Source organism: Calypte anna, chromosome 2 (assembly GCF_003957555.1).
Source record: "Calypte anna isolate BGI_N300 chromosome 2, bCalAnn1_v1.p, whole genome shotgun sequence".
Classification (NCBI taxonomy): Eukaryota; Metazoa; Chordata; class Aves; order Apodiformes; family Trochilidae; genus Calypte; species Calypte anna.
Genome location: NC_044245.1, coordinates 6,924,134 through 7,038,290, shown reverse-complemented (window position 1 = coordinate 7,038,290; position 114,157 = coordinate 6,924,134). Strand labels below are relative to the sequence as shown.

The 114,157-nt window shown below is 39.8% G+C and overlaps 2 protein-coding genes across 6 annotated transcripts; one reads left to right on the top strand and one right to left on the bottom strand.

The window, feature by feature from the left end:
- Positions 1–5,092: 5,092 nt before the first annotated feature.
- Positions 5,093–10,953, bottom strand: C2H9orf152 (chromosome 2 C9orf152 homolog). The gene is made up of 2 exons (XM_008500752.2): positions 10,725–10,953; positions 5,093–6,021 (listed from the first exon to the last, which is right to left on the bottom strand). The coding sequence occupies exons 1-2, from the start codon at positions 10,951–10,953 to the stop codon at positions 5,450–5,452; spliced, it is 801 nt and encodes a 266-aa protein (XP_008498974.2). The 3' UTR covers positions 5,093–5,449.
- Positions 10,954–21,318: 10,365 nt separating this feature from the next.
- Positions 21,319–101,615, top strand: XYLB (xylulokinase). 5 transcript variants are annotated; one of them, XM_008500746.2, is made up of 19 exons: positions 21,320–21,570; positions 23,791–23,873; positions 24,722–24,791; positions 26,168–26,248; positions 27,654–27,740; positions 28,864–28,992; positions 30,121–30,186; positions 32,474–32,546; positions 37,772–37,890; positions 39,083–39,164; positions 40,140–40,180; positions 40,600–40,715; positions 43,129–43,244; positions 45,404–45,477; positions 46,812–46,908; positions 88,329–88,387; positions 90,595–90,682; positions 92,918–93,012; positions 100,793–101,615. In XM_008500746.2, the coding sequence occupies exons 1-19, from the start codon at positions 21,526–21,528 to the stop codon at positions 100,874–100,876; spliced, it is 1,605 nt and encodes a 534-aa protein (XP_008498968.2). In that variant the 5' UTR covers positions 21,320–21,525; the 3' UTR covers positions 100,877–101,615. The 5 variants fall into 5 exon arrangements, with proteins under 5 accessions (XP_030302125.1, XP_008498968.2, XP_030302124.1 ...); XM_030446264.1 differs by lacking the exon at positions 100,793–101,615 and adding an exon at positions 95,870–95,924 and having other exon boundaries at positions 21,321–21,570; XM_030446265.1 differs by lacking the exons at positions 23,791–23,873; positions 24,722–24,791 and having other exon boundaries at positions 21,319–21,570; positions 100,793–101,045.
- Positions 101,616–114,157: the final 12,542 nt, after the last annotated feature.

The following is a 114,157-nucleotide window of genomic DNA, read 5'->3' as shown; positions in this document are numbered from 1 at the left end:
TTTTAATGTGAGAAGTAATTAACTCGTGGGTTAATTTTTTAATGTAACCAGCTGTCCCAGCAGGAAAGGGGTTTTATTCTAACTGCTCTGTTGTGTCAGAAATCATTGCACTGGAGTATTTATTATTCCAGAATGGATGAACTTGCAGGACTGTCCTTAGGTAAACATTTTCCTTGGGCAGTCATGCAAAGTAAATGGGGGTGTTGCATACTACAGGCTTGGAAATGGGAGCCTCACAGGTATCAAAAGCTTGTGAACAAGACCCTGAACTAGAATTTCAGGATTCTGGGCTTCCCTGTGTGCATAAATCAGCCAAGTCTGCCTACTGATAAGAGTAACCTTGCTTTTATGACAGTCTTAAGTTCAAAGCTTGAAAGTTAGCTAAAACTATGGTAACAGGGCAGTGAAAGTTACTGACCCGAGATCTTCAAACATGAAGAAGTTAACAGTAAAGGCTTTTTAAAGTGAGGTGCACTGTAGAACTAGGACTTTATAATACTTGATGTTTTCCATTTTTTCTCATCACAGAATTGTCATGGTTGGAAAAGACCTGAGATCACCACAGCCAACTGTTAACATCCTCCCTGTAATAAATAAATAATAAATAAATTAATAAATAAACCATATTTATATCACCATGACCACTAGAGCATGTTGTGAAGTGCCTCATCTACACGGTTTTTAAATACTTCCAGGGATGGTGACTCCACATTTTCCTGTTTTTTTTCTACACCTGCTTTAGGAAAAAAATACTATTATTAGACAGTGTGACTGTGTAATATTTCAGCCTCTTGAAATGTGACCATAGCAGCATTTCTCATAATTAAACCAAAGAAATGGTAACTAACAGTTACAAATCAAAATGTACTGCAATTTTTGTTCCAGATGTCCTTGGGAATTACATTGAAAGAATTCTCTGAAGGCAAAATATTTTCTCTAAGGAAGTTCCAGTCAGTACAGAGCACAGTAATGTCAGAGAAGCCTCAGGAAGGAACTGAGTGTTTGTAGGAAAGTGCTTACAAAGGAGTTAGTTACTTGGTCCATGCATAAACCTGCACCGAGTTTTAAATCAAGGCATTCAGGGTCCATGTTTAATTAAGATAACTAATTCAAAGCACTTTCAAATCAATTAAAAGTGTCTGCAGAAGAGAAAATCACTAATTTAGTTCAAATGGCTTTATAGAGTTGGTAAATGGCTAGATAAGGTGATAAATTTTTGTGATACTGATTTAGAAGACTTAAAAGTTGAAGTTTCATTCAGTGAAATGATCTCAAGTGTGTCATTGCAGGAATCCAGGCAAAATGTCAATTAATTTTTCAGTGATTTAAATAGTGGGCTCTTGCTAACAATGGGGATCCCTAAGACATGGGATTTTTTTTCTTTGAGTTACTCCTTTAGCTTTATTTGGTTCTCTTGTGGTCTACAGACTTGGAGATAGAAAAAAAAGAACACTCCAGTATAAGGACAGGCAGGGGTACAAATCAGCAAGACAGGTAATTAGAGAGCTAATGTCTATCACATATCAAAGGGCAATCAGGTTTCTTTGAGTATTTCTCTCCTGGTAGTTTCATATGTAGTATTTTCTCCCTATTATAGCTGTGCCTTTTATGCATATCTGTGTTTTATAGTTTAGGTTGGTTTTTTTTTTTTTCTTTCCAATCTTTCTTTAAAAACTGTAACTACTGTCAAGAAGAATTTAAAAAAAAAAAAAAAAAAGTAGCTCTGATTATTAATGTCTCATGCCTACCCAGAAATAGAATTAGCATCTGAGCTGGAAGCTGATCTGTGCAGGTTTATTTGAAAACACTAAAAAACCTGAAAAATCACAATGAACACTTCTTCCCAAACCTATCTCAGCATTCTCCTGGATAAATTGGCTCCTCATGGCTTGGATGGCTTATGCTTCACTGGGTAAGGCTGGGGAGCTGGCCAGGTCCGTGGGTTCTGGTGAATGGAGTTAAATCCAACTGGTGGCCAGTCCCAGGCAGTGTCACTCAGGGCTCAGTGCTGGGAGCAGTTCTCTTTAGTATCTTATTTAATGATGAGGGGATTGAGTTCACCCTCAGTCAGTCTGCAATGACACTGAGTTGGACGGGGTTGTTGACCTGCTTGAGGGTAGGAAGGCTCTACAGAGGAACCTGGACAGGCTGTGTGGGGTTCAACAACACTAATGGCCATGTCCTGCATTTGGGGCACAACAACAGCCCCAGGCAACACTACAGGCCTGGGGAAGAGTGGCTGGAAAAGGACCTGAGGGTGTTGGTCAATAGCAGCTGAATATGGACCAGCAGTGTGCCCAAGTGGCTAGGGAGATCAAGAGCATCCTGGCTTGTATCAGCAGTAGTGTGGCCAGCAGGACTAGAGCAGTGTTTGTGAGAGACAGTCCTAGAACAGGATTCTGTACTTGGTACCGGGAGGCTGCATCCCAAACCTTGTGTTCATTTTTGGGCCCCTCACTACAAGAAGGACATTGAGGAGTGAGGCCAGAGAAGGGGAATGAAGCTGGTGAAGGATGTGCAGAACAAGTCGGATGAGGAGCAGCTGAGGGAGCTGGAGTTGTTTAGTCTGGAGAAAAGGATGCTGAGGGGAGGCCTTATCACTCTCTACAACTGCCTGAAAGGAGGTTGTAGTGAGGTGGGGGTTGGTCTTTCTCCCAAGTAACAAGTGATAAACAAGAGGAAATGTCCTGGAGTTGTGCCAGGGAAGGTTTAAATTGGATATCAGGAAAGATTTCTTCACTGGAAGGATTGTCAGGCACTGGAATGGGCTGCCCAGGGAAGTGGTGGAGTCACCAGCCCTGGAAGTGATTAAAAGCCATGTGGATGTGGTGGCAGGGGACATGGCTTAGTGGGAGACTTGTCAGTGTTAAATGTTGGACTTGATGATTTCAAAGGTCCTTTCCAACCCGAGGGATTCTATGATCTTGCTGCTTTTACTGAGGATGAATGAAAAATTTTTCATGAGTTACTGTGGTGTACTCATTGCTATTGGTTATAGCTAGTGTTTTTCATCACTCTTTTAAGGACTGTCACTTCCAGATGACAAGGTCCCTTCCTTCCTGCTGGTTGCTGGATTGGTGTCAGACATCACAGAGTTTGGGTCTGAAACTGTTGAGTAGAACAGAGGAAATTATGTTTGGCCAAGAGTAAAATAGCATTATATCCCATATTTTTTCACTTTGTTGTGGACCAAACAAAATCCTGTGGCACACTTACAGCTCTGACTGCCCTGCAAGCAGGGAAAAGTGTAGGCTCTGACAGATCTGTGCCAACATCTCTAGTTGTGGTATCCTCCCTCAAGCACAACAGAAGTCAGTGGAATTGTATAAAGGATTAATGGTTTGAAGATGTGTTGATGGCAAAGAAAATGGTAGTTTCTCTTAGAAATGGATAACACTGCTACCTCTGTGACAGCAGGATTTTATTTGCACATTTGGATTAATTCTGTTTTCAAGATATCTTATGAGGGCATCCTCTGACTTCCTTGCAAAGAAGAGTTTGTGTCTAGAAGAACATAAACCACTGCTGAGCATCTTTGACTTTTTTTTTTCTCCCCTCACCTATTTTTTGGTTTGTGTGTGTGTTCGGTGTGATTTTGAGATCAGTGGTGGTACCTGGGGATGTGTGCTTGTAGACTATTTTGCAGGGATCATGAAGATCTTCTTGCCCAGGTAGCCAAGAAGGCCAATGGCATCCTGGGCTGCCTCAGGAACAGCGTGGCCAGCAGGTCCAAGGAAGTGATTCTGCCCCTGTACTCAGCCCTTGTGAGGCCACACCTCGAGTCCTGTGTCCAGTTCTGGGCCCCTCAGTTTAGGAAGGAGATTGAGGTCCTGGAGCAGGTCCAAAGGAGGGCAACCAGGCTGGTGAAGGGACTGGAGCACAGATCCTATGAGGAGAGGCTGAGGGAGCTGGGGGTGTTCAGTCTGGAGAAGAGGCGGCTCCGAGGAGACCTCATCACTCTCTACAACTCCCTGAAAGGAGGTTGGAGCCAGGGGGGGGTTGGTCTCTTTTCCCAGGCAACTCTCAGCAAGACAAGAGGGCATGGTCTCAAGTTGTGCCAGGGGAGGTTTAGGTTGGACATTAGAAAGAATTTCTTCACAGAGAGGGTGATCAGACATTGGAATGGGCTGCCCAGGGAAGTAGTGGATTCTCCATCCCTGGAGATATTTCAAAAGAGCCTGGATGTGGCACTCAGTGCCATGGCCTGGGAACTGCAGTGCTAGTGGATCAAGGGTTGGACTTGATGATCTCTGAGGTCCCTTCCAACCCAGCCAATTCTATGATTCTATGATTCTAAGAGCTTTGTGGGCTGTCTCCCAGATCCTCATTTTGTTGTCCTTTCAGGGCTCCAGTAGATATGGAATGGTTCAGAAAAACCAGTGGCTGCCAGGATTATGGCTTGAAATTAATGCCATTATGAAATGGGGAGACATTTCAGTTTTTCTGAAGCCTGGTTTGGAGAAAGAGACCTGTGGCAATACTTGCAGCCAGAAGCTTGTGTTTTGGTCACTGAAAATCACCTGCAAAAGAGAGTCTCCTTCCTCTAAGGGTTTTACAGGAGAGGAGACCAGCAAGATCTACTCACTTATAGAAACTTTCACAGGCTTGTGGTGCAGTTGTGTAACAAAGAGAACGTGTTAAACCATGTCAATATAAAGTAGTTGTACTGCTACAGTTTTATTTGTTTAGTTGAAATGGTTCTTTCCCCTTTGTGTGCACACTTGTAGCAGCAGGAAGAAGCATTATTCCTCCAGTAAGGAAGGTATTTTGATACAGAGTACTGGAGAACTAAGTAATTATTTCAGACTTTTGTTTTCAACTGAACTACTGAGGATAGATGGGAACCAGCACTATGTTATTATAGAATTTATATACATGAAGAAGGTGACATTTACTAAGTCCCATTAACATAATACAAATGAGCAGAGGGTTTATTAATTGATTTTAAAATACACACACATCAGAAAGGATCTTGCATATCTTTTTTCAAGGAAAGTGAATGATGAAACAATACATTAGGTGTACCAATTGCCTGAAATACTGTTTCATTTGTTATTCGTTTATTGTCTAATAAGATAGTACCATAGTGAAAAGCCTGGTTGCTTTATCAGTAGTTCTGCTAGTCTTTGCTAAAGATCTTTCAAATATTTCTAATATTGCTGTGATAAAATCATAGCTTCTAAAATCAGCAACATTAAAATAGAAAAAAAAAAAAGATAAAATTACTCTCATATCTCAGAAGTGAGTATCTGTCACACCAGCCCAGCACCCTCAGGAGAACATGCTATTTTACACTGTACAGCACAACAACAGATAATAAAGACCTTCCTTGGCTAATTAAAACAGTAGACCTTTAGCAGGTTGATCAATATATAACTACAGAGACTATTTTGCTTTTTTAAGGTTTAGTCAAATTTTTTTACTAAGTGTTCTGTATTCCTGAATGTCTTCATTGTGAGACATATAATCCAAGCTTTCTTGCTGCTTCAGATATCCTGGGCCCTTTCTTATTGGGGAAAGGGTAAAAGTTCAGTTTATTGCAGGCTGGCATGCATTTTGTATAAGGAATATGGTGATGTGTCCAAACTGCTGAAGTGGCTGATTTCAGAGCAGGCTTTTGGCAGGGGTTTGAAACATCACTGCTGTTCTCTTTGGTGAAACTGCTCCCCATGCTGGAACTTCCCAGCTGACTGAGTGCGGAGAGTTCACTTGTTTCATCTAATTCCTCAGGTTGCAGTGTGATGTTTCCCTTGGAAATGAGTCTGTGACTGTCAAAGCTGCACGGTCCCTTCTTGCAGTGGGAAAGATCCCAGGTAACTCCTTGACAAGGGGCTTGTACCAGGCGGTGAATACCCAGGTGGATGCGCCATGGTGAGTTCTCTTGGATGTTGCCACTGCTGGTTGTCTCCAGTCTGACCTTTCTGACAGGAATATACTCTGTGAGTGACTTTGATCTTCCAACTTTTTTATTAATTAGAACTGGATTGACCACGGATTCTGGGAGAACAGGTTCATGTTCACCTACAAGAGAAATGCATACGTGCACGTTACTGTGGTGGCAAAAATGAAGGGTCTGATTTCTGTGGCACAAACTGAAGAGCTTTAACACGTGAGATTATCTGTACTTTTGTCTGTGGCTGAGAGCAGTGCAAGTTCTTTTGATGCCAGGCTATGGAATAGAAGTATTTCATGCTCAGTTCTGCTGTTGTGAGGACACAAATAGTACCCTAGAGTTAGTCAAATGAAAATGGAGATTTATCCAGTCAATATTGATCTAACTGGTACTCTAAGACTCATTAACAACACAGATTGAGAATTGACTTTCAGTAATTATTTGCTTGTAAGCAAAAATTGTTAAGGTGAGCAGGGACTTGGTCTGTGTTTAAGTAGGTGCTGTGATTTGAAAGACAAAAATTTTCTGTTTGATACTGTTTGAAGTCTGTATTCAAACAGCTTAAAAATACTGACTACTTCTAGATGAAATGAGCTGTGAATTTCTTTCTTCTTAATGAAGGCTCATTAATGTACAGTGTGGTATTTTTTACTGCAATTTTATTATTGTGGCTAATATAAATGGTGTAAAGTAAATAGCTTATGACTAGTGCTTCCTGAATGATCACTTAGAGGAAAAATCTTGCTCAACAAATGGTACAGAGTAGCTGTAACAGAAGGAGAGAATCTGGTCACTATGAAACTTACTGTGAGAATTATATAAGTTATTAGGGATAGTAATTCTAATGCTACTTAAATTACACGTATCAGACAGCAAATTACCAAACACGACTGGCTTTCTGTGCTTTAAAAATGAATAGAAACAACCATTACAAAGTAATGATGAACAGTGATGTTGACGTTGCAAGTGTTAATAAAATACACTTTAATTAGTACAGCTGTAGTTTACAGTAGCTGTAGTTTGCAGTAGTTGTGCAGAATGATGATCTTTTTCACAGGGTTGAGTTACAGGAACTGTGTCTGTTGCCATCTGAGTTACAAAGCATATTAAAGTGAAAAAAGTAGATACAGAAGAGTGCTGACTACCTTCTGAAACAGAGTATCTGTATAGCCATTAAAAAAACATTTGTAACCCTGAATTTGAGATGAAGCTGGTTCAAATACTATGTGGCCTTAAAAAAAGCACAATAAAACCCCCAAAACCAACAGCATAATTCCCCCTTGCAACTGTCTTTCATACCATCTTTACAAGGCAATATTTGAAGATGTCAGCCCCAGCTGATTTACTGGCAGGACAACACAGCTTTGGGTAAGGAGGGGCTTTCAGTGCTATCTCTGGTGAAGCAACAACACCTGCAGAGATACTTTTTGGTTTTTTTTTTTTTTTTTCTGCTCCTTGGGTTGGTCACAAAAGGTTCATCTGATAAGAGCTGTTTTGCAGCGTGGTTCTGTGGCTCGGAACTGTGTCAGCTCTCATGTTGTGCTCTTCTGCAGTGCTACCAGGAGAAAGGAGACCAAAGCAGTGGCAGAGCTTAGAGGTATACATGTCTGCATGTGTCTAGTGATGTGTGCTAACAGAATTTTATAGAGTGACACCATTCATAGAGATAAGAACACACTGTTCTCCATCACGGAACAGTGAGAATCAAAGCTATAACTGGATTTGATCCCGGAAATATAGATGAGCTTGGGTGGCTGCAAAAAGCCCACTTGCAAACTAGATCCCTCAGTGTTTTGCAGAACAGCAATGGGCAGCACCAAGCTACAAAAGTTAAGGCTTGTTTTGTATGTGTAAATAAAACACAAGAGGGAAGGAACTGAAAGACTGAAGTGATGAAGCTCTGCATGTTTCTATGGATGTAGTTGGACCCTTGGCTGAGCTAGCACTGGTAGGCAACATCAGGTTTTATCTTGTACCTTATCAACTGGTCAGAAGAATTATGAACTGTCCTGAATTGATCAGAATCCAAAGTAATGCATCTAGTCTAATTTTAATAGTCTGAACTGGTTTTGAGTTCAGGTTCCTTGGCTAGAGGTGTGGCACACAAAAGTGAGCAATAATTTCTGATAGAAATGTAAGAGTCCTGAACTACTCCTGTGTGTTGAATTAACACACATTCAGCACTTCCTCCACTTCAAAACAAATAATTAGGCAGCTCTTTGGTCTGTTTTTTTGTTTGGTTGGTTTTTTTGTGTGGCTAGTTTTTTAGTTTATTTTGGGCATTGTTAACAATTTGGCCTTTCCATATGCTGTCATCAGAGAGATACTTTTAAGGATCTGAAGTGACAAAAGTTAATCTTATTTCAAGCTACTTTGGGAAATTCTTGGAAGAGATTTTTCCAGTCAGAGCCCCAGTGTTTATTCTGTTGTGACTTCATGCACTGAATGTTCCATTTAATTCCTAAAGTAAATACTGTTTTTCAGCTTCTTAGGCAATAAATGAATACATTGCTGTATTATCCACTATCTGGTGACTTTCAAATCTTATCATGCTCTTTGTTCTCAGCTAATCAGGAACAGGCAGAAGCAGGAATGTGGCAGTATGTATTGGGGAAGAAACAAAAGAAAGTTTTTTTGAGGTGACTTCTCAGTTATTAATGTACAACAAACCTAGAGAAGTCAGAGGATCTTAAGTTCTCTTTAAATGTCCACAGCCTCTTGGCTCTGGCAAACAGGTAGTGACATACAAAGCTAAAAGTCCTCAAAGAAAACTGGAGTTACCATTGCAGCTGTGGTGCAATAAAGTGGTCAAAATCCCTGTGGTATCCATCACAGGACAGCTGGTCTGTCCAGCAGAACCAATTTAGGGTTTTATTATTTAGAATAAAGACCTTTGGCAGAGATTTTTTTAGACCATGAGCGACTGAAGGTGGCCTCCTTACATGATGTTTATATGGGGTTCTTGTGTCTGGCCTCTGATGTTTATATGTGTGTGGGGTTGTAGTGGTGCTGGTGTTCTTGTCCCCTTTACAGCTCAGCCATAATCTTATCCTCTAGATAGGGAAAAAATTTGCTGCCTCTACAAAATATTGATGCATGCATGGACTGCCTTATGGTATTAGCTGAAACTTCTGGATAGTTCAAGCTCATAAATTAAAGAGTGTAGGGCAGTAGGCTCTCCTGATGTGGTTGTTTTTGTTTCTGCTTGACATGCTCTTGGAAACTTGTTCATATATATTTATATATAAATATATATATATATATGATTATAATATAACAGACTCAAAGTGCTGAGCTATGTAATAGGTTTTCCCAGCTTCCAAAGCATGGGAATGTGTAAGATCAATTTCCACTACATTGAGAACTCAGCATAACAAGCTGACACCCCCTCCTCCCCCAGCTTCAGCTACTTCTAGCAGTAACATTAATGCTTTCAACACAGCTTATTTAAAGATAAAAGTTCAGTGCAGTAAGTTATGTGGTTCTGTGAATGTTTTGGGTTCTGTGTATGTATGAAAATACTGGTATGTGAACTTCTAGCTCTACTAAATTTTAAAGTTCCCAGAGACTACTTTCCTATGTCTTTTATTTAGTCTTCAAATGGTGTCCTTGCAAAAAAGAAACTGCACTGATTACATTCATTGTATGTGAAGCTTCATTTGAATTTAATCTAAATACAGACTTCTGCTTCCTTTCTTTAACTACAGCTTTTTGCTGTAGCTGATTAGGGGTCTGCTTTGTCTTCAAGTTAGTTGCCTTTTCATACCTGATATAAGCTTGTATATCTATATATGTGCTCCTCACAGATTTAAATTCTTTTAACATAGAAATTTCTAGGCATTTGAATGAAAGAATACTGAAGAATCTGTTGTATAGTTCATAATTATGTGGTTTTTCTGTTGTTTTGATGGTATAGTCTGACACAGCCAAACTCTAGAACTGCTGAAATATGTAGGAGAAAATGTAAAGATTGAAATAACTTAGGTTCTGTATTTGTTGAGGTAAGTACTAATAAGAGAGGTGAACCAAATGTGTTTTTCATATTGTAAATAAGTTCAGAAGACAACTTCATTAAATGACTTAATATTCTCAATATTCACTTTAACTTGGAAAGCAAATGAAAATACTTCAGTGTAATGTTGGAAGTTTAAAGTATTTGGAATTTTCCTACACAGAATCTCTCTGACATGGCAGATAGATGGGAGACACGTATTGTTACTTGTTTTTCAGTTTATGTACATTCCAGCCAATGCACAGGGAAAGCACGTTTAAAATGGGACATCTGGTTTAAAGCTAATGTTACACACCATGACTCTTACACTATAAATTATTTCTTAATAAAAGCCCAGCTTGTGCTAGTCCAGTCTCTTGATATTTGCTATTGCTTCCTGTAGTCTTGTAGAACACATTTCTTTACACAGAATAAGAAGAGAAAAAGAGAGAGAAGACCTAGAATTGCTTGTTCTGATGGAAGCATTCAAGAGAACAGAAATGTGACAGAATACATTGGAAAAATGCACTGATGATAGACATGAAGTATGTAGCTCCTGTAAAAGTTACCATTTATGTTTAGAATTTTACTTTACTGACATAAAACCCATAAAACCTTATCTTCTGGTTTAAATCTATGTTAGTATTTCACTGCTATGAAGCTAATTGAAATAAGCATAAGGTCACCTTTCAATCAAACAAATAAAATCCCAAAATGACAGAAAATGAATTAACTTTTTATCTCCCCAAAGCTGAGCATAAAAAGAACAAAGCTATAAGTTAGTCAAGATTTAAAGCATAACATCTACATTTGCATTGTTTCCTTTAAATGTAAGCATACCTGTTTTAAATACAATAATGTGTGACTGCAGTTTTTGCTTCTGTTTTATATGGTCATATTGCTCCTCAAGGAAGCTTACATCCATCTTGGTTGGCTGCTTATCGTGATCTGGAGCCTGTTGCTCTGAGGTATGAGTCACAGAAAAAATACCAGTCATGTATTTGTAAGCCTTCACCATCTGTTCCAACAAGGAAGAAAAAGTCGTGCAGAAGCAAGACATTTCCTTCATTGTGTCAGAAAAAAAAACAAAAACAAAACCAAACAAATCAAGTATGGAGCATCTGATATCTTCCTAAATAAAAAAGTAACTTTCTTCTAAGAACAGTGACTTATTTCAGAAGTTGTGTGGTCTCTGAAGCTGGGGCTTGCAGTCAGCTTCTTTTCATGCGATGCCTCTGGAGCAATTGCACACAGAGCTCATGCTTATGACTGGATAGTTGAATTTAATGTTGACTTAAGGCTGTGAGTGTATGAAGCTTTGCCAAAAAAAACAGTGAAATACAAAACCTCATTGAGCACAGTCAGGTGCATAGAGGGCTGGGTAATACTGGTTTAAGTAGTAATATTAGTGCTTAAAGGGATGCTGTCATGGTGACCTCCACAAGACAGTGTTTTCATCAGAGCAGGAAATACTTCCCTCAGGTTTCTTTCCATGGATTTTGGAAATCTCTTTTGCCCTCCACTCTCCGTTCCTTAACTTGTCATTCTTGCTGCTACATCTTGGAGTGCAGAGGATGATTTTGTGCTTGTTTCTCCCTTTTAAGTGTGTGTTAAAAGTATTCAGGCCTGGATGCAGATTCAAAACATTATTTACCAATGGCATGTGGGACTGGGAGGCTAGAGATATCAGTGCCTTTCTCTGACTCATTCAGTTTTTCTGCTTTCTGTAAAATGAAATGAACTAGAGAAATAATTTCCTTACTGAGAGCTGAAGAGACTCTTTAAATGAAAGGTAAACCATGGTTTAAAACTTACCATACAAGTTTTAGTATTATCTAATAAGGAGGCAAAGAATTTTAAAAATGCATGCCTTGTCATCATATCAAACAAAAGAGAGACTGTGTCTGGACTATGAACTCCAAGTTTCTCTCCCTGAAATAGGTCCATCTTGTACTGCTGGAAGGGCCCAAGAGAGTAGTATGTGAAAAACTAATGCTGTTAAACAGTAGTTTTAATACAATTGTGCATCTCCTAGGACTCTTGCAGTGGAAAACATTGCATTAAAAAATCATGAAGGGGCAGCGTGTGGAAAGGATGCCGGTTTGCTGTATTTTTCCAGTTACTGGCAGAACCTGTGATGATTTGCATCATAAATGATTTACTACATCAGGCTTGAATTCTGCAGAACTTGGAAATCCCTTTGGAAGTTGTGTGTAGGCATGTGACAAGATTCTTGTTACGCAGTGCAGAGTTCTGGTAAGGCCCAGCAGGCTCTCATGTATATCATAGAATCATAGAATTGGCTGGGTTGGAAGCGACCTCAGAGATCATCAAGTCCAACCCTTGATCCACTACCACTGCAGTTCCCAGCCCATGGCACTGAGTGCCACATCCAGTCTCTTTTTAAATATCTCCAGGGATGGAGAATCCACTACTTCCCTGGGCAGCCCATTCCAATGTCTGATCACCCTCTCCATGAAGAAATTCTTTCTAATATCCAACCTAAACCTCCCCTGGCACAACTTGAGACCCTGCCCTCTTGTCTTGCTGAGAGTTGCCTGGGAAAAGAGACCAACCCCCCCCTGGCTCCAACCTCCTTTCATGGAGTTGTAGAGAGTGATGAGGTCTCCCCTGAGCCTCCTCTTCTCCAGACTGAACAGCCCCAGCTCCCTCAGCCTCTCCTCACAGGATCTGTGCTCCAGTCCCTTCACCAGCCTGGTTGCCCTCCTTTGGACCCGCTCCAAGACCTCAATCTCCTTCCTAAACTGAGGGGCCCAGAATATCAGCTGTAATTCACTTAATAATTGCTTGTGCCTTCCCAATACACTTGTCTCTTGCAAATCATGTTGCTGGCCTCACCTGCAGTCTTCTGTCAGAGAAAGAACAGTAAACACAATGCATAGTCAGACATTAGAGATGTTCTTCAAGTTAGCTTCTCTCTTGACCCTGGAAAAAGCACACGTCTTGTTGGAGTTGTTCTGATGTGTCGTGGCTTTGGTAGATGTTTGATATTCACCCTTCAGGAGTGACAAACACCCAGTGGTCCGTAAGAAGGAGTCCCTCCATTGCCTTGTTTGTTCCATATTCTGAGTTGCTGGCACATGGAATCCTCCTTTGGACCTTCAGGCAGTTGGTTTATACATTGGGGCAGGAGATTTAATTAACCTCGCTGAAGTTTGAGCTGGCATTCAATACAAACATTATTAATGGTCAGAAAAGTTAACCAACCTTTTTGAAATTCCAATCACACTTTTTGACTTGCTGACCTCCTGTGAAAGTGAGTTGTGCAACTTGACTTTGTGTTGCAGGAAGAATTACCAGGATAGGATCTCTGAACGTGAAATGTAGGCTCTGTCTTAAGAGAAGTGCACTTGACTTCTCATTAAAAGAACATTTAAGTTATAATGAGTTTGTATCTGATGAGAAATTATGATGATTTTTAATTACTTGTGCAATACCATTCCCTCAGGATCAGGGAAAAGCCATCACACTTAGTTACACAAATGGATTACATGAGGCAGTCTCTTCCCAAAGAGTTGCATGGGTAAGCAGCAAAACCAGAAACAGGGAAAAGAAACCAGAAACAGGGGAAAGAAGACAGAAGCTCAATAAAATGAAGTGAGTAAGTCCAGGTAGTAGAGCAGATTGCTGGAACAGGATTACCTCTTACTTTTCTGAGCCAATCCATACACTTTTCAATTTGTTTCCTGTTCAGGGAAAGCTTGTGAACAAGGCATCTTTATTTAGTCTCAAGAGGTGTACATATACATCTTTGTGTTTATTTATGTGTTTGTGTGTATATGCTTTGCTATAAAGGGCTGTTTGTGTCTATGTGTATGCATATACATATATGTGTGTATGTGTGTGTGTTGTAAGAATAATTTGCAACCAGGATATGATCCATAAAATGAGCTGCAGGTCTAATCTACATGATACCCCGAAGTGCAGAGGGTTAATTGTGGTTTTTGATGGAACTAATACTTGTTAAACTTGAAGATGGGTTACACCACAGTGGAACCACTTCCTTTGTATTACTACTAAAAAAATATAAAATTGTATTGTCATACATCCACACGAAATTATGACTTGTGTTTAAACCAGTCAGTGGTTTAGTCTTCTGTCAATTGAGTTGCTTGGATCTGCAGACCACTGTATACTTGTAAAATATGCAGCAGGTGGCACTATTGGAGTTGTTTGACTCTTTGTTGTAGTCCTGGTAGGAGAGGCCCCCATTCAGCTTCCAGGTTGCTGAATATAAGCAGTGAAACCATTTCCAAGCTCTGGCACACGTATTTCCTAACAGAATTATAGGTTCTGAACATTTATTGCCATGATTAGGTTTGTGTAAAAATTTGCCTGTCTTTAATTGAACAAACTGCTGTCACAATTGTCATTTGTAAGTAATTTTCATTTGATTATCCCCTGAAGTCTGAAGTGCCACATTTCCCTTGAGCATCTTCTTCCATCACACAATGGAAGCAATTCATTTCCTTGAGGTAAAAATATTTCAGAATGCTTCATAATCCAAAAGCAATGACTTTTAGAACTTGAAGTAGATGTTTACTGCCCTTGACCTCAGTTGCAAAAATCTCATTTAAGAAGATGCAACTAATTTTATCTTGTACTAATTAATTTGTGAGTAGTAAATTAGGTTTTTATTTATAAAATTGTTTGGAGGACTTTATAGGAAGAATTGTTGATTTACAGATAATTAGAAATGCTCATAATGCTTAACTGTCTGAATGCACTTCCTGTAACACTGGGTTTTACTGCACACCTGAGACCAAAAGTATCTATGATTATTTGTGTTTTTCATGTGCAGAATTATAGACATGTCCAATATTGTTCATGCAGGTTACAAAGACAGAATACAAATAATGGTTGGTTTTAACTGGCACTGAGAAGGAAAATCCAAGTTACTGTGATAACCACTTCTAACTTTCTGTAGTATTTTTTAATTATTATTTTAAATGCAGTCTTGAAATGTTAGAAAATCATTATTTTATGTTGAAAAAATGTAATAGTAGGTAGAAACAGGGTAGCTGCTATTATTTGGGTACTAGATGGTATTAGTAGAATCAACAGTAATTGTTTACTTTTTAATAAGAATTTTCATAAGAGGACATATATATTTATTATTTGAAAGCAAAAATTAAAGCATGACCCAGTTTGGGACTGGTTAAGTAGTTAGAGCAAAGGACTTTCCAGTGATAGAAGATTATTTTTTTGGGTCTTGCTACATGTCCATGCTAATGGGATGAAAGAGTCTACAGTGCACATCTTCAGTATGATCTCAAGATGTTTCTTCTGATCTGACCTATCATGTGCTTTCAGACATCAGTAGTGTATCTGGCTTTTCATTTGTTGAGAACTTGGTGTTATCCAGTTCCCTTTGCAGAAATACATTCTGGTTTTTATTCTGGGGGCAGTAAATATGATCCTACAGAAATCACTGAATTCTTCTTAGATTGCTTGGTGCTGGCTGTGAGGAGTTCAGTACAGATGTTCTGTACATGCTTCTCTGTGCCTGGCATAAACAGCATTTAAAAACATCTTCTCTGTCTTAACTCTGTTGGTGCTGAAGGTTAAATAACCCTAATTTGAATCATAGAATCATAGAATCGACTGGGTTGGAAGCGACCTCAGAGATCATCAAGTCCAACCCTTGATCCACTACTGCTGCAGTTCCCAGCCCATGGCACTGAGTGCCACATCCAGTCTCTTTTTAAATATCTCCAGACACGGAGAATCCACTACTTCCTTGGGCAGCCCATTCCAATGTCTGATCACCCTCTCTGTGAAGAAATTCTTTCTAATGTCCAACCTAAACCTCCCCTGGCACAACTTGAGACCCTGCCCTCTTGTCTTGCTGAGAGTTGCCTGGGAAAAGAGACCAACCCCCCCCTGGCTCCAACCTCCTTTCAGGGAGTTGTAGAGAGTGATGAGGTCTCCCCTGAGCCTCCTCTTCTCCAGGCTGAACACCCCCAGCTCCCTCAGCCTCTCCTCACAGGATCTGTCCTCGAGTCCCTTCACCAGCCTGGTTGCCCTCCTTTGGACCTGCACCAGGGCCTCAATCTCCTTCCTAAACTGAGGAGCCCAGAACTGGACACAGTACTCAAGGGGTGGCCTCACCAGGGCTGAGTACAGGGGCTTGTGTTGGTGTTACTTGTTGTGGAAAAGAAACTAAAATGATGAAATTTGCTCTGCTAGAATGCTGCTCATTCTTGGTTTGTCAGCATTATTGCTCCCTCTGTGTAAATAATTAGCATCCAGACTTAGGGTCAGGAGTAACTGTTCATTCTGTAGTTCTGCTGTCCTTGCCCACTGAGAACTTCCCATATTCCCTTTTGGAAGTGACAGTGTGCAGAGGCAAGTCTAAGGAGAAACTGAAGTTATTCATCAGTTGGAGAGTTTAAATAAATGAACCCTGATGTCTTTCCTTACTGTTTCCCTGCCTTCCTTCTTAGTTTTCAAGTTTATTAAATTAATGTGACAAAGAAGATGGATACATTTACTTCATTTTGACCTCATAAAATTGTTGATGAGAAGAGGATGCAAAGAAACTAAATGGTCTTCAGTAGCCCTCTTCAGAGGCTTTTAAAAATACATTCATTGTTCCTTGATTACACAGGTGCCTTAAATTCCAGTTCCAATAAGCAGAGTTCACATTTCCAGTACTGTTGCTAAATATCTTTTTTACAACATCTACTACTCAGTTTCCTATCCATGGAGTTAGGATGTCTGCAGCTCTGTGTGGTGACAAGTGCCTGTGTTTATTCCTTCTCCCAGCAGTTATAATACACAAATATGAACTCTGGAAGAATTTCAAGCAGGGTATAAATAAATTGGATAAGGCAAGTAATTTTTTTGCCTTGATTTTTTCCACCTGTAAATTACCTGATTTTGATTCATTCCTGATAGCAAAATGATTTTTGATCCTTGCAGGATGGTGCTGAAAAGTGCAAGGCTTGGCCCTTATTAGTTTCCACCTCAGGCAATTGCTTCAGTAGGAATGAGTTTATCTTTGATTGGTTTTAATCAATAAAATGTACTTATCTGTAAGTGGAGTTTGATAAGAATCAAGTACAGCATGAAAGAACTGGTTAATCTGTTGTTAATTAAAAGTTTTATCTGGATGGCAACATCTTGCTTCTGAGATATTTGCTTTTGAGCATTAGGACACAAACCACTTCAGTATTCATCTTCAAGGAAATCTGCCGGGTGTGTAAGTTCACTTTAATAAGCCTTGCAAATAGCTCTAGCTAAGATAGTTCTCCAAAGAGGATGGTTAAGTACTATTACTATTGTGAGAATGAATATGGACTTGAATTCTGTGCAGGGGAGGAAAGTGTCCTAAAAATAATTTGCTATTCAGAAACATCCTTCACTTCACTTCCATGCAGAGATCTCATGAGGAATCTGTGCTGCACTTCATAATCACTGGTAGCCTAATTGAGTCAGTGAAATTACATCTGTAAGACTGGAGTATGTAAAACCAGATACAATTCCACAGTGTTTGATTCAGTACCCACTGAACTCAGCACATGTTCTGCTGAATTTGATAGAAGTGAAATTGGAGGATTTTATGTACATGATTACATAAAAGCTGCAAATTGACCAGTACCTCTGCAACTGACAGTATAATTGAGATTGTGTTGCTGAGAAGTCATGTAGTTTTTTTCCTTATATCCATGGTTCAGGTACATGTATGTGCTTTTACATGGAATACTGTACCAGTTCCTTATGGTCTCTGTAAAAGGCCTTAATTGGTTAATGCAGTGCCACACCTGAGATGTAAAACATGCACACATCAAGAATTAGATCAACCAATAAGTTTGTGGAATAATTACCATACCTAAGCTATGTCTTCTATCTCCATGTAACAACTGTGGAATGGTTTCCTCTTCTGGATCTCATTCATACAGCTTTTTATGGAGTTTTGTATGTGCATCCATTCACAATAATCAGTAAAACTGGAGAGGATAACAGCCTCCTCCCTCCACTGCTTTTAAACATCAAGCACTTATTCTTACACAATGAATAATGAGACTCCCTACAGCATTTGGAGGTATGGACAAACAATGGTTACCAGAAAATAATGTGCAAAACTAACTTCAACAGCTGAGTGCATGTTTAGGGAAAGGGAAACATTTTTCATGTTACAATGCCATCTCAATAAAAAGAACAGCAGCTTCATCTTTTAATTCATGGTACTGTGGTATTTTATATTATCAGTACCTGGTTAAACATTGCTGAAGATTTTGTGATAACAAGAGTACATGCAATGCTAAGTAGAAAAGGAATGACCTTTAGAGCATTCTCATTGTTCAGTTATCTTTCCAGTAGGTGAGCCTGGTGCTCAAGCTGAGATTTTCATCTTTTTTAGGAGATGTGTTAGCATGTTATTGTTGTGTTACCTGGAGCTTAATGTACTAAACATCTCCCACCTAATTAGTAGCATTGCATGTGACTATCAAATTACTTGGCAAATAGGCTGGCATTTGTCTGACCCACCTTACAATGCTTAATGTTTCAAGGCAAATTAAAGACCCACAAGATTTCTTACCAGGAAGAGGTTAATTGTGCCAGTGTTAGGTCTAACGTGGGCTCCTGTGGTTGGGTTGCATGTGTTTGAGTGATGTCTGTGTGTGCACCGACTCTTTCCTGTCTTATTATTTCTGCTGTGCCAACCTGTGCTCATGCACCGGTGTGAAATACCTCTTTGGGGCTTAGAAATAGTTGGGTGAGCTGCTACTCAACATATCTAGTTAGATGCACAAAATCTACTGCTGGAAGCAAAAGGACTGGTAGCTTTGTAGCTTCCTGTGAAGGTGTGTGTACTTCCACATCTCATTAAACGATGTAGCAAATATAAATCATATAAATGTCAATATAATAATCCTAATTTATGTCCAAGGTGAGGGCTCTCTGTTCTCTGGCTTGTTGGCACGTTGAAGGTGGTGGGATGATAACAAAGCGTGGTAGTTAGGCTGTCACTGGTTTTGGAGGAGTTCACCTGTGTAAAGCTGAACAATGCAGTTAAATCCGAGTTTGTATCAAGTGCAGCTCAGACCAGAGGCTGATCTTGATAGTCAAAGTGAGAGTAAAAGGTAAATAATCTCCTTATGTAAAAATATGGTGTACAATCAAAATAATTTATGCTTTGCAATGAATTGAAACAATTGTGCAGTTGAAGTTAACTTGACAGTGGGGGAAGAAAAAAAGAGGCTTAATTGGCATACTAATTATAATTTATCAAAACAGCCAAGGGCCTAGCAGAGCATGGAAGTATTCTTTCTCTATCAGGTCAGAAACTAGTTAATAGGAAAAGGGGAATAAACTCACTTTTCCCTTTATCCTGCTCTGTGTGTCTTGAGTGATTAATCTGTGCTCAGCCTCAAGCTGTTAATCATCAGCAGTGACATTTCAATTCAAACAGCATTTTGTCCATCCCCTCTGGAAGTTCTGGATTTGTCAGTGTTAAAGGATCACAAGTACATTGACTGCAGCTTCCCTGATAACTGTGCAGCTAAACCTTGTTTGCTTTCAAAAACATTTTTGATGGTTGTGGTATCTGCCTGTATGAACTTTAAGGAAGAGCAACAGTGTAAGTTTTCCATATGCAAACAACCATATTTGAGAGAACACTGCTTTGATGGAAGGATGGGCAACAGAATGACTGGTTAAAGCAATGATTCTCCAAACTTCCCTATTTTCTCCAGAAAAACATGAAAACTGAGACAAGCAACAGAAGCATTTCCATTCTGTCCTTGAGTGGGTTCTACTGAATTATTGTCTTGCACCCTTACTCCTAATTTAAAATCAATAACATGGGGGTTATTCCCAATTTTTCTGTGTTATTTAAAGCAAAGTACTATTGTTCTGATCTGATTGCTGATAAATATAATCGATTTTTATCTCCTCCAAATATTGCTTTATTTATTAATTTACTGTTGTTACTACTAACCGATTTCTCCTTAAATAAAATAAAATCCACTCATCTCTCTTTTTCTGAAGTAATTTATGATTCCTATGGTTTTCTCTGGAACTGACTTCACTTTCTCTCAGCTTTTGTGTGTAGTTGTATTTTGAGAATTGCAGCATTTCAAGCCTCAGCCTTACTTGTTCATCAGGACTATGCAGCCAGTGAAAGGGCAGAGCCCTCCTTGGCTCACCAGCCCCGTTCTGCATTAATGATAAAACAGCCTCTGTGTGTTATTTGATCCTTTTTTGTTGCTGTCTGGTTTGTTACACAAGGAAGCAGTTCTTAGTAACATTTTAAAAACCTTATTTCCGTCACAGCCCCGTGGTTAAGTGGGACCTTTGTTCAGGGCAGGCCCACCCAGCATGAGCTTCTAAGGGGCACAAAACTTTCCCCACCACCTGGTGGCCACCTGATTGAAAAAAGACAAACTATGAACGGGTGACAGTCCTACAAACCTTTATTTTTAAATGAGCTGGTACTTTGGCTTACTTCATTGGGATGTTTCCTGCCTGCAACTTACACAGATAGATTTGGAGGGTTAGATTCTAGAATGCAGGCCAACAACACTGTGCATTTGAAGGAACTCCCACATTGTAAATATTTTCCAGACTAATTTAAACTGTCTTTTTAAGAGATTTTGTTGTCACATTTCTAATACAGAGTATTGAAAGCTTGTGTGATGTAGTGGATTAAAAGTCAGTGTATTTAGAATGCTCGCACTGTAGGTTTAAAGCCTGCAGGGTTAATATTTTAAAGGTTTTTCTTAGCAGTAGTAACTAGAAATCTTAAAAGTCTAAACCTCTGGGAACTAAATTTTTGAGAAATCACTGGGAATGTTCAGAATATGAAAAAATTATTAATATTTTATAGCTTAAAGGAAATTTCAAATTAAGTATTTGTATGGTTAAAACAGTTTAGGATCCCAGGTGTGCAAAACCTATTTGACTGCATCAAGGTTCTGCAGAGGTATCGTCTTGATTGCAGAAGGAAAGCGTTTCAGATGAGCCTTCATTTGATTGAGCACTTCCACTTCACTTACTTTAGCAGGTAATGCAAAACCTTAAAGCTTCCCTAAACCCTTCCAACCTAAACAAACAAACAAACATAAACCCCAAACAAACTTCAGCCAAAGTAACAATTCTGCATTTTTTCATGGGACACAATGGAAGCGCCTCTGGGCAAACCAGAGCGCGATACTCCAACAGGACTGGTACCAAACCACGGATGTTAGGATTGCGTGAATTCCTTGGAGCTGTAGTTTGGAGTTGCTGGGTTTTTGTTTGTGAATCGGGTGGTCCCTCTACAGCTGCTGTGGAGTTTTCTCACCCATCCGAGCACCGGTGGGACCCGGTGATCCCACACATCAGCACCGGGTTACTGATGCTCAGCGGCTGCCTTGAGCCCTTCCCCTCTCTGCAGCCCTCGCCAAGCCCCTCCGGGTGAGGGATGAGGGGTCAGTCCCGCTCGGCCGGCTCCCTACGAGCTGAGCACTCATTAACCCCAGTACCGAACACTCATTAACTCCGGTACCGAGCACTCATTAGCTCCGCGGGGCTGGGCTGGCGGCTCCTTCCCGGGGAGGCCGGGCCTGCAGAGCCATCCCCTCCTCTCTCGGCTGCGGGGCAACGGTGAGGGCCGGCCGGGCCCCTCCACGCCATGGCGGCTCCGTGCTACCTGGGCTGGGACTTCAGCACGCAGCAGGTACCGCCGATACCTCCCCCCGCCCCTCCTCTCCCTTTCCATCCATCCCTCGGCCCGCGGCAGCTGCGCGCAGGGCGGTGAGGAAGGGGGCTCGGGGGAGAGCAGCCCTCCTGCTCCTTCTCGGGCTCCCGCTGGCTCTGTCCGGGGCTCTCCCGGTGCCACCGCCGCCTTCAGGGGGGCTGGAGCCAGCGGGGTGCGGGCGGCTGCGCCCACCGGGCTTCGGGGAGCTGCAAGGGGAGCAAGGTCCAGGCTGTCCCTCCCTCCATCGTGTCCCCCCAGCACGGGGGAGATCGGGCCTTCCTTCTCTGGCAGCTCTCTCCGTCTCTTTGCCTCCGCCCAGTGTCGGTTTTATTCTGCCGGGTTTCCTGGTTTACAGCCGGGCCGGAGGCTGCGCTGCGCTCCGTGGCCAGGGTTCAGCTGCCTGCCAGAGCTTGGGCAAAGTAATTCCCAGAGCCTGATGTCTGTGTGGAGCCATCGGCACTGCCTGTGCCCGGCTGTTCACATCCCTCCTTCTCCTCACCGGCCTAAGCGCATCCTTCATCCCTTTCTGTTTGTCCCATGCCTTGTCTGACGCTGTAGGCTCTGTGTCCTACCAGGTCCTGCTTCCCCGTCCTGCCAGGATGCATTTAATCCCGGAAAGGAGTGCTGTGGCCCTTCTCTACACTCATACTCACCAGAGGACCTTCTGCCTGCAGCATCAGGCAGGCTGGGAGCTGAGATTTGCTGGCATGAACCTGGCATTTCCAGTGTCCTTGTAATAATCATGATTGATAGGGTTGTGAACCTGGATCCCCAGGTTACTACTTGAAATTTTGATTTGCCAGCACAGTGGGGTATTACCACTCTGTGAATAGAAGCTTGGCCCAAGTTATGCATAAGCCTGAATGTGTTTCTAAGAACTGTAAGAGCATAAATCACTTCATTACAGCTGTGCTGAAGTTTGGGAGCCTGAAAAGACACATCCAGGTTAGGCTGATCAAGTGGTTTTCAAGGGGCCATGCTGGATGCAGAAAACCAATGAAGGTGCAATGGGTGAGAGCCATTTCTAAGCTGGTGCAGGGCATCAGGTTGGGCATGGGTTGTGCTGGTGCACAAATCATGGCCCTACATCAGTATGGCTAAAACAGGGGTGGTCTTCTTAACTGAATACAACTCTTTGAGATGACTTAGTCTGTAGTGTAATGAGGCAACCAGGTGCCCCTAATTGCCAGGGAGTGGCATGAGCTTGTATCAAGCCCACCTGTGCCTGGTTAGGGCGGGCCCCCACTGAGCATGAGCAGGACCAGGGGGCCAATAAAAGGTGAGGCCTAAGACACAGGCTCAGCTCAGTCCTGAGCAAGCCAGCAGAGAGGTCAGTTGCTCTTGGAACGACAGCACCGATCTGGGCTAGTCAACTCTGAGAGCTATAGGCTTAGAGCATTGCTCGTGAGTCTCTGCTGGAACAGCTGGTTGGACCTTGAAGCGCCATTCCCTAAGAGAGGTTTGTCTTGCTACATTAGTCTTTGTAGGTTTTTTTATCTGTTAATTTACCAGCAGTTTTCACTCTTTCCCCTTGTTGAATTGCATGCAGAATGTGAGCTACCTTCTCACTTTTCTGTTAATGTTTTTCTTCTGTACAAGGAGAACTTGGATGAAGAGGAAAGGTTGTGGTACTCTTCCAGTTTGTGCTTACAAGGAAGCTCAGCTTTATGGAGTTACCTGCTAAGGAAGTTGCTTTCCCTCAGAATACACTTGTGTAATGCCCTCTGAGCTTTGCCAGACTGGTAGCATTTGATTAACTCACTGTTTGGGTACAGGGAAGGTCTTCAAGGTATCCTAAGGATCTGTTAGTTTCTGTGGTAAGATGGGGCAAAAAAAGGAGAGTTGGCTAAAAACCAAAACAAAAGAGACAATATGGCATCTTTAATCTGAGATACTGCATCCTTTGGAGAAATTATAAAAATTGATTACCATGGTGCAAGCTACAAACCTTGTAATTTGCTGTTTTTAGTGTATGCCTGCATCTCAATCTTGTGACATTAAAGAGACAGAAAACTGGAGATGGGTGAGTGGCAAATACAAGCAAACAAATGTGTATGTTGCTATGTAAAGTTGTGCCCATACTTTCAGTGAGCTGTATGCATTGGGGTTATCTTCCTTCCCATTCTGTGTGGGGGAATGGAATTATTGTAAATGAGTTATATATTCTATTTAATTTTTATTTTTTGTTAACTGTTCTAGCTAAAAGTCGTTGCTATTGATGAGCAGCTGAGAGTCATTTATGAGGATAATGTTCATTTTGATAAAGACCTCCCGGAATTCAAGTAAGGCTTTTTGTATTTTACTTGTATAATATCTTTTAAAACACTGGGGATCAGGGTGTGCCTTATTTAGTCTCTTTGATATGTGTAGAGGCATGGAAAAAGTTAATGCCATGTTCACGTTTGGGCGAAGGTCTATATGTTCTTGCATTCCTTGGTATGTAGATATGGCAAGAATTCCTAACAGGAAATATATTAAAAGAAAAATTTGTCCCAAAGTATTATGTATAAATATACCAATTCATGGTTTTCTTTTGGGACTTCAGACTCTTAGAAATGACTGGTGGGTTTTTTGGGACACAGAAGTAAGCACTGCTTTTGTGTCAGGGTGGAATACTGAGATAACAATAAGTAAATTGCATGAGGGGAACCTAAACAGGCAAATGAAGATAAATTCCGTGGTTCCAAATCTCACAATAAGAGGTAGGATCACAGTGTTTGTTTGCTTCAACTGAATGCTGGAATTTGCAAATGTCATCCTCCACCTTTCAATGAAGTACATTCATTTACTTGATGGTTTAACAGCAGAAATTGGATTTCATCTTCTAGGTCCAAGCCACTAATGGTGGCAGTTAGGAAACTTTAAAATAATTGAATTATATGGAGCCACTGAACAATATCAGCATTGGAGTCTATCACAGATCTTACTTCAGGATCAGAGTCTTTAATTAGAAATTATTTTATTTGCAATTGGGTCAAATGTCTTTTTCAGGTTTCAAACACTGATCATGTCCTTGCTCTTAAAATAAAAACATTGCAAACTCCCTTTGGTTTTTAATAAACTTGAGAAACTTTGCTTGGTGGGGAAAAAATTGCTGAATTTACCAAGAGAGAATACCATTTTTCTGTAGGACTCAAGGTGGAGTCTATATTCACAGTGACAGGCTGACAGTCACTTCTCCTGTGCTAATGTGGGTCAAGGTATGAACAAATTCAACAGTTCAACTTCTTCCTTGCTGTTCCTGAAAAGGAAATGTATTCCATTTAATAGTGAAACTCATCATTCAAATCAACATAGTTATTTTGCTTGTATTCTGCTTCTTTTAAGTGTTAATCTCTGTCTTCAGTATGCAAATATTAATGTTATCCACAGAATGGAAGTTGCTAATGTTTTGAGGAGTTTTTTTGTTTGTTTCTAACTGTTATGGCACTGTATGTGTGGTAAATCCTGACTTTTGCTCATTTGAAAAAAACTTTTTTTTTTTTTCCCCCCCTCATCTTTTTGTTTCATACACAAAAACGCTTTGCCTGGTTTAATTCTGTTTTTTTGTAGCATCCAGGTTACTTGCAGTATTTTTTTTTTTTAGAATAAGCTTTCCTAACCAAGTGATATCTCCACTGGTAAGTATTTAAAGAGCAATTTATTTAGTGATTCCCATTCACTCTGAATGGATTTATTTTGAAATACATCATCTTTTTCTATTTTAAAAGCCATCCTTCCTTGCCTCTTTGCAGATTCTGCAACACTTGCTCTCACATGATACTATGTAGATTTGTCTTGCTAGTGTGGTATGAATAAGGATACTTGAAATGCCATAGAATCCCCAGCTGGTGAGCCACAGTAGTTGGCAAAAATTTGGTAAATTTGCTTGCCATTGGTCTTTTGAACCATAATTAATGGAACAGTTGTGATTAGTAAATGAATATGGTGTTATAGGTATAAAATGTTTCTTGGGAAATTTTGAGGTTCATTTTTTCAAGCTAATCTGGGAAATGCTGATCTGAATGAGACTTTGTAAAGATAAATTTTTGGTTTTAAACTTAAGGAAAATATGGCAAGAAAAAAATTAACTCGGTTCTTAAAGTGCTAAAATTCACTTGAATTCTCCCCAAAGTTTTCAGCTGACACTGGGGCAGTGGTATTGAGGAAAACCTTACATGTTGTAGGATTGGGTGCAGGGTGCACCTTGTTAAGATTTCATAGGTTTCCAAAAGTATAACAGAAAAAGCTAAACTTGCTTTGTGTTTAGTACTCTTGAAAGTGGATTTTAATAAACTGTATTCTTTAACTCTTGCCTCTTATTTAGATTTCAAGGAATGGGTCTTTGTGATTCAGCTTTTTTAAAGATCTTTTTTTCTTTTCCCTCTGTGATTAAACTTTCCTTTTATGGACTTTTACTTAGCAAATTAATTTATGCAGCTTCTTTAGAAGTCCATAGTCATTAGCTAATTTTTCATTATCAGCCAATGAACTCTTATCAGTGATGACATGAATTTACTGTTTAATTCCAGAGATTGTGAGTATGCATAATTTGATAGCTCATTATAGTAATTCTTGATTCTGTTTGTTCTTGTAGGCTCTGGATATGATTTTGGAAAAGATGAAGTCTTCAGGCTTTAACTTCTCTCAAGTCAGAGCTTTGTCTGGTGCTGGCCAGGTTAGTCTATAAACAAAAAAAAAATCAGTTTTACTGTATTTCCCTAAAAGAGTATAAGGCATAGTGATAAATTTAATTTCAATAATTTATTGCAGAAGACCATAATGACATCAAGTGAGACCAAGGATTCCACATAAGTATCCACTAAAAGAGACATTTCTCAGGGGAACTGAAAACCTGAAGCACATAAAGCAATCCCTTGAAAGTCACGGGAGTGGAGGATGAGGTTTCCAGTGCAGTTGTTTGGATCAGTGTAGTGCACGACTAGTTTCTTATTTAAATTCTTTCTACATACAGATTCTGAAATGACTGGAGTGATGCTGAATTTCAGCCTATTCTGGTGGAAATGGGGTGGAAACAATAGTGAGGAGCTAAGTTTGCTAATGGCACAGTAGCATCCTGGTGAGCAGTTTTTGTTTGCTGGGATAGAGATCTACCTAGGAACAACAAAAACAAAATGCTGAGTCTTAGAAATGCTGCCTTGATTTAGCCTGTAGTGCATAATGCCTTTTTGGCTTGAGATTTATAAATTTATATTCACCAGTCACTCTGAAACATCGAAGTCTTCACTAACTTTTTAACAGACCATGTTACCATACAGCACCAAAGCAATAACTAATTCTGGCACATGATGTTTAGGTTATTCATCTGTTGATAATTTCTCAAAACTGTTGCTTGGATCTCTTTGTTTCATCCATTTCAGTTGAAAGTCTGAGCAAGTGTCTGAATATCACAGCTGATATCAAGGCTCTGCTAGGAATTCTTCAGTGGAAGAGAAATTAGGGACTGCTGAGTAACACCAGCTTACTCAAGTGAAAAAAAGGCAGGGTATTTCCAGACTATATTCCCTTTATTTTACCTATCCTTTGTCAAGTTGTCAAGCTTATACCTCCAAATTGTGCATAACCCCTATGGGGGTGCCCTCCCATGTAGGTGTGCAATTAGGGATGTCTGGCTTGAGGAAGCCATGGAAGAGATGGAGCTTAAAAACCTTCTCAATATTCTGCAGGATGTTAGTGGTGACTGGTGCAGAGATGTGACTGAAGAATCTGAGAGCTGAGCTGGAATAGCACAGAACTAAGAGCCTGGGCTGTGAAGCTCTGTCTGCAGCTCAGAGAGCCTTCAAAGAAGTATCTAATGCTATTAGCAGTGTAATAGTAGTTACCACTAAAAGTTGCTATAGTTCAGAATAATCATTGTTTCTTGGCTCCTACATTTTTTTTCTTTTAGTATATGCTTTGCTCAGTCTTAAGTCTGAGGAAGCACTTGTTTTGAGAAGGTGGATTTTTAATGGTCCCAGTTTGCAGAGAGTTTTGTGTCCCTTGGAGTTTGACATTCAGATCAGGATATGAGCTTTTGTGGCTTGGGAGGGCATCTCCAGCTTCTGTTTCTGTACTTTCTGCAGCAACATGGGAGTGTGTACTGGAAAAAAGGAAGCAGCCACATTTTGAAGAACGCCCCATCTGAACTGCCTTTACATCAGTCACTAAAGGTAACAAGCATAAAAGAGCTCTGAAGGCAGAGCTGCCACGGTGGTTGTTTGGATCCTTACACGTAGCTTTTCTCCTTGCCAACCTTTCCTCTTGTTTGGCTGAGTTGCATGCTTCTGTAGCATAAAGTGAAATGCAGTGGTTATTCCTTCAGCTTCAGAGCTTTTGACATTTCCTTTTCTGCTGAGTAAGAGTATATACTGCTTTAAAAGCTCACAGGTGCCCCTAGGCGTTCCAGAATCTTTTTGTGTCAGAGTTCCTGTTTGTTCCTTTACAAAATATAATATTATTGTAAACTCTTCGTAAATATTTTACCTTTAAATGTATATATTAATAAAAAATGGCACTGAAAAATATCCTAGTAACTGAGTTTCCTCTCAGTGTTTCTGGTTTCATTAGATAATATTAAAAAAAAAAAAAGGACCAGTTTACACTTACCTGTGAAAGGATAAAAGTGTAGTGCTGCATGGACACAAACTCCTAACAAGTGCACCATTGAATATTACCATTTTGTGACTGTGTGTGGTTGGTAAGTTTTAAAGTATTGACCTGCCAAACTTTTATTTAAAAAGAAAAGTAGGGAGGAATCAACTTTCCTCTTTTGAGATCAGAAAGGACAGTTGGATGTTGAAAGGGAGACATTTGTGTTACTGGTCTGCTAAGTGATTAATTTTGGAGGTATACTATCTGTGCAAAATCAATGGAAATGGAACTTAAATGCTCTCTGGTAATGAACTAAGCCTCAGTTGCATTTCCAAGTAGTTCTGCCAGTCAGTAGAGCTGTGGAAAGACCTGAAAAGTGCAGCTAAACTTGCATAAAAGGGCCCAGGGCCTTGGCTACCAAAGGAGTGTACTGAGATGCACTGCAGTGTGTGTGAAATACTTGAGAAAAACTCCAGCATGTGTAACAGGAGAAGCCTGTTCCTTCCCCCTGGTATAAAGTTGGGGTTAAAATTTTCACCAGCATGCTGCCTAAGTACCCACTTTCCTGTAATCACTGAGAGGAGACCAGGAGGCACCTCAGGGAGATGAACTCTGAGCTGATACATAGGTAGCTGTACTGCTGCTTCTCTAGCAGAGGCTTCTTAGGGATCACCCTTACTAATAAGGAATATTTTGTTGCAGGCTTGTTTTTCTGTCAGTAACAGCCCCATCTGGATGGATTCTAGCACAGCTTCCCAGTGCAGTGCTCTGGAGAAAGCTGTTGGGGGGGCACAGCAGCTCGCAAGTCTGACAGGTTCTCGAGCATATGAGGTGAGGAATGGGTGGGAAATCTTACAAGCAGAGTCTTGTAAGAGAAACAATTCTGCCATCACAGTGGTACCAAGTGATCTGCCATTATCCTTGAAAGAGTATAGAGAAATATGGAGAAATAAACTCCAATGATACTGTGTTCTGCAGTAGCCTCACAGAAGAAGATGTGGAAATTTTAAGATGGAATTAGGCAAACCCTAAAAATTTTGCTGCAGGAAGCAGCTGGGGTGAGCTGTTGCATTTGGTTCTGAAAGACAGTGTTTGATGGCCACCCATAGAGTCTCAGGGACATGTTCTGCCCTGGGAGCTCCCGTGCAGCAACATTTTCATTGGGATGACCTGAGAGGAGAGTTTTAGAAGTCTGGGATGCTCTCAGAGTCCTCTGTCACTTGTCTCTTCTTCCTGGCACTTCTTCTCTCACAGCTGTGACAATGAGTTGTGGCCTAGGAGCAGGGCTGCCCTCCAGGCATCTCAGCACCTGTCTGCTATTTGTTCAAGAGAATAAAGCTCTAACCTCCCAAATTGCTGACTCTGTACTTCAATCATTGTTCAATGGCCAGTGTTGAAATCAGACTTTATTTACCACTAACAGTTTATTTTTAACTTGCTAAAGGTTAAGGTTTCAATGTGAAAAAGTTTTTTGCTATTTGATATAATGCATGGATGAAAAGTAATTGTTCTTACAAGTATTACAAGCCTGTGCTGGAGTTGCTCCTTTGAGTATGAAACTCCCTGCTTTCCTCCCAATTCACCTGCCTTGGAGAGGTCCTTGTGTTGGGTAGCCTGAACCTTTTCAATGATTTGAAGACAGTGTTTGAATTGTGCTGCTTCCTGTGCACAGAATAAGTGTGATTCATTCCATTGAATTATCAGTTCTGAAATGTAAATTATGGATAGTAATGCTTTTCCACATACCTTTTTTTTTTTCCAAAAGGTGAGCAAAATTCTCGTAATGAGACTATGTGTTACAGCCTGTTTAGTGCAGATTGCCTGCTGTGCACTGACTTTCATCATGCATCAGGCAAATTAAATATCCAAAGTGCAATGTACTGAACTCATTACACAGAGTTAATGATTATTGACTCCATTTAGGGTTTGTGTTTCTAAGCATTTGCATTTCTTTTTCAGCGTTTTACAGGAAACCAGATAGCAAAGATTTACAGCCAGAATCCTGAGGTCTACCTGCAGACTGAGGTTGGAACAACTTCAATACACTTATTGGAAAACAAAGTTGAAAATATTTTGAAATTGATTTTGTGGGAGTGTCATACTTGTGTTGCTAAAGAGGATTTTGAGTCTGCTTTTGGTTTTAAGATTAATATTGTAAACTTGATTTTTAAAAATTATTTGTCATTGGATAGATAAAAATCTGGCATCAGTTCTATCTTGAATGTTTCATTTATCACAGTGGGTGATACCCATTCCTTTTCACTTTTGCGGAAGAAGTTTTGAAAAAACAGACTTTCATTTGGATGTATGTACAGCATTACAAACACAAGTGGGTAATTCAGCATGGAGTTCACACTTAGAACTAGACATCTGTATTCAAAAATGTGGTTGTTCTGCCATAAAAAGGTGGCATCCATGTGGATGTGTGCAGCAAAAAGCCTGCAATTGATTTTAAGCTTTTTCCCATACTTTTTGCCTTGAGCAGTTACTTTGATTTTATTATTACAAATTAATTGCATTGTGTAGTTTCCTTCTGTGTTTTAATTTTCAGAAATTAGCTTGCAATTCCATTATTGGTTTAGGTTGTTGAGTCTGCATCTAGCTGTGACTGAAACCCCCTGGTTTGAAGCAAGGTGAAAACTCCATGCAAATGTGATGCAAACAAAGGAAGGGGTCTTGTCCTTTGATTAGAATGTGCCAAACATCCAGACCAGTGAAGTCAGGCTGCTTGCAGTTTTGTATTACTGCAGTTTTTGATAGTATTGATCATGACTTTTTTGTGGCTTTTAAAATCCCTTGGGGGAAGTGAGTTGCAAAGCTGACTCTGTATTTTGTGGGACAATCCTGCTTTTTTTTCCCCTCCATTTTTTTTCCTTCTAAGTACATGTTCTATAATATTTATGCTAGTAAGTGATGATATGAAACAGAATGGTTATCCAGTCTGGTCATAAGCTTAAGACTGAATTTGGACAAAAATGCATTAGTGGAGGGGGAGTGGGTCTGTGGAACTGAGGACCAGTCAGACCAAGCTCAGACATTGAGGGATGGATGAAGTGATGGCACCTTTTAACAATAAAGGATGTGCAAGGTATGTTCAGGAGCAAAACATCTCTGTCAGAGTTGCTCTTGGGCACCCTCAGCAAGTACTCCAGCAGCTTGGTGGTCTCAGTGAGGTGGAAGGTGGATGTTTTTCCTTCTCTGGGTCAGCTTGCTACACTGGTGGATTCACAGCTTAACTTCATCCTTTTCCTTTCATTTCAGGCAGCTAGTGCCCATTGGGGCACCACAGAAGGTAGGCCTTGGTTATCTAAGCACAATGTGATATACTCTTGTGGAGAGATGCATGAAGAACAAGTGCATCATTGAGTTTCCTGCCCACCTTAACCACCTTTTAGAGCTCTGGTTGTAGTCTGTCTCTGAATGCTGTCTGGAGCAGGGTTTTGTGATCATTAATAAAAAAAAAAATCTGTCACTGCTGGCATATTTCCACCAGTAAAGCTTTGCTTTTGATTAATTCCTGACAAACATATTTTTTCTGAATTAGTCAGAGCACACAATAAGGAATTTTTGTCAGCTTTTATGCCAGCTTCTCAGGAACAGATAAGACTGGATCCTGTGGAAAGCTTGGGGGCAGCTCATTAACTTGGTAGTTTTTCTGACAAATCTCTAGTGGAGGTGAGTATGTGTGGGATCAGTGCATCGTGTCATGTGCCCAGGGCATTTTTGGGCCAGGACTAGAAGCCCTATAGCTGGATTTAATGCATTGTTGGAACCCACCCTGAGACAGAGCTGCAAGTAGTGATTCAGTGCAAAGGTGATTATCACCAGCTCCTGGGAGTAACTTCTGGGAGGTCTGGGGTCTCAGCTGGGAGGAAGGTAAGGGTTCAAGTAAAGGTGCTCTCAGAGCCTTGCCAGAGCTGCCACAAAACTTACAGACCTGTGCTCTGGGTTGCCTGGTGTATTTCCCCTGCTGTCAACATACAGATGTTTATTTTTATTTTTTTTCTTGAAATGAGGTTCTGTGATAGACTGAAGTTGTGAACTAGTTCACGATAACATAGATTATGCTGATATATAGGTGCATTTTGCATGTTTCAGAATGCAAAACTATTAACTGCTTTTATCATGTGGTTACTTCTAGACTTATACTTGCTGTGTTACTTGGGTAGACCTGAAAAATCCTAAGTGTATTTTTTTGTGCTTTCTATGCCTAACATTAAGCATCTATTAACATTTACTGCTTCAGATTACTTGTTTACTTCATTTGAAGTGGATGCTGATGGAATTCACTATCTTATACCTTTTTTTTCAGAGAATCTCTTTGGTTAGTAGTTTTGCAGCTTCCCTCTTCCTAGGAGCATATGCACCCATCGATTACAGTGATGGTAAGTGAGGGCTTTTCTTGTAGTAACCACTCAACATGGAAATGTTCCTTTCCATCCCCACCTTACACTGAAGGGGGACAAGGTCTCTGCTCTTTATTTGCAGTCCTTCAACTTTCACAACAGGAAGATTAGGTTTGAAGCTAAGATATTCCTTTCATTTTGTTGATAGTCTTGAGAGTGCTATCAGGGATGCTTATTTATCCCCACTATTGTATGATTCCTCTTTTTACAAAATGCTTCCTCAGAAAATATTCCAAATCAAATTGTACCTTTTTTCATTACTTTCTGATGTATAAAGGAATGTTGAGGTATCTATTTAAAAGCATAAAAAAGCTCTGTTTTTTTTTAGCTGGATTTCATAGGTCTGATATTTGTTATTTGGTTTTGCTGGTTTAGCTCTGAGTTGCACAGGATTTGAAGAAGTTGTATATTGTGATTTTTTTTTTTTTTTTTTTCTTCCCACCTAACTGGAGTATAGATCTGCAACAGAAATGTCTTTTCAAAATGAACCAAAGGAAAAGCATAAACCCAGCAAAAGAAATTGTATTCTCAGTTTAAAAAAAGTAAAAAGTAACATTCAGTATCTGTCTATTCATCATAGCAAAGACAAAAAAGTGACAAGACTGGTGTCTCTCTTTTCTGTTGTGTGTTATCTCAGTTATCCAGCTTTTAAATGGCTATTTAAAATGGCAATTACAAAGGAAACAATTTTCCTGGGAGCTTTGCTGTTACTTCTAAACTGCATTTTTGATTCCTGCTCTGAAACTAAGTAGACATATCTCAGAGCTGAAAGGTTAGATAACAAGGCTCTCTAAGGAATTTTTGCATTACAGAGCTATAGTTGACACCCATATATTAAGACCATCTCATTTTTCCACCTCTGTTGTTCCATCAAAGCTCATAGGAAAAGGCAAGATACCTCAATTTTAGCTAATGGACAACTTATTCAATATCAATCTCCCAGTTATACTTGAGACCTTAGAAATTGCAAGGCAATCCATGCCTATTTCACAGCAGTTGAGAAATTATTACATTTATCTTCTGGTCCTGTCCTGTCAGCTATGTGTTTTCACAGCTGAATTTTATTTTTTTGTGTATTATTGGCAACCATAACTCTTGGGAGATTTGCACTTTGCTCCTCAGTAGGCACAGAGCATTTCAACAACCCACAGAATTAACTCCATTGCATTTCAGAGGGAAAGATCTTCAAGGTACTTTCTCTGATAGAGAAATCATGCTGATTATTAGTTTTAATTCTAGGCATTAAAACCAAATCTCGACTTTTTTGTTGTTTTTTTTGTTCAGTTTTTTTGCAGTGTTAGCTCTGTCTTTTCTACTTGGCAGCAAGTGAGAGAAAGCTGCACTTCCTCGATTTCAGAACATGAAAATCTCTGTTTGATTGAAAGCCAAAACATTTTCAACTTAAGAAAACAAAACTTTGCTTCAGTTTCTTAGAAAATGTATTGCATCTTTTAAACAGCTCTGGAAGAGCCTGTTCTGTTACACCTCTGGATATTTACAGAACTTGAATAAATGCTATCTGCTGTTCAGAGCATGTAAGAATATTAAATCTTTGTGTGCAAAAAGATAAGAGCACTAAGCAGGACGTTGTACTGCTCTTTACAAGACAAAAGATTTTTTGCCATTGTAAGCTATATTTTGTCCTATTCGTTCCTTTCTTCTGTTAACATAATGAGAGAATTCTAATTCTAGTAATAAAATATAATTATAATGTATGCAGTAGTTATTTGGATCCAGCTGAAAAACTTGTTTTCCTGTCATTTATAATTTCTTGCAATTCACTTGATCTTTTACATTGCACCTCTATATTGGAGTTTAAAATGCATCTCTCAAAATAATGTTCAGATAATAGACTTATTCTTCATTTCTCTAGGTTTAACTTCAGGTCATATCGTCTTTAAAAGACCCTGTCAAATTATTTAGCTCCACACAATAACTTATCTCTCCAAATTTGCAGGTTATTGTTGGAAATGTGCTATTCAGTTTCAGGATTTTATTTTTGCCTTTTAAAGGTACAATCTCAGAAGGCTGAAATCACTCCTCATGAATGGCTGAGCACCCTGGGTGATTGATTAAAAAAAAAAAAAATCAAATTACTTTCTGGTGGATTGAAGAATGATTTTCATTTATATTGTGCAGATGTTAAAAGTAAGATACATTTGGGACCTAAACAACTTGAACACTTCAGGCATTGTTTCTTTTAGAAGATACCTTAAAGAACAGCTATTCAGCTTTTGACCTAGAGAAGCTTTATCTTTTGAAATGCTTTTCGGAGAGCCTTAGGCAAACCATAGCTTAGCATACTTGTTTTTGTTGTTCTATCAAACGAGAATGCTTTGAACTGAAACCTTTTCAAAAGGAAGCACGGGGGGCAGAATTTACTCCTAATGCAGCTTGTGTGGTGTCAGCAGACTTAAGCTGCTCAAGATTTGGACTCACTGAAAAGGCAGCCCAGGAGCTGCACTACCAGGGCACGTAACTCTTTTTATAAATGCCTGCAAATATTGATATTAGTTTGTTGATTAATTCAAGTCTGCATTGTTTGGTCTTTGCAATGAAATTGTCCTGTGTTGTTATTGTGTTTTCCCCACGGTGCTGAGACACACTTTTGTATTTGTAGTAAATATTAGCAAGTCCCACTTGTGTTCCTGGTCATTTTTGGTTACAAGTCAGTGATGCTTGCAGTGGAATACTGGCTCCTATTTATCCACATATTGACCCTTTCCTCAGTCCTTGCTGGACCATGGCCTTGGTTTATTGACCTTCATTGCTGCTGAGGTATCCATGTGGAGTGACAAGTCAAAGGACTGCCTTGCTGACTTTGATTTTTTTGTGTTATGTTTTTTTTATTTTTTTCCCTTATCTTTCAGTTTATTACTTATTTGATATGTTAAACCTAGCAGTGTAGATCATGACCAGGGGTGCTTGAGTTAGGAACTTGCTGTGCATCACTCCCTGTATAATCAAAGGAGAAAGAAAGGTGGTTCCAGGGAGCATTCAGCTCTGGTTTTATTTTCCACTGGCTAGAGATTTTCATGTCCACAGCTGGCTAGGATGAATCCAGGCCAATAGATTAATGGTTCTTATAAAATAGCTCTTTCACATCTTTTAAATGACTTTGTAAGGTTGGGGTAAATTGGCTTATCTTTCTTTTCTCAGGGCATATTAAAATCTTTGTGCAAGTAGATTTGAAACTGAAGTGTTATCTCTATTTAAATTTGGATATAATCTATATAATAAAGGTTTTAAAGGTTAGTGGGGTTTCCTGGTTTGTGCAGAAAAGATTGGAGGCTGTCCTTACATCCTGCCAAACTGCACTGGAGGATACTGGTTGAATGGTTCTGTAGGTGTGCAGGGAGGAGAAATTTTAATCATAAAACCCCAGAAACAGCAAGTAACCTTTCTCTAGTAAAATTCCTGTATATTTAATATTTCTGTTGCTCACTGCTTAATTTAATCTAGCAAAGGGGGTGCTGTCCTTTTAATTTAGAAACTTTTCCAGGCAAACATTTCCTGGTAGAAAGCCTTGTTATGCCTGAGAGCTTGGGAGGCTCTCAGATCCTCTACTGTTGTGCTCAGTTTATCCTGGAAGGACTCAGTTTACCCTTGGAAGGAGGAGGTGGCTAGATTTAAGACTAGAGAACTGAAAGAACCTGGAGCATATCTTGCCTTTTCTGTGGGTGGTAGTGATTTTGGTAGCAGCAAAAGGAAATGCACCTTTTGCCAGTGGGAGATGTGTTGCACTTTGTTATCTCTTAGATTCCTGTGTTTGCATCATAATCCAGAGTAACCAGTGCATAATTTGTCAAGTATGTGTAATTTGCCTGAAATAGGACTGATTGATTGATTTTATTAAATTTGATCCTGTTTTTTTTAAATGTTAAGTATAATCCAAACATCCTACTGTTTGGCTTGGGTTATTCCAGTGTCTCAGCTGTAGTGGGCAACGCTTTCTGCTCACAACACTTTATGAAGCACCAGGTATGAAGTTCCAGACCTTGCTGATGGTGCTTAGGATTGGACTGCACAAATAGGTTCTTTATTTATGAATGTTCTTAAACTCATTATTAAGCCTCTGTGAAAAAGGATACTGGGAGTTGATAGGGCTTTTATTCATAACCACCCATAGTGTTTCCTTGTGGAGTGTAGTGCATAACGTGTCCTTCTTCAGGATAAGAGCAGTGTTAGAGCCTTGGGATGTGCTGGTTTCATCCCTTCTCTTCCTCTGTCTCCCAGCACTGCAAACATAGCCTGATTCCACATGCACTGCAAGTCAGGTCAACTTCACCATCTTTGTGTTTTAAAAAGTTTAAAGATGTATTGAATTTAACTAAATTTCAGGTTTTCCACTGTGCTCAGCTGAGAATGTGGCTGTGTTTTTGAGATAAGTAAGTTGTGGGCTAAACAGCCTTTGAAATGAAAATATTAATCTAGAATAAGACTGATATGTCCCTGAATGGTACTAACCAGAAACACATACAGATTTTCAGGCTCAATGAAATATGCAATTAAAACCATCATAGAAACATAAGCAAGGGATGTGGAGTGCTCAGTGTATTATGTGAATTTCAGCTGGGCTGTTCAGCATTTCTGAAAATCATGACTTTGATATTCAAAGCTGGATTCTCCAAACTAGCCTCAAAATTAAAAGCTGCCTTTGAAAATTTGACCTCTTGGTTTCCTTGGAGGTTTACATCTAAGTTGGTTTTTTTTTTTGTTGGTTTTTTTTTTTTTGTTTTTTTTTAATCTCTGAAGAAGGTAACACTGACATGGAGGAAGTTTCAAAGGTAGGAGCAGTGTAAAGTCATAGCAGCCAGAGGGAGATTTCTTCCTTGTTAGGTCTCAGGTAAGCACAGCACGTCTTCCATTGACATTGCTGCATCACCTTCAGATAGTTGCAGTTAAGTCTTGCCTAAGGTGGAAGATTTAGGGAGAAGTGAATGGGGAAGCATCAGTGTTCTTAATTTAGCTCTTAATTTGGGAATAAGTGAAATGTATACTGAAATTTATCCAGAGGCTGAATCATCAGTATCCTTTTTTGCATGGAAGACCCATAAGCATTCTCACTGAGAGTAAAATATGCATCTATAACTTTTCTCTTGCCTGTAGCAGGGTGGAATTTCCTGATGCAGTGCTGTCCAGTGTTTAATGATATCTACCTGTTTGGTTTATTGGTTCTTTTCTTTTTTTTTTTTTTCTTGCAGGTTCTGGTATGAACTTGCTGCAGATTTGGGAAAAGACATGGTCAGTGTCCTGTCTTGATGCCTGTGCACCTGGATTAGAGGAGAAGCTAGGATGCCCTGTACCATCCCATTCAATCCTGGTATGTACATGCCTAGAAGAGCTGCAAGCACCAGATAAAGCTTTGTGCTCAGAGTTCTGCTGGTTGTACTTTCTTGGAGTGCATGTGAGTGTGTGTGAAGCACGTCTGCAGTTATCCTCAGAGCTACCCTGCTTGATTTAACATTTCCAGGTGTGTTGTAATTTTGTATGCCAGAGCAAAAACAGGCATTTTGAAAGCTGGTAGCTACTGTCTGTCTGAACTTTCATCACTGATCACCTCAGATTCTTGGATTTGCTAGGCTATGATGATGAAAATTTTGGTAGAGGCTCCAGTGACAAGAATCTTAGAAGTCAAGAATCTTGGTCCGTGCCTCATGACCACGAGCACCTGGTCACTGCAGAGCTGTGCAGAGGATTTATTGCTGCAGAAACAGAACCCAACATTTGCATTTCTTGACAGGGACCTTGCTTTAAACTGGTGTAGAGATAATTAGGTAATCTTTGTGAATAATTTGGGATATTTAAAGCTGCTCAGTTCATGTAGCATAATGGTGAAATCAAATCAAGCTGCACATCTCTTAGAGTAAATTAATTTAGTCGTACTACCAGGCACAAAAAGAGCTTTTGCTTTAGCTGTTGCACATGTAAGATAGTGTAAATACCCATGACTGGATCCAACTGAATGCAGTGCAGAGTTGTAATGGAGATGAACATAGAAAAAGCCATTTTAGATGTCCTTGTGTTTTTTACATATAGTTTTCTTCTGTTTTTTCTCTATGGCTGTCAACTGTGGTTTAAAAGAATACAGTTCTTGACCCCTAAAATAATAAGGGTCATATTCCAGCATTTGATGTTGTGATGTATATTAATGTTGTGTTTTCTCTGTGTTTGCATTGAATTTTATAATTTCTGTGCATTAATATTAATGTATGTGTACAAAATAGATGTATGTGTTGGTTACTTGGTGTGAATAACTGGAGTGAGACCCAAAGCTAAAGTCTTACTATTTACTTAACCTATTTCACAATCTGTATTGTGAGAGTATTGTGAAGTTCTCACCAACAAAAAATTAGGTGCACAATCTTTAAAATATTAATTCACACCTTAAATACACAGACAGTATTATTACAGCTGCTTTGGGGTTTTTCAGTTCCATGTTACATGTCATACATTGTAAGATAACTTTCCATTTTTTTGAGCTTTTTTTCCTCTCTCTTTCTTTCTTCCCTTAGGGGCCCATTTCTCCATATTACAGTCAGCGTTATGGGTTTAGCCCAGACTGTAAAATAGTAGCATTTACAGGAGACAATCCAGGTGAGATGATTAAATGTATGAGATTCCATGAATATGATTTTGTATGTACAAATATCTAAATCAATCTTATTGATTCTCAGATGCTCCCTATACAGTGAAAAAGTATCATATTTATCAGCATTAATACCTTTTTCCAACAGCTTCCATCACTGGTTCTTCTGAGGTATAGACATCTTGGATAAGCTGGGTATGACAAATGAATTCTCTTTTGCCTAGTAATAGAAGAGACTTCATTTGGTTTGTGATCACTTCAGTTTTGGCTTGCCTGCCCCTAAGAAGCTATCCTTACTATGAACTAATGTTTTAACTTAGAAAATATGAATTTTAAAATTTCTGCTGTTTCATTTCAAACAAAAAGCCTCATAGGCTTTCCCTGAAAATTAGAGTTATCCATTTATCAGACTGATAAATCTCAGTATAAGGAAAGGTATTTATTTAGGGTCAGTTTTTGACACCCTGGAAGTTGTTTCAGTGTAGAACAAAGTCGTCTTGTTTCTCAAGACTGTGAAAATAAAGTACTTACCTGTATTACAGTAGCATATGCAGGATGGAATCAAGATGAAAGCTTCATCATGGTATATTCATATTCTGCAAGATGGTTAAATTCTGCATTTCATAAAGTTCCAGTTTCTTTCTAGGCTCAAATCCATCTTCGTCCAATAAGATCTGCATGTAGCCCGATGTAAGGGGGAGTGTTTATATAAAATATAAAAAACATTATATAAAAATATATAAAACATTAGAGAATTATGTGGTTCTGTGGTCTTTTGTCTTCACCATTTTGATTCTGTTAAAAAATCCTCACCCAAATGCTTTGCCCATCATTTTCTAGTGTATAGGCCAAGGCCTTCATGAGCATATTTGCCATTTATATTGTGCTTTGAGGTGGTGAATGTGATGTCTTGTGATGTCTCGTGCAATGTGCTATAGCTGAGTAAAAAGAGGAAATTTTCATCTGGTATTCTTTGCTTTCAGCATCCCTGGCAGGGATGAGACTTCAAGAAGGAGATATTGCAGTAAGTCAAAACATACTTCCAGAATCTGTCCTTGTTTCCAAATAAATGAAACATATGAAGTGTAAAGTAGCTGTATGCTATCAGTTAAATTTATATGCTAGTTTTGTTTTTCCTGGATGCTGAATTCACAGTTGCTTTATTTCTATCAATTTGTAAGCTGCCTGAAAGATTTTAAGTAAACTCTTGTGACTTTTTAACCAGTGCTCCAGGCACTGAAACCTGAGCCTCCATCTAGTATGCATTTCACTGGCCTGACAACAGAAGTCAGAGTTAGCTTCAACACGAATTCAATTGACTTAATGTGTAATTTAAAAACAATTAGTGGTAATAACAAATGGTTTTAATTTAATTTCTGTATTGCTTTCCATGCACATTGTGATAACGCTTTAATTATTTCCCCCCTCCCTCCCTCCCTCCAGATTAGCCTTGGCACAAGTGACACATTGTTCCTGTGGATCCAAGAACCAAGTCCTGCCTTAGAAGGTCACATCCTCTGCAATCCTGTTGATTCTCAAACATTTATGGCACTTTTATGGTAATATAATTTATTTTTTTTTTACATCTGGGATCAATAACGTATTTGTTTCTCTTTGTTAGTGTTTTTGATTTCTTTTGCAAAATGATAATGAATAGAACATTCAGCATTCTGTATCTATAGCAGTCTAGTGCTGAAACAGTTGCAGCAATGCTGTAGCATCCCTATTATCTAATCAGAGCAACTGAAACTGCAGAGTTGTGAAGGATAAATTGTCATAGCAAGAAAAAGCTGAAATTATTTTTATGTATACATAGAGCCAGTTCACTATGAATCTGAGGTTACATATTTAATGTACAGGAGTAAGAATCTTCTGAAATACACTAATATGGAGTGTCAGAAGCTTGACCAGGCTTTATAACTTCTGTGCTCTTCTAGTGGTCCAGAGGAGACATAATGGGACGGGTGAAGATTCCCTTTCCACAGAGGATTATAATCAGTGCTCTTCAGGGATGTGTTAGGCTGTGGATGTAAAAATACTGAGATCTCAGAAAGCCCATCTGAGAGAATTATACTTGTGGTACCTTTTGGCTGGTGTGATTCAGGAAGTGTTTGCCCAGTAGGTGGGGAGGTGACCTGAAGTTATGTTTTCTCTCACTGAGTCACTGCATTCAGGAAGAAGTTTCCAAAATGGGTCATAGTATTAAGGCAAACGTTTGCAAGTAATGTTATGATAAATTTTGTCTCTTAAGTCCCCTGGACTGTAAGTGCTTGTGACTCAAAAAATCAGCAAAGCTCAAATGTGCCCTTTCACTGTGATGTTGAATCTTAGTTGTACAGTAATGGGGTTCTGAGATGACAGTGGCAACAGTGTTCATGGAGTTGAGTTCAAAAACATGACATCAGTTGCAGGTTACTGAGTTTCAGTGCATGATTTCCCAGCAGGTTTTTGTTTGTTTGTTTGGCTTTTTAAGTTTTGAATTTAAGTTTCTCATTTTTCTGCAATATTTTTCCCGCTTGCTGTGTGAGGGAGCTATATAAACAATCTTGAGAGTAGGAAAGGAGATGCTGAGATATTTTTCTGAACTTTTATACTGCCATTTTTTAATGCAGCTTAACCTGTGCAGAAGGGCAAACCTGCCTTGCAGAACACAAGATGTTTGTGTACCATGTAGATAAGAGATCCTGTTTCCTCTGCCTACCCATTTCTGCCCTAACACTGCCCCTTTTGCACTAATGCCCTTTCTAATAAAATAATGGAATTAATGGGGGACTTGGGTTAGTAGAAAAAAGAGTGCCTGAGCTACCAAGCAGAATACTTGTACAGAAAACCTGAGTAACTTCAGCTGCTGCAACTGAGTTCAGAAATTTCCTTGCCTCTTTCTGAATATTTCTGTGGCTTTCCTGCTGAGTTGCTCTGATAATTCCATGATGGAAAGTATTCAAACTGCTTTCCTTTGGGTCCTACTCCAATGCTGCAGCACTTTGAAGGAGTGTTATATTCACAGAGGAGGCAAAGGAGGTGACTGCATAAAGGCTGTGAAGACCATAAAACCAAAACACTGAACAGATGCATAATTTACAGCATGATTTACTGGGTCTGGACCAGAACTGTGGAGATGCAGCTGTGGTGCTTTCCTTTGCCAGATCCTGGCATGGAGCTAGACATCATAAGTCTTTTTGGACCCAAGCTGGCTCCACACTGTTACCATACTCATGAAATGATGAATGCAATGTGGAGTTACTCCTGTCTCTCCTTGCAAAGTCATCTCAGAATGAGTTTTTCAGTGCTGTGCCAGAGCACTTCTGACAACACATAGTAGCCCCACCTCTGCACCCACAGCCCAGAATGTCTCTCTCTAAAGTAGTCACCAGGTTGATCTGTAGGTATTCCAAAAGTAGCTATTAATCTTGGATCGTGGGTGCAGGCAGACTGGGTGAAGCCCTTCATGGGAGGGAGGGCTGGCATTGTGCAGCTTCACAGGACCCTCCCCAGGGCTAACAGGATCAGAGCTCCTCCTGCTCCATCCATGTGCCCTGTATGTTCTCCAGTGATTTGAGCTCCAGGAGCTCCAACTTAACCATAACCAACATAACCATAACCATGGTCAGCTGGGCAGTGGGCAGCAACTCCTGCGTGTGGAGCTCTAAGGAGATGTCTCAGCTGTTCAGAGAGCCTGGATTTAGCAAATCCTGCCAGACTGGATCTAAGCTGAAACACTGGAGAGATGTACACCAGCATCTCTGCACTGCATTTCTCAGCTCATCCTGTAATATTTGTTTTCTCTTATCTGGTTTTCTCCCTCTCCATCTCTTTACAGAATGAAGAATTGATTGGATCTTTTAGCTTGTCCAGCTGTATTCAGCTGGTACAATAAACTCCAATATTGGGGGAAAACAACAAATTGCTTAAAAAATCTTGATTTAAAAATCAAATGGTTTGGAAAATGCATATGGCATTTTTGTGTTTCAGTTTTAAGAATGGCTCCCTGATGAGAGAGAAGATCAGAGATGATTGTGCTTCAGGCTCCTGGGATGAATTCTCCAAAGCTTTGTCATCCACTGCTGCAGGAAACAATGGAAACTTGGGTATGAGCCTTAGCAGGGCTGGGAGTTCCCAGGTTTCCTTAGATACTTAATTTTGGGGAGGTTGTACCTGCTTTTTAAATGGCTGGTGATAAAAGCCAAGAATGAAGTTAACTAGAGCAAGGCAAATTCCTAAGGTGTACTTAGAAATGCACTTTTGGCAGGCTAAGTGTCATGATGGTGTTTTTCTTCAATATTCACTAAATAAGAAAATGATACTTGTGGAGCTCTTTTGATCATTGAAAAGGTGTTTGTAACATCTTAGCTGTATAATGTTTAAAACTAGTAATTTCTGATCGAGGCTTTCATTAAACTTTGTTTATTTTTTTGCTGAAGACTCAAATGAAGAGAGTTAAGTAACTCCATACATTTTTTTTCTAATTCTTCAGTAATTTTGATCTCTTAACATTACACTAGAATCGTGCCCAGTGCATGTGAACAAATTACCAGTATAAAGGAGTACCTAGATTTACTGCATTTTCCCCAATATATTTCACACAGTCATTTCAACCTTGTTTTTCCCCACATTATGCTAAATGAAATAAAACATAATTCATGTGAGTAGATATGAATTAAATGAATACAAAGAACTGCAGTTAGCAAAATTTTAAATGTATATATTTAAACTATAAAAGACTTCACTCCTTAGGAAAGTGAATGTATGGTTTTTTGAGACTGTGAGGTTAGCACTGATTTAATTTTTAGAAGCTCTGTCAAATTCTAGCTCTGGATAAAGTATCTGTGGGGTATTAAAATGACTAGGAGTCTCTTTGCACTAGAAGACAAATCAGGTGTTTTCAGAAAATGGGAAGAGGTTATTCCAAAACCCAAAAGTCAACCACTTTAGAAAGTATTAAAAATATTGGATGTTGATGAAAATGCTATTACTGATTTAAGGGATACCAGGACACTGCCTGAAACTTTTAAAACTTGTATTGTGGTATATTCACTTGGATATCTCGATCCCATATAAAATAAGTGTTTTGTGAAAGTTGTGCTTGGATAATCTGAGTTCCTGAGGGAAGAAAAGCAAGGAATTAACTGGTTAGACACTCTCCTTTTTATCACTTGTTCCCTGCTCTCCCTGCTGTCTGACAAGATGTTCTTGGGGAGGTTTGGTGTTTTGGAGGGGCAGCTGGTAGGGTAAGAAAGTTTTGGGGTAATGAGAGTAATAGGAGGGTAGCAAATAGAGAAGGAGGAGTGGTGAACAGATGAGGGTCCTGTTGTGTCTGGGAAGTACCTGAGAAGGTTAATCAGACCTCATGTGTCGGATCCAAGATGTCAGCATGGTCAGAAAGGAAATTCTGTAATATACATCCCCTGGCAGGGCCTGGAATATCTTTAAGCCACAGGCTTGCATGCTGACAGCTTTTCAGAATATTTAACCAAGAAGGTCAGGTGTGCTAGAAGCACAGTACTATTTTTATTTTTCTGTTCTGGCTAATAATCCTAAGGCTCCCAGGGATGGATATTCTTGTTCTAAGGTCTTAGAAATCCTACTTAATTTTTTAGCTATTCTGTTCTGTTTTTCTGTCCTCATTTTCTTTTTTGTCTCCCTTCTTGAATATTTTTTCTGAACAACCCTTCTTGCCATCAACACAAAAGAAATCTCTTTCATGCTTTTTGTCTAGCTGTCTACAAAGCATTACTGCATTTCTTCAGTTCCCTTAACTATTCAGAGATCAGCTCTGCTCATGATTTATAGTATCTGATGTTCCCTTATAGGTTAGTGAAATCTAATCCAGTGCATGAAGTGTTCCTGCATTCCTGTGCTCTTCTTTACTGACTTACCATTTAAAAAATTTTTTTTCCCTATCCTTGTTTATGACCTGCTGAAACTATTTCTGAAGATGTGTTATATATTACCTGTTACTTGCGTGTTTGTGTGTTCTGGTGGATGTGCTCACTTTTGCAGTCTTGTTATTCATTATATTGTTGGATGCCTAGAGCCAGATACTCTTAAGATCCACATATGTGTAAACTGGAAGTATTTAAATTTTATAGTTGTCTGGACTGAAATTACTTAAACAGGCTGTGTGGTGACTCAAATGTCTTTCCAAATACATGATAAACATTTATTATCATTCTAGCTGTGTGCTGAAATAAGATTCCAGCTTTGGGCTAGAAACAAACATGTTTGTCTTTAATGTTCCTTGATGCAGGTTTCTACTTTGATGTGATGGAAATTACTCCTGAAGCAGTTGGGATTCACAGATTCAACAGAAACAATGAAAAGGTAATATTCATCTAGTCAACATCTCAAACCTTGAAGGAGTGCAGGAGTCAAGGCTTGAAATATTTGCAATTTTTTTCTTTTTTTTTCTTTTGTGTGTGTTTATGAAATGGTTGCTTTCAGGTTTCATTTATTCCTATAGATCCCTGGGATACTTTTCATAAGGAAGTATTTGGTCTGTAGCTTTAGAGTAGCTACAGTGCAAAGTGTAGTCTAGAACTTATATGGTATTTTTTTCAGGCAATATTTCCTTTACTGGAAAATGTGGATTTACTGAAACTAACACTGGTTTTTAAACAGGATTAACTTAAAGCTTATTGAGAGCTTAGTAAACTTCCATGGCTTGGTCCCCATCTTCTAAATTTCAGACACACAGATAAGGATGTGTTGAAACTTTGGGCTATAATGTTATATATGATATATATATATATATATAAATCTTGCCCTAAATATGTACGTAAAGCAAACATTCTGGAGTAAGCTACAAGCTACATAGTGACATGTAAATAAACACAGGCTCAAGTCCAATTGGAATTAAAATAAAAATCATGTTATGGAAAGTTCTTAAATTTTTTTCTTTGGAGGAATGGATGCTGTTTAAATATCTCACTTTCTGGGTTGCACTGAAGCTCAACAGATGTCTGATCAGTCATGACTCCAAGTCGATTAGACCTCAGCTGGGTGAACAGAAATTGATACTATCTTGTGTTTGCAATGTGGCACTGGTCTCTTAAATGTTTGCTGTATAAATGAATCCTTAATCTCTTCAAGCTGTTGTACAAATTGTAGGCACTAATTGTAGTGCATGGCAGAACTCAACTTCTGTGAAATATTCTTTGTTTTTGTAATTCAGTATTTTCCTACTTCTACTTCCTCTTTCATATTCTGCTTGATGAAAGGCCAGGAAAAAATATATAGCAACTAAATAAATTAATGAAATATTATATGGTTTCACTTTTGTGCAGACAGAAATAGATTTAAACTTTTGTGATATTGCTTAATGCATCTGAACTTTATCTACTTGCTTAAGTTTTATATTTTTGAGATACTGATCCTTAAGCAGCCTTTGGTGTTGAGAAATGCACAGAGAAGAGCTCACAACTTGCAGCAGAACCTCTTCCTATCATGGATTCATTTCAGGTTGATGGATTTGCTGACATCACTGAGCTTAGGCTTTGCATTCTGTGTTGTGAGTCTTCAGGTCCATCTTGTATCAAAAACTGAAGAACTGGACTAGCTGAAAGCAGGCTTCAGACTCATCTGTATTTGGTTTTTAACCAGTCTCAAGCTGGCATACATTGTGTGAGGTGCTCACTAATTTATTCCCTCTGATACAGGTTTCAGACTTTCCAAAGGAGGTGGAAATACGAGCAGTGATTGAAGGGCAGTTCATGGCCAAGAGGATTCATGCTGAAAAGCTGGGGTATAAAGTCAGTAAGTATGATGAAAAAGCTGCAGATTTAATGTCACTAGAGGTCAAATGCAAAGATGTCAGCATTATGTCCTGCCTGATGAATATAGAAACTGGTATGAATTCTAACTTTGTTTCCTGGAAAGATTTTTGGTGGTTTATTTGGAGCAAATTTTTGCAGATTATTAATATCAGATTATTAATAGCTGTGCAATTCCACAGAAAGAATACAGGCAAGTTGGTAAGATGTTTTATTGGCATTTTCTGTCAGTGTATCAGCCAGTGGCATCTTCAAATATACTAAATTAACTGATCTTGAGGGTTTTTAAGCAATGTTTTATTTTTAAAAACATATTAAAAATATTTTAAAAACCTTATTATTTTTAACTACATCCTGACCTCTTCCTTTAAAAGCCATTGCTTGCCTCCCACTTTTTTTATGGCTTTTATCCATAATCATGAAAGATAGAATTATTATTTTTTTCTGATTAGGAGAGAACTATAGTAGTTGAAAGTTGAGAAAATATAGATACTAGGACAAATCACAAGGCTTGGCAACACTATCTCATAAATTTATGTGATAAAGGTTTTCCTGTTATATATTTTTGTATTTGTTTGTTGAGGTTATTAATGGAGACAGGCAGAGATCCACACAGATCCTGTTTAAAATACCTGTTTATCCTGCATTCCTACATTCTGCTGTGCCAAAAGCTTGGGTTAAATGACCTAGAAAGCTCATGGTTGAAGAGAATACTTTTGTACACTGTAAATGTCAGAGGTCAGACAAACACCAGAGTGTGAGAAGAACTATTTGAGGTGTCAGACAACTCTGACAAACAGGTAGAAATAATATAGTACAATTAAATATACATACATTTAGGCTAAGTAGAACACCCAAAAACCTGATCAGTTTTAGGATGTGGCTTAAGCTTTAAAACCTCTTTTTAAAAAAAATGTTTTTTTAAAAATGCTTTAAATATCTACAGTAAAAAGGAGAGGGTGTGAAATGTATTATGTGCCTGCAGATTCCTTGGAACCTTGTATGCATTTGTTTTGTTGCATCCCAAGGGTCTCTTTAGCTGTTTGGGAACTAAAAGATGAGTTGCTTTAAGAAGGAACTGCTGTACTTAGAGTAGGCTGTGCACATCTCCCACTTTTCCTTGGTGGTATTATTTAAATGTCATATTCTGTAATTTGTGTAGTGATGGCTTACATCTGCATTTGTTGTGTGACAGCTCGGAAAACAGGGTGTGTTCTGAATTTGGTTCAGGGTATGGATGAGCACGCTGGGAATTACTCTGGTACTGCCAGATTTTCTGATTTTCAATAGCTGCTGTTTTTCAGGCTGCTTTTTTGTTTTTAATGTGATTTAAAAGCTTATTTATCTTTTGGATGAAATACACGCTCAAGACCCTTGTTGTTTATTCAGTTCCTTTTAAGGCCTTGTCTACATGGGGAATTTACTTTTGATTTTTCCCAGGAATTGAGCTGATTTACATTCAGAATTATAATCACATCAACATAAACCTTGGCTTTTCTTGTTGTTGTTTACACCAGTGGGAGGATAATAACAGCTCATAGGCTCCAGCAAGTTATATGAGGACACCTTTTAAATTGATCTGTAGCAGGAATGAGAGGGACATGGTCAGTCACAAGAAACACTTTGCTGTGGTGTCCCAAGGTTTGTGTGGTGCCATCTCAGTGTTGCAACTGAGTCAGAAACCTGGCTGAGCATTTCCCTACCCCTGGCATGGAGATGCAGGAAAATCTTTTTGGCAGAATCATGAACCTGCCTCTCTGTTCCTGGGCCAAATGCAGTTTGGGGGATGGCTGGAATCTGAAAAGCAGCAGTGTGTGTGGTAGGAAATGTTGTAAAAATAAATAAATAAACATCTGTTACAGAGAGGTTTTTGTTGTGCACTGCAAACATGGAAAACATCAGATAATCCCTTAGAATTTACTTTCAGTTAATGAATACATTATCTTTCTAGGAGGAGAATTTTGAATCCTTGTTCTAGCCAGTGCTGCAGGAAGAAGTGCAGCCATGCTGAAAGTGTTTTATATGGGAGGTTTTATTCCCAGCTTGATTTGTCCAGTACATGATAAAATCTTACATAAACTACAGATAATATTCTAGAAAAACCCTTAAGACAGCTCTTGAGGTGCTGCTTGTGTGCAGGTTTTAGTGTGGCTCGTATGCCAGTAGAGGGCAGGGGATTCTGTCTCAAGTTTTTTACCTTTGAGGCTGGGATGTGTCTGTAAGCTTTGTTTGGAAAATGGCAGTCACCAGATGATCCTTAGGAGAGAATTTAAACCTTACATTAATCGTGATTTAAGGGTTTTAAAAGTGTGTGTCACTCTGTTCTAATTGCTCTAATCTTTCTCAATCAGACTTCAGGGGAAATCATTCAGTAACACCCTGTATCCTGTTTTGCTTAAGGGGTGGATAGAGCGTTGTGATCTAGAAACAAACAAGTGAAGTTTGGTCTGTCCCTGTTGTTTACATCCTCTCATTCAGAGATCCGTGTAGATAAGGTGAGGGTTTGCTGTCCTGCCTCTATTTTCCTGAATTTTTATTGTATCATAAACACCTTCTGTTTTGTCACTTCCTTTTTCTGCTTAGAGCTATCCCCTTTTGAAAGTTACACTCACAACTGGAATTCAGAGGTCAGTCATAGAGCTGTGCTTGCTGTGTGGTTTGAACACTCTCTGAAGTCAAACTTACGGCACTTTATAGAGAAATGGCTGTGCCTGCAACTTGCTCAGTGACACAGGTGATCACAGCAGCTATAAAGCTGTCAGTGCTTCAGACTGATCTACTTGTATATACTTTAATAATCTCCATGATAAATTTAGACTTGCTTCTGTTCCTGACCAAGCAATCCTAAAATTCATATTGACACTGCCCAGAAAGTGTTGCAGTGGTTCTTGCTTGGAGCTGAAGTGAAGCTGTCCTGCTGAAGATCCATGGAACCATTTATTCTTGGGAGCAAAATCTACTCCCCTGACTGCAGATGGGTGAAGTAAATATTTCCATGGTGTATGTTAAGTATGCTGAAGGAAAACAGCACACAGGGTTCTGGTGTTGATCACATGTGTAGCCCATAGGGATTTAAATGATGTGCTGGTCTATAGTGTAGAAACCCTCATGTCAGTGGTAATGTGAGCACTCAGTCTGTACATACTGGGTCAGGTGTGTGCTAGAGAAGTGTTAAATAAGCTTTTGTGGGACTGCAGTAGCAATTAATAAATCCTGCTGTCTAGGCTGGTTATCTGGGGTGGATTTTGTGTTGAAGCTGTTAGTTTTGGACAGGGCTTTCAGCCTTCATGTTGCTGTGCCTGTCAGTGGGGTCATGGTACTCCAGTTGCCCTCTGTGCTGGTCATGGAATGTCTAAACCATTCAGGTTCTTATTCTGCTACCTGACTACCATCAGCTGGGAGAGATGGACAGAAGATGCCAAGTTTTATAAAATCAAGCTTTGTCCATGAAATCCATAAAATAGGTTTCCTGTGGACATAAATCTGTCACTTGCAAATACTGTTGGTGCACTGAATTCTACTGACTGCACTTGCAGCTTAAGTGCTGACAGGGGTGACGTGCCCGTGGCTTTGCATTGGGGTGAGAATGAACCAATTTTTTTTTCCTTAAGTGCTACATGTTACCAATGTTTTGAATATGTGAAAGTACATCTTTCTGCTTGGATATACAGCGGGATGCATTCTTAAACAAAACAGTAATCCTGCAGTGCTAGGAGGAAAAGGGAAATGTCAGAGCGTGCTGGGCCTGACTTGTCAGTGGTCAGAGGGGGAACTTCCATTTTCTAAAGCACTCAGTCCAAAATTACAAAAGGGAAAACTCCAAGGTGCCAAATTGCCTTTTTCTTTGGATGGTGTTTTCATCTGGTGGTCTTGAATGCAGAAGTAATGTTCTTTGTCCACAGGACAGCAGTCTGATGGAGCACAGGGAGCTCAGCAAATACCCATTAGTATAAGATGGAGTGGTTGTGTTTCATTGCTCCTGTTGTCATGTAAAGGCTCAGAAATCTGAAGGCAAGGGGCTGTCACATCACAGCAAAATGTTAGTCCATTGGAGGACGAAGTGGCTCTCCAGTTTGGCAAGAGTAGATGTTGTTGTTTTTTGGGACATTCTGGGGATGGCTTTGTGTGAGGCTATGAGACAGGTTTTTCTTCTAGTGGGTGTCTTTGGCTGGCTTCTGTGACTGTAGTCTCTAAAACTTAAAAATTAGCAGGAACACTGGGGTACTTGTTCTGTCTATCACCTTTGCCTTCACCACCACCAGCTGTAGCAGTGTTTTGGTTGAAATGAGTAACACTGAATGAGGCCATTTTGTAGTTGCATACAGATTAAATTGATGTTTATGCCCTGCAGGATTTAAATTTCTTAGAGAAATCAATACTAAAATGTTGTGTTGGCTTTGTGCTTGTGTCTTGTCATTTGCTGCTAAGAGCACTCATGAGCAGCATGAAAATGACAGCTGTGTTAGGGGCCTTTTCTTCAGCAAGTGAAGGAAAACAGTTTAAAAATAACTAGAAGACAGTGCCCTTGATTGGAGGCTGAATTCTTCTGTTTAAAATAATGGTAAATAGTGGTAACAGTCAGTCTGGAACATAAATGAATGGTGATGGGGCAGAGCATACCTCTTGGTATGTGGTAGCAGCAGAGCACCAACACCCCTTGTCGTTAGGTTTTTAAATCTATATTTTTGAGGGAGACATGTTGAACCAAGAAGTGCTTTCAAATTCATCAAAGGCAGGATCTTCCTCCCAGATAAGCCAGTGATTCTGCTGCAGAGGATATTTGTATTTTCTGATGAAACTTCTGGCTGATAAGAGTGCCAGTGTGAGGCAGGCAACGACATGCCAAGAACTTGGCTGCATCCCCTCATATTTTCCAAGAGCATCAGACTCTTAGCACGTAGCAGAGCCTTCTAGGCACGATCAAGCAAGGCTTGGTTTTAAGCCAGTGATCTGGAGTGAAAGGTTGGTCAGCTCATTACCAATTCCCTGACCAAGTATTTTACAAAAAAGGCTTTTTATTGGCCTCAGCCTACTCTTGGCTCAGCAGAGTACAGTATTAGCTTAACTAATTTTTGAAAGGGTTAGATAAAATGTTTCTGAAGGAAATGACCTAATGTGCTATAAGGAAGCAGCTTACGTGCCTTTAGAATTTTTCATGCAGTGGCTATTGTCTTGCTTTTATTTTGTTTTATTGTTGTTGTACATATACAGGAAACACAATGAAGACAGAAAATCTGAAGAGTTAATAAAAAGATTGGAAGGGTACTATCTGTCTTTCTTTCCTGACATGATGATAAAATGTTGTCACTGAGTAATTGCTTTTAATGTTTGGTCAGCAAAAGTATGTAAATGGTTCAGTTCCTGTGCCCTGATGTTAGGAGGGATTGTTTATGACTCTTTCAGTGGCAAGTAATGCTCAAGCAGTGTTCAGAAAAATAGTCAAGCTGTCAGCTGTCTGGTTCTGATGGAACTTTGTGATTTCTAGAAGCTTGGGAGTTGGAGATGAGATGGGTTATCTAAGAAATCTCCTTTTATTGCTTGTTTTTTTGAGACTGATCTATAGTTTTAAATCCATTTAGATTAGCAGGGCAATGACAGGACTGCAGTCTGTAAGTACCTTCTTGAGGAAAGGAAACTTGATAGTATAGGACTCTTGAGCCTTGAAGACAGAAACATTATTGTTCAATAACTGGAAGCTGAAGTTGGGAAAACCTCAAGTGACAAGCAAGGTGCAGTTTTTTAGCAGAAAATGAACTTAAACAGTTCAGCAATTGACAATAGTGTAGTGAATTCTTTAACACTGGCAGTTTTAAGAACAAGATGGGTTTTCTCTCTGAAAACAAGTGTTCTGGTCCAGAGAGATCATTTATGTCACAGAAGGGTGAGTTCAAAGGATCAGTGAGTCCATTTGGTCTTAAGACACATGGGAAACTGTAGGAGTTGACATTGCTAAGAAACTCATCTGAGTCACAGCTATTCACACATTACTTTGTGTTAATCATTTAAGTCAGGGACAACTGCTGGTATCATTTCCCTGTTCTGATAATCATTCTGCTCATAAAATACTACATTTTCCTTAGCTAACAATATGTTGCATATTTATTATTTCAAGTCTTTCTTCTGTATCTTTCTGTATTTTCATTTTGTTGGCTAGTGAACTTTCATCAGCTCTCCCAATATTCTGTAGTCCCTCCAACTGTCTTTCCTTTCTTTCTGATTTAAGGTGATTCAGCTTTTCTTACAGAGCTCACATTATGCATCATTTTTGAGCACTAAAGTATCTCAAGGCTTTCACCTTCATCAACCCACATTTGAGTTTTTTCAGTGTTAACAGGGCTTTTACTAGATAAGTCATTTTTTCCCTACCTACTCTATTTGCCTGCACATACAGTGATTTTCAGCTGTGATTGAATTTGTTGGATGAGATTAAGCAAGACAGATTTGCCTCAGTGTAAAAGAGAGCATTGCTTAAGTTTTTAAAACAATTTTAAATATCTGAAGCTTTGGTTCCATCCAGGCTTGGATTTCCAGAGGGCAGCTACTCAGGGCTCATTCAAATGATCTATAAAAAAACCAAAACCCCAACCCCACTCCACATTTTTTGTTTAAGTAAAAAGCAAGTGAATGTTCACATCTGTGGATAAGTGGTATTTTGTAATCTACTTGTATAACTTTAATTTTCTTCGGATATGAAAATTAATTTGGGAAGCTTTTTTTTTTTTCATATTTCTGGCCCTCTGGTTTTTGAGAACATGAAGAGTATTAGTTTTCCACCTTCATATTAAAATGTTATTTAGCCTTTATATGGTGAATCTAATTATGCCCTAGCAAAGGTAACCATGCTGCATGTAAAATGAAAAGCCTCAGCCCCCAGGCTTTCCCAATCTCAGTTTCATCCAACTGTGGAAAGTGGCAAATGATGGGAAGTTCATGAAAAATAAGCTTTGAGTGCAGTATGTACTCCTGAAGTTCTCTCTCTGACATGAGTAAGAACAGAAATTTTTTAGCTTTGCACTTGGAGGCTGGAATTTGGGCTCAGTGAAAGGGCTGACCCAAAGAAGAAAAATCATGTGTGGCAGAGTGAGATTAAAGCACTCACAGAATGAAGGCACTTGATGATGTGGTAGGTGACACAAAATTCCTGATCCCAACTTCTTCACAGGGATAATATTTTTCTCTTTGATGTTCAAAAACCTGGACTTGACCCTCTCTTACAGTGGCCTTCAGCTCATCTGTGTTATACTTTTCCTAGTTGGAAAATCTAAAGAATGGATAAAAGAACACAAAGGAAAAGTTTTCTTGAATCCAAAATGGTCCTTTTTCCAACTGCACTTACAGTGATTGCACAGCGTCAGGCAGACTTTAAGATGAACCAAACTCAGGAGTTGAAAAATGGCCACTTCTCTACCACTTCTTTTGGTTTTAAAGTATTTGCCTTCCATTTAACAATATTTGAAGCTTAAGAAATTTCAAGAAATTAATGGAAACTGGAAATGTGAAAGGAAAAATAGAAATATACATATACATACCAGCAAAGGGTGGAGTTGTGGTGGTTTTGGGAATGTATCAGACAGCTCTTCAGAGGACACCTTTAGTCCACTTGTCAATCTTTATTTGAAATGTTACTGAAGTGTGGCTTAACTGTTAATGTTTTATGTCCTTGTATGCTTAACTAGGCTGATTCTTCTTCAGAGTTATTAGAAGTTTTCAGGTGTTCTGGAGGATGAAAGTTGAGTTAGCCCCTGTTTGTAGAAACCAAACTGAAACCATCTTTCTGAAATGTAAACCTGGGTGCATTTTGTATTTCCACGTTTGCAGTAACACTGAAGTGAAAGGGATGGAAAGGTATTTGAATGAGCTGAATGCTCTGTCTGAAAAACTCCACTGGAAGGTTTTTGGAGTGCACAAACATATAATATTGATTTTTTTCATTTTGCAGAGCAACAGTATTACCCAAGGTAACAATAGTAAACAGTGGATATTCATTATAGAAGTAGTATCAAATGTCAGTATTATTTTGGACAACAGATGAACTGACTTGGAAATATCTTCAGTTTCCTTAGTCTGAAGGTGGTAGCTCAAGTTTGTGTACTTATCTACCTGGAATTGTACTTCATAATTGATAACAGCTTTCTTCAGGGAGTTTTCATGTCTTGTTTCCAACTGGTTAAAATCACTTTTGTGACATTTCAAAGGTGGCTTTTGTTAGTAGAGGGCTTTTGATCCTAGAGGTATCCATGTGCTGAAGGAAGGATTCTGGGGGCTCTAATCCAGCACATCCTTGGCTTCTTCCTCTGTGTGTCCTGGATTGGGTCCTTCAGTTCCTTTCTTCTCCATTGCTGGCATCCATCACCAAAGATGTAAATATCTATATTTAGCTGTATGTAGCAGTTCCCATGCATGCATCTCAAGAAATTACTGAAAGCAGGAGTGCACTCAGCATTGTTACAAATCAGCAAAATATTTCAGTCCTCTCAGCGGCCAAAACATACAAAATACAAGAAAACAATATTATATATTAACCTGTGTAGCAGCAGCCCCCTGAGGTGGTCACTGGAGGGAAGGGATTTTGAAGGATATTTTCAAAAGCATTCACACTCTTCACTCGGGGTGCTCTTAATCTTGTTTCTCTGTTTATCCTGGTCAGAAAGGAACTTTTTGTTATTTTGAAGTAGTTCTAATTATAATGGTCATATAAATGTACAAGAGGAGAGCTGCTTGAGTAATCTCTTCAAATTAAGTGCACTTCTAGTTAAATGGCTTAAGTTTACCTGCAAGTGAACATTTGTGCTGCAGAAAGTGATACAAAGCTTTGTATTTCATACCTAATTTTGTCTAGGAACACAAAAATCTAAGTAAAATACAGGTGAACATCTAAACCTTTTTAGGTAAAAACATTAGAAATAAAATTACTGACATATTTGAAAAGGTGGAATTATGTTTTTAAATAAATTGGAAGTACTCAGGACCTAGTGGTTTCTTGTTTGTTTTTAAAATCCCTTTTTAATTCATTACTTAAAACTTTATAAACCACTACAGTGGTTGCTATGGTCTGTAATACAGGTCAGTGCAAATTTTAAATGTTATCTAAGCTGTTGCTTACAAGTGTAATCACTGCAAAGACATTTCTGCTGATTTCAGTGTTGCCATTTGCATGAATAAGAGTTAATAATGAGAACCAGGAGAGTTCAGGACTATAACCCTGATTTCCACCTCTTGGTATATACTTGAAAATGAGCCAGATAGCTCCTCAGAGGCCTGACCATTTAACTGTCTTTCACTCTAAGCAAGGGAATGAACTCTCATAGTGAGCAGTTCTGATTTAGAGAGACCTCAGTTGGACTTCTTGCATCTACCTCCTCTGTGCATCCTTTCTGGCAGTCCTGGTGACATGCCCAGCACCCCAAAATCACCTGCAGAGTCCAGGAGACTGCAAAAGCAAAAATATGTTGAGGACTGACACAGGATGTGTTGGATTCTACTGGTTAAAAAAAGAAAATTTTATCTCTAGAAGTTATTATTTATACACAGGCACACTCAGGCTGTATCTGTACAGCAAGGCCTGTCCCATACAAAAACTTCTCTGGGTCATTGAGAGGGTGGAAGGCAGGATTGGAGTCTTGCAGAAGCATTTTAGCCATTATAACTGGCATGTATCTGAAATGATCTATTTTGTATGAGTTGTCAGTCGTGCAAGTTGACTGCCATGTGCTGAGATGCAGAAAAATGTCTTGTGAAACTTTTGTGGCTTGGGTAACCCACGTGCATCTGACATGGGGAGCAATACCACAAATGTATGGGAGATGTGATCTAATGGGTAGTGTAAACCTAAGAGCTCCACATAAGAGGCGCAAAGAACAATTATCCATGTTGAATGCAGTGCTTAAAAAGCAGCTGCATCCATTTTCCTGACATTTTTGTGCTTTTTCTCTAAATAACTCTAATGTGTATTAATTAATTGCTTGAAATAATACCAATAAATCCAACAGGGTTTGTCTAAAGCTTGACTGCACAGAGGAAGCTTCATGTTTGTTTCAATAGTAAGAGAAAAAATCATTTACTGAAAATATTAAGAAAGCTAATATTAATTTAGATGGAACTTAATGAAATCTTTAATAGCTTTAAAAAATGGTTTTATTTTCTCAGTTTTTAATTTGAATGAAATCATTACTATTGTTAAATTAGTTAAACACTAAATAAGAAATGCAAATGAAGTGAGCCCAAAATCCAATGTGGTTATTGTTTTTATTGATATATGTAGGCTAGTAGTGTGGAACAAATTCCAATTATATCTGATCTGTTATTTGCAGTATGAGTTCCTGACTCTTCATTAAGTGTAATACATTAGATTAAATGCTTTGTTCAATAAGAGCTAGAAAAAACTCAGTATTATAAGAAACCTCTTGCTGCTTTTGCCTCTTTGTTTGGCCTGTTAGCTCTGTGTATAATGCAGGCTGCAGGGCTTTCTGGCTTAAAGTTTTAAAATCCTGCCCAGCTGTGATCATCAGAGAAAGACAAATGGAAACTTCAGGTAGTGTGGTTGCAGGAGGCCCAGGAGCAAGGGAGAGTTGCTGAAGGCAACTGTATTATATACATGAGTTCACCTGAATAAGTGCTCAGTGGCTTCTGCTATGCTAACTTTAAATACTAGGAGCTGGTGAGCAAAATGCCAGTTTCACACGACATGTCTCCCTGTGTGATTAAAACATCCAAAATAAAAGAAATGTGCTCTTCAAGTAGAAGAACTAGATTATTCCAAATTGTTCATCTTTTGGTTTATATTTTTATCAAATGCTTTATCCTAAACTGACTGAAATGAGTAGAAATCTGGGTAGGAAAGAAGAAAATTTATCTCTGTGCCATTTTGGGCTTGTCTGCTTTGTGCAAAGGCAACGTAGGAATTCGTATAAAAGCTCCTGTTTAATATTTAAGCTATTGTTTTCCTCAGAAGACATTCAGGAAGATGAAATAGGGCAAAGTAGCTGCCAAAGCTGCCCACAGCAGTCCTGTGACTGTCTCAGGTGGACAGAGGACACCAGGACAGAGGCAGGACAAGCCAGGCACACGTGGTAGCACTGTGTCAAATCAATCAAATCATCCAAATCAAGCTGTGGATGATTTGGTGCCTGTGCTGCTGCATCTGCCCTGGTGCTGCATGGCTCTGTAGGAGATGGTGAGGTTTCTATGCTGTCCTCCAGAGCTCATCTTTGAGCTGCTAGAGGAATTGCATTATTATGTAGTAGGGTAGAACTTGCTGGTCTTGTTGAGCCCCCATGCAGGACTGTTCTTAGTTTGCCAGTACAGTAGGAAAAAATACTTTCAATTCAGCATGATCCTCACTTCAGTTTATTCTAGCAGTGTCAAGGCACATGTTTAGCTCAGGTGGATGAGCCATCTCTGGTCTGGCTTCACTGCATTGATAGCAGGGTGTAGTGAGACAACAAGAGACCTCATCACTGTTTTACAGCCTTCTGGAAGGCCCTGATGGGACAAAGGACAAGAAATTGACTACTAAGTATGGATGTCAGCATTGTCACCCTCTGCTCAGAGAAAATTATGCCCGTCCTACTCCAAATATTGGAAAAAAACTCTTTCCCACTACTCTCTCTCTGTCATCCTCCTCCTTCTCTTTCAGTTTCTCTCAGTTCTGGGTCATCCTGCAGCCAGAGTAATTCACAATGGGTCTGTGAGGACACTGAAAGAGACCCCATAATGTTTGGTTGCTGGAATGAATGAAAACCCCCTCTCTCCCAGATCATGATGAGGACCTTATGGTATTTGCCATGTTGCTTTGTTTCATGCCTTTGGCTGCTACCATACAGTTAGCACTGCATGTTTCCTTTCTTGATGCTTTCCTCCCATGCCCAGTTACACAAACCTTTAGAGAGTGGCTCAAGAATGTCCCCTGAAATGGTTTTGTCTGTCATTGTGGTCTGTTTGTGCTACTCCATTCACATGCTCACCCTGTTCTGTGCCTGGACTAAAAGTGAGACAATTCCAACTCAAAAACCTTCCATGTGTTGTGCTAGGTTTGTTGGTGAGGGTGATGCCAGCTATTGAGTGCCTCCTTGCAGAGGGGTGGCAATTGGATGGAGAGTTTCTGGGCTGCAAACAGAGATCTTGACCTTGCAGGAGAAGTCTTGTGGTTTTGAGGCTGACATTGCTTGGGCTTCTCTTTTGGGAGATTTAAAAATATGCTCTTATGTAGGTGTTTTCAGGTACTTCTTCCAAACTTGTCTTTTTGCCACACTGATTAGAGGATAACTAGACTTCCGGTGATCCTGTGGTCTTCTAGCACTTGTTGCAATGGCATAATCTTTTATTTGCTTAACTGAATTGAATGGTGTTGCACTGCAGCAATCTGCAAAGCATGAGGACCTCAGCCTCCAGGAAAAGCAAACATTGGGTTGTTGTCAGTGTTTCACTAGTTAAATGGGAGTTAATTATGGAGAACTCCTGGGAGCACTGGCTTGGAGGAAGAAAGGTGGATTGATGTTGAACTTTAAGGTCTGACCATGCAGTACAAGGGGAGAACAGGAGATCTACAATGTAGAACAGGAAGTTTTCAGGTGGTTAAAGTGGTTTGCAGGCTCCAACAGAGCCCAGGCACTCAAGCCCAGTGTCAGGGAAAGCACAGGTATTCTAGATAAGTGATGCTGCATTCAAATAAAAATCAGGATTAAACCACAACAAATATGTACCTGTGGAGCAGAATATGCTGTATGAATAGGGAACAAGCTGGGCAGATTTCACTGTGGTTTCAGGGACAGCTCTGCTTCAGTCTGTCAGTGGTCATGTGCCCTTTTGCACTCCAAGGAGAATTCTTATTGCACTGAGGATGAAGCTTTTTCTTTGCAATCAAATTTGTTCATTGGCCCACGACTGAGGAAAACTTGCTGCAGAATTCACTCACCCCATATGAAATTCTGTCAGGGTTGAAATGAAATGTGAGCAAAAGGAAGAACCATGTAATGGTACAGGCTCATTTGTTTTCACATGAATACATTAGAGCAGAATCTCACTTTCATCAATCAGGGTTTCCTTTATCAATAACTTTCTGTATTAAACAGTAAGGTGACACCAAGATTACATTGGAAGAAAAGTAAATTAAACTGAACTACAACAAAAGATTCTCGAGGGTAAACTGGTACCTCAGGTCTTGATTCATGGTTGAGCTATGGAACAGGATGGGTTTCCTTCCCACCATCTTTAAAATTGCTTTGTCACTGAGAGATAAAAAGACATTTCCAGATTATTAGTGGGTACTAGCTCATTCAAATTCCACCCTTACTCCCTCCTGTGTTTTCTGAAAACTGTAGTGCTCATTCAGTTTACAAAGATGCAGAGCTTAGAGTAATGCACTTCCCTTGTTCCCTTGAATGAAAATAGCTGATGTTTTAGTATCCTCATGTGCTGAAATGTAATATTCTTTAGCTGAAGTGCAGTGTCTCCTCCTCTTCCTTCTAAAGAAATCCATTATGTGTTTCTGCACATTAACCTCTTCTGGATGTAGTGCCACTCATGCATGAAAAGCCCAGGTGCTTCTCAGTTGCAGGCATAGGATTTGTCCAATATGTTGGTTTTTACAAGAATTCAAAGGAAATACACTACTTTATGAGTGTTATTAATAATTTAATAAATAATCCCTGGGAAGTTATTTTGGGGTGCTTATTTTAGTGAGAAGGTTTTCTTTAAAGCTTCTGGAATTGGTGTTTAAATTGCATATGTGTCCCACCACTCTAATCTTAATGTTAGAAATGTGGCACTCAGTGCCATGGTCTAGCAACTGCTCCGGTGGGTCAAGGGTTGGACTAGATGATCTCTGAGGTCCCTTCCAACCCGGCTAATTCTATGATTCTATGAAATTGTTTTACCTTGAGGTGCATTTGGTTCATATCTGTAAGTAACTGTGGGTTTACATAAAGACAAATACATGCACTTCCTTGACTTTTCAGTTTAGTGGCCACTCCTCCCTCACACTTATTTGTGTGTCTGCTACTCTCTAAAAAAAAAAAAAGTTTCTTGTATTCTTTTACTTTATGTTACAGGTTCAGACAGTCCTGAAATGCTCGTTTGCTTTAAAAGTTCACAGAAAATTTAGAAGTCAAACAAAAAACTGAAGACATGCTATCTGCAGAACTGATGGTGAATATTGCAAGTGTTTCTCTAGTTTCAGAACAGGTTCTGCACAGCCAGCAGCACTGAAAGCTTCCCAACCCTTCAATCCCATCTCCAACTTAGGAAAACACCTCTAGAAGAAAATATATGTATTATTATTATACAAATGGGCTATATATATATAGACCAGCCAATTACTTCTTGTCTAGATTTAAATACAGACATGGTTATCTCTATGACTTGTTGATGCCAGTGATGCCACCTGTGTTTGAGCATTCTCTGAAGTGCTTTCTGAAGTTCCTAGCTTGAATTTTTCACCTCCTGCTGAGAGCCAGCAAGAAAACTGAGTTGTGTCATTTGTGACCTAGTGTGTGTGCTTAGTAATTCCTGGCTGAAATCCCTTAAAGAGGGATGTGTGGCTCAGGCCAAGTTTCTCAGAACAGAGAGCTATTAGTGGTGAGACATTCAGTGTGTTAGTCACTGTGAATATCAACATTGAGAGAGGTCTTAAATATAATGAGAAAATGCCAGAAAGGTGAGCTGTGCATCACACTACTTCATCCAGTGTACACCTAATCCTATGTTACACATTCAGATCTGTCTCCAGGTTTATTCTCTGATATGATGATGAGAAGCTCATGCTGATGACTTGAATAAATCATGTGAGCTGCATGTTAAACAGAGGAATGGTTTGTCAGGGGCTTGATCAGTGTCAACAAGGAAAAATATCAATTCTTGCACCTGGGCCACATGAACTCCCTGCACTGATAAGAATCTGGGGGGAAGCTCTGTTAAGAAGGACGTGGGAGGTCCAACTAAAAAACAGCCAGCAGTCTGTCCTTGTATCAAGGAAAGCTGACAACATACAGGCTGTATCAACAGGAGCACAGCCAGGCAATTGAGGGAAGTGAATTATGGCCCTTTATTCATCAGTCATTAGATCACCTCTGGAGTCCTGTGCCCAGTTCAGGGCACCTTAATGTGAGTTGATAAACTGGACTTGAGTGCAGTGGATGGCCCTCAAGAAGCTGGGGTGCTGGAGGACTTGCCCTGAGCAGAGAAGCTGTGGGAATTGGGCTTGTTCAGTCTAGAGAAGAGAGGCTTCAGGGGGACCTAAAGGCAGCAGCTGAGCTGCTCTTTGCGAAGGTGCATGGCAGAAAAATGTGAGACATCTGTCTCATGGCTAAATGAGAGTTTCTGAGGAGATATACAAAAGAAAATTTTCACAGGGAGAAGTATAAATATAAAGCGTTTTATTACTTAACTCTTGTTATCTGAAGTGCTTGACACCTTGTCTCAGAAATGTAACAAGATGAGGCTAATTTTATGTTGTTCTCCTGAATAAAGTTGGTGTGTTGACCTAGTTCTGTCATTCTGCAGCCATGAGCCCATTGGATCCCTCAGCTGCCACCCCATCTCATTTTGCCTTGTTTGGACAGAGCTAATTGCACCAGGTACTGTACCCAAATTTTTACAGGCTAATTTACAGCATGATGAGAAGAGTTAGTGATGGAGATGCAACCAAGGAAGTGAGGGATGCTCTGACCTTGTCACTCAGATGGATGTGGAGACATACTGCTCTTTTCCCAGATGGCTCTTGAGTTTTACAGAAAGTCAGTGACATGTTTAATTACTTCTGACAAACAGAAAATGCTTTCTCTTTTAGATGCATTGTGTTATGTCCTTCATGACAAAGGAAAAAGGCAAAGCAGCATCTTGACCAGCCACCCTTTGCATAGGATATTATGGACTGAAAGTCTGGGGGTTGAAGTACAGGCTTTCAGCTCCCACTGATGCTTGATGCTGTCAGGATTAGAAATGCCTGATGCAAAAAACTGCTCAAGTACCTGTGAGGTCAGTGGAGCTTAACTGTGTGCCTTAAATAATGTTCTGCAAAGAGATGTTTTCTCAGTGATCAAGGTTTAGTTTACATGCTATGTGGCATTTGATAAAGCTTGTTAAGAACAGGAGATTAATTTGAAATTGGATTAGGATGTGGAAAAAAAGGTCAAGTTTAGTCTTCTCATAGCTTTTTTAAAACAGCACATTTTGGGGAAAATGGCTGTATTTGGAAATACAGATCTGGTACAATCAAATGTCTGTTTGCAAGATTTGAAGGTATCTCATTTGTTGCTTGAGGTTGAACTTTTTAAACATTCAATGTAAAATACTTCCATGTGTTTTGTGATAAGGAAAGGAAGAATCTGCAAGGTGAGTCTTCCCCAGTGAAAATTTTTTTGGACCTGGTTTTCCCTGATTTGCAGGCTTTCAATCTAAAGCAGCAGAGAATTAAGGGGAGGTTCTTTCAAGAGTGCTCAAGGATGAAATATTTTTGCTGCTGTTCTGAGTCAGGCCAAGCAGCAGGTAGGAAGGCTTCCTCTGGAGTGCCCAGTCCCTAATACACAGGCAAGGCTTGAGCAGTTATTATATCATCCCAGCTTCCATCAGTCTGTGGTTCAGCAATTTCCTATGCTTGACTTTTGTGGTTTTTGGCTTTTTTTTTTAACAGTTGTTGACAGTAACTTGTCATGGGAAGACAAATTCTTCCCAGAACTTCCCAAATCACTTTTTAAAAGCATGTAGGTTTTGCACCTGTGGTATTCTCTAGCTGAGTTCTTAACCTGAGTGAGAAATCCCTGTTTTTTGTTTCTGTTGAGCATGTCGCCTGATAAATTTAATTTAGTCTTTGGTAGGTTTCATACTATAGGAAACACTGAATAGTTATTCACTATTTGTCATGTCCTTGACTGCCTGTGCTTTGCTGACCTCCCTCTAATATCCCTCTAACCATTTCTTCTCTTGGCTGAGGAATTGTGATCAAGACTTTCTCATGTCTCCCTGGAAGTTGTTCTGTACCTTTGATCAGCCTTTTCCCTCTCTGCTTTTTTTCAATTTTTATTCTGTTTTTTTGGGGGTGTAGTACTGGTACTGCACTGAGTATTCAGACAGAGATTAATCTTTTCTTTAAAATGTGGGGTAATACAATTTCTGGATTTATTCTTTCTATAAATTGCTTTTGAAATTTTTGAGTACTGATCTGGTATGTTAATGAGATTATTCAAATTTACCATAGTTTACTCAATGGTAATACTTTAGATGCTGTTGGGTGTGCAAACTTAGGTCTGTTCTTTTCATGTACATTACTTGTAGTAATTAACACTGAATTTAATCTGCCTTTTTGTTTCATACCCAATCTCTGTCATAAGAAAATTCTGTAACTGTGGTGTCTCATTCTCTGCCCTTTCCCAGATTACTTATTATTTGTTACTACTTTCACTAGCAACTGAAAACTGATAATTTACACCTACAGTTTGCTTCTTGTCTTTTTAAAAAAATTGTCACTAATTTGTAAGACCACTTCCCTTCTTGTCCTTAGGCAACATTCTTTCTAGAAGAAACTTCAGCAAAAGGGAATTAGTCTAAAAAACTGTTCAAAATCTATGTTTACTTCTGTAAAGCAGTAAAATCTGAGACTCCTTTTGAGATCTGTTTGGCAGGACTTTCTCTTACAAAAGGCACTGAGTCTTCCCAATTAAATCACAATTTTCAGAGTCTCTTAATGAATCCATTTTTACAGTGCTTCCTGCCAATTAGCAGAGTATTGAGGATCTCAGTTATTGAAAGCTCCCTAATGTCCACCCTGGAGCTCATTTTGATAACTAGCATCACATTTGTCACCAACAATATACCAAGGCAGTTTAAACAAGAGGTTATATTTTCCACTAGTAGCAGGTTAACAATTTGGCACTGGATTCAAACACAGCTTTTGCAGGGATAACATGATTTGTTCTTAAACATTTGTTGACACCTTAGCCTGAGACATCTCCTCCAACACATCCCAAATTAAGAGCTGTTTCATGCATTATCCTTGAAATAGTGTCTCTTTTAGTTAAGAACCTTTTATGCTTTTGGCTTCTGCCTTTCATTTCTTTTCAGTATTTCTTCTCCTTATTATGTTATTCTGCTTCACTGAAGAATATCTCTCTCATGTAGAACATTTATTTTTTAGTTTTGATTAGCTCTTCAGGGACTGAATTATCTAAAAACTGCATAGTAACAATTACAACATGGTTCCTCAGTAGTAACTTTCTGAACCCACGTGTTTTTTGCTTAAAGTAAGACAAGTCCAGAGTTGCACCTTTTATTCTAGGTTTCTTGAGTAGCTGTAACATAAAGCATATATGAATATATTGTTTACTCTGTCTCATACTGGGGTAACAGCAGTACCTCACTGGTACTCTCCTGACAGTCTCTCTGCTCTCTTGGTGTGACTTTCAGTCATTGGTGTCATTCTGGGCAAGTGATCTGTTGGATTGTCCCAGTATTAATGTGGTATTCAAACCATATGGCTTGTGTCACAAGCTGGGACAAATAATTTAATTTGCCTGCTCTGACTTCAGCTTTTCATTAATGTGTAACAACACTCACTGCTCTGCTTTTCCTCTATCTTTGCAATGTAATTTGTTCTTTCATTTTACACCATGTAATGCTTGTCTGCCTTTCACCAGTATGCTGCTCCTGTCAATGTCCTCACTGTTAATCAGGCATTTTAATCTTTTCCATCTTATTTTTTAGGACTCTTGTATCACTGTAGCAGCACTTCCACACTGGGCTCACTATTTTTTTTTCTATGATTAAAATGGAATTATTTCTTCTTTGTGGGTCCTTCTTCAGATTTATTAATGCCTGCCCTATCTTTTATTTATAGATACAAAGTTTTAATGATTTCAGCCCTAGAAAATGTCAAGTTAATTTGTGCCAGCCTTAATGCACTTTCTAGTTTTAAGATTATTCTGTAGCATTATGAAATGTAAAGGCCTGTATGTGGTACCAGCTCGATTTACATGAAAACCATCTTTCCTCTGTAAGCAGCCCTTCTCCCAAAATTTTCTGCAATTCCTGCTGAACCAAAATTTAATAGTAAAACCTCACATTTGTGAGAACAGTTATACAAGTATAGAATTTAAAAAAAAAAATCATAGCCAAAATATTTAATAGACCTTACTGATGGAAGGATATTTGTTAGAAATCTCTTCAAATGTTTGATTTACAGTAAATATGTTAAGACTGAAAACTCAGCATGGTAGTTGCCAAAATAATAAACATGGAGTTATTGGCTGTGCTATAAAAGATCATTTTTGCCCTACTGTTGACTTGGCACAAGACATTCAGCATCCTCAACAGAGGGGAGGATTGAGCTAATAAAGGCAGATGCATGTTGTATGGGTAGGATTTGGTTGTAGGATTTTGAAAGTTGAAGACAGTAAGCTAAGCAGCTTACCATCTTCAGAATAAGGGGGAGTGAAGCTTGTAAGTGCATCAAGCTGTTTGCTTAGATCTAGATTAAGGAGCTTAAGTGGTTTATAACACCCCAAGCTCCCTGACTCCTGTGGAAGGGACTTACAATCTGTGCAGCAGTGACACTTCAAAGGCCTTACAAGCACCACTGATGGAGCCTGCAGGGCTTCTAGAGGGGTTATCAACTAAATCTGTCCCTCTGTTTCTCTGTGGTATCCAAGTGCTTCCTTTTGTTTCTTCCTTATAAAGTAATGGACAAGTCTTCTCCCTGGAGCTCCCCCAGTGTTAAATACCAGGCACTTAAAAACCAGGAGGATCTCAAAATTAATTTAGTCATGTCCTCTACACCTATTCCATCCTTTTTCCTCACTGAAAGAACAAGCTATTACACATGCTAGGATGTACCTTTTTTTTTTTTTTTCTGATAAAATGTTGTGTGAGGAACTTTAAAATGATGAAGAGTCTCCTGCTTTTGTAGTGAGGGATAGAAAATTATTTCAATTATATACTTGTAAATGAGTTTTTGTTGAAATCTTTAGGACCAGATGATCACAAGTTCTGCTTTATTGCATTGGTCCTGTGCAATTCCCACTGAAGTCTGTTGGTTTACTTGGGGTCAAAGGCTCCTGCAAAGCAGAGATGGCTCCATTCACAAACTTTGCTCCACAAAATAACTGTCATGTCCTCAGGAGCCTCATTACTTACTAGTCAAAAAAATTACCTTCATAATGGTGCTTTTTGTGAGTAATTTAGTAATCTTGAGCTTATTCTGTTCTGAATTCATTAAGTCTACTGAAGATGCACTTTAAATTACAAGCATATGACCAGTTTCCTGGTTTGCTCAGACCCACTGCTCCCTAGGTATTTACTTTCTATATTTCAAAGTTGATTCTTATGTGTATTTATGTATTTTGTCTGTACAGACTGGGACATATGATGGTCAAAAGTGGAACTTATGTACATTATTTTCTCACACAGTTTTGGCTTATTTTGTAAAGTAGTCTTTCGGGGGTTTTTACACTGCTTATAATTACATGTAATAAGTTATACTAAGAGTAGTTAAAATCATAGTAAGGATGAAGATGGAAAGGAACTCTGAAGATGGAGAGGTCAGCTTAGGGCCAGGTGGTGGATTGGTCCAGGACTGTTCACCTGGTTTTGAGTATCTCCAAGGATGGAGGCTCCACAACTTCTCTGGCAAACCTGCTGCAGTACAGTTTTTTAAAAAAGTTTTTTATTTAAAACCAAATGTTTTGTATTTCAATTTGTGACCCCTAATTCTGATTCTGTGACTGAATGACTGTTTTCTTCTCCCTCATCAAGTATTTATGCATATCAGTATGATCTGCTGTGAATCTTCTCTTCTCCAGCCAGAACAGTCCCAGCTCTCAGCCTTTCCTTGGATGTCAGGTGTCCCAGCCCTTAACCCTACTCATGGTCCATCACTAGACTTGATACCTTCATGTCTCTTTTATACTCTTGCCCAGAGCTGGATGCAGCTGGGCAATGCTCCCTCAACTTGCTGCTAACACTCTTGTTACCTCCCCTCCTTGTTACCCTTGTTGAAGGCAGGAGTGGTGTTTGCATTCCTCCAGTCCTGGGTAGCCTCCCTGAATTCCCATGACCTTTCAAAGATGATTAGAAATGGTCTTATGATGCTATCAGCCAACTCCCTCAGCACTCATTGGTGCATCCCATGAGGTACCAGGGACTTCTGCACATCCAGTTGCTGTAAATGTTCCCTTATCTGTTGCATTCAAGTTAAGTCTTTCTTGCTCAGGGCTTTCCCTCTGATCTCAGGGATCTGACAGTCCTGGAGGTGAATCCTAGAAGTAAAGGCTAAGGCAAAGATGGCATCTTGATCCTTTATCACCACGTCCTGTTCATTTGCAGTCCTATGCTCTAGCCCTTGGTCTGTGTGTGTGTGTGTGTGTGTAAATGTGTTTATGTGTGGGCTCATTTCCAAACAAACAAGGCTGAGGTTTGTGCCGACTTCCCAGACAGGCTCTTCCTGTCCATGGCTCAGGATGTCAGCCAGCTGCCCCCAGGAGCCAGCGATTCAATTGCAGGGGAAGTTCAGCTTGGGTGAAAACAAAGACCCAGTACACATTTTTCTTTTGGTCTTTAATTGCTTCCGTCTCTGTATCTGAAGCATTTTCCTTAAAAATTCTTCACTTTGCAGGTGTAGCCTCATAGACTTTCTCTCATCATGGTTCCTCTTATCATTTGTAGCCATTAGAGAGTTCAGAATACTTTTGGCAAGGGAGTTAACACAGGTGCCCAGGAGCAACTCCCATTGGGATAATTGCTTTTATTAAAAGTCCCCTTTTTGTCAGCTGCTATCTTAGGGTTCATTTCATGTCATGAGTTGTTGTGTTGTGCTCTGCTGTCTGCCCGAGAGGGTTGTATTTCACTGTGAACTTTTGTAGGACTGAACTTTGCTATGCAAAGTAAATTTCTTTTCCCTTTGTTTTATACTGGAGGACAATCCAATAAACCATTTTCTTTCTTATTGGAAATTGAAATAACGTTGCTTTTTTTGGATGGAAAGAAGTGTACAGGCTGGATTTTAATGTTTCATTGATTTTAAAGCAAAGCCTTGGCTGTAGTTCACAATGAAAATATGGTGTGATTTAGGCACTGCTTTAACACTCAGGAGACTTGGCCTGTTGGCCTGCAGTCCTTGTTCATCTAGATTAGTATTTTCACTATCTTTTTTTTCACATCTGAAATCACGATATGGATAATTCCTATCTGTTAAGGATGTCCTGAGGATGAATTGACTGTTTTCAAACTGGGTTTATAAAATTATTCAGTCATATAGGAAATAAGAATCACAGCCAGAAATTTCCTTTTTGTGGTTAGTTCTTGGATGAATCATTTGCTAAGGATGCTGTACACCAGTGTATACAGGGGTTTAGGTCAGGTCGCCAAAGCTGTCAGGTTCACAGTGGTTCATTTGCATGAGATTTGCATTTGGATGGGTTGCTTGTATACAAGTAGAGGAGAATAAACCAGTCTGACACCCAGTTCTGGAGAGCAGCAATTGCTGCTTCTGCTGGAAACTTCTGTAGCATATGGTTTGGATTTCTGTGTGATAGGAAAAGGGAAGATGTGGGGTGGAGCTCCCCTTGTTCCTTCTGGGAATTAGTGGAAGGAAATAGTAGGTAACAGGCCATGGAGCCTTTGCATGGTCAGAGTGATGTCTCTGCTATGTCAAATCTTGGACACATGTAGTGCACAAGAGGCCAGGGCACATATGGTAAACCTTGATGTGTTTTGTATTCCTCTTTTTTTTTTGGCTGGTCAAAGTTTGTGCTCAAAAAAGAATACATGAAAGCATAAAGCTGAACATGTGGCATCTCTAATTAAGGGGGTGATGTTATTTCTTTCACCTTCAAACTCATTGCAGTTATACTGACTTTAATGTGTTTTCCTTTCCTATGGTGCATTCAACTATTCCCATGAAAAGTTTGCTTTCCCAAGCAGGAAGACTGACTAAGCATGTACAATCAAATACCTGGGTTTTTGCTTCATAAGAAATTATGTGCTTTCAGAATTTTTTCTTAAACTCTGTCACAAGAAAGGGTCATATTTTAAGGGGCTTTCATGAAGAAAAATGAAGGGTGCATCTCTTTTTGGAGACTGAGATCCCTTTTCTGACTGATAAAAGAACTGTTTCTTGAACCTATATTTGGTATAAATCTAAGCAATGTCTTCACTATTGGGTTTAGAATCTGTTTGTCTTCTGCTTGGGGCTATTCAGCTTCCTATGAAATATTCACTGGTCCAGAGAGACAGTGTGACTTTGTATAACTTGGTTAAGGAAAATCTGGGGGGTAAAACAAACCCTGGTTCAGATTCTGTCCCTGCTCTAAATTAGGTGATTTACATCCTAAGTAAGTCCATGGACAGTAAGGTGTTAGTTTTCATCTGCTCTCTTTCTTTTCTTCTTTCTGTTGCTAATTTTCTGTTGTGGTCCTGAGAAACTCTGTTTAGCTGCTGTCATACAGAAAAAAAATAACTTGCAGAAAAAATCTTCTCTAGCTCTCTCAAAATTATTAGCAAATTGTGAATTATAAAACAAGGGAGTTGGTATGTTCTAAGTAATAATACATAGGGTTCCTAATTTTATTTAATTAGTTAGCATGTCTATCTAGATCCTTGGCTTGTTTGCAGCTGCTATGTTCCTACTTTGCATATAACAATAAAAGAAGAGGGTTTAACAGTGTCTTTCTCATGCCAGAGCTTTGTTTTTTTCCCTTTTGGTGTGATTCTCCATAATTTAGATAGCTTGACAGTGTGTCTTTGTGGATTTTTAATTTTGCAGAACTCGAGTTGATTTGCTTTTGAAAAATTAACCAGTCTGTGCCCTTGAAAAGTCATTGCATCTGTTATTACCTCCACATGTGATAAGTTTAAGAAAATGATTAGCAAAGGTGTCACTCATTCCTGCATGCTGTATATCAGCTTGGACTTGCTGTGAAGTAGTGAACCATATTAAAGCTGTGAAATCAGCCCTGCTCTGCAGGGACTACAACCAGCTGCACCAATTTTACTACTTTTTTCCCTTGCAGATTCAGGAATGATTGGAATGGAGTTTGACAGTTTATTTACAGATTTGCTGTGACTGACAGGATGCCAGAGGGGAAATGTTTGTAATCCCTGAAGATAGTTTCTGGTAACTAAGGCTAAATATCTGACAGGACTTCTGTTACCAAACAGAGTGTGAATCAACAGTTGTGTTATTGCAGTACTCAGTGCTTCTTTTCATTTAAAATACAGCTGAAAATACAGAACTACAGCCAGCATTTGCCTTGATGAAAAGCATCTATAGAGAAAAGAAGTGTGGGGCACTGGTGAATTCAAGCCTTCCAGTCCAATTTTCGTCTTGTCACCCCTGTAGGAAATCAGGAAAAGGGGATGTTAACCTCTCTCATGCTGCCTTCTTTCCTCTTGATTACTGATTTTCAAACTCAAAATTTGTAGTTTCCATAAATTTTTCAGTATGAGACTGGACTCTTGTGTGGTAAATTCAAGTCTCCTTGACAACCAACCTGCTTCTCTAACATTCTGAGCTGCCACAAGTTCACGGACCATACATTGAAAACTTATGTCCATGTGTGTGATGTTAAAGTTGCTTGCAGTTTAACCTTGAAATGCATAAAATCAAATTAATCTTATTTTCCTCTTATATTCATCCCTTGGCTTTTAAACCAGAGCAAATGGGCTTTTTTGATTTTTTGAGATCATGTTATTCTCTTTCTGATTGCCACTGTAAATCTGCATGACTAAATAAACCTGTCTAAGTCTAATCTTTTGTATAAAAATCACCCTTAATACAACAATACTTTGAACACAGGCACCTTTTGGAAGAGGAAAATACATGAGCTGTTATTTACTGTATTTTACATGATATATAAGCAGTAATATTATGCTCGATATTCCCAGAAACTGAACATATTGAACATTTGATCAGGAAAGTGTTTTTTGTTCATTAATAGCTCTTTGTTCATTTAAGAGGCATAGAAGCTTTTGTACATTGAAAAGGTTAATTATGCTCAGAGTAAAGGTACTTGAATAAATTGTGTGTTTTATGGGTAGCAGAGGTTGAAGGTGGACAGATTTGTCTAGCAAAGAGAAAAAGATATATTTTCATTAGACTGCAAGGTGTTAAGAAGTGCTGCCAAGTAGTGAAACATAATCTGGGTATTCATGTGCAAGAGATACTGATATATTGCAGGGGACAGAAAATAGGCACCTGAGTTCCTGTGTCCTTACTTGCACTTAAGCCAGTCCTACTGTTTGACACAGATTTTAGTAAAGTGTTTTTGGTTTTGGTTTTTTTGTTATTTCTGTATTAGTAATCTGCTGTAGGCTGGATTCTCTCTGTATTTTTGCTGTACTAAGACTGCATCAAGAAAGAGATGTAAAGCAGAATTAGCAAAGAATGAGAAAAGGCAAAATGATTCATCCTCAGGCATGGTCTTCTAGGAAGTTTATCCCTTTTTAATACTGATATGCCATGTACAACTTTCAGAAAGATCTGAATACATCATATTGTACCACAACTCTAAGGAAGATTTCTCTGTTTATGAGGCTGAGCCACATTGCCAGTGATGGGGTTCTGATGACCCAGTCTTTGCTGTGGATTACAAAAGGCTTGACAGGTGAAATTTAATTTGCAATTTTTAAATTGCTGAGAATAAAAGAAAAATGTCTGGGAACAGTGGCTGACATCTGGCTTACTGTTTTCTTGGGTGAATTCTCTTCTCATGAGACTATATGGCCATGATTATTCTGGGCCTGGGCCAGTCCTGGGTGCACAGTGACTTTTCTATAAGGGAAGAGTGATGGTTACCTGTGGATGCACTGCTGTTATCCATGCAGTCAGATGGTTCCACAAGGAATGGGTGGGAGGGGTGTTCCTATGTCATGCTACCTCAACTATTGGAAAGCTTTTCTCCCAATAAATCTGTGGTGCGTCACAGCTTCCTGCTCTCAGCCTTATTCTCTTTCTCCTTGTGGATGTGTTTTTTACCACGTTTCCACTAGGTTGATGTTAATACTGCCTGTTTACAGAAGTAGAAGCTCTATGCTTAAGGGTGAAGGAAGGTTTCCCAAGGTAGTGCAAGAAGTCATTGAAGCCAACAACCCTGACTCCTGCTTTCCAGCTGTAGTTCTACTCTAATACCTTTTAACAGGTTGAGTACAAAAGTAAGGATAAAGTACTTTTGTTAGGGTTTAGAGAATCCTGAATGTGGATCATACAATCCTTAGCTTTCAGATTCTACCTGTTGCTGTAAGAACTTTTTAGGTATCCACTGAGCTGATGGCATCATTCCTGCCTTGACTGCTGCATCACACTGCAGCGACCACCACTCGTGCCTGTGTGCAGGTTGTGACACTGTGAGCTCTACAAAAAGATACTCTCAGTCTTCTTAAGACCCAAAAAATAAAGAACTGTAAATGAACAGAGTGCCTAGTATTATACTGAAGTGGTTCAGAAGCTGGATTAGTTTATTAAAAAAAGATTAGATGATCTATCAGGAATGGATCAGCAACTGTGGATTGGAATGACGAGTATTAGTGAGGCTGTCATCCAGTGCCTAAAGAGAAAAGCATAATTACCACAAGAAGGTCATTTTTCTAAGCAAAGGACAATTGTAAACTGCCTTTACCAGGGAAAAAAATCACTATTTGTTGCATTGCATCTTTGAATTATTCATCAAGATCAGACACTTTCTTGTTCAATTTACTTTGTCATTTTCTTCTAGCTTATTCTCAGCAGTTTGGATGAAAATGTAACTCAGTAGCACCTGCTTACAAGAGACATTCAATTCACTACATGTGTTGATTGGAAAGACATGCTTTGGTCCTAGGTAAAATCAAATGCTTTTTGTTTTAATGGTATATTCATGTTTTATGGACAAATAACTAGAGTCAGTGTTATATATTTCTGTTAACCTGTTCTTACTATTTTAGTGAGTTACTTCAAGCCTTTAATTTAGAATAAACAAGACTTACTCATGGATCAGATCCTTCATATTTTCTTCTGTTCTCTACAGCCTCTGTTGAAACAACAAAGTGTTTTCCCAGCAGTAAGGTTTGATTGTCTAGAAAGGTATAAACATTCATTTTTCTGAAATTGCTACATGTATATAGGAGAAAATAACACTCTTTTAGGAAATTCCAAGCATGGTTAGTTTGTTTCAAGCCCCTAGTCAGAATAATGAAATGTGTAAATAATAGTTTCTCTGTCAATTCACAGCCTTTTTTTTCTTATACACAAGTATATAGAGAAAATCCAGTACACAAGGAGCTCAGAATCTGCCCCCGTATGTTCCTCTCACCATGATCCCTTTTTCCTCTTTTGTTGTTTTCCCCCATAATTTCCTTCGTTTGCATATTTTAGTGTTTCATACCATGGTGCCTGAGTCAATTTTCTTTTGAATAATTAAACAGGTACATGCCCTTGGAAAGTCATTGTACCCTTTATTGCCACTTAATGTGTTAACTGTGAGGAATTGGGAAAAGATGTTGTGCATTTTTGTTGACTACTGTTTCATGCAAGGGTTGGATGTAGCTCCATGAATGGGACTCAGTGTCTGTGCTGAGTTTTGGTGTATGTAGTGAGCCACATTTTGACTACCCAGAGGATGTACCAAGGCTGGAGATCCTGGTCTGTTTGTCATTTCAAAGCAAGACATGAGCAGCCTCTTACTTTAAAACTATGATAATTACAAAAAAAGTTTAATATTTTAATCTTTTAATATTATAAATAATTAAAAAACAATTTTTTTAATAATTAAAAAAAAGAAAAGGATTGAGAGGGTCAGCTTTCCTGTACTTAGGTGGGAGCTGGCTTTTAGGTGGTGGAAGACTTTGGTTTCTGCAGAAGAAAATTAAAGAATTGGTCATGAGTCCTCTGTGTTGTGGGTTTGGGAGAAGAGGACAGAGAAGAGGAGTTTTGCAGTTTCTTAACAGAGGTGGCTGGCACTTCTCTGGAGGGGAGGCAGAACCAGCCAGGGAGTTGGGGTGGGTGAAGCCATCCAAGCTGCTCTGGGGATGGGGGGGGTTAACAGGGAGGTTTCTGTAAGCAGTGCAGAGCTCCAGGGTCTCATTAAAATCCCAAGCCAGGGCAGCCTGAGTGGGGCTGCACTACAGAGGCAGCTCCAGCAGGAATATTACTGGTGTTTGGTAGAATTGTGCTGGCTTGGGTACCTGAATCACTGTTTCCACTGTAGGAACAATGAGCATGTATCAGGGTAGGCCAGTGACAAAATGTGCTTTGCTAAATTGCATTTTATTTTACTATTGTCTGACAGACATGCTTCACTTTCCCCCTTCCTTTTGCTAGTGAATACTTTTAATTGTAAATATTTTTCAGTGTCTTTGGTCGCTGAAAATGACATTAAAATGTTGGCTTGCCTCCGTATTCAAGTCCTACTCTTTGCAATTAGGATGCTGCTAGAAATTTCTATTGATTTCTAGGTGGATGTTTTCCTTAGGACAGGACATATCTCTGCTTAAATGCTACAAACCAAACCAGGGGGGTCTGTATTCTTTAATGCAAACAAGTAGTTGTTGGGATTGTTTGGCTCATTACTCACTGTGCAGTGGGTGCTGGGGAGACATCCTGGATGATCCCAGTGGCCAAGGCAGCTGCCTGACTCCAGCTCCCTGGCAGGGAGGTGGAATCTCTCTGCTCCAACTATCACAGGCAGAGAATTCTTTTAAAAAGCCAAACTTCAGCTCAGTTAAGCTTGAGGAGAAATAAGATGCAGTCTGCACTGCTTTTGATGTTCTAGTTCATAGAATTCATAGGATTTTCAGGGTTGGATGGGACCTTTAAAATCATCCAGATCCAACCCCCATGGCATGGGCAGGGACACCTCCCACCAGGTCAGGTTGCTCAGAGCCCTGTGTAGCCTGGCCTTAAAAACTTCCAGGGATGGGGCTTCCACCACCTCTCTGGGCAACATGTTACAGTATTTCACCACTCACATGGGGAAGAACTTCTTGCTAACATCTAATCTAAATCTCCCCTCCTCTAGATTGAATGCTTTCCCCCATGTCCTATTATTGCTGACATCCTAAAAAGTCCCTCCCCAGCTTTCTTGTAGCTCCCTTCAGATACTGGCAGGCTACAATAAGGTCTCCTTGGAGCCTTCTTCTCTCCAGCCTGAATAACCCCAACTCTCTCAGTCTGTCTTCACAGGAGAGGTGTGATTAGTTGATTAATAAACATAAAACTTGAAGTGAAGGTTATGACAGAGTGGTTTGGGATTCAGTGTGATTGGTAGTGATTTATACAGGGGACAGGGACACCACCCATTCACATGATTCTCTGCTCTTGGCCTTTGGAAGAGCTTACCACAGAACTGCTGAGTTGTGATTAAAACTTCCCTCTGCCAGTGGTAGCTGAAATGTTCAGCCAAATGCTAAATGAATTGCATCCAGTTTTGGCATTCATCAGTGGGAGAAAACATGGGAAGTAACACAGCAGCTTATAAAAGAGCAGCCTCTAGAACTGAAGAGATTAACATCTCAGGGAAAGCTACAGGAGCAAAGCATGCCTAAATAATGATCACTGGCTAAAGGCATCAGTGCCTCAGAGATAAAGAGCTGCTATAGGTTGTAAAAGATTATCAAAATCCCTCAAACCAGACAGTGTTAATGATGCAGATCATGAAATGTGTGGTGACTGAGATTTAAATGTGTGTTTTGATACGAATTGTATGATCGCTCATCAAAAGCTTCAGACCTGTTGTTATTTAAAGAGTGTTGTCTTTACTATCTAAATCAAATATGTCAGCTCTGCAATCTGCAGCAGGTTCATTGAAATGCAGCAGGAGTGCAAATTCTGAATCAAGTGTGAGGTTGGCAAACTTTGTTTTTACACAGATTTCACATCACTTGAGAACTGTTGGTGCAATCAGTGGGGTTTTCCATCCTTCCTTAGGTAGGAAGGACTTGGGCCATAACAGAGTCTAAAGGAACCATTTCAAAGGTGTCATATTTGATTGGGTTGAGTGAACGTGTAGCAGGAGCTTGAGAAATGTCTTATTTTAGCAGTATTGTAGTTAATTTCCAGTGTCCAGTGATGGACTCACCTCACTTGAGCGAATTCTGCAAAGGGTATGCTTAAAATTCCCCTGGGCAGTTTTTGCTGTCTCCCTTTTCTTTATAAACTGTTATTTAACTTTATGTGATTGAATTTGGTGACATTTAGTGCACATTAAAGAGAGGAATTTATAATGCTGTCTAAAGCAAAGGGTATTTCAGATTTGTTCTTTGTGAGGTGTTCTTGCTCTTCTGCCAAATCCGGGTGCAACTCTGCCTGTTAGAAACCCGTGCCACACCATGCCACAGCTTCTAATTGGGCTCCTGCCCTAAGATCAAAATTTTATCTTCAGAGACTTCAGATTCTCCTTAGCTGGACCTTGGGTTCCTATTGCAGAGATCTTTTGGTGGTTTTAACTTTCATTGATTGTATGGGAACAGAATGGCAACTAAGGATGGTTGAGGTACTGGGATGATTTACCAGGCTGGTGTACCCACACCCCAGCTGGAAGGGATTGTGATAACAGCAGGCACTAAAAAATCCCTTCTAGCCAGCAGAAAATCTCCCCTTTCCAGTGGCTTGAAGTTATCAGGGTGTCTTGAAGTGGATGTTTGTACCAAGGAGTTGCATTGTTCAGTACTCGAGTGTACCCTTCCTAGTTCTAATATTTCATTTAAAAGCAATTTGCCTGAATAAAATATGCATGATGGGTGAACACAGATGAGCTCTGTTAATGTATTCTAATTAACTTGCTAAAAATATTTTAAAATCTTAATAAGCTTAAAGAGAATTTCAGATGATCAGAAGCAATGTTAATGAGCATGGTATTAAAACATAAGAAGGTAAAGTAGCTGATTGGCAGTGCAGTGCTGTCTGTATAGCTAACGTTTTTCTTCTGCAGAAGAAAGATCTTAGGGTTAAGTTTGAGCTTTTTGTCTTGATAGCTAATTTCTCAAGACCTATTTCTACAACGCTTAATGAACAAAACATTAAAAAGAAAAAGAATGAACCTGTTTGATTTGGGGTGGGGATTTTATTGCTTAATTATGCCTTAGAAAAACACACTTAGGACATTTTATAATAAAATATCTGTGTTCTTTGTGTGTGGAAGAATGGCTCTTCCTTTTATATATGCCATAAATCTCAGATTGTAGCTCTTTTTCTCTCCAGGCTATTAGGTTTCTTCAGACTGTATTTCATTCCTTAGCACCTATTGTTGCTTGGCAACAGCATCCCATTTACATGAACCCAGCCCTGTGAATGAATAGTTACCTGGAACCTTTCTGCACAGAAACCCTTAGAAACGTAGCAGTTCTCCCATTCAGTATGACAATTATTAGGAAATATTAATTCCTTCTCTCTATTAATCTTTCTCTAGCTTTTGTTTTTCTAGTTATAGGGGGAAAAACGGTATTCTCTGTTTAGTATTAGCCTGACAGGGGTCAGAACATTAATTTATGAATTATCCACTTGGAAAGCAGGAGGTTATTAATAACAGAACACTTTTGTAGTGCTCAGAGTAGTCCCCAGTGCTGTATTCTGTGGGAACAGGAAGACAGAGAAGTGAAGTAAGGCACTATAGTCACACATGGAAGCTCACTGTGGGATTTTTTTCTGCTAGCAAGTTTGGCAAAAAGGCAAAAAATTTTCTACACAATATATTTGCTTTCCTTTTTGGTATATGGAACTTTGAACAAACAAAATAAACAGATTCTCTACTACCTCTGTGTAGCATTTTTCAAGCAGGTACACCTGCCTATCCATTAATTTTATTCTTGTGATGTACTTTACAACCTGTGGGTTATTTCTGTTGAGATGAGCAGCAGGTATTAAAAAGGAAAAACAAGAAGAAAAATTCTTCACCAGCACCAAACACAAAAAAAATCTGTTTTTGTGTTTGTGTAGGAGAAGAGGAGCTACAGGCAATGTTTGTGGGTGCCAAAATAGTTGTAATAATTCTTTTGAAAAATCTTGTAAAGAAAACATGCAAAGTGACTTGTTTTATAAATTCTTCTCTGCTTTTCAGCTGGCAGATAGTAAAAAATAATTTTACAAATTATTCACAAAATATAAGATGATACTTGGGCCTTGACTCTTCTCTTGCATTTCTAGAGGCCTTTGTTGATGTTGTTGACAAGATGCAAAGACTGCTGCTTAGAGAAGCAGAGCAGTCCTGCCATCTGGTAGAGATCTGGTTTGTAAATCTAGAGCTCAAACTGATTTTCCCCTAAATTTGTGTTGGTTGGGGTTTCACTAAAATCAAAATACCTCATAGGATGTCCTTTCTGCTCTTCACTCAAGTGGCATTCAAGGTTGCAGCCTGTAAATTTTAATTATATCCTGTGGCTTTAGGCAGCACTGAACTTGCAGCTGATTATTACTGTATTTTCTGCTGGGGACACGTCTTGCTTCTGGTGCATGGACTCTGCAGATTAATGCAGAATCAAATGCATTTGTGATCTAAGGAATGAAGAGGACTTTGTTCTATTCTTGGTTGTTCTACTGATTTTGTGCGACCTTGGGCAGCTCATTTGTCTTCTTTTCTTATTTTAACCTTCGTTGTGTGGTGTCACATGTTAATTTTCCAATGCAATTTTCTGTTTCCTTTAGAAGATTTGCAAGGCTGAATATTGCTGCATATGAGGACAACTAATTTTTTAAAATGGAACAGTGATGGTGTTTGTGTCTCTAAATAACTTGATAGCAAGCATTATTTACTGATGTCTGGTCTATAGAGCCACATGTGGTAGCTGTACACATCAGAGCTGTGATAGGCATGGGAGGGTGGATATTTTGCTGAGTTTCAAGCACAGATTTCTCGTGTCAGAATATGCTGGGAAATACTGAGCTGTGCCACAATGCTAGCAAATTAAAAAATATATTTTTTTAGTTCATGAAAAATGCCTAAGATAGTGGTTGGTTGTTTTTTGGTTGGTTGTTTTTTTCTTCTTGGAACATCTTGCATGCTCCTGAGTTTGAGTGAATGTCTCACCTCCAGTCTAAGGAACTGAGCATCAGGAATTTTAAGTTTGCAGGGTTCCCAAAGGTACTGGTGTTTAGCTCATTGCAGAGCCCTTCTCAGCCCTGGTGCTTCCTCTGGCAGGGCCCAGGGGACACCTGAACTCCCACCATGGGACTCCACAGAGCAAGTGTCTGCTGGAGATGCAGAGCTTCAAAGCTGGAATATTATCTCAAAAAGCAAGTCAGGTTTCTAGATTTATCAGCAGTTTTTACACACTGGCACTTTGGTCCTGAGTATTTGGCTAGACACTGACACCAAGCAGTGTCAGATACTTCTAGAGTACACATTTTTAATTCTCTTACCAACTCTGCTCTTTTTTGATAGTGGTTTCAGTGGTGAAGACATTTCTGCTAGGCAGTGGTACTATACCAGCTGCACTAAATATCAGTGGTTTGTGGTCTTGAAATTATTCCTTTTAATGAATATCAGAACTTAGTATCTTGAGCTTATGAAAAAAAGAAAGACAAGATGCAATTTAGCTGTGGTCTGTAGGTGCCAAGATAAAATAATGCTCTAACTGGAAGGCTAAAGCCACAAAGATCAAGTGACTAGAAGTTTAAAGAATAGGTTAAGTTATTTAAAAATTACAAAGATTTAACTTCAGAGGTCATTAAACATGCAAATGGCCAGCAGACACAGTAAGTACTGTCACTTTGAGTCCTTCAGCTGAGGTTCTGTGTCTTCTTCAGATTACAGCAGTTCAGCAAATACAGAATACTGTACTAATGCTGAGCTGGAGGGTGGGATCCCTGGGTTCAAGTTGTGTGATCTTAAACAGGTAGTCCACACTTTTACATTTTTTAAAGCTCTTTGTAGGTAGATTATTAAATATCTGGATACTATGACCAGATTTCAAATGCACTGTTTGGGTCTTCTTTGGGTACCACCTGCTTCAGAACACTTTTTAGGACTCAATTAATTTGTCACAATTTCATGTTTATTTGCTGAACAACAGGAATTCTGAAGTGGGAGGTGAAGGCAGAGCTGTTGCCAAGAGTCTGGGAATAATTGTGGAAGCCTGGGGTAAATCAAAGCAGTCTGGGCTTTGTTATGTTAAGCCTTTAATTGGAGCCTTGGCTACTTTGTGGATGTTTAGACAACTTCTGAATAACTTCTGTGGTGATAAGGATTTTTCCCCAATACACAGAGAGTTTTTAAATTTCACTGTTCTTGCCATATGTAAACTAAGTAACAAAAGAGGAAAACTGCAGTGTGGCCACAACTGGAAAAACTAAACCTTGTGTGAGCCAGTTCTGTTGGTACATGAAAACACTTTTACCTTACAAACTCATGAAATATGTTACTTATTTTTTCTATAAGGAATTAAATCAGAATGAAGAATTCACACCAGTTAGAGACAGCAAGGATTTATTGAATTAATACTAGTAATAATGTCTTCAGGAGAGGGCTTTTTCTTGAATACATATTCAGTCTTGACCAAAGAGATTTTAAGTGGGTCTTCTAATTTGTCTTCCATCTCTTCCTTTATAAGCTTTCACAGGAAGGTTTTTTCCAAATACTCAGCCTTATTCTATGAAGACTTTGTCTGAAACTGCTGCTTTCCCCCCACCCCCCTGTTGCTGTAAACTCTAGTGCTGAGTTCTGGATTTTTTTTCTTTTTATACTTTACCACTGGATTTATCCCAGGCTTCCTCAAACTATTCTGTTAAAAAAAGAGAGCTGTGTTTCAAAAATAAATAAATTAAAATATCCCAGCAAATTGAAACACTAAGGCAGCTCTGCAGTCTTTCTACAAGAAGTGCAAATATTTCAGAGGTCTTGTTGGGAACATGTCAATGTATGTGTTATAAACACTGTTATGACTATTGATCTGTTTGTTCCCAAATAAGTCTTTAATGTGCATGTACCAAAGTTTTCCCAGCTGTACAGCTCTGCTGAAGTCAATGAAGTTGAATTATCAGTGGGGTTGGATCTTGTGTAGGTTTTGTTTTCTGTGGTACATTTTAGACTATGTATTTTTTTTTTGGTGGTCTGCAAGATGTTAAGGTGCTGTTATGAGAATTTTTGTGCATGTTTTTCTGTGTTTGTTTCTTCTGAAGTCCACTGAAAAGACGAAGGCTTTGGATTAATGTTAGATTTTAAATTAATATCTGAGGTGAGCTAGACTACGAGTGTTTTCAGAGTTAGGGGATGTGGTATATTTAAGCTCCAGGCTGTGAAATAAAAAATTTTGTCTTTATTGAAGCAAGGTCTTAGGAAAGCCAAATTTGGCATCCTCACAAAGGACAATTTCTGTTCTTAGGGGCTGCTTGAGAACATAACATGACCTAAGCCAGCAGTAGCATACGAGTCTTGACTACCAGGTACCATTTCTACGGTTTTACTTAGGTGTCTGCACATCTATGCATTTCAGTGAGATTATTCTTGCCTTACAGCAGTGTGAGCAAGAAGAATCATTCCTGTTTTCCTCTACATCTTTTTAGAGACTTTATCTCTGTAAGTAGCATAAATGTCGAGAATATTAGCCATGTTTGTCATTGCTGCTGAAAAAATCCCTTTTTTTCCCCCCTTTTGAATTACAGCTGGTGTGATAGTAGCTGTAGCCTCAGAGACTGGTGATCAATTCTATCCTTAAAAATTGTTTTTCTTCCCCAGGCACTGCGTTTAAAAAATAAGAATAAATTCCATGGCTGGAAAATTTATGACATACACTTGAGCTATCAGAAGCCTCACTGAAATTAAAGCATGTTATGAGACAGGAAAACTTCTTTACTTATAAGTAAGGAAACAGCTAAGCTATGTGGCAAATATGGCTTGCTTTTCTCTGTAATAAATTAGCTGATGCTTCAGAGTGAAAGTCAGAAACACTTCTAAAGATAGTTTAATAGCTTTTATGAATTACTGTGTTGCTTTTTTTTCACAGAAAGGTTTCTGTTGGAAGGGGCCATAAAGATCATCTAGTTCCAAACCACATCTCCTGCTAGGCCAGGTTGTTCAGAGCTTGAACACTTCCAGGGATGGGTCATCCACAGCTTCTTTGGACAACCTGTTCCAGTGTCTCACCACCCTTACAGTGAAGATTTTCTTCCTAATATCTCATCTAAATCTACCCTCTTTCAGTTTAAAGCCATTACCCCTTGTCCTGTCATTCCATGTCCTTTTAAAAAGTCCCTCTCCAGCTTTTCTGTAGCCCTTCCAGGTATTGGAAGGTGCTTTGAGGTCTCCCCAGAGGCTTCTCTTCTCCAGGGTGAACAGCCCCAACTCTCATCCTGTCTTCATAGAAGGGATGTTCCAACCCTGTGATCATCTTTGTGGCATCCTCTGGACTCCTCCATCAGCTCCATGTCCTTATGTTTGGGATTTCAGAACTGGCTCTATTTGTTTGGATATTTCACATCAGGCTTGTAATTGACTCCCTTGGGCACTTGTATTGGTCTAAATTAAAAAAAATAAAAATAGATATAGTCCAGTTTGCATTCCTCATGCCTCAGTCAGGTAGATATTGTCCAATGTGCTGAAGGCTGGTTTGTGGCAATCTGGTTTTTTTCTCTGATATGAAAAACTTGGACATGTCAGAAGTGGTGCAGCACAATGAGGCAGAGAATCTGCAAGTGCTTTTGGACCTAGTCCTAGAACTCCCAGGCACATAGAGGGCACTCAGTACCTTTTATATTTTCATATTTAAAAGGTTACAGACAAAAGGAACCTTTTACCATAGTAGGAGTTTTATTTCACAGTCTTTATATGAATAAGAAAGATTAGCATGAATTTTGGAAGAGTTAATATGCAAGAAGGATGATTTTGGAACTTTTGTTTTATAAATGGGACAAAGTAATAATATATTTTTGTCTTATTTTTCTTGAATGAAAAACTAGAAAATACTTAAAAAATAAAACACAGTGTTTGGAGTTAATCAGAAAGGAAGGAGGGGCTGATACTTTTCTCATTGCTCCCAAATGGTAAGTTGCAGTTATTTGCAATCATGCCTATAGCTGGTGTGGGTTCATGTGCATAATCAGCTGCTTTTGGAATGCATGTTCTATTGTGCTGTTTTATTTATGGATTGAGTTTTGATGAGAAAGATGCTACAAAGTTATTTGGATGAGGCCTTGGAAATGTCTTTTAGGAGTTTTGAAAGTCAGTGAGTGTCTGGAGTGTGGGATACAAACCTGGATTGTGTGTAGCAAAGGAAATTTAGATGAAAAAGTTGAAGAGTTTTCAGCCTCCAAATGGAAGGTCAAATTCTACTTTTGGACTTTGCAGCACATGAGCCATCAAAATTCTGGGCTGACACAGGCACATGGTTGCAGTCCAGTTGGAATAGAGCCAGACCCCAAATCCCTGAGGTGATCCCATCGATTGCAGCACCTGGACCTGTGGGCAGCCTGTTCTAACCCTGTGGAACAGGAGGGTGAACTTCTGTCTCCAGCCTCCTTGCACAAATGATGTGGCAGCAGGCTTCTGGTGCTAATTATCAGCACGAACCTTCTGATTGATGAGAGTTTGCTTATGTGATTATTTTTCTTAATAGCCATGGTTATGTGCCAAGGCCATTAGAAGGGATGAGAGGGATTAGAAGAGAGACTTGCCCTGTGTTACTGGTTCCACTGCCTCACTTGTTGAATCCACTTGGGCAAAGCTCTTTGAATCTGAACTTCCTGAAAATCTTTGCTTTTTCCTCTTCCTACCTTTTGTCATAATGTGCTTAAAACGCTTGTTTTGCTGGGAAGGGATAAGTTCTATGTTTGGAAGTACACAGTGCTGCAAGTCTTCGGTCTTTTTGCAGCCACTGACAACTGCTGAACACAAATAATGCTAATTTCTGTCTCTTCTCAGGGACATATTTTTTTCCATATGTACCTTTCAGTGAAAGCAGTATTCTGGCTGAAAATAAGAGTCAGGAGGGGAACCTTAACATCATTCAACTCTTGCTGGATCTGTGTGAAAGGCAGATTGGAGGTTGAAGTGTGAGCAGTAACATGCATAGAGTGGGGCTGACTTTTCAGTCTTCCCACATCAGTGAACTTCTTTACTTGGGTCTTTGCCCCTCCTCCTGTCCAGGTGGAATTAGTTTTTTAACTGAATTTCACTAGATTAGCCACCATGTTCCACAGCAGATAAGACATCTGTAGAAGATGTGCATATTTCAGGATGACACCATGCCATGTGCCACTGCAAATGCTTTCTAAGCAGGGTTAAAATTCTGTGTCAGCTCTCTAAAAAATAATCAGTTTTTTAAATAAAAAAGAAACAAACTGGATGCTTAGATACCATGCAGGGAGCTTTTAGTTAAAAGATGTTTAGATCTGATTCCCTCAACTGTGGAAGAATTGAGCTCATGAATTATGTTTGTTACAGGGCTTTTTTATTTGTTTTAGGTTGGTATTTTTTGTTTAGTTGCACTGTATTTAAGCTCTTTCTGGGCACTGCTGAAGGGGATAGATGGTAGCTTCTGACAGATCCAAACACAGCTAGCTGAGCCTGCTAGTGATGGATGAACAATGTCTTTGTTAATGCCCCTGTATACATAAATGATGGGCTTTCTTTATTTATTTATAAGATGTATCCAATTACACATCTCAGAGCAAATGTCCACTGTTCTGTAAAGCACACAGTATTGGCATGAAAAAGACAATCCCTAAATTCAGTGATCAATGTACTTTCCTCACTCTCAGGAATGATTAAAATAAGAAGTAAACCTAAAATTCAGCAAATTCAAGGAAGTTCTTTTGGGGCCTTCTCCTCCTCAGCTGTATGAAGTGGCAGAAACTCAGCCAGGGAATCTGTTGTCCCTGCTCTGTCTGGACAGAGAGCTGCCTCTGGAAACACAAAACACAGGATTTATTTAAGATCATTCTTCCAAGTAATCTGGATAGACCCATGAGTACAGGGAGTCAGAGTCTGTTGTCAGTCAGTGATGGCTGGGGTTCACCAGGTTGTTATCTACTGAGATAAGTTCTGTTGAAATGAACCATCCTAATTATCTGAAGTGCAGCAGAATGGAGAATTTTTGCCCTCTATTTAGCTCCAGCACAGTGTTTGGGTTTTTTCCCTGTGTATCTCTGTGTGTTTGTACTGTTCAATGTAGAACTCAAGATGTCCAAGTAATATTAGAAACTTCATAGTGCAAATGTAGTTGGTTTCTTTTATCAAGCAGGTTGGCCTTGTACTGAAATAGCATAGAAGAATAATTCTGGATTAGGAAGGGTGTGCAGATTGTAAGGGTGTTAAGCACTTTTAGACCTGAGATCTGTTTGCCCTCTTGGTAGGTATGTAACCCAACTAATAGTAGGATAAATGCACCCTCATCAGTGGCTTGTATTAAATAGCAAAAACCCTATAAATTCACCCCTTCTTTTCCTATGGAAGCTTATTTATGTAGAAATATCTGGAATTATAGTTCTGGCATAAATTGATAATGTAGACAAAACATGAATCTTCTGACCTAGCAAGGAGTAAGTCTCCAGTCTGTGACACTTAATGCAAACATGTTATCTGTTACAGGGGCACAGGAGACAGCTAGAAGGCACAAATCAGCCCTACCTGGTCTATCAGTTACCCTGCAGTGAAAGCAGACAGCAGTATGTGCTGACAGAGCCATGAAACCTGGGGGAAGTAATGGAGCAGAAGCCCTAAGACAGAGAGCTGGACATTGCAGATAGATGGACAAGCAAAAAACAGTTGAGCTAAGATATGTTTGCAGTTTCACAGAGGTAGTTGCTGCTTGGCTTTACCACTTTTATATTGTCCACTATTCCCTTCTGGTGCTGATAGCCCAGTAGTTTATTAAGACCCTCTCCAGAGGCAGTGGAGAGCAAACTTGCCTTATTCTTTGGTTTTAGCTGCTGTGGAATGCAGCAAATGTTTTTTTATCTCATTCTGTCTTGCTGGCCCTCTCTGAAATGTGGGGTTTTCAGGTTGCTATATGGTATTTCTGTAAGAGTTTATTTCTGCAGCAAGGTTTAGCAACACAGAATTGCTACTGCTAGGCAAATAATGTAGAGTTCAATTTGGTTTCTGGGAACCACAGGCTTGGTAGTTATTTTGCAGTGGTTTCTGTGCTATTATGTTGTTGTGATAATCTTGGCAGGGATCTGTCACTCTGTGTTGGCATAATTGAAACTTGTTTTCCCCCAGGAATCACTCTGCTGTTTGTTTTATTTGTTTACTGACACTGACAGAGATCCTAATGGCTTTTAAACCCCAACTTGTGCATCATTGAATATCCTCCAAAGAGGAAAATAAAATTAAATTTATTGGTAAAATAAGGTCTCCCATGCAATGCTTTGTCTGGGTCTTGGACTCCATCTGAGCACCTAGGTGTGAGCCTAGATACAGCATGGTGGGCTGCATCTTCTTTTTTAATTCCAATTCTTTCCTGAGGGCTTTTTTCATTAAGATACTTGAAAGGATAAATGGCAATAAGTTACTTAGGGCATCAGTGTAAGTTGGCCAACTTTGCTTTCTGTGAAATAGATTATTTTTAGTTTTTATTAAATAGAAGGTTAAGATAACAAAACCATAACCACAGTAAAATTCCCTTTTTGGGAGGGTGTACAAAAGGGTATATCTTATTATTGTTATTAATCAGGTGGTTAGACTGTTAAAATATATGATATCAAAGTACTCATGTGCATTTTTTTTTTGGTTTTGTTATTTAAGCCTTTGAAGAATTTCAGTGAGATCATTTGGACTACTGGCATTCATAATGCCTTGCAAAATTGTGGTTATGGGTAGATGCATGGCTAGTTGTGTGCTGGGCTCCAGAGAAGTGTGCATACAAATAAGGGATGAGGCACAGGACAGATGCTCTGGGAATGTGAGAAGGAAGGGTTACCTTCTGTAAAAACTAAAGACTCCAGGCTAATTTTTAACACCCCAAAGCTGTGGGTTTGTGCTGGATAAAGATTCAGATTTTAAAAATTTATTTTGTTGAAGTGACCTAGTATTTAATTATCTTTTTATACACTTCATTATCGTTCAAGCATGACCAAATTTCAGTGAATTCATACTGTGAACATCACGAGGAGATGAGTATGGAAAATGCTGCTGAATTTAAAGGCTGTCTGTCAGTTTGTATATATACAGCTATGAGCCAAACCAACCTCACCTCAAACCAGAGCTGTGGTATTGTAATCTGCCTGTCTTATTGCAGAGCTCTCTTGCAAAGCTCCCTGACTTTAATAGCACCATAATAACAACAACAACAGAATAGATCTGCAATAGTTATTTTGCCTCTTCTAAGGAAGTTTTCTAACTGTGCCTCGCAAAGCTGGGCAATTAGCCTTATCTCCTCCTCTACAAAAAGTAAATGAGTTACAGAGAGTGAGCCCAGACCATCTGACTCCCACCTTCTTGTTCTTATTGCTTGGTTCTGTAGTGCAAATCTTGATAATATGCACATTTAGTCTGATCTTTGTGTTGTATTGCATTGTAGAGCCCAGAACAAGGATTTTGGCTACTGGTGGTGCATCCCACAATAAAAAGATCTTACAGGTAAGTAGAAAATTAAATCCTTTGAACTGAACTTGCTTTTAAAACTCATCAGAAGTGTCTTAAAATAATATGATCAATACAGTAGCATCCACTTAATTCAATCACTAGTTAATTAGATCCTCCTTTTTCATTTAATCTAAACCTCAGAACCCATATCAGTTGCATGAAGAATAACAGCTTCCACCTTTATTATGGTCAGTTTTGGATAATTTGTTCCAGGGTTACAAAAGACTAATTTAATTAATCAGATTTCAGTAACTCCTATATTTTACACTTCAAGAGAGGCAACTTAGGAAAATATCTTAAAAATGTTGTAGGGCAGCTTTCTCCATAGTTCTGGGAAGCTTTTTATAACATATGTGGTACTTGATTAATCACCACATGGAACACAGTAAAATATTTTAACAGTTAAACCTCTAACAGTTTCTCTTAAAATTATTCATTAGAGAGACCACACTTTCAAATGTCAGTGATATATATGAACTCTGAATAATTTTGATTTTATACTTGTGACACAAAAGGTAGTTATTTGCAGTCTTACAGCAGGATAGAGTAGAGCTGAAGTTCTGCAGAGGTACAAAAAACCCACCCCACTCTGTTGTCAAAAGGAATTTACAATTCCTTTGTAATTAGAGGAAATACCTATTAGAGATGAGATGAAGATGGGAATGTGCTGAAACAGTCTGGCAGTCTTGGTTGTCAGGATGGGCAGTGGAACCAGCACTCTGTGACTTTTAAATTTCTACAGGGCTTTTTAATAGATACCATGATTAATTTTCCATTTATCCTCTTGTGCTGAACTTCACGTATCCCTCAGTGCTTGCTTACAAGTGGAGTTAAGCAATACTGACTTGGTTATCTTCCCAGAAGAGTGTTTTAAGTGTGCAAACTCAGGCTTATTGAATTCTTGTTAGTAATTAGTTACTTTCATTTAAAAATATGAAAATCAGTGACTTTCAAAGGTTTTTATTCACAGATTCCCCACAAATCTTCAGAGAAAGAGTCAAAATCCTTTAGAAGTGTCACATACTATTTTTTCTATAGCATATATGGGTTGAATATCTTAGTCATTTTTTATGAAGCCCTGGGGCCCATCATCAGTGGGACTGTAAACCCCTGGGCTGAGGTTGCAGATCACTAATCCAAATAGTTTGGATTCCTGGACACTGTGTCCTTATTTCATACTCTGTGCTACTGATTTAAATTTGGTGATACACTACTCCTGTTGCTAAAAGGGAAAAGCACACATTACATCTGAATTGTTAGTCTGCTTCTCATGTTGCTCAGCCTGAGGGATACCTGCAATTCTAGAACTGATGAAAGCAACATGGGGAGAGTCTCTTGACAACATTTTCTGAAAAAGGTTCTTGAACCTCCCATGTCTCTATCCAAATGTCTTAGCTTTTCATTTTTTTTATATTTCTATTCCTAAACCTACACTGTGGGGAAGCGTGCATGTGCTCAATAAATGTGAGATGCCTGGAGTTGTTTTTAATGCCAAATCATGTGTGGTTGAGTAATTTTAGTATCTGTTGGATACCATAGCAAATTTTTTGCTTGTAAAATTTTCTTTCTATTGCTCAAGCCAAGTTGAAAAGTGTATTCATATAGCTAAGGATCCCTTGAATACAGGAAAATTCCTGGCAGATGTAGAGACTTTATAACCATCCAGTGTCATTCTTCCTGCCAACCCTAATATGATGGGAATGGTGGAGGTGATGAAGACAAGCCTAGAAGGCCTTCATGCTAGAGCTTTTCTTTTATTGAATTTGAGAACTGAGTAGGCACGACTGGTTCCTCCTCCCCTTCCTTCTCACTTGGCTCAGCCATAAATGTGATAGAAGCCAGCAGGCAGCAGTTGTGGGTTCCTGAACAGATCTCCTTGCCCTGACATAAGCCCTTGGCACAAGCTAATTGTGTGTGCTTGTGAGGGAGACAATGACCCAGATTTCTCTGAACTTGTCATAAAGAGGCCTGGAGAGAACTGGGGCTTCGTTTCTTGGCTTAAGCTACATCTCTAGCTCGGATTTACCAGTACCCTCTTGTGTGACAAGTTCAGGATTCATTGTTGCTTGCGGTGCTTCTTTCCCTGGATACCCAAATGCTTGTCTGAGGTGTGAGTTCCTTGTTTTGCTAAGCAGTGATAAGGGATTGCTGATCCCTTGTCTTTCCTGGACATGTGTGACTGATGCTTTGCTACTTCTCAGGTCCTGTCTGACGTGTTCAACGCACCGGTGTACACTATTGATACTGCCAACTCTGCTTGTCTGGGAAGTGCTTACAGAGCAATTCATGGTAAGGAGACACTTCTGGGAGGTCTGGGCTTTTCGTTTCAGTAGGTTAATACTTGGGATTAACATTACTGAAAATGAGGGGAGAATAAAGCTGTGTGGATCTCGCTGGAAGGACGCTTAGGTCAAAGAGGTTTTTTTTTTTTCTCTTGTACTTTTGCTAGGATACTTGAATCAGGCCAAAGAATAACATTTACATTATAATTCAAGTCTAGTGACTGCTTCTCAGCCCAAGAGTAGGGCCTGGAAACTGTTGATACTGACTAAGGAAGGTTTAGGACATTAATGTGTTAAATTGCTACTTCCATGTGCTGCTCTTGGAATGATACAGCCAAGTGAAGGTGCTGGAGTAGCCTCCAGTCCTGGTTTGTGGAACAGGCTGTGAACTGGATTGCTGAAATGGTCAAGCCAAACCATAGTTCAATCCTAGCCAGGATCAGAGAAGGCAGGAATGACAGGACCAGTAATACTGGTGACCAAGTAAGTATTATCCAGCTTTTAGATGTCAAGACCAAGGATATGCAAAATGTCCTGGGCTCTCTGCTCAAGTATGCACTTTATCTTGTTGCAGCATAAATCTTGGGATGCTCTTAGGTTAACCAATCATTTTGATTATGTAATTCATCATTCATGCAGCATCCCAAGTCCCAGTTTTAAAAGTATTTATTAACTTATCTATTAATGCACATAAGTGTGTGTTAAGGAGGAGAACATCAACAATTTAAGATTGAATCCCAGGCAGAAAATTTTATTAATGTTTATTTGTATATGTGTTTATGTATTCAAACAATTTCTAATAACTTGCAGCTAAAAACAATAAATCAAAGAATATATACCAAATTCTGAAATCCTTATTTAGGCCAACTTTTCTTAGCCTCAGGTTTTTTTGATTTGAAGCTTTAGAATTTGAACCTTACAACCTGGAAGCCTCTGTACAAATTCATGTGAGATCATGGGATTACAGCAAGCATGGAAAAGATAACACCAGATGAAATCAGATAATTTTTAATTTTAAAAGCAAATTCTGCTCTCAGATTAGAGCATCTGAAGACTATATGCTCTCTTGCACATGAAAACAGCACAGAAAATTACATAGTCAAAATCTGGAGTCAATGTATTTAATGCACACAGCATGCTCTCCCCTCTTTCTTTCCAGAGAAGGCACAAGGGCTCTGTCAGGCAAAGTATGTTTTTGCAAGATGGTGGAAACAGTACTGTTAGGTTATCAGTGTGCTTGAAGTCACAGTGGGACCATTTTTCACTTTGGGGGGGCCAAGTTTCCAAACTGTTTTTCTCTGCACTCGAATTTTGCCGACTCCTTCAGAAGCTGCCAGAAGCTGCCCAGCACCTGATGCTTGGGAGGGCTTGTGGAATGCAGAGCAGTCATTCAGAATTTTTGTAGATATTTCATACGTATGGAAGCTGTGAATTCCCTTTGCCAGTTTGACATAGGAAATCTTGAGGCTTGGTTGACAGTGTCTGATTTCAGATGCTGTGCTGCTGGAGGGACTCCTTAGCTCAGGTACTGGGCCAGCCAAGCCCCAGGGCAGGCTGTGTGTGTTTCTAAATGGCATTTTTGATTGATGTTTTCAGCTGGCTCACTCTTGGCCAGGCAAAGGAATTGAGTAAACGTGAAGACTTGCTAATATAAATGAAATATTGATGGCAGGGGCTCCTTAATAATATTGCAGTGTACATCTACAAGTAGGGTGTTCTGCACTTAGCCTGGGGTTCTTAGCAGGTGTAACAAGGAAATCCTGAAGTGCTATGATTCACTTGCAAAGCAAAATGCTGCAGTAGCAGAACTCCCCTATTATTCTGCTTCCTTACATAGAAAGATATTTAACAATTTGTAGCATATTTTCTTGACAGTGTTTTCATTTTTCTTCCATTTTTTTGTTTAGTCACATCTTGTCCTTGAATCCCTTGCTTCCACATATTTTCAATGCTGTTTACTGTATTTTTGTAACCATAAATAATTACTGATACTGTTGAGTAGCATTTCTGCTGCTTACCTATTCTCTAGGGTACAAATTGAGTGATTGGCAAAAACTCAATCACAGAATCCCCACTTCCCAGGCTAGCGTGTTGGAATGTAAGATCTTCTGCCATTTATCCTTCAATCCTGAATGCTGACCTGACCAGGAAAGATCAATATACTGTATTAATTTACCAGGGAGTCAAGGCACATCCCTCATCTTGCTTTTTGCATTGATCAGTATTGTGATTCTTATTGCAGGGCTTGTGGCTGAGACGAATGTGTCCTTGGCTGATATTGTGAAATTAGCACCAGAGCCTAAATTGGCTGTCACACCAACTGCTGGGGCTGAGGAGGTGAGCAAACTTGGGGACACCATTTTTCTTTTCATATTCTGTCTTCTTCACAATGTAGTGATTTTACTAGTTCTTCGAGTAAAATATATTAAGAAAGATTTGGTTGCACAATTCTCATTCCTTTTCGGAAAGATAGATTTGATTTTGTGACATATTAAGTCTTGTAATGAAGCAATAAGCTGATCAGTCCACCCCAGGTCTGTGTGAGTGATTTTTAAAATTTTTTTTTGATAACTGGCTGTGATTAGAGAGCAAAACCTGTTCCTTAAGGGACAGAAAAAATTATATAATAGGTTGAATTTGGACTGGTCAGTCAGGTTGTAGCTGATAATACTGACAAAATAGTCTTGACTTGTTTGCAGCAAGCAGAAAAGGCATGGTGACCATGCTTTCTGGCCTTTTAGAAAACATCCCCAAATATCCTTTCTGCCTGATCTTAAACAGTGCTCAGCAATTGTGTATCTTCACTTGTAGCTCCCAGTTGGAAAGTGCAAGGAAAGTTGCATCCAACTGCAAGGATTCAGTAGGTACAGGTCTTTGGCACCATGCCCATCCTGGGAATTTCAAGGCATCTGGAGGTCAATTTTGTGCTTTGTGGAGCAATATCACTAAAGCAAAAGAGATAACTCTGTGGTTCCAGCCTCTGTAAAACCAAGGAAGGAATGGTTATCTTGAGCTCTCCAGTGCAACACTGCACCTCTTGCTATCAGGTGTCAAAGGCTTTAATTTACAACAGCTTCAGAAATATAATTTCCATAAATAAATAATATAATATAGCAATATTCCTATAGCACACAATTTTAAATAATGAAAGGTGTTCCTAACACAGCCATACACTCTCCGATTATGAGATTTGGATGTGCCCTAACTACAAGGTTTTAAAGCTTTTATTTAAACTGGGAAATTAATGATCTGCCAAAACTACTAACTCCCAGCTACACGTGTAGTAGAGCACCAGATAGCATCATGAGTAATAATAGAAATGATCATGCTGCATTGTGCCTGCCAGCATATTATTTAATTATTAACTGAGACGGAGGAGCTCAGTAATCGAACAGAAGTCCCCTTCAGAAATATTAAGACATTGAATAATTTAAACTTGATTGATCTGATCTCATTTACTCAACCTTCCCCCTTCGTTTCAAAAGATAAAATAATTAACAGCAGGGGCCCTGTGTCATCTGTGTTGCAGCTGAAGCCTTGGGCAGGGCACACACTTCAAGAGCAGATCCCTGGTGTCTGATTCAACCTCACACTGCTGCCCTGATGCCCCCAAAAATGCTGTCAGCTGAAAAGCTGCCAGGCTGACTTGTGAGGAGGTGGAGAGGGCTCAGAGCCCTCCTGTTGACCCCCTGGTGCTGCTTCAGCTATAAAACTCAAGGGCAGGGAAGGCAGCTGTCACTCAGGGGTGTTTGCAAGGCCAGCAAGCACCTTGTACCCCTTCAGGGGCTGAGCTAACCTAATGGGAAGATCAGCAGGGAATTCATTTACCCCTTTTCTATTTTCCTGTCTGCATACAATGGCCTGGAAGCCAAAAGAGTTAATTATGTCTCTCTCAATACTTTCCTTCTCTTTTTCCACTTGGTTAGACCTGGCTCTCATAGCACCTCTTTTTATTGGTTTTAAATGATGTACAGGAGTGAATTATTGCCCCAGTAGATGGGAGGGAATGACAGAGAGGGCAGTGGCCAAACAGCATGTGAAGAGAGCTGTTCCTGCACTTTAACTTAGCTTGCTAGCTTCATTCCCTTAAAAGCAGCTTCTTGCAATTATGTATTCCACAGCTTTTTTTTTTTTTCCTTCCCATCCTATAATTTTGCAGTTGATGGTGGATTCCCTGACTAGTTTCATGGCTGTGAAACTGCAGGAAGCCAGAGGGCCTGTCAGTGTGTTAGCATGAACAGTGCAGTAAAAATTCATAATGTGATGAGTCAGTTTGATTCTGTTTTTTACAGAGCTGCATCTCCCTGTCCATCCAATTTCCTTCTGTTGAGGTTAGAGGATTTCACTGGAATGATGGTTCTTTTTATAAACTTCAAAGTCATCCTGAGGTTAAGTTCTGTCTCACTGAGGAGCTTTTCTGAAAAAGTCTGGCTAACCAATGTGAAATTCCTCGGACCGCTTCCCCCTGTTTTTTGGATGACTACAGCTAAATCTTGGCAGGGTGGAGAAAAAACAGGTCATAACACAGCAATCTGCTCTGATTTCATTCTTTCTTTCCTGGTATAGGGTGGAGGCAACATGTGTTAGATCATTGGAGGGAGGAAAACCTCTTGCAGACAGAGGTCAAACAACAGTTTGATGTAGCTTCATTGCCAAGGCTTAAGTGTGTAGTTGGGCTTTCCAGGAACAAAAAATAAAAGAAGTGTTTCTTTGGTTCCTGAAGGGTCGTTTGTGGTAATGAATGTGATTTCAGAAAGGAAAAACAGGGCACACAAACCAGCTCTTCTGGTTCAATTAGCTGATGGGCAGGTAAAAGAGTAAGGTCACAAGATGTGAGACACAGAACTTGTGATGGGTCATGAGTTGGTAGTTAAGAGAAACTGAGCTCCCATAAGCTCCAACTTCTCTGGCAAAGAAGTGACTTTATCCTGTAGTAGACCATCCTGTCTGGAAAAGACTATTTCAGAGAGTCACCCTCTGTGGCTGCAACCCTAAGTCTATTAGCTGAACCTGATTTCACAGAATAGTTGTATGGTGTGAGCTTGTTTCTAACACTCTCAGTACGCAAGCAGGCCTAAGCTATCCTGGTGGTAACCATCATGAGTCTAGGCTTTGGTCACTTACTCAACCAGGCTAGTTGAAATCAGTCATCTGCTGCTGGTTAACCTGATGAATTCTTCTCCTCTGTTTTCAGAACAGCAAAAATTAGAAAGTCATCTCACCTCTTTGGAGCCTCCTCACTCCTCCAAGGAAAAACATTAATCAGAACCAGTAAGCATGACAGAAATCACCAGAAGATTTTAGAGCAATAAATATATATTAACAGACAGATTTAATCTATTATTCCAACATTAGAATTCAGCTCAATTTTAGTAACCTATTAAAGCAGAGCTGGTTGGCTAGTTGGTTAATTAAGCAAAAAAGCCTGAGAGGGAACATGATTATCTGAAGTTGATCACTTGTGTTTATACAAGCCATAAGACTGTGATGTTGTGTCAGATTTATTGTAATATTGTTTTATAGGGTTTTGTAGGGAAAAGGCACAGTGCAGTTCACTACTTCTGGTTGTGTAATTTAGATTGCATTATTGACTCTACTGAGATGTATTAATCCTGCAAATATTCAAGAAGAGAAAAGGTAGATCTTACAGGTTTTATTGACTTTGGTGAATTGCCTTGTAAGGAGTTGAATTAGTAGAAGTGACCATATTAACCAAGAACGTTATAATAACCTATTTATTGATTTAAAATAATGATATTTTTGTTGAGTTAGATTTTGGAGGGGGAAGGTTGTCTTCTAGAATTGGTTTAGGTTAGTAATTTAGTGCAAAGTAGGTAATAATAATAATAACACAGCCACAAAAATATGATAATAGATATTGATGGGAGTTTGATTAAGGTGATTTGGTAGCAAATAATTCAATATTTTTTTTAGCCTATTAAACCAATTAAGATAGGTTTACAGAATGAGCATCCAAAGTAAATAAAGTAACAGGTGGGGCTTCTTGGAGGAGTTCAGAGTGTTTCTGCACACTATCATACTCTTTCTATTTTAAGTGTATCATTTGTATTTTAAGAAAGTTGAACAACTGCTATGATTTAAAAATAAAACATCTGTATCTTTTGATTTCTTAAGCAGCTCTCTCCACGTTTTAAAAAATAAAAAACTCCAGACTATTAAAAGGAACAAGAGTTTGTGAAGGACTGAATAATTTTAATCTCCTCAGGGGAGATTAAATGTACTCAGGTAGATTAAAACTATAGAATTATCAGCATCATCTTTGTAACTTGTACATTTTTAATTGCTCCAAACATTGGCTAACATAGCCTTGCTATAGATGGATCCATGTTGATTGTCACCTGTGGTATTAATTTGTGGTTTTGCTTTTAGAGAGAGGAAGGAACAATGTCCTATTTTCCTAGACGTTGTGCAAAGGGACAGTAAAAGCCTTGATGAGTTCATTGACTGGGATTATGGTCAGATAATATGTAGGGTATAATAATATATTTGGTTTGGACTACAGAGCAAGGTAGCATTTCTTTGAATGCATTTTCCTGGGAGGACAGCTTAAGTTATCCTCTGTTATAATGCAATATTTATCACAAGCATTTTCTTAGTTATTTGTGGGACTGTTGGATTGTGGCCAAGTTGTCCCAGGAGAGAAGTTTAGGATTTGTTAAATGAAGCCATCAGAATGTAGCTAATGTTGTGGAGTAGGCTATAGAGATAAGGAGAAAAGACCATAAATATAGTAAGGCCAGTAATTAAATTATGGACAATAATAAGGTTCATGTTGTGATACACGTAATTACTTTTGTTAAATATTATGGTCTGATATATGAGGTTTGAGACTATGACAGAGAATTTATGTCCTTGAGTTTTTATGCATCACTGAGAGTTCTTTATTCCCTTTGGACCTCAATTATAAAAATAAATCTATATAATTGCCTCAGGAAAAAGGCTCCTGGAATCACTTAAGAGGAGTTGGTCAAGGTTCTGCAGAGGAAGTTCAGTCACAGCAGATGTAGAGAAGCATCTTTCAGAGACACAGCTGTGTGCATGCTCAGGCCATGGTTTTGGTCTGAGCACTTTGGCTTTTCTGCTCTGTACTTCATGGGACCTGCACCGCTTTGGCCCCCAAACTTCAGCTGGTGTCAAGCTGGCATGTGAAATACTGCTTGTGAAAAGCTTGCTGTACTGCTGAGCTTATCAGCCATGAGGTACTGTGGTATTACAGCCAAATTCCCTGAGGAAGAGGAATTTAAGACTTTGGCTTAGCCCTCTGAAGGCACTGCTTTTTACCCAAAATGAACAGGAACAGAGAACAAAGAATATTCTTAATCTTTTGTTTGCATTTTTTCCGGATAGCCCATAATGCAGCATTCATTTACATGAATGGCTGAGAAGCTTATTGCAAATGCCTGAATTTTCTCAATTAGCAAGCTAAGTGTTTAAGCCAAATAAACAGGAAAAGAAACTGTATCAGTAAATGTGGTTGTTCATTTATTTTGACACATTTTAATTTAGAGTGATGTACCAACAGTAATACTTCCCCCTGCCTTCTAGTAAATGTGCTGCTGTGTATTTCATAAAAATCCAGCTGGATCAGTGATGTGGAGCCTGCATTCTCAGGGGCTGAGCTCACCACTGCAGCTCTGCTCTGCTGGATCTTTGTTGGGAAGTGCCACGGGTTTATGAAACACACAGAATAGCAAAGTGAGAAATAGTGAGGCTTGGTTATCAATGTTTCAGTGAATAAAAGAGCTGGTTTTGGTTTGACATACTCCCACTATAGCCATAGTGGCCTGCTCCCTATTTTGTTTACTCTGATATGCATATTTAGTAGAAATGGGAGCAATAATGTTCTTTGGGAACATGAAAAGAATAAATATATACACACACTTCACTGAACCCCCAAGGCACTCATGTAGTTAGTTAAAAATGCCATGCTGAGTCATGTGGTGTTTCATAATAGTGGTGCATTTTATTTTGTAACCCCATAAATCTCCATGGATCTCAGTACTGCTGTCCTGTGGAGGAGGGGATTTGGGGCACAAACATTTTGAATGACTTGCCCAGAGTCTCTGAGTGATTCTGCTGCAGAAGTAGGGGTGAGAAGGTTTCTGTTTTAATCAGTGTAAGTTTGAGACATACTTAAGGCTCAGTTAGTCACTGTCAGGTGGGTTTAAAAACTGTCCTGATGAGGCCTTGGCTGGCAAACAGTGTTTATTTCCATTTGCTGTAGCTACTCCTTTTCTTCTTCCCTTTAGTATAATCAGTTGAGGATATGTGCTTTAACTTCTCCCTTACCAACCAGATGTTACAGGAGTTGGCCACACTGGGTTGCTTCTGCAGAATTTGTCCATTAAGTTGCTCTCACCTCCCCTTGTGGAAAGTGGAAGTGGGAATGAAGAGAGAAATCCAGGTTTCACTGTTCTGAGTGAAACTGTCATTCAGGAGAATACTTTCCCATCAACTGAAACACAAGAACAAAAGAAGCTAATTCTTTATTTCCTAGAGAAGGTAGTGGGATTTGTTTTCCTTTCATCTGAGGAAGTCTGACTGTCACAGGCACTGAGGCTACTGCAAGACTGCGCATAAAACTACACAAAACCCCCCTGTCTCTTCCTACAGCTTCATAGTTCATATATGAAACATCTTCTCTTGAATTTTTTTGTGCATGTACAGTTGTTGGCTGTGGCTCATATCTGGAAAAGGATAAAATGCATTTAAATGCTGGATCTGACTTATTGATGAGAGCAATAATTCAGTTCACTGGGTATGATTCATTATGACTCTATAACCTCTCTGAACCTGGAGCCAGGAGCTAGATTGCCCTGATTATGAATAACATCAGTGCAGAGGCTTTGCAGACTTGACTGGAGGCCCTTAGGATTCATTCAGCAGGGATATGACCTTGTGGCATCCTCCTAAGAACTGCTCAAGCCTGCACCAGACCCCATGCTGGCTCCTGACAGTCCCTTCTTTGTTTTCTTGAGCCAGCAGATGAGTAAATCTGTCCTGGTATGGCTTGTCAAGCTACTGATTTCATCAGACAGTCAAAACCAGAAAGAGGAGATAAGAAGGTGGATCTCCAAAACCTAGATGAAGTACAGTTTTGGGTTGGAGCCAGCTGTAGGACTAGGCTCTATTCAGGGTTTCTGCTATGTAACCAGGTCATACCCAAGCAGCTCATCTTCTGCCATATGTCCTGGGATGGATTTGAAGCAGAGGGGAAAACAAAAAAGGTAAAGAATGAAACAAATCCCAACATGGATCTTGCCCATATCCAAAAGCATGGGGCATTTTTGAATCTGGGGTTTTGAATACATTTGAGTCTTGATTTTCCTTTCAAGGTTGTAACAATTCTGGATTTAAAAATTCCTGGAGGATTCTAGCTTGGGAAATACAAAAAGCTACTCAGCTTCTCAGTGTAGCTGTGGAAACAAGTTGAGTCTCCATTTATCCCCCTGGGTCTAGGATCAGGGGGTGAGAACCATGGCCAAGAAGTAGCTCATGGATGAGAGAAGCCATGGCTGTGGAAGATGTGAAGGAGAAAAGAAGGTTAAATAGATATGGGAGTATGAGGAGAGCAGCAGAGGGAGTGTGAAGTCTATTTTAGAAGACCCTGACTGGCATATTGGCCAAAGAGGACCTTTCTGAGAGGGGAGTTTGAGTGTGCTAGGGGGTGGCAGGGTGCTTATTAGCAAGGCAGGAGGAGGGGACAGAGGCAGTGATCCATCCTGAGGGAGCAGAGGGAGGCAAGGACAGGAGTTCTGCCTGGGTGGTTAGGACAGCTATTACCAAGGGGGCATGGCAGACAGGGAGAGGTGACTTTAGCAGAGCTGCTTCCTCTGGAAGTAATGACTTCTGCTTATAGCAAGCAAACAGCCACAGTAGCAACAACCTGTGTATACTGTAAAATTGAGCTGTAAAGGAGTCTGTGAAAGAGGAAGACTGCACCATTTTCTTGAAAAAATTGGGGAAAAATCCACAAACTTTCAGGTATCTACAAAGATGTTGCGTTCTTCAGGTCTGAAGATGTTTTTCTAACTGCACTGTGATTTAAAACTCTAGTTTTTCAACCAAGACATAGTTATTTCTTTTTCATTTTTAGCTCTATCGTCCACTTCTGAGGAGATATGCTGAGCTTGAACAGAAGGTTATCTGCAATGCAACCTCTTCTTGTCTTCTGAAATAGACGCAAACCAAATTTATAGGTCATCAGAAGAGTGGACTCCCAAGGAGAAGATCACAAAAGATTTGCTCAGAATTTACTGGTGTTGTTTAAATAATTTTGTTCCTCTTTGTAGACAAATAATTTTTAAATGTCTGTGTTTGTGAAAAAAATTCCATTGTGATTGAAAACCTGACTAAAAAAGCATCATGTTGCTCTGTGTGTTTGTGACTTCAGTTTTCTTGGGTACTTTCTAGATCTTGCAGCTTGGGAATAGCTGGATAACAAAGTCCATTGCAGGTATGAATCATTCTACCCACCTGTATCAGCTTTGATTCCATGTGTTGGGCATCCTGGCCTCTCTGCATACCTATCCAGCACAGTATCTTAATTCTACTGCTTCTGCTTAAATCTTTTGAGACTATCTTTCTGTACATCTGTAATGTGTCAATGTTTGTATCTTTGCCTACATGACACCGAGAGAAAGCATAAGAACTCAGACTTAATCCTATCTTTCTTTAATATGTGGAGATTTGTGGGGTGAAGGCTGATTAAAGTCTTGAAAGACTCCCTGGGATCCTCAGGAAAGGGGAATTCTTGTTCTATGACTCTATGGATGTAAAGTCTGTTGTGTGATAAAACATGATGTGGTTGGATTTTATAAATTATGGAAAGCACAAAGGCCTTGTGTGATGCAGACTCTATTGTACTGTATTTTACTTGACATCAGCTAAGTTAAAAAAGAAAATAAGGGAACAAATGTGGGAAGTTTTATATGTTTCCTTTCTGTTTCAAAAGGCAGACTGGGAACATTCCTCCTTTGCTCTTCTTTTTATATTTAAGTCCTTCATTTGCAAGTACCAACAGTGCCTTTTTTTTTTTTTTCCTTTATGTTCACAACTGAATAATTATAACTTTTGATATGAGCATGATTACTCAGGAAGGTCAAGAATTACATTTCTGAGTTCTAAAGCAGACTCCCTTTAAGCATTTACTTTAAAAGGTGGCATTACAAATACACATCCATCTCTTTTATGTGCTTATTATTCTGGGTCCCAAGGTACAGTGCTGAAATGTGTAATACTTCTCACAAGCTTCCCCTTTCAGCAGTTGCTTTGTCATTGAGCAAGACTAGAGAGAGAGAGAGAGAGATACAGAAGAATTCGCTGATGGAAGTTAAATGATCCTACTGGTTTAAGGAGTATCACCAGCATGAGTCTTCAGTTCTGCCTTGTTACTGGTTTAATGTCAAGGTCAGCCATGCAGGGAGGGGATTCAGAAAGGTGTTTTAGGTTTGTGCAGCTTTGGAGACAACATCTTGGCTGTCTCCTTTGGGTTACCAGAGTGAAAAGACTGATGTCTCTTCTTTGTGGCTTTATTTACCTGTGAAACAAGAGGCTCTAAGCCAGTTTACTCAGCTGAAGAAGGTTAAAGCTTAGGTTTCCCAGCTCATAGCATATTTTAGGACATTTCTAGATAGTATAGTGGCTCCTAACAAAGTGTTACATGGTGCCAGGAGGCACCAGGTCATCTACATGGCTTAACTGATTTTTGGGCCAGAGTTCTTCTATGGGTAGGAAGAAGAAAACTCATCTCTGTTGGGCTGGGGCTGTGATGTGTCCCACATTGGCATTAAAACAGCTTCCTCAGGGTAACTGATGCACTGTGTGCTTGTTGTAGGAGTCTCTGAGGAAAGCCTCACACGCAAGGCTCTGAAGGGCCAGGAGTTGAGCACCACTGAATTATAGTCCTGCTGTGGTGATGGTTTTATTAGGGCTGGCCTCTGAGGAATGGTGTCTGGAGTATAAGAATTTATAGACAAATTTTTTTTTCTAGCTCACCCAAGGTGGACATGTTCATTGACTAGTGTCAGATAGAATGAAGCTCAGTAAATCTCCCTCTAGAAGGGTCCTCTGAAGAAACACTGCTGTAAGATTTCCACCACTCTTTTATTCTTGTCTTTCCAGGAATGCCAAGAAACCAGGGGCTTCTTGCTTTCACAGGAACAGTGATGGAAGGATCTGGTGTCCTTTAGTTTCTAAAATCATGTGGGTTTTTTTAACAGCTTGTCTACCTTATGTTATTCTGGTTGTCTGGAGAAGAGAGGTTACTGACTTAACATCTCGGCTAACAGAAATCTAAAGGCAAGCTGCTGTCTTCTGCCTCAACATATTTGGTGGAGGTTGATTCCCTCCCCATAAGTGACCTTACTGTTCTTCAAAGTGAGCAACATGGCATCCCCATCTTGTATAGATGAAAGGTTGGCTTCTGTGTTTAAAGACCTGCTGAACTCTTCTCAGTCTACATTAATCTGCTGGAAAACTGATCTCATCTCCTGGAAGAAAAAAAAACCAACCTTGATTACCACAAGGAGGTTGTTCATCCCTGTCTGACCTGCAGCTCTAGTCCTGCACAAGCAATGCCACTCCAGGTTGGAGGTGGGTCATGGAGATACACTGAAAAATCTAAGCAGCTTCCCTAGCTCCATGGCCCTGTGCCCTCACCAGTCAATCAGAGCTGCACTGGATTTTCCCACAAGCTCTTGGAGTACCACGACCCAAATTGAAGCAGTTTTCTTTGCAGCCTGAAGTCTTTAAAGTCTTCTGTGATGCAGCTGGAAACAAACAGGAAAAGATGTTTGCTTTTTCTTAAGGGATCAGTCTGAGAGAGCTGGAGCTCTGATTGAATAAGTAATGTACTGAAAAAGGTCTATGCTCTGTCGTTGCTTTAGTGAGTAACTGAGCTGAATACAGTGTGATCCCAGAGGGACCTTTTTGTTTTTCAGGTTTTGTTTCCTTTGGAGTTGCAGCTACCACCACAGATCACAGAGCAGCACAGTGAGGGATGTGTATCTAAAGCCATAAAAAGCCGAAGCAGAACTTTCAACAAATCATTTTTTAAAAATCTGTATTTCTATTACCTTTAGTGCCCAGAGTGCTGCGGGCAGTTTAGGGGATGGTAGAAGAAAAGAGTGACATTTTAGAAAACGAAATGGTTTTGTCTTGGTGCTTGTCATAAATATCCTGCCAAGTTACAATCCCTTGCCTAGCAGCAAGGTGCTAATTTGGATTTCTATTCTCCCCAGCCACTTTTCATGCAGACTTCAGGATCTTGATTTTAGTGGGGGTCTCAATCCTCAGTTAAAATTGGGTTGAAATTGGCAAACAAGTTAAAAATATGGCTCAGGATGATGAGTAGGTGGGTGGGAACAATCACTCAGATATCAGGGGACCACTGTCCCATGTGGAGTGTGAAGCTTCTCTGATGGTGCCTGTGGTTCTGATTTCACATGGCTTAAAACTTTAGTGTGGTGGTTTACATTTGCACAAATTGGGTAAAAAATCACCAAGCACCAGAGGACCTTGCCTTGTTATTACTTTACACTCATATTGTGCAGGTCAAAATCACAGTGTGATGTGCAAGGTAAAAGAACTCAGGATTAATTTTTTGGTGAGTTCCTTGTCTCTGAAGTGTATGAGTAGAACATCTTTGGGAAATTCAGAGCAGTTACAACTTCTGCTCACCTCCTGTGCTTTGATTGCAATCTAGGTAAAGCCTCTTTGGTTGGAGTGTAAGATTTTTAGATAAAAAAAATCTTCCCCTAGAACCCTTCTTTACTGTCCTGCAGCAGATAGGACCTTTAAGAAGAGATCCTATCTTATAAAAGTACATGGTTTTCCACGTCAGCTCTTCTACAGGATGCTAAGAACTTCTCGTACGTGACACTTGCCTGAGTGAACTTTTCCCTTGCTGAAATCCAGCCCCATGACTCATTTTGCTTTTCTTATTCTTTAGTTCCTCTGTTGCTTCTTAAAGTTGCCCTTGACAAACAGAATGATGCTTCTGCAGTGATCCCAGACTTACAGGAAAGTCCAGACCATTGTGGCAACTCAGTGATTTTGTTGGATGTTCTTGCAGCACATACCCTGAGGGCTAATGGTGAAGGAGCAGCTCTTGCTGCTTACAGATACTGCTCTGATCTCAGATATCAGTCTTTTATTAAGTTGCCTCACACTTTGATGCATCAGCCTGCCCATTGGAACAGCTGGGGATATTATAAATTGCATGCAATGTTTCTTGCTCTGGGATCTTTAGTTGACAGGTATTTGTGATAGGTGTGTTAAGATGCTGTGATTAGCTCGGTTTTAATGCTGTGCCTTAGTACTCTCTAACGTGTTCATCTGGTTGTTGTTTCTCTTTCAGCAGCTCATCAGCCAAACAAAATTCTTTGGTCACTCCGGTGTGGGATTCACCTGACCAGTGTAGACAACTGTGTCTGCTCTCATCTGGGCCCCTTTTGTAATCACAAGAGAAGACCACAAGAGAGAGGAGCTTCTGCCTGTTCATCTTACCTTATAGTATATGTCTACAACACATCAGGTGATTTGTCTCCTGAGTGAGCCATTTCTCCCTGCTGAGTAGAAAGGCAGCTGTCTGGACAGAAAAAGCCTATTTTTCTTGTGCTAAAACTCCTGAAGACTTGGTTGAAAGCTGGTCTCAACTTTGGAGACAAGATTTGTCCCTAGCTAACAGTACAACTAAAAAGCTCATTCCAGGGCTGCTCTGGGTTTACTGTCATATTCATGAAACTGACCTTCCCAGCTGCCTTCAGACAGTCCTCTTCATACACCTGCCTGGAGATGTCCCACAGACATGGGTTGGGAACTTTGTTGTTTACGTCCTTGGGTTTTGTCCTTTTGTTGCCTGCTGTTGGTTGTGTTTATCCCTTCAAGCTGGACCCTTTCAGACATTTGTACCTCCAAGCTCAGTACCCTGGTTCAGTGAGAGGCAGCTCCCTTAAGGCTCAGACAAGCATTGCCCAGGAAAAAAAAGGTCTGTTCAACTCTCTGTTTGGAGACAATATTTACTCTCCGACTGACATGTATGCACTGCCCTCCTGAAACCTCAACTCTGCTCCAGATCTGATAAATACTGGTGAGGTGGAAGATAGAGTTCTCCTTGAAAACATAGCCATGTTGTATAAAAGAAGGACTTAGAGAAACAGGACAGAAATGGAGCTGCTTCTTAGCTGAGGACTTTTCTCTTAAACATGTTGCAGAAAACAAGAATCAAAGGTTTCTCAAGCAATCTTGATATCACAGATTATGCCTCCTGAGAGCGTTTCTTCACGCTGCTGCCACAGCTTCTTAGGTTAGCAAGGGACATTCCCCTCACTCCTCCTGTCATTTAAAGATTGGACTAAATGATCCTCGAGGTCCCTTCCAACCTGGCATCCTGTGATTCTATGATTTCATTGCTAGTCTCCTGCTCTACTTGAGGACAGTTTCCTATAGCAGAAGTACCCTTTTGATCAAGAAGGATGTTGTTGAAAGGGAACAGTATGTTTTCCCCATTTCCTTTTATCAGCCTAATTATTCTGGTCTCTGCCATTGTTGTCCCTTAGAAGCAGCGCTTACTCAAGCAGGGGGAAGGGAAGGCATTGAATGCAGCTAATGCAATACGTGATTTACTCCGACTGTTCAACTGAATGAATAAGCAAATAAGCTGCATTTAAAGACCTCTCTTGCTGTGAAAGTGGTTTGTTGTTTTTTTTTTTTCCTCTGAGTGACTCTTGGCTCAGAAGATATGGCTGCAGTGTTTTGTTTGATTCCATCTCGCCACATTCACAGCATGGCAGACTCTCCCCAAAGCCTTTGAGCATAAACTCCTCTAGCTCAAGGAATCCAGATTGTTCATTTTGATCTTTGCTGCATGTGGTTTTGGCATGCTTTAAAAATGGACCAGTTAAACAAGTGTTGCTAACAACTGCCCCTGCCTATTGGTAGTTAACCCTCATTGTTCATGGCCTTCCATAAGGAAAGAGATGAGGCACCGTGGGGCATGGGCTTTCTGGCCAGAGTAAATGTCAAGAAACTCTTTCCTTTTTGCTCTTGGCCTGAGTCACTGGACAGGCAGTGTTGGATTGTCCATAGCACGAGTATTTTGGCATAAGTGTTGCTGATGTTCAGTCAGCTTGTCTAGGTAAGAAATCACTGGGATGAGACTGGACAAGTGATTTATATCAAGTTCTGTATTCTGTAATGTTTACTCTGAACCTTTAAATGACAAAGTAAATTAACCTTCTCAGATGAGGAACAATCATGTCTTTAGAGGAGGGGGAGAATGTGTCTGAACTTGAGAATTGCTTGGTGAGGGCACCCTGATACTTGGGCCTCCCTTCTTCTGCCCCGATACATCTTGCTTTCCTCCTCCAGCAGCCCAGGATCATGGGAGACATGGAAACTGTTCCATCCCTGAGCTTCCTCCTGCCTACTGACAGGCAAGCTGCCCTGCAGATTGGGAACTGGTGTCAAAGCCACCAGGGAAAGGGAAAGGCAGCACCCAGAGCTCCCTGGGTGATCCTAATGATGTGCTGTGGTCCCAAGGCTGTTGTCCTGAAAGCTTCTGCTTTGCACCCATCAGTTCTAGTGTGACCATGAGGCTGTCTCTGGGGCTGAGCTGTGGTGCCTTTTGGTCCTGTGTTGGACTGGGAGCTCAGCCTCCAGCAGGGGTGAAAGAAGTGAAAGATTTCTGTGTTCCAGGGTTTCTATGTGGTGATGAGAAACAGTGGGTATGACCTGGCCATGAAGAAGGTGAGTGTGATCCTTGAGCTGCCCTATGTGCCTTTCCAGTTGTGGTGGGGGGATTGCCTTGTGCAAGGCTCTGGGGACACCTGGTCCGGGAGGGTATCTGCAGATCTGCTCTCCCGTGTTCAAGAAAGGAGAATTAGAAGAGGAACAGATGAGGGAGAGGGCTGATATGTTGGCTGGGGAAGGGAAAGGCTGTCCTAGGAGAGGAAATGAAAACCTTAGCTTGCTTTGCCTATCAAGTGGCAGCTGAGAGGCAACACCATCATTCAGTATTAAACCTTCAGCCTGGGGGTAAAGAGCATTGAAGGGAAAAGCATTGAAGCCAAAAAACAATGTTGGCACACAAACAAGTGGCTCATACTGACTGAGAATAAGTTTGAAGTGGGAATTAAGAATGAGGTGGGGGAAAAGTGCTGAAGGACCTCTTGTGCTCTGTGTGTGGTGCCAGCAATATAGAGCCCCATACCTATGGCATGACATTTTGCAAAGCTGTAACATGGTGTGTCAGAAACCCTCTGCTGAAAACTGCATTTGGTTTGGAGTAGCAGTGACCTTTAGACAAACTGTTGTTTGCCACGTGGGCTGAGTGGGCTTTCACACTTGACCTCTTTTGAATTTTCTTCTTTAACTGTGTTTGGTTTGTGGGAAGGAACAAGTATGGAAGGGGACAAATAAGTGGAAAGCTTCCAACTCTGCTTTTTAAGCTTGGGACATGTAATAGCCCAATTGGCTTTTGGTTTGCTGGGCTAGTCCTCTACAAACAAGAGGAATTTACCCCACAGCAATCTTTCTTCACTGGAACCCTGCAAAAGGAAGTGAGGTTTAATTAGCATTTTAAAGTGGACAGCCTTGAAGTTAATGATATTCAATAAAGAAAAATTGTTTTAACCTTATTTGCACTTTTCAATTTACTTATTAGAGGCCATCTGTTATATTTTAAGCAAGAGCACTGGGAGCTAAACTCTCAGATTGTCAAATGAGGTTTTAACTGGCTAAGCAGAAGGGAAAGAACAGGCTGCCTTAAATGAGCAATTAGACTGTTTTGCTTCAATTTCTCACTTCTGTGTTAAAAAGCAAATGGTCACCATTGCAAGGAACAGTTGAGTTGCAACAATGACATCTGTTTTTACAGTGCTGATGAGTCCTGGGCATTGTCACTTGTCCTTAGATCTCAGATATGGTCCAACACGGATGAAATTCAAAAAAACCAAAAGTGAGATGAAATTGATGAGGGGTGTGAAGGGCAAGAGTAATGATCTCTACAGGTAAATCACCATAAAAAGGAATGCAGGGGAACATACTGCTCTGCTGCTCAATGGGTTGGCCAACCTAGTGACAAAGGGCATGGAAAAACTGAGGTGCTCTTTGCTTCTGTCACTACTGGCAAGATCTGCTGACAACAAACCTCCTTATCTCTGTGCCTACTGGCAGAATTTAGGGGAGATAAGTACTACCTCTAGTAAGGGAAGATCAGTATAGGAACCACTGAATCAGAACAGGCCTGTCTGGGTGCATGGGAGCAGGTGGGATGCATCTGAGAGTGCTGAGGAAGCTGATGATGGCATTGCAAGGCTGCTGTCTATCATTGCTGAAAAGTGGTGATGATTGTGGAAGGTTCCCAATGACTGGGAAGAGGCTAATGTTAGGTTCTGCCTTAAGGAGAGTAAGGAGCATCCAAAGCGTGCAAACTGTTCAGCTTCAGCTGTCTCCAGGAAGTTTATAGAGCAAATCTTCCTGGGAGCAATTTTGAGGCATGTGAAGGACCAGAAGGCACCACTGAGTAGAGGGGTCAGCTCTGCATTGACTCTCATGGGAATCTGAGACATCCTAAGCTTGGCTGTCATAAGCTTGAGCTGATTCCCACACTACCTGTGAGGAGCTGGGTGGTGTTGTTGTGCTCCTGAACAAAACAAGAGCCTTTGGCCAAACAAGAGCCAGATCTTGGCCTCACAAGTCCCATGAGAATAATTTATATATTGGGCCACCCATAATTCCTCCTGGAGGAGTGGGAAAGGAAAGCAAAATGTCTTATCCAGATCTGCATAATAATCCGTGGGAGCCAGTAGAGCCAGTGCACTGTATCTGGATTTGGAGCTGTGTATTCATGTATGGATGTTAATAATTCTGTTGGATTTAATAATAGATGTACTGCTGTTCAGCTGAGCAGAGGCTGTGAATCCTGCTCTCAGGGGGATTTGGCTGTGATGGCTGTAAGGTTACGATGCCCAGAGCTGGGGGGGGAACCAATGCCATGGGCTGGTACCCTGTCCCACAGCAAGTTAAATTGCCACAGCCTGAATCCCTCCCACCTGAAGACTGATCCAAAATAGTTTGAAAATTCAGGTCTTATCTTCTCTCCCATGGGTCATTCATCTAAAGTTAAGCTGAAGTTGGTTTCTGTGAGGTTTGCTAAGGGCTGAACCCACCAGCTCCTCTTGTCACCAAGCTCTCTCTGCAGCCACCTGCATCCCTGTCCTATGTGGTGAGTTACAGTGACAGTCAGGAGGAGAAATGATCCAAACAAAAGAAACAAGGCAGAAAGGTAAAGCAGATCAGGTTGATTCACAACCGTACTTGATCATTAGTAAGAAAAACCCCACTAAAGCAAACAGACTGTGAAGTATCTGTAGCAGTGAAATCCAGCTGCCAACATTGTTATTGTAAAAAATAGCCATGGGTACTCTTTGCTGTAAGCACTAAAGCCAACTGTGTGTGCAATAAAATAGCTTTTATAAAGCCTTGCTTTTGTGTCATTCCATGCTTAAAATGCTGTTTTGTGTTCAGATCTATAGTGTGGGGAAAAAAAACCAAAACAAACTACCCCACAACTTGAGGTGACTTTTGTTTTAAGACTTGTTTAAATTTATGACTGAGCTGGCTAAAATGCTCTTCATCAAAGTACAAAAGTTTCATGCTGTAATTAATCACAAGTGATATCTAACGCAGTAAAATACCATCATTTGGGTGTTCTTACAAGACTATTTATGACTGGATATTGAAAGTGATAATGATTCTGCCATTTGTCCTCATAATTTATTATTCCAGGGGGAGGCAAGTGGTGTTAAGGGTTCACGATCCGTTTTATGGAAAGAGTGCTGAATTCAGCTTTTTATGGGTGCAAATGACAATGTTTGGCGCTCTGTGGAAAATGTGTGTGTGGCAGTGAGTGCAGACCCTACTGAGGGGTCAAGCTGGGGGTGGTAATGCTCTTTCTTAGAGAGGGAAAGCCCCTGGCTCTGTGATTCAGTTGCAGGTAGCACTGATTTTCTCAGCAGGATCCCTTGGAAAACCAAGGCAGTTTGTTTTTTTTTCCAGAAAACCTTCTACCTGGTTTCTAAACTAGATAATCTTATGAAGTATCACTTTGGGCAGCTAAAACTGGGTAGAGTGTAAGCAACCTAATCCAAAACCCATGGAAGATAATGGAAAGAATTACTGGCTCTGAAAAGTCTTGTGTTAGGCCAAAACAAAAGCTCAGCTCCAGAGATTTCCTTTGGTTTTGCAAAGCACCAGCCAGATTGCATCCCTCAGAGCACAGCCTTTCGTTTTGCACTAGGCCAAAGCTGATTTACTGAACATTCAGGCTCTGATCCTCACCTTATTCAGGCTCAGAGAAACCTGCAGGAATTTCTTTTAAGTCAGTGTAGATGCAACTTACAGAAAATCTGACTGATGTCAGACCTTGAGGTTTTTTTGGACTGAGGTCTCAAAATGGTACTTCAGTCTGCCAGATTCCTGGACTTGAGACTACAACTTCCTGATTTTCTCCAGTCTGCAGTTCATTTGCTGTGGAATAAAGTCCTGCAGGTAAAGATTTGCACTTCCATCAACAGTGCAGGCAGCAGTGTAATGAATTTCTTGCTGCTTTGCAAATACCTTTGAGTGAAGCTGATGCCACAGAAGCGGAGAGCAGGATGTGACCTATTTTCTTTGCTTTTCTAGAGCCATGGTCCCCTTCTTTTTCACTTCCAGCTTCCCTTCATTATTCTAATCAGCATGTCAAAAGAGAAGTCAGTCCTTTATTGGAGGATATCCATGTTAAGGGAAGTTATGTTTCCAGCACCATCAGAGGGGGCCCATCAGCAGATGAAGCTGGAGAGCAGTGACTCACAATGCCTTTGAAGCAAGACTCAGCAGCAACTGAAGAGAAGAACATAACCTCAGCTGACATTCAGAACAACCCCATACACAAATAAAACCATTCTGCTAAATTATGCATCTTTTTACTCTTGGCTGTTCTTAAAGGAAAGGGAATGGGTGAGTATTTTTATTATGTGTGCCTCTTCTTTTGCCCCTGCTGGGAGCTGAGTGACAGGCGCACACTGATGGAGCACAGTGCATTGATTTTTGTGGCTACAGTACTTTATGCTGAAAAGAAATACAGCTTTTAAAATGATGGAGGGCCCTTATTCAGAAGAGAAAAAAGGGGAGGCGTATGCATGAGTTTTGCTGAATGTGCCTTAGTTATCTGCTTTGAGTTAAGCATGTGCCTAAATGCTTTGTTGACCAGCATTGATGGGAGTACATTTAATGGGAAGCTTGAGTTGAACTAAGTAATGGCTAAAGAACAAGCAAGAAAAATAAGGTAATAGGGATATTGAGAAACATCTATCTCTGTTTCATTAATCACTGGAAACCAAGAAATACTGTGTTAACTGGAAAGCTTTTCCCTGAATGGCACAAACACAAATCTGTGCAATTGCTCACTCACTCCTCTCTTTTCCCAGCTGAGAAGCAGGCACAGTGAGTTGATAGCTGGTTTCAGCTATTTGGTTTTGCAACAGCTCAGGCTGCTGCTCTCATTGTCACTGATTTCACTCTGCTCTCACCAGTACAGCTGCTGCCCAAACCTTCCTGAGATCCTGTGGCCAAGCCCTGGCCAGATGCAGCTTCACTGACCACGAGGGAGATGCATCGATTGACCTTGAGCAATGACTCGCCTCCAGCTTTCATTTTATGGTACTTATTCAAACCTTTAAGGAAGGGTTTTGGGAAGATGTATGATGTCTCATTTTATTTGAGTATTTTTGTGTTAGTTTTCTTACTGCTGTATCACTCAGCAGCAGTTGGTGTGGATGAGCACGATGTTGCATAGTTGTACAAATGTAGATCAAGTATAATGCTTGGGTCCCTGTTTCTCTTTCTTCTGTGTCTTCTGTAAGTAAGTGTATAAATAGAAAATGCAACCCAATTTTATACACTCAGAGTCATCTGTTTGCTGCTTTTCCCTAGGCACCTGCTGTGGCAGGCAGGGTGCAGAGCAGCATCAGCCTGGTTTGCAGCAGGGAGGGCAGTACTTATCCCTCTTGCATTTTCCCAAGAGCTGCTTTTAAGGTGGTGTCCTATGAAGCACTTTTTCTGTAACATTTTTATGGCAAGGCTGTATCATTCTGTGGGTTTTTTGTTTTTGTTTTGTTTTGTTCTTTCTTAAATATTCAAGCCTTGCCTGTGTCAAGGGAGCTACAGTTTGCAGGTTGAAAGGCCAGTGTAAGGGAGTAGCTTTAATGTTTCTCCTCCTGCCCTGCTTCCCAACAAATTGTTGCTTCTGATGTAGGCTGGTGATCTGGTCATAACATTGATGCCTTGATCATGGTCTGAGTCACCTCTCTGATAACTTTAGCTCACTGAATTCTGTGTATTTATTTTGATGAGTCTATGGTTTGAAAATATACGATTTTTTTCAGAAGGTATCTTAGATCTTTAAAGAAGAAAAAAAAAATCCCACTTTCAAGAATATGTATCTCATTTGAGAGCAATCAGTCTCAGCTTAGTCTGCTGTGAACATGTGTCTGCAGCACAAAATGACCATGCAAGTTAGCATGACAGGAAAGAGGCATTTGAAAGGTCATTGAGGGGATACACTGGCTAATCTGCCTGCAAAAGTTTGCATAGATCCTGGCTCAGCTTCTGGTTTTGTGTTTCCACCTCTCTTACACTAACTAGCAATAAAAATTTAAGCTGTGTCACAAAAATCCTTTCGTTTCAGGGGCCAGGCCAATGTTCCAGGTTTTGTGCTTATTTATAGCAATGAACTTGCTTGTGAGATGGGTTCTGTAAAATTGGATCCAGCTTTAACCAGAGCTGAGCCAGATTTGTGGCTTGCATTACCATCAGCTGGTTTTCCTGGGAAATATCTGGCTGATGCTGAAGAACACGGGACCTGGAGGAGGGATGTGGCCCCAGGTTGAGCAGGGTCCTTTGGTTTTGGATGAACACAACAAGGAAGAACATAGTAGGAGGGACATGGACTATTTTGGAGTGATCAGCTTAGCCTAAACCAAAGACAAAACACTAATTTTGATGCAGATCAGAGACACCTCCAACATGTGAAAATGCCAGCAATGATGTGACAGGAAAGGCCACTTGTCCCACAAGATGTGATCTGCAGTGGCACAAAGGTTGGTTAGATACCAGCTCTCTGGGGTTGACAGGAACACTCATGTTCATGTGCTTGCAGTAGCAGTTGCAACATGTATTGTGACCTTTTGGGACTTGTTCCTGTCCTGTCTTTGATGGCTGGGGGAGGCAGAAGTCACTGCTGGGACAGCCATCCCACCAACAACATCCCAGCTGCTCAAGGTCAGACCACCAACCACTGTTCCATGGCAGTCTTGTTGGACCCCAAAACCTTTTCATTTGCAAAGCCCCAGGAAAGAAGGAGGTTTTGTTCAGCAGTGCTTGTGGAAGTGGCCCCAGTCCCTGGGAGGGAATGGTG

What these genes read in the sequence shown, in the direction of transcription:
- C2H9orf152 (XM_008500752.2), bottom strand. Translation starts at nt 10,953, where the DNA reads ATGAAGGAAATGTCTTGCTTCTGCACGACTTTTTCTTCCTTGTTGGAA. An exon ending in CATTATTGTATTTAAAACAG is followed by an intron (nt 6,022 to 10,724) that starts GTATGCTTACAT and finishes TTTCTCTTGTAG; the next exon opens with GTGAACATGAACCTGTTCTC.
- XYLB (XM_008500746.2), top strand. Translation starts at nt 21,526, where the DNA reads ATGGCGGCTCCGTGCTACCTGGGCTGGGACTTCAGCACGCAGCAG. An exon ending in ACCCATCGATTACAGTGATG is followed by an intron (nt 32,547 to 37,771) that starts GTAAGTGAGGGC and finishes TTTTTCTTGCAG; the next exon opens with GTTCTGGTATGAACTTGCTG. An exon ending in ACATTTATGGCACTTTTATG is followed by an intron (nt 40,716 to 43,128) that starts GTAATATAATTT and finishes TTTGTGTTTCAG; the next exon opens with TTTTAAGAATGGCTCCCTGA.